The sequence below is a fragment of the Pseudorca crassidens genome, chromosome 19 (assembly GCF_039906515.1).
Source record: "Pseudorca crassidens isolate mPseCra1 chromosome 19, mPseCra1.hap1, whole genome shotgun sequence".
In the NCBI taxonomy this organism is placed as follows: domain Eukaryota; kingdom Metazoa; phylum Chordata; class Mammalia; order Artiodactyla; family Delphinidae; genus Pseudorca; species Pseudorca crassidens.
The window spans coordinates 42,980,833-43,088,755 of record NC_090314.1 but is presented as its reverse complement, the minus strand read 5'-3'; the positions used below and the strand labels follow the sequence as shown (position 1 = coordinate 43,088,755).

General features: G+C 45.5%; 4 protein-coding genes, 1 long non-coding RNA gene and 4 other non-coding genes across 11 annotated transcripts; 6 read left to right on the top strand and 3 right to left on the bottom strand.

The window, feature by feature from the left end:
- The first annotated feature begins 12,694 nt into the window (after positions 1-12,694).
- FBXO47 (F-box protein 47) lies at positions 12,695-33,381 on the top strand. Its single transcript, XM_067715152.1, has 11 exons — positions 12,695-12,859; positions 15,851-16,056; positions 16,537-16,707; positions 19,579-19,655; positions 20,979-21,056; positions 22,653-22,761; positions 27,350-27,526; positions 29,079-29,225; positions 29,905-30,047; positions 32,347-32,518; positions 33,171-33,381. Exons 2-11 carry the CDS (start codon positions 15,876-15,878, stop codon positions 33,278-33,280), a joined length of 1,365 nt encoding a protein of 454 aa, XP_067571253.1. The 5' UTR covers positions 12,695-12,859; positions 15,851-15,875; the 3' UTR covers positions 33,281-33,381.
- A 5,835-nt stretch (positions 33,382-39,216) lies between these two features.
- On the bottom strand, positions 39,217-46,767 carry LOC137212203 (uncharacterized). The gene is made up of 2 exons (XR_010937394.1): positions 41,495-46,767; positions 39,217-40,918 (listed from the first exon to the last, which is right to left on the bottom strand). It is a non-coding gene; the product is annotated as an uncharacterized lncRNA (long non-coding RNA).
- A 586-nt stretch (positions 46,768-47,353) lies between these two features.
- LASP1 (LIM and SH3 protein 1) lies at positions 47,354-84,551 on the bottom strand. Of its 3 annotated transcripts, none has more exons than XM_067715305.1 (7): positions 84,312-84,551; positions 77,152-77,246; positions 68,043-68,127; positions 60,781-60,888; positions 50,736-50,880; positions 50,277-50,380; positions 47,354-47,652 (listed from the first exon to the last, which is right to left on the bottom strand). In XM_067715305.1, the coding sequence occupies exons 1-7, from the start codon at positions 84,378-84,380 to the stop codon at positions 47,479-47,481; spliced, it is 780 nt and encodes a 259-aa protein (XP_067571406.1). In that variant the 5' UTR covers positions 84,381-84,551; the 3' UTR covers positions 47,354-47,478. The 3 variants fall into 3 exon arrangements, with proteins under 3 accessions (XP_067571406.1, XP_067571407.1, XP_067571408.1); XM_067715306.1 differs by lacking the exon at positions 84,312-84,551 and adding an exon at positions 83,691-83,863; XM_067715307.1 differs by lacking the exon at positions 84,312-84,551 and adding an exon at positions 80,366-80,516.
- A 688-nt stretch (positions 84,552-85,239) lies between these two features.
- Positions 85,240-85,311, top strand: TRNAC-GCA (transfer RNA cysteine (anticodon GCA)). Its single transcript has one exon. It is a non-coding gene; the product is annotated as a tRNA-Cys (tRNA).
- A 1,639-nt stretch (positions 85,312-86,950) lies between these two features.
- On the bottom strand, positions 86,951-87,022 carry TRNAC-GCA (transfer RNA cysteine (anticodon GCA)). Its single transcript has one exon. It is a non-coding gene; the product is annotated as a tRNA-Cys (tRNA).
- Positions 87,023-92,125: 5,103 nt separating this feature from the next.
- On the top strand, positions 92,126-92,197 carry TRNAC-GCA (transfer RNA cysteine (anticodon GCA)). Its single transcript has one exon. It is a non-coding gene; the product is annotated as a tRNA-Cys (tRNA).
- Positions 92,198-97,158: 4,961 nt separating this feature from the next.
- RPL23 (ribosomal protein L23) lies at positions 97,159-102,277 on the top strand. Its single transcript, XM_067717127.1, has 5 exons — positions 97,159-97,249; positions 97,808-97,891; positions 98,193-98,321; positions 101,921-102,034; positions 102,142-102,277. Exons 1-5 carry the CDS (start codon positions 97,159-97,161, stop codon positions 102,222-102,224), a joined length of 501 nt encoding a protein of 166 aa, XP_067573228.1. The 3' UTR covers positions 102,225-102,277.
- LOC137213736 (small nucleolar RNA SNORA21) lies at positions 97,923-98,058 on the top strand. The gene has a single exon (XR_010938357.1). It is a non-coding gene; the product is annotated as a small nucleolar RNA SNORA21 (small nucleolar RNA).
- A 148-nt stretch (positions 102,278-102,425) lies between the features above and the next one.
- On the top strand, positions 102,426-107,659 carry SPMAP1 (sperm microtubule associated protein 1). Its single transcript, XM_067717128.1, has 3 exons — positions 102,426-105,085; positions 106,442-106,541; positions 107,406-107,659. The coding sequence occupies exons 1-3, from the start codon at positions 104,879-104,881 to the stop codon at positions 107,561-107,563; spliced, it is 465 nt and encodes a 154-aa protein (XP_067573229.1). The 5' UTR covers positions 102,426-104,878; the 3' UTR covers positions 107,564-107,659.
- The last annotated feature ends 264 nt before the right edge of the window (positions 107,660-107,923 follow it).

The following is a 107,923-nucleotide window of genomic DNA, read 5'->3' as shown; positions in this document are numbered from 1 at the left end:
TCTGAGGGAGAGGGAAGGACAGGGATCTGGGAGGGGACCCTAGGGGACTTCAGAGGTCATGATGATGTTTTGTTTTGTTTCCTAAAACTGAGTGGTGAGGTATACACAGGAGTCTGTTGCATCACGATTCTTCTATCCTCACACATATTTTTCAAATATTCTTTTAAATTTATTCAGTGTTTAATAAATGTAATTTTTACCGAGATCCCTAACAATATATATTTTAGAGTTTTGGCTTTATTTGTAAGTTTGGCACAGTGTCAAACACCGAGGCCAGCTACTTAACTAGATTTGTCTAGGCTACTTCTTTCCTAATACCTTTGTGGTTCCGTGGTCTAGAGAAGTACTTGTGATGTGATGAACAGACAACTTTAGGATATAATAAACCATAACTCTCCTTTATGCAAGTGGTTAAAAGGAGAACATGCCCTCCTTTGGGGTATATTAAAGTTTTGCTGCAGCTCCTCCAGTTCCTTGCAGGGTAGAAATTGGGCCACTATGTCCCTTGGCTGCATTCATCCCATTAGCTTTCTCTGCCTTTTCCCCAACATCAACAAAGGAATAATACATAAAATACAACCACATAAAAGATCCTGTCATTTTTGACAAAGGAAACATTTTTCCAGGATAAAGTACTAAGCATCTCTACTATTATATTAGAAAGTGAGTAAGGCTAATTATGGGGGCGCAGAGGGCTGTTTGGCAGAGCCCACATAGCCACAAAGAACCCCAAATTTAGATCTTTGACCTCATCTCCAAATGAGATTACAATACAGTCACAAAGGCACACAAAAAAGATTTTTAAAAGACATTTGTTATGTAGTTTGAAGTGCATGTCCCAATATCAGACCATGATTCCTGTAGTGCCCTGTGGGTTGATATTTATTATAAGTCCCACCATTATCTTCTGACTAGCAGTTATATTGCAATATATTTCTTGGTTTGGCATTCTAACTTATTAAATGTAAATATGTTAAAATTTACCACTAATTATATAACACTGCTTTGGTGTTTCTTCATTTTGTAATAAAACGGGAGCCTTTAAAAATTAGGGCTGCCAGGTTTAGCAAAGAAAAATACAGGATACCCAGTTTAATTTTAATTTCAGATAAACAACAAGTAATTTTTAGTATGAGTATGTCACATGCAAAAACGAACACTTTTTTAGCGTATGTACGTCCCAGATTTTGCATGGGACATACACATACTAAAAAATTACTTGTCATTTACCTGAAATTAAAATTTAACTGGGTGTCCTGTATTTTACCTGGCAGCCCCGTTAATGCAAGTACCCAGTTTCTCCACCTCTGAGTGCCCCGGAGTGGGTAGAAAAAGGAGGTAATATTTACTGAGTGTCATATGTTATGAGCCAAGCGCATTGCAAGTGTGATCTCATTTAAACCTTGCAACAACCCTATGGGATACTTATTATCACTCCATTTAAAAGTGAACAGTATAGCACAGGGAACTATACTCAATATTTTGTAATAACCTAGAAGGGAAAAGAATCTGAAGAAAAGTAGATATATATGTAGGTATAACTGAATCACTTTGCTGTACACCTGCAACTAATACAACATTGTAAATCAACTATACTTCAATTAAAAATTTGTTTAAATATACAAAATAATTTTTTAAAGGAAATTTTAAAAAAGTGAACACAAAGTTTGAATAATTTATTCAAGGTGAGACAACGAAATGAGATGGATGAAGAATCAAATTCAGGTTTGCTTCCCAAATCTGTACTTTTTCCCTGTCAGTGCACCTCCCATCAGAAAGCTTTCAGATGGCCCCTCTTTTTTTTTTTTAAGGTTTAATCAAAAAGGGAAATACTCCAAAAGCTTTTCTATCACACCTTAATATTTCACGTGAAATATTATATTTTTCATATCTAATTAAATTTGTTTGCCTCGAGTATAATGTAATTATAAGTGAAATTTGCATAGCCTGATGTGTTTCGAGGAATTTATGTTAGCGAAGAGTTTTGCCTTAGGAAGGTCAGGTAATCTTTTGTAGCTCAGTTTCTTCATCTATAAACTGAAGGTGTTCTGTGACAACTAAAGCTCTTTCTAATTCCCCACCTTGAGGATTTCCACTCCTCATTTAAGAAAACATTAAATTTTACACAGCTCTCTGCTGTCACCTGCTGGAAAATTACAGAACCTATTTCTACTTGAAACGCACTCTATTCAGTAGCCAGTGAGCTCTCTAGATCCTGTGGCTTGTTCACTTAGTAATTTCAGTCATTAATGAGAATTATAGATTTCTGAGTTTCCCCAATTTCAGTGTTTCCCCAATTTCAGTGTTTTTAATTTCTAAAACATTCCAAATGAATCAAGCCATCTGAGTTGACCATCTTGAAATTAATTTTTTAGCAGTATTTTTTTCCCCACAGGGGAGTATTTTCCATACTTGTCCCGTGTTTTGTAATGACTGTCCCCCCAAAACTACGCACACAAAATTTGCTTTAATAATCGCTGTTAGTGTCGCATTCATGAGATCTGATAAGAAGTACTTAATAGAACAGAAAAAAATTTTTTCTTAAAGTATCTTTTAAACATTTCTGGAACATTTAATTTTTGTCTTCTAAAAGACAAGGGTACAAATGCTCATCTACTTTCACACCCTCACACACAACCTGGAATGCATGTATATATATTTTTTTACCTGACTGCTTTATATCTGGAAAGTCTAGTTTTTTAACTGGGAAAGTGTTCCTGAATTAAAGACTAAGTGCTGGCCTTAACTTTTTAATTTTTTTAGAGCAGTTTTAGGTTCACAGTAAAATTGAATGGAAGGTACAGAGATTTTCCATCTGCCCCCACCCCCCCATTCAACCCCCAGCATCAACATCCCGCACCAGAATGTTGCATTTGTTAAACTCGATAGACACAGTATTGTCACCCAAAGTCCAAAGTACATTAGGTTTCACTTTTGGTGTTGTACATTCTAAGGGTTTTGACAACATATAATGACATGTATCCAGTATTACGGTATCATACAGAATAGTTTCCCTGTCCTAAAAATCCTCTGTGCTCTGCCTGTCCATTCCTCCCTCCTCTCTAGCCCCTGGCAACCATTGCTCTTTTTACTGTCCCCATAGTTTTGCCTTTTCCACATGTCATATAGTTGGAATTATACAGTATGTAGCCTTTTCAGATTGGCTTCTTTCACTTAGCAATATGAGTTTAAGGTTCCTCCATGTCTTTTTGTAGCTTGATAGCTCATTTCTTTTTAACACTGAATATTCCATTGTCTGGATATACCACAGTTTATTTATCTATCACCTACTGAAGGACTTGGTTGCTTCCAAGTTTTGGCAGTTATGAATAAAGCTGCTATAAACATCCATGTGCAGGTTTTTGTGTGGACATAAGTTTTCAACTCCTTTGGGTAAATACCAAGAAGCATGATTGCTGGATCATATGGTAAGAATATGTTCAGTTTTGTAAGGAATTGCCAAACTGTCTCCCAAAGTGGCTGTACCATTTTGTGTTCCCACCAGCAACAAATGACAGTCCCTATTACTCCACATCCTCCCCAGCATGTGGTGTTGTCAGTGTTTTGGAATTTGGCCATTCTGATAGGTGTGTAACGGGATCTGAATGTTGTTTAAATTTGCAGTTCCCTGAAGACATATGATGCATGGCATCTTTCATATGTTTATTTTCCATTTGTATATCTTCTTGGGTATCTGTTCAGCTCATTGTTTAATTGGGTTGTTCATTTTCTTACAATTTTAAGAGTTTTTTGTATATTTGGGGTAACAATCCTTTATCAGACATGTCTTTTGCAAATATCTGCTCCCAGTTTGTGACTTATTGGCCTTATTTTTTTTTTTTTGCGGTACGCGGGCCTCTCACTGTTGTGGCCTCTTCCGTTGCGGAGCGCAGGCTCAGCGGCCATGGCTCACGGGCCCAGCCGCTCCGCGGCATGTGGGATCCTCCCGGACCGGGGCATGAACCCGTGTCCCCTGCATCAGCAGGCGGACTCTCAACCACTGCGCCACCAGAGAAGCCCGGCCTTAATTTTTAAAACAAAACCATTTTCTAGAATTCTCAACACAATGCTAAAAGTACAGCCCAAATAATTCAATTATAAAATATAAAATATGGGATTAAATTTATTGCCAGTTGGACATGAAAAGATGCTCAACATTGCTAATTATTAGAGAAACACAAGTCAAAATCACAGTGAGATATCACTTCACGCAGAATGGCTTCACACAGATAGCCAGAATGGCTATCATCAGAAAGTCTACAAATAATAAATGCTGGAGAGGGTGTGGAGAAAAGGGAACCCTCCTACACTGTTGGTGGGAATGTAAATTGGTGCAGCCACTATGGAGAACAGTATGGAGGTTCCTCAAAAAACTTAAAAATACAGCTACCATATGATCCAGCGATCCTTCTCCTGGGCATATATCTGGAAAAGATGAAAACTCTAATTCAGGGAATTCCCTGCCTGTCCAGTAGTTAGGACTCCATTCTTCCACTGCAGGGGACATGGGTTTGAGATCCCTGGTCCGGGAATTAAGATCCCACAACTCATGTGGCCAAACAACGACAAAAAAACAACCTCTAATTCAAAAAGATACATGCACCCCAATGTTCACAGTAGCACTATTTACAATAGCCAAGACATGAAAGCAACCTAAGTGTCCATCAACAGATAAATGGATAAGAAGATGTGCTTCATATATACAATGGAATATTAGCCATAAAAAGAATGAAATAATGCCATTTGCAGCAACATGGATGGATCTAGAGATTATCATACTAAGTGAAGTCAGACAGAGAAAGACAAATATATGTCATTTATATGTGGAATCTAAAAAATAATACAAATGAATTTATTTACAAAACAGAAACAGATTCACAGACATAGAGAACAAACTTATGGTTACCAAAGGGGAAAGCCGGGGGAGGGATAAATTAGGAGTATGGGATTAACAGATACACACCACTATATATAAAATAGATAAGCAACAAGGATTTACTGTATAGCACAGCGAGCTATATTCAATATCTTTTAATAACATATAATGGAAAATAATCTGAAAAAATATATGTAATTGAATCACTTAGCTGTACACCTGAAACTAACACAATATTGTAAATCAACTATACTTCAATTTTTAAAAAATTTATTGCCAGTTGGGGTTGAGTTGGTTTCTGAGAGTGGGAGCCAATAGCTAGTCCCTTCCTATCTGAATTCTCACTATCTCAGGGTTTTTTTTGTATAGCTGCCTGGAGCTTGATGCAATCTAAGGGGTAATAAAATCAGAGTCCTGGGGAATTCCCTGGTGGTCCAGTGGTTAGGACTCTGTGCTCTCACTGCCCACACTAACATCCCACAAGCCATTAGGCCAAAAAAAAAAAATTCAGAATCCTACACCTTTCTAAAAACTAATCTTGAGGGAGGGCTCCTTTTGAAAGGAGATCAGAAAAAGATTTTGGGAAAAGGGCATAGTGCCCACTAACTGTTGTGCTATTTGTCCCTCGGCCTCATAATTTCCCAGACAGAGCTATCAACTGGCTTAAATATTTGAGTACATTTATTTATTGCTATAGTTCAGTTTATGACAATACCCGTTTAAAAATATCCAAAACACCTTTTCAACCCTTCTCCATCTCTTCCATTTGTGCTACAGTAATATACAACAGTGTACATTTTAAATATTTTTTCTAATAATGCAAATAATATGGACTCAATACAGAGAACTTGGAAAACCCCGAAATGCACAAAACAAAAAAGAACTTACTTAAATCTCCCTTAATATTGCCATGCAAAAATAACTACTGCTGGGCTTCCCTGGTGGCGCAGTGGTTGGGAGTCCGCCTGCCGATGCAGGGGACACGGGTTCGTGCTCCGGTCCCGGAAGATCCCACGTGCCGCGGAGCGACTGGGCCTGTGAGCCATGGCCGTGAAGCCTGTGAGTCCGGAGCCTGTGGTCCGCAACGAGAGAGGCCACAGCAGTGAGAGGCCTGTGTACCGCAAAAAAACACAAAAAACTACTGCAGACATATTACTAGTGTCATTCCTCCTGTTACCTGAAAACTGGGTTCGCCTCTTAGTGGGTGTTGAGCCAAAAGACACACCCAGGCCAAAGATAGGGAGAAAGAGGGATTTATTACTTGCAGCAAGTGGAGAGCACTAGGGATCTTTCCCAAAGCAGTATCTCCCCAAACAGCAAAACTGGGTAAGAGTTTAAGCTAAGGGTACATGCATATTCATGAAGGGGTCTGAGCAGAGAAGTCAGCATAGAATTGGGACAAAGGTCAACAGAGTTCAAGCTTTAGTTGATTAAAGCCAAGAGGGTCAGAAGATGTCAACATCATCATCCCTTAAGATTCCAGTTGATCTGATGAGCTTGATGGGGGAGGGTGGGGGTGGTGGGGGTGGTTTGAATTCAGGGTTTGAATTCTGCAAAACAGCTCAAGAAAGTGCTTCAGGCCAATCTTTACCTTTGAAACAGAACCTGGAGTATTTACAACTGATTTATTATCTTTAATATTGCTACTTATCTTGCCTGATAACAGTTTGTTCTTTTGTTCCCTTAAGATCATTATTACCGAGACCTGTTCAAGGGCAAGCACTGCGACCAGACTTAGATCCCAAAATGACTTAAGCCTCAAATGGCTTCTCGTGTCAAAAGGCTGTATCTGGTTCTCTTTCTCTGGGGACCCCCCTACCCTATCAGCTTACACTTCCAGTATTTTATATACTTATATATACGTTTTTTCATTTTAAAATAGTATAATACCACACACATTACTTTAAAATAGACTTTTCTTCTCTCTGTTTTTTTTTTTCCTTCTTTTTATATAGTGGACTTTTTAACATAGCACTTTTCCAGGCAAAATTTGACATGACCCAAACGTAATCACTAAAACTGGCTTCATGCCGGGAAGGACACTGGAGTTGAAAATCTTGGGAAAGACACAACTTGTTGGGCCTTGGTGTCCTTGTCTGAAAAGTGAAGAATTTCTTGCTATTCTCCTGCCAAAGCCTTTTATTGGATGAAATGTTGTCACCATGTTACATCCTAAGGACTCTATGTAACAGTCCCTGGTTCCACATGCCCTTAGGTTATACATCTTTTTATTCTCATTTGTATATTTTTCTCTGACTGCCCTATACAATCACTTGAATCTGCCTTATTATTTTTGCTTGCAATTTTTGTGATTCAGCTGACTAGTCTTTTTTTTTTTTTTTTTTTTGCGGTACGCAGGCCTCTCACTGTTGTGGCCTCTCCAGTTGCGGAGCACAGGCTCCGGACGCGCAGGCTCAGCGGCCATGGCTCACGGGCCCAGCCGCTCCGCGGCACGTGGGATCTTCCCGGACCGGGGCACGAACCCGTGTCCCCTGCATCGGCAGGCGGACTCTCAACCACTGCGCCACCCGGGAAGCCCTCAGCTGACTAGTCTTTAAACATGAAGAGTCAAAAAAGAAAATACCCATCTTTTCCATAAAAAAAAAAATGAGGACAAAAGAGAAGATAAAAAGTCCTCAGTCTGTGGGCTTTACTCTTAGTATTTAAAGAAATAAATGCACAAAAATAAAGGACAAATAACTGTTTCAATTCGATTCAACCAATTATGATTTAGTCAGAAGAAAAGGTAACAGACTTAGGGACCAAAATAAAGCAACATCAAGAGAAGATGAGAAATATATCAGAAGGATGGAATAGGATTTGGAAATGCCAAGGAAATCAAATTAGAAAGGAAATTACTTTGTCTAAAGAAGGGAATTTAGAAGTAGCTTTAGTTATTTTCAATTATATAAAAGATATAAGCCAACTATGTGTTTTCTCTATCAAGAACCAACAGGAAATTGATTTAGCCTCTTAGATTCATTTGGACATTAAAAAACTGTTCACTAAGGGTTGGGAAATCAGAAAGTAAAATGTGGAAAATGTGCTTACTTTTTGTACAGGGACTGCTGTTGTACTCTGATATCTGCTCTTCCCTTCTTATACAGTAATAGAATCCCCTATTTTTAAGCTGGGTACAGGGCCCTCCAAAATATTTCTCAGTTAGGACTGACTATGTTACTAAATTCTGGCCAAATCCATGTCAATGGAAGAGTCTTTGAAGTGTCAGGGAGAAGTCCCTTCTTCCCCCTTTCCTCCTTCCTGCTGACTGGAATGTGAATATGATAGCTTGAACTCAAGCAGCCATCTTGGGCCATGAGGTGGGAGCCACAGGTTGAGGATGTGGAGCAACAAGATAGAAGGAGCCTGGGTTCCAGATGATTGTGGAGCTGCCACACCAGTCCTGATTACTTATCTCAAAACGTTGTTTATATAAGAAAAATAAACTTCTATCTTGTTTAAGCTACTGTAGTTTGGAGTTTTCTATCACTTGAAGCTTATCCTAATTTTAAGTGCTATCTTCTTAAAACCAGAATTTGAGAAAGTTTATCCTCAGATGAATATACAAAGTGCTCCTTGCAGCACTGTTTAATATTAAAAAATTGGAAACAAACTACTGATGCTGAACCAATTCAACAAATGTACGATATATCTTTATAGTGAAATACCATGTAACTAGTAAAAGGAGCGATATAGATCTATATTTATTGGCCAGGAAAGATTCCAACAGGAAGGAGATGTACCAAAGTGATATCAGTGGTTATCTCCAGGTAGAAAGGTTAGGTTGATTTTTGGGGGGTGGGGGGGAAATATGTATATTTTTACATTTTTCTGCAATAAACATTGATTTCTTGTAGGAATTTAAAATTAATATTTTTAAGGAAAAGAAACCTGTATATTGTTTTAATCAAAGAAATTTGTGGAATTTCGTTACCTAAAATTTTTGTGTAATGTTACAAGTAACGAGCTGTTTTTGAATAATTTATATCAGCTCTCCTCCTACTCTGGAATTCAGGGATTAAGATATAATTTGATCACTCAGCAGCAGTCAAAGGTAAAGGGAATGATATTTTAGGCTTTCATAACATAAAATAATAGTTAAATGCTCATTTTATTAAGTAAAAATAATTGCAACAGATTTTCCCTCCCACACATGGCACATTTGAGAGTCAATTTACATATGGATCCTTGCAAAATTCTGAGAAACAACTAAAACAGCACTAGCACCACCTAGGTTTGGGTAGGTTTACACGTGTATATGGGGATGTAGAAGGGCAGCGAGAGAAAGACCAAGTCAACTAACTCATCCCTAAATTGAGTTCCACTGTTACAGCCTTCAGAGAGCTCACAATCTAACAGGAAAACTAAGAGTTGTACATAATTAACCACGATTCAAGGCCGAATGAAGTGACCACAGAGAAGTACCAGCAAAGAATGAAGAAGGTTCAAAAGAGGAAAAACATTTCTCACTTTAGGGATTTTAAAGGGTTGAAAAGGAGGAGGTGGCCTTCGAAATGGCCTAAGTCGGTATATCTCAACCTTGACTGTGGATTTTGTTAAAATACAGTTTCTGATTCAGTAGGTCTGGGGCTGCATTTGAGTTTCTGCATTTCTAACAAGCTCTCGGGTCACTTGGTTCATCTAGGGACCTCTCTTCCAGGAGCAAGGGCCTAAAGGCTATCTTAGGAAGTCAAAAGGTAGAGTTGGAAGAGACCTTTCTGAGCAGAGAAATCAGTATGAAAAACTATACCAAGGTGACAGCGAGGGGTTCAGTTTGGGGGAAATAAGACTGGAGACATAGAATTTGGCCACATGTAAGCGGTCCTTGAAGGCCAGGTTGGGAAACTTTTATTTAATTAAAGGCAGTAAGGAGCCACTGAAGGCTTTTGTGCAAGGGAATTCTATAAGCAGTAACTACAATTCTCATATAGAGTCCTATAAATAAAACAAGCTTAATAAATCAACAAATATTTGAAGTTAGTAAATTCAGAGACCATCAGCAAATATGTCTTCAATTTTCACCTACTGTTTATGAATACAAAATTAAGTATGGGGCCTTGGAAGGGACCTATGCAAGTAGGAGGCTCTGAAGCTTAATTTTCCAAAGGCCCGTGGTAGCTCCATCTCTGTGTCTGTTGTTCTTTCATCTGTGAAGGATACAAAAGAGATATACGGCATCTCAAGAAGTTTACAGCCTGGTTTAGGAGAGAAAGCATACTTATTGAAGAAACAAGCTTTATGCAGGGTGTCAATCTTAAAGTGGGTCCTGGAGGAAGATTTAGAAAGAAAGGAAGTCATTTTTGATGGAAGGTTCAGCACAAAGAGTGGGGGTGAATCTGCTGAAGAAGAGACACCTCCTCCCATCCCTCTCTCCCTTCCCCCCCATCCTCGCTGAAATAGCAGATTTGATTCCTGCTACATGTTACTCCAGGATGGGTGCTTGTGACCATGAGCCACGAGAAGACAGAATCCATACTTATGCTGCAATTAACACGGGGCTTGGCAGAAAATGAGCATGGATCATAAATAATGAATGAACCAATAGAGGAGGAAGAGATTATAGAGGACATTGAAGAAATGGCAGAGGGATTTGAGTTTGATGTGGCTGACATGGCAAAGTCACCATAGGTTCCTGAGATGGGGAATGACAAGGTGGACACACAGTACTTCTACCTAAATTAGATTGCTAATCCAGCGGACACCTGGCTGAAATCAGCAGCACCGGGTCCAGCTGACCACTCTCGTTCTTGAAGCACTCCCTTTCAAGCCTTCTCTGTGACTACATTCTCTCCTGATTTTCTCCAGTTTACTCCACTAGATACTCCTTTTCAATCTCCTTGGAGAACTTGTCTTCCTTTTCCCAATCTCTGAAGGTCACTATTCTTCTATTGCAGAAAACTCTTAAATTTATATATCCAGCCCAGATTTTTTTCCTCCAACCTCCAGGTGTAGTTCAACTGCCTCCTTGACATCTCGCTTGGATGTCTCATAGACATATCAAATTTACCATCTGCAAAATTAAACTTTTAATTTTCGGCTAGAAAATCTTCTCCCCACTGGCATATCACAGTAAATGAGATTACCATCCACTCACTTATTAAAGTTAGAAGCCTGGGAATCATCCCTATCTCCTTCCTTCCCCTCCCTCCCATATCCAGTATATCAGCAAATTCAGTTAGTTTTATCCCCCAAATATCTCTCAAACCTGTCTCTCCAAGGCCACCACTCCAGCCCTGCACAACATCCTAACATATCTTACCTCTTCTGCTCTCACCCACCTCGTTCATTCTCCACATAAAAGCCAGAGCAATCTTTAAGTGATGTAAATCAGATTGTATCACTGCTTAAAACTCCTCCATGACTTTCCATGACACTTTGAATAAAATCCAAACTTCTCATCACTCTGTACCTTGGTATCCACTAGGCACTCATAGCCCACAGCATAGTGGCTGAGACCTTGTCACAGACTAATAAAAAATGCTTGAGACAGGGGAGAAAAAAAGGAACTGGCTCCAAAAACACTTTGTAAGTCAAAATTAATGAATATTTGTAACTGCATGATATATGTCAATTAATCATAAATTTCATCTCAACCTTTATGAAGTTATTTATATATTTTATTTTACTGAGGGATGTGGGTACATATTAATTTCTTGGATATATGTGGAGTGGATCCCAAAAGCAGGAGTATAGAGAGCCTTCCGGGGGTCGAAAATGGCCCTCATTTAAGGTCCTGCACATCCCCATCTATGCTGCCTTCTCCACGGTCCCCATGAGGCCACTCCTAATTGCTCACTAAACTCAACCAGCCAGTCTTGCAAATGCCTAGAACATACCAAGATCTTTCCTGCTGTTCCATTTTCTCCCAGCCCTTCTCCTGACTGGCTCTTTCTCCTCCATTAGTTCTCAAATTAAATGTAACCTCCTGAAAGGGACTTTTCTGACCAGTCCATCTAACATAGGTGCACACTCCCTACCCCCAACCTTCTCATTTTCTGTTGCCTTATTTCCTCCAAAACACTGCTCTCCATCTGCAGTTTATTTTGCCTGTTTATTCTATATTTCCCATTAGATTAATGAGCTCCATCAAGGCAGGAAACTTATATATCTTGTTCTCTGTTGTATCTTTAGGGCCTACTCCAGTGACTGACCCAGAGCAGGTTTCAACAAATAGCTACTGAATAAATAAATGATTGAGAACTTAATCTTTAAGGGAGGAGGACCATGCAAGGAAGATTTGTCTTGGACCCCATCTTGAGATGCCAGAGGCACTCACCCTCCTTTGATTCTAGGCACCCAGATAGGTTTAAAAAGGAACGTTTGGAGGTTTTCCCAACAGAAGTTTTCATGAAAGCTCTTGTAACCTACCCTCTTCTGGGTCGGGCGGGTCGGGGTGGGGGGAGGAATTAAATACCGGCGAAAAACTAGGTTAAAGGGAAAGGAAGTGGTTTGGAGCAGATGTGTGCTGCGCCAGGTTGGGGCTCTTCGTTTTGCACCCTCCCCTCCGCGTCTCTAACGGCACCAACCCTTACTCTCATCAGCCTGAAGCAAAGGGTGGCTTCGGGCTAAGCTCAGGCTCCCAAGGCCCCGTTCTCGTTAATTATTCATGCTGTAGGCGGGCACTGTGGGCGTCGTTCTTTAAATATTCATGAGAGGCGGGGCCTCCCTGCCGCTGTGGCTCCTGGGAGGGTTCTAAAATATCCCTGAGGAAGGAGGGTACTATGGGAGCCGAGGTTCTTGCTATTCATGAGGGGGCGGGGCCTCCTTCCCGAAGGGGCTCCTGGGAGGATTCTAAAATACTCTCGAGGCCAAGGGGGCGCCTGAGAGGCTGGAGCTGACACGAGCCGGAACTTCCCTCTTCACGGCGGCAAAACCTTGAGGAAATTTTTTTTTTAAACATTAAGAAATTTGAGGATGGTAGGGCAAAACGATTAAGTCCCATTTTCCTGTGACCCTTTAGCCGGAAAACTGTCAAAATCTGTGGTAAAAAGAGATTTTTTCCCCCAATGCTTTCTGGAGATAGTTTCATCTTTACATGGGCTGAAGAGGGTCAAAAATGCACCACAGTGTGGTTTGACTCTTATATTGACCAGTTTCTCTTTTATGGCCTCCCTAGTTTACCTCTTTGGAGATGTTTTGGGCTACTTCCCGAGCAGATGGGGGTGGGTCTCTTCAAAGGATTTTCTTAGGTTAAAACAAAGTAGAAATCCTAGTGAATTGCTGTTGGACGGTTTTCTCTGAAAAGGGGGGGAAAAGTTCATCCAGGAGGGCCCTCAAAGCCTTTCATACGTGGACAAGAGTGAGTGGCGTGGAGTAGAAACATCATCTTTTTTTTTTTTTTTTAAAGCAGAGGTCTTCTTAGAATCCCATATGATTTAAATTTACTTATTTATGGCTGTGTTGGGTCTTCGTTTCTGTGCGAGGGCTTTCTCTAGTTGTGGTGAGCGGGGGCCACTTTTCATCGCGGTGCGGGCCTCTCTCTATCGCGGCCTCTCTTGTTGCGGAGCACAGGCTCCAGACGCGCAGGCTCAGCGGCCATGGCCCTCGGGGCCCAGTTGCTCCGCGGCATGTGGGATACCCCAAGACCAAGGCTCGAACCCGTGTCGCCTGCACTGGCAGGCAGATTCTCAACCACTGCGCCACCAGGGAAGCCCGAAACATCATCTTATTCGGATTATTTGGGCTCGTGATTCTCATTCTCTAGAAAGCTGAGAGGAAACCAGAAATAATTTGGAATTACACCTTTAGGGTTTTCAGAAAAGCCTGCTATCTCCCCCAAAACGTTCAGATCTGAGGAAAATAAAGAATTGTAAGAGGAGAGTTCAGTTTTAGAAGAATTTGGGTTATTGTGTTTTAATCCTCTCAGAGGTTTAAAAATATATATAGTGTGTAGTTGACTAAAGTCCCCTGGGTATTGGATGTCAGTGAGTCTCTGAAGAGCCCACAGGCCCCCACCCAAGTCCCAGGTTACCTGGTCCTCAGAGAAACAGAACAAATCCTAGGCCAGATGTATATTTTCCTATAATGAAAATGATTTAAAATGCCTACTGTGAAAAGTTAAAAACAATCTTATGGATTAAATAAATTAAAATTCTTCCATTTGATGGAATCCCATGCAGTTCTTAAAATATCAGTACATGTACTTGCAGAAGTGTATCTATTGGCATGGAAAGAAATTACAATTCTAATTACAGTTAAAACTGAAAAAGCAGATTACAAAATAGTGTGAACAGAGATTCCCTCTTTTTTTGTAAAAATGAAATGTATATGTAAAATTCTGAATGATAAACCAAAGTGCTTAATTTTAAATGTTAAAAACCAAATGAATTTAATTTTCTTCTTTTTGTTTTGCTGTATTTTGTAAAATTTTGACAATGCACGTTACTTGCATTATTATTTTAAAATATTATTTTAAAATATCTGCTAAATTCAATGCTCATTGAATGCTGAAGCAGAGCACTATGTATAGTATGGTTTTAAAGGAGGTTCACAGTATGCTTTTCACTAAGCACTAAGTTTCTTGGCCACATTTTCAAATATATAGCTGATTTTAAATTGATATAAGTTGACAGGTAACCTTTTAGATGAATAAGTAACAATGTGATTTTTAGAAATTTTCTGACAAAAGGAGAAAATGCATTTTCGTCAGATATATTGTAACTCTTTGATGAGCTGTCTTAGTGGTTCCTTCAGAAACAAGGAGCCTTAGATTGGAGTTGTACTTATGCATATGTACCTATACATGTATATATACAAAGGACAGTGTTTTCCGAATTGTAGGAGGAGTGACACAAAGTCACTGTGTGTGATGAATAACATTTTTTAAAAGAATTATTGTTTCGTGTAAGTAAATTATCAGTAATTTTAACAAAGTTCCTTCTAGGAAATATTCATTTTGAAATAAGTCGTGTAGGCCCTTCCTAAGACTTATTTAGTATCTACTATTAACCAAAAGTGGAATTGAAGGAGCAATTATTAATTTATTCTATTATTAGTTTTACAAAACTTTGATTTCATTGCACATAATTGGTAATCATAATGCAATCATCTTAATCTGTTAGAGCTAGTAAATTTTAAAAGCTGTAAACTAAAATCTCTATTTTTTAATCTCTTTTGTCTTTATTGTTTTAACAAAACATGTCAGTACTCAGTTTTAAAGAAATAGAGAAACATTACTACAAATTTTTAATATTACAGTAATACTTAGATTTTTTTAAGAATGTAAAGATTGTAAAAGCAACATACTAATTGACAAATATTGAATATTAAATTTGTTATTTTTTGTGTTAAATCTTTTACTTTTTAAAAATATCACATTTCTATTTTTTAATTTAATTTAATTTTATTTATTTATTTATTTTTGGCTGCATTGGATCCTCGTTGCTGCGCGCGGGCTTTCTCTAGTTGCGGCGAGCTGGGGCTACTATTTGTTGCGGTGCTCAGGCTTCTCATTGCGGTGGCTTCTCTTGTTGCAGAGCAAGGGCTCTAGGCGCGTGGGCTTCAGTAGTTGTAGCACGCAGGCTCAGTAGTTGTGGCACACGGGCTAAGTTGCTCTGCGGCATAGGGGGTCCTCCCAGACCAGGGCTCAAACCCATGTCCCCTGCATTGGAAGGCGGATTCTTAACCACTGTGCCACCAGGGAAGCCCCTTTAAAAATGTCACATAAAAATGTCATATTTCTTTTCTTAGAATATATCTCATCCAAATACACATCTCATTTTCTACTAAAGCTCTATCTAAAATATTTGGCTAAGAGGGAAAAGATTTTTAAGTATTTCATATCATGCTGAGATGAATAAATAGACTCTACTGGTTGGAACTCCATAAATTGGACATCACATTAAAAGTTTTGTAAATACAAAGAGACAGCTGTTGCCCTTCAATGTATGAACCTCTCCATTTTAAAAAACAACAGCTCTTCACCATTTTGATTTCCTTTCTTCGTTGTCTCTTTTACTTTGTTTTTCTAATCAGGATAAATTCATGAGATAAGAAAAAAATGGCATCTAGAGTAAATACCAGTTTCACTTTGATTCCCAACCAGAAATACAGACGTCGTAATCATCGATCCAACCGTTTTTCCAACATCCTTGACCCAGATTCTCAGCCCTTATCAACGCTTGGAAATTTTAAAGCCTTGCCATTGGAAATATTCCAAATAATCTTAAGATGTTTGTCAGGTGAGGTTTGGGGACTATGAGTAGGCTACATGGACAATTGAATGTTTTATTTTCCCCAAGAACTAGTTTGTCATCTTAGGCCCTGCTAGAATGTTAATGGTGTTCACATTGTTTATTTTTAAAATTTCATCAGTGTTAGGTAAGTGCTACTTAAAGAAAATATGATACTCAAATGCTTTAAAACATGCTTCTAATTATAATGACATGGTAATTTGACTGTTACATCCCCAATGTTTCTAATTCATTGAGAAATAGATTTAAAACAATTTTAAGATTTTCCTTTTCCCCCACTTTTATTATTTATTTATTATTTAGTATTAATATTATTGTTATTAATCTATTATAAATTAATAGATTGTGCTAATAGTGATGTTCTTGTATTTAAGCCGTTCATATATGTGTGTGTGTGTGTGTGTGTGTGTGTGTATATATATATATGTATGTATATATATATATATATATATATGTTTCTTTTGATAGTGAAGGATATCAGCGTGCTAAGCATGGTGTCCAAAACAGTCAGCCAGCACATTATTAGTTATATCTCAACCTCATCAGGAAGCAAAAGACTTTTACTACAGGACTTTCATAACCTTGAGCTGCCTGACAGGAGACAAAACTCCACTATATTGGAACACTACAGATCTCTAGGTAATTTATGTAATGTAATGAGAATTGTAACAAGTAAAGAACTATACTTAATTAAGGGGATTTTATTATACAATTCTGTAAGGCCTGTGCGAAATGGAATACTTCCTATTTCTATGATGCTTTTACTCTTCAGTGTAAGGACTTTCCCTTAATAACAGTCCCTTACACTTATATTTAAAGATGAGAGAATGCACTTTAAAGTGTCAGTCCTTGTGATTTCATGTAGATACAATGTCACCTGTGCTTATTGTCTAGGTGGCTTGCCAGTTTAGGAAATTGATGTATTTTCTATGCTTTACTTCCTGTGAATCTAATGAGTTTTATCTCTGTACTGCTTTTCCCTTTCAACCATAATCTAGTTCTTAAAATAGAAATTTAAGCATATTATTGTGAAAAATCACTTATTCTCTTATCAGAAACAGTGGTTTTCTTTTTTTTTTAAAGCACTGTGCATATTTACTAATAAATCATAATGCTATTATTAAATTAACCTTATGAAAAGAAATTCTGGACAATTTCTTCCCTTGATTTGTAATCATTTATGTCTTTTACCCCATTCATTGATTTCATTCTCCCTAAGAGTGCTGAAAAAAAATTCTAATTTTGACTTGACTAATGACACCAGTTTAATTATGAAGCTACTTATAATTAACCAAAACATGGCAATAAAATTAAATATCAGAGTGATGTTGAGATGTAAATAAAGGCATAAGAGTAAGTTACCTTTTAGTAGCCCAAGGATGCCTAGCTTTAAGATAATAAAATAAGACTATATAGATATGTAAATACACCAAAGTGTATTTGACAGGTATACTTAGTAAGGCTAAATGAAAGGTCTGTAATCTGGTTACAATGTTATTGGTTTCAGTATTTATGATTAGGCTTTGTGAAGCCTGTAACAGAATACGGCAATTACTTTTTGCTTCTTGTTATTGTGAATATCTTTTTTTCCAATATCATCGGATGCTGAGGAAGGCTACTTGGGAAAAACTTATTCTTTAGTTTTAATTTGAAAGAATTTTTTCTCCCTGACCAGATTCAATTGCATAAACAAACAAAATAGCATTAAGACAATTATGTGGATAATTCAGTTAAAAATACAAATATGTATTGATCTCAAAAGCTAGCTTTTAAAAATGGTTTTACTCATGTAATGATTTCAACCTTCCATTTAAATTTTGTGCAGACACCTAGCTTATGACTAATTCTTTAGACAAATGTTTGATGTACTTACCATTTCCTCATGTTGCCATTCCTATCTGATCTGTTCTTGTTTTCCAACATTAAAATAACATTTTCAGAATTCTCCATTCTAAGGATTATAAATTTTAATTTGCTTCTTCATACAAAAGAGAGCAGATGGCCAGTGTGGAAAGAACATTACATCTGACTCTATTTTCGTGGGAAGAAATTAAAGAAGTTAGTCTCTAAAGGGTATAGCAGAGCACCTGTGTTAAAAGAATAAATAAGTCAGCCAGTATTGTTTTTTGGGGTTTTTTTTTTTGCCGTACACGGGCCTCTCACTTTTGTGGCCTTTCCCGTTTCGGAGCACAGGCTCCGGACACGCAGGCTCATTGGCCATGGCTCACGGGCCTAACTGCTCCGCGGCATGTGAGATCTTTTCGGACCGGGGCACGAACCTGCATCCCCTGCATCGGCAGGCGGACTCTCAACCACTGTGCCACCAGGGAAGCCCAGCCAGAATTGTTTTTTATGGTAAATTGAAACCCTTAAAAATAGGCGTTCTACATTAGAAAAAGCAACCAACATACAATTATAGCTTACAATTCCCCAGCTATGATATGCCATGGGACTGGATGCCAAAACATGAAAGGAAGAGAACTCAGCCTGAAAACTAAACACTGAAAATGTCTTTTTATGTACAATAATAAGGAGGGCTTATGTTTAAAACTCAATTCTGGTCATGTGTTGCCCAAACATAGCAACTTCTAAAGATAGATTCAATTCCCATAGAGTCTACAGAATTATATATAAAGTAGTTATTATATTATGTAAAAAAGTAAATGCAGAGAAGATGAAAACTGAAGAAAGTCATGATATTCAGATATATATTTTCCTACCATGTATCTTATTTTTAGTTTGAGGACATTTGGCCTTATAGGAATGTTAACAATGTATTGCCATTTTAGGAAAACAGAACACTTAGAGGAAATAAATCATAACCATACACTTCCTGTCACTGTAGTTCAAGTTACATATCTCACTGGGAAATTGAAGGGTTTTTTTTCTTTTTTAAATATCTAAACACAAAATTCTATACATTCTTAACATGCAAGCCCCATAAAAGGATATCTCTGAAGGAAGAGATAAATATTTCATCCAAACTGGATACTTTCTGTGAGAGAAAAACCGACTTCTAATCTCTGAAATTTTAAATACTTACGACTTCAAGTTTTTGTATTTGGAGAAAGGAGTACAAAATCTCTTTTCTCATTCTTTCCATTAGCAACTCTTAAAACATTTTTCATGGTGGACATGAGCTTAATTTTAAGAGGTATTGGAATATGTTTTCTATGGAATAAAGACAGCAGAGTTTCCCTGTTTTGTTTTGTGTTTGGTTATTGTATCTTTTAAAATCTGAATACTTTCTCATATCTGTACTATACCATCAATTTCACAATTTTTTGTAAGATTTTATGCCATAGCCTCTTAGGTGGACACCAGAGTCACTTGGTAAACACCATATATGTGTTTTGCACCCTTCCTCCCAAACTTCCTCTTAAAAACTCTATCAGCTCACAATCCACTATCGTATACTTGACTTTCAGGAAACATTATGCTGTGAGTTATAGATATTCTTAAGTTAATTACATTGTTGTCATTTTTTCATATGTCTCTTTACTTTCTCAGGTCTACTGTTTAAAAGATGTACATTGCTGCTACCCACAAAGGAAAGACTGAAGTACATTCACAAGATACTCGCAGAAGTAAGATCATACTTCTGAATTAGCTCACAGTCTTGATTTCCAGTAAATATATTTTATTATTAATGTCTTATACTCATTTTAAATCTATCTTTAATTAGTGGAATTTCATGAATTGGTACTAAAAAGTTGGTTGATGATAATCTAATACTTTACCAAGTGCTCAGAGATTATAAAACACCAAAATGTAGTATAGGAGTATTTTACTTATTATAAAATAATTTTTACATATAACTAAGTACATCAGTCAAGTTTATTAGGTTTATCGGAGTAATAAAAGTATTTTTACCTCATGTGGGAATTTTGAGGTTGTTTTAAGGTGGTGATTTAGATATTTTATTAAAATGAAAATTATTTCCAAATGTTAACATTTTACTATTTAAATATTTGTGTTAAAACTATTTTTAATACATAAAATGACAAACCTTTTATGATAATTTTTGACTTGGAAATGTGTATCAATATGTTTGGGCATAATCTCTGTTAGACATTGAGTTTTACTATATAAACCCAATATATATCTAATACTGCTGATTCAGTTTTACACTCAATAGTATGCAAACTGTTTCTGATCCACTGGCTTTTTTCATGTCAGTGTTTGCATTGAGTTCAGCTGTATGTTATTGCAGCAGCTTCCAAGATGATCTTTCTGCCATTCACTTCTTCACTTCCCAAGACATTCTAAATGCTGAATCACTTACATCAAATTAATTTTCTTGCTTTTAAAAATATTTCCGTGGCTACTCAATTTCATCAAGATAAGGTCCAAAGTCCACAGGTGGTATTTAGGGGGTTCCCCCTGACAGTGCAGCCTTACTTTCTACTGCTTTGAGCCTAATTAAGCTGCTCATATCTTTCTGTCCAAATGAATATTTAAAATTTTTACCTCTATACCATTTTGCCCTATTGTTTCCCTCACCAATACTATCTATTGATTATATTTGAATCCTACTTAAAGACATTGCTTGTTTCACATCCTTCATAAGCTTTTTTAATCATTCTCAAAATTATCCTTTCCCTGCTTTCATTGTATCTGATATGTTTATTTGGTCATTTTAGCATTTATACATACTTTATCCTGAAATATAAAATTAATTTCATGTATGTATATCTTATTGTTCTAAATAAAGTGTGAGCTCCTTGAGGCAAAGACTTTGTTTTATATTTCATAATCCCCACCTATATAACATGTGACTAATCAGTTATTTAGTGTTTTATTTTCAGTTTAGACTGAAAACAATCCTTGCGTACTTCCATTAAATTTGAATGTCAAATCATTGCACAGTTGCAGTGAAAAGGAGGAATTAACAGTTGTTCTCTTTACAGGTTTCCTGTTTTAAATTTAACGGCTGTGTAACTCCATTGCAATGTTTAGGATTACCATGTTACGGCATGTTTTTACAGGTACATTTTTTTTTTTAGTGAAAGAAGAAAAGGAATTCTTTTTGAACTGTTATCAAGTAGAGCATGTAATCTGTCTTTCTATAGGATAATAAAAGTAATAATGATCTAAAAAGAAAACAAAATAACATTGTAAATGTTTGAGAATGTGTTAATCCAATAATATGTTTGCCACCTCAGATTTTCTTCTTGGATTTCTCACTGGTAAGAAATGTTTAACACTTATTTGCTCTATACCAATGTCCTTGAAGTTTCCAGCCAATTGTAATGACTAGAAATATTGTGGGGTAGAGGGTGTGTGTGTGCAATGAGTTTTAAGTCTTGGGCTAGTTATTTAAGATGTGATCTTAGAAATGAACTGTATAAAAAAAATAGTAACTATAGGAAATGATAGGGATAACTAACCTTTCTGTGGTAATTATTTTGCTATATATATATAATTACTATGTTATATGTCTTTAACTTATACAATGTTATACATCAGTTATATCTCAGTAAACCTGGGAGGGGGAAAGAAATCAACTGCATGATTTTAAGAACATTTTTTACTATTTTATTATAAACATTATAATAATAACATTATTATTAATGCTGTTCAATATATTATTAATATATTGCACTGTTCTAAGCAGTTTACATGTATTAACTTACTTAAATATTACAGCAACCTTATGAGGTTTACAACAATCTTACAACAGTCTTGCTTATAACCCATCCTGCCAGCCAGCCACCATCTGCATGTACAGATTCCAGGGGCATAGGCCCTCCTTCTAGCCCTCTTCCAAGATAGATAGATTTCTGCTTTTTCTTTTTCCCTTTGGAACAGTTAATATGAGCCCATGTATTCATATAAAATTCAAAAGGTACAAAATGGTATAAAGTGAATATTAAGTCTCCTCCCAGGCCTGTTCCTTGTTCACAGAGTTCCCTTCAACAGAAGTAACCACTGTGAGCAGTTTCTATTATGTCCTTCCAAAGAGAATAAGATTCATTTTTAAACTACTGAAATATAGTTCAACTATTTTAAGAAAAATTGATATGATTAATCAACTTTTTCAAAATCTACATATAGTTGAATACCATTTGAATTTTTCATATATGTTTAACTGTACATTCTGGTCTCCTCAAAGATAATTACTATATTTGGTCCTAATAAAAATTGTTTTTTGTTCACACCCAAATGTCGTAAATAAATGCTCATGATTGTCACATTAAAATGAGGTCATTATCATTTGTAAGCAATATCATAACTGATAGCTAGAGGGGACCAAAAGGGTTCTACTGTAGTCTAAAACTAAGCCACAGCATGGTTGTGAGTCAGATGTCTAAAGTTGTATCTATACTGTCAGAGTTCAGGATTCAGTACCATTTAGTTCCCTGAAAAGATACTCCCTGTGCAACCAAAAAGAAACTGGATTTTGGAGCATTTCTCGGTTTTGTTTATATAAAATTTCCTACGAATTTGAACAGTTCCATAGTGGATAAAAATTGCACATTGCCTCGATTTTATACTACAGCAGTTATGGTCATAAGGCAATAGTGACTTATGTTTTGATTTGATGGTTTGAACATCTGAAATGTTTCCTTTATCATCCTCAGACCTTAACAGCAGGATGGGATGAACTTGAGTGCCATCGTGTTTATAACTTCTTATGTGAGCTGACTAATCTCTCCCGCAACATGCAGACAGTTGTCTGCAGCAAACCAGGTAAAGAACTAAAATTCAGAGATAACCTTATACAGAGATTAAAATAGAAAAAAAAAAGTATAGTTCTAAAGTGTATTTCAAAATAAATTGTGGCATTCGTTTGTAGTAAAAAGACAAAGAGATGTAAGGGAATGATAAACACTGAATCAGATAGTGAGGCAGAAGTGGCCTGTGATTAGAGAAAGAGAAGCTCTCAGAGGGCTTCAACCACATTAATAATATTTTATTCCTTAAGCTGGTGGAGGATACAAAGGTGTTCATTATAGTATTTTTTAAACTTCTATATATACCTGAAATAGTTCATATTTTAAAAATTATAAGAGGGACTTTCCTGGCAGTCCAGTGGTTAGGACTCCATGCTTCCACTGTGTGTGATCCCTGGTCGGGGAACTAAGATCCTGCATGCCGCACGGTGCAGCCAAAAAAAAAAATTAAAAGAACCCTACAATTTAGCAATTTCACTCTGAGAAACTCCCACAGTATGCACAAGGAGATGTATAAGAATGAGCATTGCAGCATGTAACCAGGGAAAGCTGCAAACAAAGTAATGCCTGTTGTCAGGAGAATGGATAAATGAATTATGGCATATTTATACAATTAAAACCATTAGTAGTGGGCTTCCCTGGTGGTGCAGTGGTTGAGAATCTGCCTGCCAATGCAGGGGACATGGGTTCGAGCCCTGGTCCCGGAAGATCCCACACGCCACGGAGTAACTAAGCTCGTGTGCCACAACTATTGAGCCTGCGCTCTAGAGCCTGCAAGCCACAACTACTGAGCCCACGTGCCACAACTGCTGAAGCCCACGTGCCTAGAGCCTGTGCTCCGCAACAAGAGAAGCCACCACAATGAGAAGCCTGCGCACCACAACAAAGGGTAGCCCCCGCTCGCTGCAACTAGAAAGAAGCCCAGGCACAGCAACGAAGACCCAATGCAGCCAAAAATAAAAATAAAAAAATAAATTTATTTAAAAAAAAAACATTAGTAGTTAAAATGAATTAACTAGAGCCATGTGTCTTACTATGGATAAATCTCAAAATATAATTTGAGAAAAAAAGGTTACCAAACAATGCTTTTAATATGATACCATTTATATACATATTAAAAACATGCAAAACAATTCTATATATTCTTTATGGTTATATACATATGTAAAAAAGTATAAAAACATAGTTGGGAGGTATGATAGTTAATTTTGGGTGTCAACTTGGGTAGGCCACAGTACCCAGATATTTGGTCAAACATTATTCTAGATGTTTCTTTGAAGTTATTTTTTAGATGAGATTAACATTTAACTCAGTAGATTTTGAGTAAAGTAGATTACCCTCCATAATGTGAGTGGGCCTCATCCAATCACTTGAAGGCCTTAACAGAAAAAGACTCCCCTCCCCAAACAAGAAAGAATTCTACCAACAGACTGCCTTTGGACTTGAACTAGAACTCTTCTGTTGTCTGCAGCCTCCCACCCTACCCTGCAGATTATGGACTTGCCAAGCTTCCAGAATCCTCATGAGCAAATTCCTCAAAATAAATCCTTCTCTATGTATATACACACATCCTGTTAGTTTTGTTTCTCTAGAGAAAGCTGACTAATACAGGAGGGATAAAACCCAATTCAAGATGGTGATTACCTCTGGGGAGGAAGGTGATTGGGACTGATACACAAGAAGTTTTAACTATATCAGAATGTTTTATTTATTTTTAAAAATCTGAAGCAAATATAGCAAAAAACTAAAGATTTGACAAAGCTAACTGATCAGTACACAGTGTTTGTTATAGTATCTCTGCTTTTCTGTCAGCTTGAAATATTTCATTATGAAACAAATCATGGCAGATTTTTATTTTAAAGGCAGACATAGAAGCCCAATGAGACAATAACAAAATTAATTTATCATGTCTCTCTGTTGATCAAAAAGTTTTATTAGCTTCCTTATATCTTCAAAATAAAGCCCAAACTGTTTATATTGGCCTTCATATTCTAATCCTAACTTACTTTTTCAAAATTATTGCCTACTACCTCTGTATCAGTTTGACATAGGCATATTGCTCTACTCACTGTATCTCAGACATGTCTTACACATTTCTACCTCATACCTTTTATTCATTCTCTCTTTTTCCTGAAATACCATCTCTCCTTTTTACCCTTTAAGACCCAATTTACCTGACCTCCTCTGTAAAGCCTTTCCTGATGTTCCCAGACCTGCAATAATCTCTCTCCTCTAAACTTCTGTGTTACTTGACTTAACACATCAGGAGACACTTACATATGGCCTTAGTGCATTGGCAGACTTTCCATTTACACTTGTCTTATCTACAAGTAAGTAGAACATAAATGGTATAAAAATATAAAATGTAAAATGGTACCACCACCAGGGAAAACAGTTTGGACATTCCTCAAAAAGCTAAAGGTGGAGTTATCATATGACTCAGCAATTGCACTCCTAGGTACATAACTAAGGAAATTGAGAGCAGGAACAAGGACAAATACTTGTACACCAAGGTTCACTGAAGCATTATTTTCAGTAGCCAAAAACTGGAAACAACCCAAGTGTTCATAATAGACGAATGAATAGACAAAATGTGGCATATACATACAATGGAATATTATTCACTCATAAAAAGGGGTGAAGTTTTGATACAGGCCACAACATGGATGAACACTGAAAATATATGCTAAGGGGCTTACCTGGTGGCATAGTGGTTAAGAGTATGCCTGCCAGTGCAGGGGACACAGGTTTGAGCCCTGGTCCGGGGAGATCCCACATGCCATGGAACAGCTAAGCCTGTGTCCCACAACTACTGAGCCTGCGCTCTAGAGCCTGCGAGCCACAACTGCTGAGCCCAAGTACCACAGCTACTGAAATCCGTGCACTTAGAGCCCGTGTGCCACAGCCAGAGAAGCCACCGCAATGAGAAGCCTGCGCACCGCAACGAAGAGTAGCCCCCACTCGCTGCAACTAGAGAAAGCCCATGCGCAGCAATGAAGACCCAACGCAGCCAAAAGTAAAATAAAATTAATTAATTAATTAAAAAAAGAAAATATATGCTAAGTGAAATAAGTCAGACACAAAAGACAAATATTGTATGATTCCACTTATGTGAGGTACCTAGAACAGGCAAATTCATAAAAACAGAAAGTAGATTAGAGGTTACCAGGATGTGGGAAGATGGGGAATGCAGAGTTATTGCTTAATGGTTACAGAGTTTCTGTTTGAGATGAAAAATTTTAGTGTAAGACAGTGGTGATGGTTGAACAACACTGTGACTGTAATTGATGCCACTGCATTGTATAGTTTAAAAATGGTTAAAATAGCAAATTTTATATCATATATATTTACCACAATTTAGGAAAATAATGTAATATATCAAAAACTGTTGAATTATATACATTAAAGGGTAAGGTATACAGTATGTAAATTATATATATTTCAATAAAGCTGTTTAAAAAAAACCGTGAGATACCACTTCATACCCACTAGGATAGCTAGAACCAAAAAGTCAGATAACAAGCGTTGGTGAGAATGTGGGGAATTTGGAGCCCTCATACATTGCTGGTGGGAATGCAAAATGGTGCAGTCACTTTGGAAACAATCTGGTAGTTATTCAATAATTAAATATAGAGTTACCATATGACCCAACAATCCCATTCCTAGGTATATCCTCAAGAGAAACGAAAACATATGTCCATACAGAAACTTGTACATGAATGTTAATAGCAACATTGTTCATAATAGCCAAAAGGTGAGACAACCCAAATATCCATCGATGGGTGAATCGATAAAAAATGTGGTATATCTATACAATGGAATATGATTTGGCCATAAAAAGGAATGAAGTATTGATACTTGCCATAACATGGATATACCTTGAAAACATACTAAGGGGACTTCCCTGGTGGTCCAGTGGTTAAGAATCCGCCTTCCAATGCAGGCAACGTGGGTTCCATCCCTGGTCGGGGAACTAAGATCCCACATGCCACGGGGCAACTAAGCCCACAACTACTGAACCCACGCACTCTGGAACACATGCGCCGCAACTAGAGAAGCTCATGCACTGCAATGAAAAGATCCCGCATGCCACAACTAAGACCCAACACAGCCAAATAAATAAATAGAAAATAAGTATTAAAAAAAAAACATGCTAAGGAAAGAAGTCAGTCACAAAAAACCACCTACTACGTGACTTCATTCATATGAAGAATAGGAAAATCTATAGAGACGGCAAGTAGTGCTTAGTGCTGGGTGTGGTAAAGGGCAGAAGGATAGGAGAGTGATAGCTAAAAGAGCAGGGTTTCTTTTTGAGGCAATCAAGATGTTCTAAAATTTACTTGGTAATGGGCGCATATATCTGTGAATATACTAAAAAAAAACGTTGAATTGTACACTTTAAATTGGTAAATTTTATAGGGTGTAAATTGTATCCCAATAAAGTTGTTTTAAAAAAAGTAGTTCCTTGATAATCTCAAATTTTTACAGAGTAAAATGAAGTAACACTCTCAGTACAAAGCATTTAATGATGTATGTCTTGACCTATCCAATATGCATATCAATCTTTCTAGGAAGAATTGTTTACAGTGCTTTTGTCTTCGTAGGAATTGCCACAAAACTGGAGTTATGGATCAGACTGTTCTGTAGGAACGTTTTTCTTGATCCTTGGACCCGTCGAAGTGATTCTGCATTTTGGTTGACGTGCATATTAAAACCATGGCCAATGGTGAATCAGGCAAGATTACTGTATATCATCTTCGGACCAGTAGCTCCTCAAGATGGTGAGCATCCATTTCTTTGGGATGTACGTTACAAAATTGGTTAATTACTTTCACTTTAGGAAACATATCTTTTTGTACCTGCTTAGTTTCATCATTCCTAATAAGTAAACCATGTTTCATAAATGTATATACTACATTGACTTGTATATAACTTAAGCATCAAGACAGAAATTGTTCTACTGCAGGCCATTTCCAAATATATTCTCATCATCTCTGATTTACCCAAAATAACTGCATTTCGGGCTTCCCTGGTGGCGCAGTGGTTGAGAGTCCGCCTGCCGATGCAGGGGACACGGGTTCGTGCCCCGGTCCAGGAAGATCTCACATGCCGCGGAGCGGCTGGGCCCGTGAGCCATGGCCGCTGAGCCTGCGCGTCCGGAGCCTGTGCTCCACAATGGGAGAGGCCACAACAGTGAGAGGCCCGCGTACCGCAAACAAACAAACAAACATTATTATTATTTTTAAAAATATATTTATTTATTTATTTTGTCTGTGTTGGGTCTTCGTTGCTGCACACGGGCTTTCTTTAGTTGCAGTGAGCAGGGGCTACTCTTCCTTGCGGTGTGCAGGCTTCTCATTGCGGTGGCTTCTCTTGTTGCGGAGCACGGGCTCTAGGCGCACAGGCTTCAGTAGTTGTGACACGTAGACTCAGTAGTTGTGGCTCGCGGGCTCTAGAGCTCAGGCTCAGTAGTTGTGGTGCATGGGTTTAGTTGCTTTGAGGCATGTGGGATCTTCCTGGGCCAGGGCTCAAACCCGTGTCTCCTGCATTGGCAGGTGGATTCCCAACCACTGTGCCACCAGTGAAACCCTTTAAACATTATCTTAACTCAAGATTATATTTGCTGCTGTAGGGGACTAATAATGCAAGGGAAGCAATGTGGTAGTCAGAATTGATGTTTTACTTAATTTGGGGTGCATCATATTATTTTTTGCAATTTTTTGGCCTTTCTAATTAAGTTTTGCTTAGATGAATGTTAAAATAAGCATGTATTTAGTTCACACTGCCTTATATCAGGAGTTAACTAGTTTAAAGTGTGTTGAGTAGCAGCAGGAAGCCAATCTGGGATCAAATTTTGTTTGTGTATGTAATTCACAAAAAGAAATTGGTCAGAGGTAAATAATAAAAAATTGACTGGATTACTCTGTTTTGATATTAATGTCTGGAAAATTCTCAGATACAGCATGCTCTCTTTTTGGAAGTCTATCACTAGGTTTTATTTCATTTTAGTAAGATTACATCAATTGTTTGTTTTAATTTCTGTTATGGGGTAGCATTATCTTTAAACCAGAAACAGTGTTTTGCTTGGTGAAACTACCTTTTCTTTTCCTCATTTAGCTATTGTTGCTGTGCTTCATCACATCAGTCAGAGACATTAAAATTTATACTGTTATCAGAATTGATCTTTCATTATGAAAGTTAAAATGAAAGTAGCATATATAAGTAATGGATTCCGTTATGCAATCCAATTTCCTTTTTAAACAATCTGTGTAGTCTTTATCACAAAGCCAACTATTCTGTCATAGCCTAGCTTTTGTTTCAATTATCATTCAGGACAGGTGGTTTGGCAGAAAATGATAGAAGGACCTGCAGATGAACCCAGTCTGAAAGGTTTGGCTGATGCCATTAAATTACTGTATGATACAGGCACCAAAGAATGGACAGCAGATGATGTTATCAGTCTTGTAGATGAACTATCAGGTAAAAGGAATTATTTACCACATACAGTAATAGAAATTTGTTATTAGAATACAGTTATAAAATTGTAAGGACAACTCTATAGGTAACAAAAGAACTGCCTATTAGAAATCACTAAATGCTTTAAAATATTTAAAGTTTGTCTTTATGTTTGAAGAGAATGCATATAATCAACTTACTTTCCTTCCATTTTCCTTGCCAATTTTATAAATATGTATTTATTGCTATTATTTGAAAGCTTCATAATTTAATTAGCTTAATTATTCCCATTTTGAAGTTCTCAGAAACACGTCCGAATGTTGGGTAAGAAGAAGGCCCTTTCCTGTTGGTACTGGCGAGATGAAACAATGTTTCCCATTCCTGCATAATCCTTTAGATTCTAAAGTTTACAAGATTTCTTTCTTTAGCAGGATTACACCACCTTGTCTGTTGACCTATGTGTAGGAGAAATGCGTTGACTGTATTACTAGTATATTTGTGAGAGTCGCTGTGACTTGGCAATAAATAATCTCTGTCCCCGGTTGAATGCTGTAATCGGAAAACTAAAGCATTTTTTCTGAGATTCTCCCTCGGCACTGATTGTATTTCCAATAAAGTAATATAATATTGCATGTATTTAATGATGTTTACTATAGCTATTGTGTAATTTCTCATTAAATAACTGTTCTTTCTTTAATAAAAGTGGTTCCCCGTGAGTGGCTTCTAGAGAATAATGCACATCTCCTAATCCTAAGTGGGAACAGCGTCTGTTTCACTTTCATGGCTAGTAAAGCTATGAATGGACGGGCCATTGAACTGGCAAGGCTGATAGTCTTTTTGGCTTTGGTAAGTATAAAATAAGTTTTTTCTAGCAAATTGTTTAACATGATAGTTGACCTACTAGGGAGCTGCCCTGAAGGAACTGAAATATGTACGAAACATTTTGAAAGAATAAGTATTTAAGTATATATTTTTATATATACTTTATATATTTAAAAATTTTTTAAATTTATATAATAAACTATCATATCTGGAATCATTCCTTGTGTTAACCTCTCCCCACTTCATATCTGGATTGTCATTATACAGCTCTGCCAAGTTATATTCTTTTTTTTCCCTTAAATTCCATTTAGAAATAAAGCATCCGTTATGATTTGCTCCAGGATAATCCCTGGGCAGCAGGGAGAGAAGGTGTAAGTGAGTGGTGGTAGAAGTGAAACAAGATTAGTAATTGTTGAAGCTAGGGAATGGATACTAGGGGTTCATAATACTACTCTCTTTACTTTTATATAGTTAAAATGTTTTTCAAAATAAAAACATTTAAAAATGTATTTAACACAAATTGAGTGTTTACTATGGGCCATACCTGTGAGAGATTTTAGGACTGTGGAAATTAATAGAACAAATCCCTGACCAAAAGCTGCTTACAGTCTTCTAAGCAATATCAAAGTATATATAAATAAATTCAGTGTGATAAGTGCAAAAATATGTAAAAAAAGATACAAAGGTATCAGAGAGGAGTCAATATTGGGTGGGCATAGAGTACAGAGAGGGCTTCCCCAATTCCAGTAGATATAAGTTTTTTAAATGAATAGGAAGTGTTCACCAGACAGAGGGGTTCAATTATTCAAGCATGTACGTGCATGTGTTGCATAGATATCTCATTTATTTGGCTTCCATCACAGCTGCCAGCCCAACCAGTGCTTCAAAAGCAATGGAATAATCTTCAGTTGGCTGTTGTGAGGAATAATTGAATGTAATCCATTTTCTACAAAATGGAGACAGGATCTTCACCAACTCAACTGCTTAAAACATGAATGAAATCTCTGTGGCTCTTTTAAAATGTGAAGAAAGCTACTAAATTAATTGTATTCTAAATGTAAATGTTTATTTTAATAAGCAGAGGCCCTCAAAACAAAACAAAAAAAAGGAAAGAGAGAATTGGAACTGCATGACTATATCAGGGAACTATAAGCAGTTCAGTATTATTTCTGAAGGGAAAAATGTGCAGAAGAGGAGATGATAAGTTTAGATAGGAAGGGAGAGGCTAGGTAAGGCAGGGCCTGGTAGACCATCCTGTGGAGCCTGAACCACAGGAGCCACACTGCTGACAAGTTTTAGGAAGCAGGGAGACATTGTCAGTTTTACGTTTTTGGAAGGTGAGTTTGGCCACACTGTAGTAAAAGGAATGGAGAGGAAACCGCTAGGGGTGGAGAAACCTTCTCCGGAAAGCCTTCTCTGTTTAACATCTCAACTCTGGTCATTAATTTTCTCTAAATGGCCTCAGATTTGTCTTCTCTTTATCTTCATTTACCAGTGGTGTTCTAAGGCCACTGTATGTGTGGGGTAAGTCATCTCCCAAAATAGATTGCAAGCTCTTTGAAATCCAGGACTATGCCACTTATTTCTTTCATAATGCCTTGTACAGTGCTTTACACATAATAAGTAGGCAATATATCTTTCTTGTCAGGTTAACATTATTTAGTTACAGTACTATATAGTTTATTTTCATGCTCTATGTTATTTGGCTATGTGAGTTAAATTGACCATTTAAGATATTAGTAAATAAACCTTTTTCCTTTCAGTCAGTTTTACCTATAAACATGTAATTTTCACTTCATCTATCTTTTAAATAATAGAGAAATATTCCCTACTACTTTCAAGATGGAAAGTTGGTGTCACCATAGGGCTCTCTTGCCTGTTGAAATTGTTTGTCTGTCACCCTCATTGGACTCCTTGAAAATAGAGGCCATGTCTTTATGGCTTACCATTGTATCCCCAGCTCTTAGCATGTGGTCAATAAACACTTATTGAATGAATGAGCAGGGGCCTTATTTTTCATATGTTTAACAATTGTTTTCAATATTATTTCTTACATTAATAAACAAATATTCTATGATAATCTTTTTTTCTATGATAATCTTGAACCAGGCTTTTTTTACTTCACACTTTTCCCCACTAAATTTATACCATTTGAAAGCAAAGAAGTATTAGATATAAGAGCATTTCCCATTTATAGACTCAACATGATGTTATATGTATTAAATTCTGTAAAGTTATAAATGGTCATTGTTAATACCATTTTCAAATTCTACTGCTTTCTTCAAATAAAGATTTACCATAATGCTTTGTATGTCTAAATCAGGTATGTGAGAAAGAACTATACTGCATGGATTGGGCAGTTAAAATGATGCAAAAAGTCTGTAAAGTCTTTAGCACTCCAGTGGAAAGAAATAACTTCCTCCAGAGTGTGGCAAATGCATTTGCGTATGTGATAATGGAAATGCTACAATCAGTTCTGTCTGGTGAGTATGCATGTAGATGGTGCTCAGTTGTGAGTAAATTGCATTCTAGTCTCCCCTTAAGACATAGATAATTCTGTGTAGACTTTTATATCCAAGCTAAAAATAGAAAAATCAGACATTGTTTTTCCATGAGATATATTAAGTTCCTGGTTTCGTCACTTTTTAAATCTGGTATTAGTTTTAATGGAAAATGTAAAGTTGAAGAGTCTGCTCTGAAAGGAACTAATTTCAATTCTGCACACCAAAAAATTTTAACTTGCTTACTTAACCAACTATCATAATCATCATGATATTCTTTATTTGTATAGTTTACACATATAAATTTTTATAGTTTTATTAGGTGCCCAACAGGATAATTAACCCTATTTTACAGATGGGAAAACTAAGGCTTAGAGAAATTACCTGACTTGCCCAAGGTCATGAAGTTAGAAGCAATAAAGCATGGACCAGCATTTTTTTCTTCTGATTTCTAATTCAGAGCTCTAAATATAATTCCATGATTTCAATGGTTAACGTCTGACTTAGGGAAAATCACTAACTAGTCTTCTGTTACATATTATTAGGGAAATTGGAACATCTTATGTTTCAAATAAATCATATATTTAGAAACTTAACTGTCATTTTCTTTTCCCTACTGTCTATTCCTGTGTATGGCATATGGAAGACCATGATGAAGACAACAGAAGCTTTCTGAATTTGTTCCATCTTGTGCATGCTCAGGCTAACTTCCATAAGGAGGTCCTGTGTTTGACCATGAATACTCTCTCTACCTAAATACTCAGAAAGCCTTGCATTTAGAGAATAACTCAGTGAACTAACTATTAGAAGAGTGCTAATTTTCCACACTCAGAGAATAGCATCCATGGGACTTTTTATCACCTAAGTAACCTAAGAATTCAAAAGCTGCATAAAAATTTAGAAGCAACTGCTTATACAATTATTAATATAAAACTTTCAGGCAAACCCAAGAATGTATTAAGATTTCTCTAGAAAACAAGCTGCTCTAGATTTTGGTAAACCTAACACCAAGCTAAAATGGAACATTAGTGTTCAAGAATCTGGGGCCAGCCAACCTGTATGTGTGGGTCTTCAAAGCAAGAGAAAATTCTGATGCATAGTTAGAACAGACCCAAATTCACTAAATGGTGTGTATCTGTTCACTTTGCTTAGGTTGTGTAAACATAGCTTGGAATGTTTTGTGAAGATTTGCAGTATGATGTTTTGGAATGTGCAGATATAAATCACATTTTTTTTACCACCTTCTTGGCATATGATTACAAAGAACATTTTATTTGCTTCATGTTTTGCAGATCAAAAACCAAAGGAAGTATGTGTGTGTGTACGTATATATCCATACGTGTATATATATATATATATATATATATATACACACATACATGCACACACACATATATTTCCTTCTCTAAGACAATCTAAAAAGTATATAAATAGAGGAAGGCATATATTGTCTTAATACAATCAAATCATCTTTTATTCTTTCCTGGGGATTAGAGTAAAATGTTGCAAGTAAGGAGAAATATAAAATGAAAGAAAGTAGCTATTCTGCTCCTAAAGCTTTTCTCCCTATCTTAAAAAATAGGACTTGAAGGAAACTGAAAGCACGGATGGTTCGAGCAGCCCATGAGAGAATGGGGTTTATCTTCACTCAAGTAAATGGATTCCAAGAAGCTCCAGGACTATTTCAGTTTGACTAGCTTCTGCCACTGCCACTCTTACTATTAAAATAGAAAAAATAGTGCCTAACAAGCTGAAATAATGCTGGAGCCCTCCTGGATCTCCTATTTTCTTCTCCTTGGGTTTAATCACTTTACTTCTGCTGAAGACACACCCCTTCCCACTGGACTTCTCAGAGGCTGACTTCTTGTTTTCCTAAGCCCTTGACTTAACTCACCTCTGTAATTGAGGAAGGGAAGAAGAACTAGAAGATATACAAATTACCCACAGGAGTAGGGTACAAATTGTGGGAAATTCTCAAGTTTGGCAAAAAGATGATTTTTACTTCCACTAATAACAATCTAATGACACACCTTAATAGGATTGAGAAAGAGTGAAAATTATGGAGAAGATATGAATTGTAATAACAAGGTTTTACTATATTTTAGTAGCGAAAGGACTTACCTCTATTTTTGGAGGGTCAGAAATTAACTGTCTTTCTTTGATGGATTGTCCAACTGTAATTCCATCAGTGGCAGGAATTTTTTCTCCAGAGTTTAGTATTTACATATTTATGTACAAAATTCTTGCTTTTATCCTGGTTTCATTTTCTTCTTTTCAATTTAAGGATTCACCCACAACTAAATTATAAAGATTAAAAGTTGGCAGATACCAGAATACAAAAATAACACTTTAATTAGCTTTTTCTTTTCCCTCTTTCACCCTTTTTTCCATATGTGCTTTGGAAAGCCTAATCCCTTTCTTTGTCAAAACACTGGTGACTCCAAATTGAGAATATTATATGGGGGAAAATAGAAAAATAAAGGAAAGAAGTAAAAATTTTCATATAAATAGTGAATATTTTAAATATTTTGCTAAATAAATGTTAAGTTTCATTCCCTTAGAGAAAGAAATTTGGCATTGTGAAATCTCCTTGAACCTTGAACTATCCAAGTCTCCACACCAGTTATTTTCAGCAGGTTTACAAAAGAAGCATGGTTTAAATTTAAAACATTGATTTAAAACATTGATTATCTGGATTGATTATCTGGATTGTGAATCACATCACACACTTCAATTGACATGACTGCTGCTGTAAATTTTTTTAAAACTCGCCTTATTTCATTATTCTTAATAATTGTGAGATTATTATCTCACCCTCCCCAGAAATTTGGAACATAAGAAAATCTGATTCATTCTTTGGGTACAGTAGATAAATGATATCATCTTGCTACCACTAAAACATAAACTGACAAATTCTTCATTCAATTATTAATAGATAAAATAACCTTTGAGACCAAATTGGAAGTTTCCTCAGTTTGGCAGTTTTTTGCTGAATACATTTGTCATCAGGAACAAAGTGTGAATCAATTTTTAAGGTGGGAAATTAACTTGCACAAGTATGTATTATCATTAGTATTGACGTTTAAGTGATGGTAGAGGCAGTCATATTGCCACAAAAAAGGGAGCGTTTGCAAAATAAATAGGCTAAAAACACTGGGAGACTGTCCACTTCTAATTCATTCTAGAACAGTCATAAAATAACGATATAAACTACCAACAGGTCAGATAATTTATCTCACCTGTACGTCTTTCTAAACTAGGAGATTAACCCGGGCTTCTAGCTTTTCTCCCCTTTTGATAACGATATCCTCAGTCTCTTTTGACCTTGATTTGTAGGATGATTTTTACTTCCACTAGAAGCAAGCTCAACAGCACATCATTATATTTATTTTTACTATTGTTTCGAAATACACACACCACACCACAATAGCACTAATAACAATCTAATGACACGCCTTAGAAACTGAAGTTTATATATTGTGATAAATACTCTATACCTTATGAAACTATAGAATGTGTATGGTTAATACTTTTTTGGATAATTCCTCCTCATGCCCTGCTGACCCCTCAACTATATCATCTTCATGATGCAGGCAGTACATTACTGTACTTGGGAAGCCATTCAAGCATTCAGGAAGCTCAAGCAGTTGTTTATCAGGCCCGCTCCCCATAGCATTAACAATAGGCACCTTATTTCACCTTTATCCATCCCTTCATGGCTTAGTTGGTGCTTCCAGTTCTTCTGTTAATAACAAAGATTTTATTGCCAGGATAATTATTCACCTTTGCAGATTAGAGCAAGCATGAGGAATCCATCAAAAAAGTGCAACGGAAGAACCACCTTATATCAGTAAAAAGCAAACGTGAGCCTCTTTGTGTGATGATTCCTCAAGAGTTAACCCCTTTAAGTGAATAGTACTCAATTATATGATTACAGATTTTCATGTCAATAAATATTGTGAAGGGTAAGAACACAATGCTACCACAAAAACCTCTTTGGTTATTGGACATCTTACTAGCAATGTGACTTCTTTACCAAGTCCACTAGCAGGTAGCTCTGAAACCTGTAAGAAATCAGGCGATGGAAATATGCTCCTTGGCTTATTGAGACATCACTAAGGTAGGAAAGATGACCTGAAAGACAGCTGTATTGGACAGTCTTCTCTAGGTTAAAAAAAAAAAAAAGCCAAAGGACTAAGAACATATATATTTTTTCATCAAGAAAGCAAATACAACTCCAGAAAATTCCTCAAGTAACTAGACTTAAAAACAAAAACTTAATTTAGCCCTTGAAAGGCTTTTAAATTTTTAAAAATTAATAATTGTACGATTCTAAGATCACTGCTTTCTTAAAGGTGCACAAAACTGAAAAGTATTCATTGTTATTTTTAAAGAATTGTATTTCTGGTGAACTGTCTTTGATACCTAAATATTTAAAATATTTGCTAATTTTATTTGTTATTTATTCATATTAATAAAATAAAATTAAAATTGGAAACATTGCTAACTTATTCAGAGCTTGTCATGATGCAAATCATTGAGCATGTAATTCTTTTAAATTTTTTTGTATTTTTAAAAATTAAATGTTTAAAATTGAAGTATAGTTGATGTATAATATTATATAAATTACAGATTCACAATTTTTAAAGGTTATACTCCATTTATAGTTATTATAAAATATTTGCTATGTAATTCCTTTAAATTATTTCTTGTGGAAGAACTTATTTTTATTTAAGCTGTTAATTATAGCCCTACCATGATCAAAAAACTAAATGTCTTAATACAAAATAATGTTTCAATTAGCTATATATTTATGTATATTTTTATGCTTAATATTTTAGTGTATAAATAAATAATTTCATTTACTAGCAACAACTGTTAAATTGAACAATAAATCTATAAGCAGAACAGTATTCTATACTATTCTGTTATTTAATTCAGAGACCAAACTCCCAAGCAATTAATATTCCAATTGCTGCTAATATACTACAATTGTCATAGTTTAACACCAGTTTCAAAAAACAAAATATGTGATTAAGTATTGTGGATTACCTGCAATTTCCCATGACTACAAGATCTTACAGTGTAGTTCTATGAACAGAGTTCTTAAATATTTCTAAAAAATGTCTGCCTTAGCAGATTTTTTTTTTAGTTTATAATGGAAGTTGTGTCAGTGATTTTTTCTGTTTCCCCCTTTATATATGACTTTGCTTTTATTTTTACTTAAAATAGATGGAAGCAAAACTAACTTAGAAGAAGCCGTTCTGGGCTTAGTAAGCATTTGGTCTGTGATAAAGCCAAAGCATGTAATTTACAAAGACAATTTTCCCACTTCAACTATGTTTAAGTCCTTTATTAAGGGACATTCACATTATTTTTTAATAATTTAAAATTAAAATGATACTGTTAAGGGATTTTGAAGTTTGAACAATGCTAATTTTAAGCCTTTTAAAAGAAAAGAAATTTTCGGAAATTTAATAAATCACGTCATGCCAAGTTTCAAACTCAAAGTTTGGATTTGATTCCATATAAAGTACCCAAACAATGAGTTTTAGCTGGCTCCAACTTAGTAACATTTATCTTCCCATTATTTAACTGTTTCCCAAAATATATTCTTTTTCTCCTAACATAAAATACATCCTTGGGGCTTCCCTGGTGGCGCAGTGGTTGAGAGTCCGCCTGCCGATGCAGGGGACACGGGTTCGTGCCCCGGTCCGGGAGGATCCCACATGTGGAGCGGCTGGGCCGCTAAGCCTGCATGTCCGGAGCCTGTGCTCCACAATGGGAGAGGCCACAACTGTGAGAGGCCCGTATAACGCAAAAAAAAAAAAAAAAAAAATCCTTTTTCCACCCAAACCCCTTATTTTTTTTAACCAAGAAAGCAGGTATTAATATAATGATTCTTAGCATTATGCCACATTAATTTTTTTCTAAGTAATCTGCAATTATTTAGAGATGTTTTTACTACATTCATGTGGGCCAAGTACAATCCTCATTTTTATAGGACATGATTGCCCTATGACATAGATTTATAAAATTTACACAAAACTATATTGATACAAAAGTAATTTTTTCAGTGTTTTATTATATTTTAGGATGGCAATACACAAATAGTTTAAATGTGAAATTTAGAAAATTTTATCGAAATGAACCCAGTAAAACTCTGTTATAAACTGGCATATTGGGACTTCCCTGGTGGTCCAGTGGCTAAGACCCCCATGCTCCCAATGCAGGGGTCTGGGTTCCCTGGTCGGGGAGCTAGATCCCACGTACCACAACTAAAGATCCTACATTCCGCAACCAAAAGATCCCATAAAAGCAACTAAAAGATTCCGCACGCCACAACTAAAAAATCAAAAGAGATCCTGCATGCCGCAGCTAAGACCCAATGCAGCCAAATAAATAAATATTAAAAAAATAAACTGGCATATTATAGCATGGATAGAGGTACAAAGTCATAAAGTTTCTTCCAAAATGTAACTTTATTTTTTAAAACCATAATATTTCACAAGTAATTGAAAATAAGGGTATCTGTCTTTATATTGTGGCCAATACCAGTGGTACATATCACTGGTGGATAACTGAAATTGGCGAATTGTTTTCACTGAATTGATTAGTTGTTTCAACTTTGTATGGATACAGACGGAAGAGCCTTGACCTCGTAAAAGACTTCAGAGGGAGCTCGGTTAGAGACTATACCACAAAGATCTACACCACCATAATTAACTGTGTAACTTGGATCCCTCCAAAATACTGACACTTGCCCTAATTACCTAGGTAAGGACATAGAGCTGCTCGCTTGACCTGAAGTACAAAATTTTAGTTTGAAACACAAGTTATACCAAAGAGTTAAGAGGACTGTTTCAGTGGGAAATGTTACGTCACGGACTCCACAGAAAACAGAAGATCATCCCTGAATGTATTAATGTTCAGAGCCATGCTTCTTGCATTAGTGTATCTGTCAGATTACCCCTTTTTGTTATATACCACCATGTAGTATTGGACTTGTTAATATTCCCTAAGCAGCTTAGACAAATGATCACTGATATATGTTTGGGGTAAATAAATATTTTCATTTTCTCCTCACAATGTGGCGGTTGGTACCCAAAAAGACTTTGAAGTTGAGTTTTCATTATACAGTGTCATTTGGGGAGAGCAGAAAAGTGGACTCCTGGTAAACTGTTAAAGAGTTTGTTCCTGGGAATTCTGTTTTCGAAGATGTAGTTTTCATCCTAGAATTATAGAATTTTGAAATGGAAAGAGACATTAACAATTTTCTAGTCCAACCATTACATTTGTCAGAATAAACTGAAGCCCTGAATGTTAAATCACTTATTGGAGGCCACATAATTTGTTGCCTAGACAAGCTCCTAGAACAGTATTTTTTCTTGGCCAGTATTTTAAAATGAAAGTTTTCCATCTTAAGTTTGACATATACTGCCTCAATTTTCTTTCTTTTTAAAACATGGAAATTGAACACAATGTTATAAATAAAAACTATTAATCTTTGTCCTCATTTATTTTTAAGCTAGAAATAAAAATCAATGTAGAACAATCAAGACAGACTTTTCAAAGGAATAGATACCACAGATTTGGGGCCCAAGTCTACTCTGGACCCTCAAATATATGGTTTCTTCAACCTACCTGGAGAGAGAAATATGTTGAAAGTTTTTTGTTTTGTTTTGCTTTTAAGAAAAGGAACATATGACCGTATAAAAAACATTTATTTGAGGGTAAGAGAGAGATTTTTCCCAAATAACAAGTAAGATAAGTGTAGCCATCTTATTTCAATAATTTATAATTCAGCTATTCAGAAAGAATGAGGACTATATAACTGTTTCTTTCTTTAAATGAGAAGCTGGAGCACAAGGGGTATGGAGTGGGGAACATATGATAAATCTTAAAAACTCAAATGACAACTTCCTTCTAGAGAGTGAGACATGGGAAATCACACAACCCCAGATTGTGCAATCTCTAAAGACAGTGATAAAGTGACTACTTCATAGATGAAGATAGACAACATGCTCTTGGACCTACAAGGGAACCCCCTCGTGTGAGAAAGGAAAGAACATACTTTAGCATAATATGCAGTTGCATTTAGACCTAAGGAAAGGCTATCAAATAAATTTTTGAGCAGTTCTCCATAGTAACTTTAATGAGTCTACATTTCAGCTCTCTGTGTTCTCAACACCTCTGTCTACAGCTCAAACGCACGCAGCAGCTGCCAGCCATGCCCATGAATTCCTGATGTCCCAGCTGAGTGCCTCTGCCTCTGAGCTCAAAAAGCCCCTTGCCTGACAGGGGTTAACCGTATCCGGAAGGCTCTGGAAGAGGTCTGCTGGGCAGCAGGACTGCTGTTGATGAGAGGCTTCTTGTTGGACTTGAGTCCAGGAGCTGTGGGAAACCCAGAAACAGCAAGGCTCAGATGGGAATAGCAGCAAAGGTATCAGCTTCCGATACTGGTCACGGACTAAGACAAGAATTAGGAGTTCTCGCCACTCCGCCAAGCCCCACAGTTGGGAAAGAATTGACATCTCCCGCAAAACCCCACTCCCAAGTAAATTTAATTTGCTATATCATCCTCAAGTTAGAATGAGTCACTAGTTAATTAATTAATGCAATTATGCAAGCATAATTGTAAGCCACCCTGCTGACATATAAAGATGTTTTTTACCTTTAATTACCAGGAGAAAATGGACAAATTGGAGTTTGAGCACCTAACTTGAAGAAAAAACTAGGAAATATAGTCTCTCCCACCACGCACACCACTCCCAACACATTCTACTTAAAAATCCTTCGCATTGTGGGCTTTACTTTTCATTTTTAAAATTGTTACTTTAAATTAGGTCTCAAAGAAAGAAGTTGGCATTTCTTATTCTTTTCAGAGTGGTCTGGGAAATGCTACATCAGTGCACCTGAGAAAAAAATAGGAAAACAAGATCTCTTGTAATTTTGTTTTTGAATCAATACCCGGAATAATGGCCAGAAGCAAAAATCCACCGGTGCGTCAGCAAGCAGGATGCTCGGCCAGTCAGCTTCATCCTTCCCCCCTGAGCTGTAGGCTCCACGCCGCCGCTGCGGGCCCCTAGAGCAGATAGATAATGTAGGACAGAATGACCAGACCTATGATGGCAAAGAACATCAGGATGAAAATATCCAGCATTGTGGAGTCCTTGGCCGAGGAGGCCTCTGGGTCCCGGGGAAATGTGAGCTGTGAGCACGGAGGTTGCAGTCAGTGGAGAGAAATGGCTCCCTCTTCCCTCCACTGCTCAGCCCTCCTTTCCCCTCCCCCTCCCAGGGCCTGAGACTAAGGGATGCTGCATCTCCATCAGCAGCTTACTCTCCCCCCTCACCCCACAGCCAACCAATCACAAAGCCCGGGAGCGGGTAACCAAGGAACTGCTCGATTTCGACCAGGCAGAAGTGAAGAGGCTCAATTTCTCCCCAGGAACCCAATCCTACCCCTTTGTATCTAAATGGAGTCTGAATGTTATGGAAGTAGGAAGAGATCTGATCTGCATCCAGGTGCCCAAGGAATGAATACTCCTGAGTGCCTTTCTTCTCCTTTTTCCCTCCCATCATCCTTGGCAAATAAGCTCAGAAAATAATGGTTGGGAGCTGGGTGGGCCACTGGCACATTGTAAAGTCACGTTTTGGAGGGACACGGATGAAGTTCTCATGTGAGTCTCAGATGACATGTCTGGGGATGGAGCTAACACTTATGGGATTTCTATACTGTGTCAGATACTGCACACGTGGTGTAATTTCAACCTCCCTACAAGTCTTTTATAGATGAGGCTCAGAGATGGTCAGGAACTTGCCTAATGTTTCACTGGAAAGGGTAGAGACCAAGATCCAAAACTAGGCTTGTCCACTCCGGAGTCCACGTTCTTCTCTCGCTCCAGACTGGCCCACCCTGTTAGTCTGAAATGCCCCCTCAGCCCCACCTGCACTTCTCAGTTTGCGATGCGTGTTGCTCAGATCCCTCCGATTACAGTGTGAGCCCCAGAGGTCTCTCCTCCATTGATTCCTTATCTCTTCGTGGTCATTTCCCACATCCTTGTCCCTCTTATAACCTCTTCAGAACTCATTGCAGTGTTATACCCAGAGAGGGCACTAAAGAACTCTCGGTTAGGCCCATCCCTCTGCAGTAGGTGTCTAGAAATGCAACTCAAGTGACTTTTTTTTAATTGAAGTATAGTTGATTCACTATGTTGTGTTAATTTCTGCTGTACAGCAATGTGACTCAGTTATACATATATATATATTCTTTTTCCTATTCTTCAAGTGGCTTCTTCTGAGGGGAAAGGAGAATTGGTGTTTTATAGTTTAAGCTGGGTGGCGGGTAGTGTTAGGTCTTATGTAATTTTTATGCCTTTTGTCTTATTTCCTACTAAAAAAAAAAAACAAAAAAAACCTCCCTGTGTCACCTCTGAGGTCTAGTGTCCTTGGCTCCACCCCAGCTAGTTCTTTTGAAGGACCCAGGACGAGGGCATTAGCAACCCCTTCATCATGCTAAGCTTCAGGAACTTAGGCCATTTCTAGAAGGGGGTTCAGAATCTCCCCGCATGGGTTCCAGCGGGCAGGGAACAGAGCTGTTAGGGAGTGGAGACTTGGCGCTGGTTCCCTCCCAAGCAGACCAGCCCTGAAATCACTCTGGAGGTGATTGAAGCTCCTGGGAAGAAGAGGCTCCACAGACAACAGGGTGCAGGCCAACGGAGGCAAGAGTTGCCAACTCATTCCCCGCTATTGGGGCAATATTAGGCAGCCTGCGCCTTCGGAAGGGGAGCAGGTGTCAGTACTGACTTTAATTATCCTACCCAGTACTGCCTCACCACTCACTACACCGCTGCAGCCTGGCAGCCGCCTCATCCCCTAATTACAAAGGCTTACTCTGGGGAAAGGCCTTTCCTCTCCAGCCTGCTGCTATCCGGAAGCCAGGGAAAGCCTTAATTCTGAGCCCGAGTGGGCAATGCTCCTCTCCACAAAGCCTGACTGGTGGGCCCATGCTGGGGCTGAAGGATCTGGATTCCTTCTCTACCACTGTCCCTTTCCCAACCCTGCAGAAGAGGGGAAGCTGGCTGCCGTGCCTGGTCAGAGGTCAGACCCAGGCCACCTGGAGCAAAGAATGGAGCAAGGGAGATACTGCCGGGAGAGGGGCAAAGGGCATGTGGCAAGGTCATAGCGGGAGGCTGGGAGCATCACACTGGGGTCCTAACACCTCCAGCCCTGCCACCAGCTGTGTGACTCCCACCAAACATTTCTGCATTTCTGGGCTTCAGTGAACCCCATCTGTAAGATGGACATCACATCACTACTTCTCTCACAGAGCTGGTAATAATGTCAAAGGGAAAAAATGTGTGTTTAAGATCCATTCATCAGACATCGTGAGTGCTGCTTCGGGTTGCCAGAGCACCTTGTGGACGGCTTCACCCATGTCATCCCACTGCAGACTGTCCCAGGCCATCTGTCATTTCATTCCTCAAACACGTGCTGAGCTCCTCCTTTGTGTCAGGCAGAGGCAAAATTGCCCCCACCCCCAAGCTGAGCTCATTCAATAATTCAGCAAACATTTGCTGAGCAGCTATGTGCCCAGCCCTGGGCAGGCAGCGGGGTTGGAAAGATGAGTTAGCCCCATTACCTGCCCTGACAGTGCACTGGCTGGGGAGACAGGTGCAGAACAAAGGAAGTAAGACAGTTAAGACAAGAATATGGGAGCTCAAAGAAACTTCTGGGAGTGTCACCAAGCTGGGCAGAGGGATGTAGCCAGGAGCTAGCCGGTGAGGAGCTAGCCGGTGAGGAAGTAGGTGCCCAGGCCCCCATCAGAGCTGTCACCAAGCTGGGCAGAGGGATGTAGCCAGGAGCTAGCCGGTGAGGAGCTAGCCGGTGAGGAAGTAGATGCCCAGGCCCCCATCAGAGCAGACACACCACTGCTCCCTTCCTCCCAGGGTGACAGCTTCCAGGCTGGTCATTCTCCCCCTGAAGGGCAGCAGAGCTCCCAGGAGGGTGATGGGCCAATGCCCCCCAAGCAGACGGGACACACAGACACAGCAGCACCTCAGAGCCAGAGAGATAACCAAGTCTGCAGGTAAAAATTATACTTTTATTTGAGTCACCAGGAGAAAGAGTCACTTGTGGTCCAAGTCAAATGTTCAAAATCATAACAGCCCAGAAAGATTTGATCCCAAGCACAAGCCCACGAGGGAGGGGACCAAAACAGACCAAGGAAAGACAACCACCCCATATAAAAAGATGAACGACGGCTTCACACTCTCACACACACACACACACACACACACACACACACACACGGATGAAATGTTTGGACAGAGGCAAATTTCACATGGTCATTTCTGTTTCTTTTTAAATACAGGTCTGTGGGGTGGTATTTTTTTTTTCCAGCTATTAAAAAAAAAAAAGGGCCCAGAAGTGCATATGTGAGGGGGAAAAGGCGGAAATTAAGCAACAATTTTCCCTGGAGGGACATGAGAAAGAAAACAGGAAGCAATATTGAGAGAATTCACTTTTCTCACCATTGGGCTTCTTGCATTTCATTATTGGTCCACTAAAGTTATATTCACATTCTAGCTTTGCTTTCCTGGGATTAGATCAGCTAAAAAACCTGTGAAATGTAAAAAAAGACCAGGACTTGGCCCAGCCCTCAGGTTCTGTGCTCTTCTAGGGATGGATGGTTCTGGAAAGGAATAAGGACTCCCAGCAGCCCCTGGGTCCCTCAGCACCAGTGTGACAGTCCCTCCTCTCTCTGGGGGTGTGTAAGAAAAGGTCCCCTATTTTTAGGATGGGAGGAGCAGAGGGCTGGCAGCAAGATTCCAGCGGCTGGCTTGCCTTGTTTTGGAAGGAAATTTAAGCCGAGTGAAAAGAGGCTACTTCTTGCTCCCCCAGGTCCTCCTCCCACCCTCTCACCACCCTGCCAACCGCAGGCTCTCCAACAGGATGTGTCTCTGACCTTTGGTCCCAGAATCCACATTGTGCTTTGAGATCAAGAGGAAACAAAATGGGCCAGCGCCTGCCTCAAGGCTCCCAAAATTGTTCCCTCTGCCTCCCTCATCCCCCAAATGGCCCAACATAAGACACTCCACCTGCCTTCACCTTGGTTCTGGCCAAGGGGGAAAGGGATTGGTCAGGCAGGGGCTCAAGCCTCTGATTTGGGGTAAATATTCCCAAGTCAACTCACAAGCAGTGAGGACTTGATGCTAAATATGCCTGCAGGGCACAAGGATGCAAGGATGTCAACCTGTGGCGCCTGAGTCAGCGGACTCGGGGTGAAGATGGGAGGGGTGACCCAGAAGGGTGACAAGAAAGCCCAGAGATGAATAAAGCCAGGCAAGGGTCGTCACAGCCACCAACGAGCAAGAGAAGGGACTTGGAGATAGCACCATCTTTCCCTTCCTCATCCTGGGTCTGTGCTTCCAGTTTTGTAGCCCTGGGACCCTCCCCTCTGCTTCAAGGAGGCTTTAAGTAAATGGGGAGCTAGCCTGGGCAGGGTGGCGGGGGAGACAGTGTGGGTGACACAGGGTCCCCTGGCCCCCTATTCTGCGGCCCAGGACACAGAGATGGGGGAGAGAATATGCCTGGAGCCACAAAGCCTTCCCTCCACCCCTCCCCCACGAAGCACACCCCCCCCCCTTACTTCCGCCTGGCACATTGGAAAGGGGGTGGGTGGGCTTCCTCCATTCGGGGATAGAAGGAGGGATTTTTCACTCCAAAGAAAACATAAGGAATTTCTCTCCCCCAGCGTCCGCCCCTCTCACTGTGGGTTTTGAGGAAAATATCGGGGAGGACAGCTCTGCACACACAGCCCGCACCCCGCCCGCTTCTCTCACGCTCACACTCACCCTCGCCTGTCACGGACACCTGCAGACACTCGCTCCTTCCCCCGCAACAAAGTTCTGGAGATACAGAGGGTCCTGTGGTTTCGCACAGTCCACCTGGGGTCGGGCGGGAAGTGGGGAGCGGGGAGGCCATGGAAGGCCTGGAGACACCTTGCCAGGAGGCGCGGCGAGGAGCGGCCTAACTAGATCTCGCGAGAGGCTGGGCTGCATGGGCGAGAGGCTCGAGGCTTCCCTGGTGCACCCTTCACAAGGAGGCAAGCCAGGGACCCTGGGGACCGGGGTGGGAGTGAGGGAAAAGGGCTGCAGAGAGAACACCCCGTTCCTCTCCTTCCTGCAGCTGTCCCTAAAGTAAAGGCGAGAACCGGACCCAAGCCGAGCTTCCTGGGGAGCTGCTCACCCACACCAGGCTCGGGTGGGCAGCTGAGCAAAATCACAGTGTGAAAAGGAACCGTGTCCGGAGGGAAGAATGAATCCCAAAGCAGGAACTTCACCCTCCTCTGTTGCCCTTGAGCTGGGGAGAGAAGGGTGAGGGAGCCCCTTGGAGGGCTGGCAGCCCCATCTTTGAGAAGCAGAGGCAAAGCCCATCTCACTGGTCCCTGCACGACGGCAGCACCCCTGTCCCCATCCCAGGGGCAAGGGCGGTGGGTCCCACTCCCGGGAGTGTGTGAAGCAACTCCCAGCCGCCCTGGGAGTCCTGGGGGTCTGGGGCTCACCCCAGCCTGGAATGTTTGGGTGTGTGAGGAGGTGGGCAGGAGGGGCTGAGGGGGAAGAAAAGAGAGAAGGCAGAGGCCTGGGAGCTGACGGGTCGCCCCCCCAGACCAGCCCCACGGGCCTCGGCTTCCCTCAGAGAGGTCCACACCTGTTCCATCCAGAGAGAAAATCAAGGAGTTGGTCAAGGGGAAAACCTGCCAGAGGAAGGAGCCGCGAAAGTGGCAGAACAAGGCTTCGGTTGGCAAAAGAAGCTGGAAGAGGGGGAGAATAAACAAGCTGTTGCAGATTTTAAAAAACAGAGACACCAAAGGGTGGACAGGTCACGCCCAGGACGGATGCGATGCTGTGGAATGCACTGAAGACGGATGGGGCGGGCGGCGCCCGGCGGGCTCAGATGGCCTCCACGTAGTTGGCCGGCAGCATCCCCGTGTCGCCGGTGCGCTCCACGGTCCCGTACATCCAGCCGTCGTCGATCTGCTGCACGTTGACGATGGTGTCCCCGTCCTGGAAGGAGACCTCGTCCTCGTCGGCGGCACTGTAGTCATACACGGCGCGGTACCGCTTCTGCAGGGGTCGGGGCACGGTTAGTCAGGGGTGCCTAACTCTCTGGGACCCCAGAGCAGAGTGGACCAGGAGCTGGGAGACACGGAAGGGCTGGGCTCTGCCATGAATTTTCTCACCTCTGTGTCTCATCTTCTGAGAGCAACCACCTTTTTAATAATGCATCTGGCGTCTAACAAGGGCCAGGCATAAACAGGGACGGAGGTTACAGTAGTTCTGCCCTGTCTCTCGGAACAGGAACGCAGTAATGTCCAGTGGACACCATGCCGGGTAGAGGTTAAAAATATGACATGTGTTCTATTATCTGCATTTTTTTTTCTTTTGGCCGCCCCGCGTGGCATGAGGCATCTTAGTTCCCCGACTAGAGATCAAACCCGTGCCCCCTGCAGTGGAAGCTCGGAATCTTAACCACTGGACTGCCGGGGAAGTCCCTATCTGTGTTATTATAAGCACCAGTCTTTCTTCTTTTTTTGAAGCTGTTGATGAATCTGGTTCCCAAATTCAGGACAAAGACCAATTCCTGTGAGAAAAACCTCCAGGTGACACAAGACATATCTGTCAGGTCCCACCTTCCAACCTCAGCCAAAGTCTTGTGCTTAAGCTCTAGGAAATGTCCAGTAAAAACACATGAACTCTAGCTGTGATCTTGGAAGTAGGCAAGATTCTAATGTCCTCTGACCCTCACTGCCCTTGACATCGACTTGTCTCCGGGGGTCAGCTCAGGCTTTACGGTGCCCCAGGCCAGGCTCTGGGATCAGTGTGGGTCCGGGGCTGGACGAGCCCATTAGAAACCTCCGGGATCTGCCCCCGCTGCCCCGCCCCACCACCAGGACCCCTGCTCAGACCTTCTGTTTGCAGCCTCTGGTCTGCCTCCTCCAACTGTTCATCCATTGTGATCTCGGGGGAACTTTCCAAAATGCAAACCTGAGGATGTTCCTCCCTGGCTTTAAATCCTTCAGGGGCCCCCTAACCTCTTCAGCATGAAATTTCAAAACCCGCCCCCACCCCCGCAGCAGAAACCAGCTTCATCAGCCCCGAAGGCTATGGAATAAGAGGTCACAACCCTCAAGAAATGACGGAAGTGACCTCGGTCTCTTATCACCAACTCTGCCTTTAATCTCTTGGGCCAAGTCACCACATCTAAGCCCGCATCCTGCAATAGCCGCCTAACTCATCTCCCTGCTTCCGCCCTCAATCTTCTGTTGCTGCTTCTCAACGCAGCTGCTAGAGCCACGTTTTAAAAACACAAGTCAAACCCCTTACTCTGCACAGCTCACCAGTCACAAAGGCCTTCCTATGGCCTACAAGTCCCTGCATGATCAGACCTCATTCCCTGCCCTCTTCCCCTCTCTGGTCACCTTGGCCTTCCTGCTGATCCTTGAACTTTCCTAGAACATTCCTGCCTCAGGACCTTTGCAATTGCTGTTCTCCTCCACCACTCATTCCTTTACTTTACTGAGAACTTTGCTGTTCTCTCCCCTTCTCATTCGGCTGTCTTTTTCTTCACAGCTTCTCTCTGACCTTTCGTTACTTACCTACTTATCTCTTGGCTTTCATGTTTGTCTCCCGACTGGAATGTAAGCTTCAAGAGGGCAGGAAGGTGGACTTTTATTCAGAGCCAAATCCCTTCAGTCCAGAACAGGCTTAGTGAGCATTGGAAGGACTGGCTGGTCTATCTGGAACCTTATCCTTCACACGACCTCTTCGGCCCACCTGACACCCCAGATAGCACTGACAATCACTCCCTCGTTTGTGTGGCCAGAGCCTGAGGCCCGAGCAGGCCACTTATCTCAAGCTACTTTATTTCTCGGAGTATTGTCCCTCCTGCTTCTACGTGAGCTACTTTGAATTCCAAGGCACCCGGCACAGAGGAGCTGAGCTTGGCTGCACCGTCACTGGGATAAGTAGCAGGACTTACAGACCAAACCTCTAGTCTGAGGGCTGGTAAGCCTGATCCCACCCCACCTCCCACTTTGCTCGTTAATTTATTCACTAAATTGATGACTTCCCGCTTTGAGCCTGGCTCAGAGTAGGTGAACCAAAGAGACACTGCCCTGCCCACATGGAGCGTCAAGTCCAGTGGGGGTCACAGTCAGAAGATGACAAACCCAGAGAACTGTTTCAAGGTGGAAAAAGTGCTCTGAAGGAAACCAGTGGGGCGGAAGGACAGACACGTCAGGGGAGACCCACTCGCCACAGGGTGGTTTGGGAGGGTGCCTCAGAGGCAGGGGCAAGCTGAGATCTGAAGGACCTGGCAGGTCGTCGTCATGGAGACTGGGGAGCAGGGCGCAGTCTGGAGGGCCCCAAGCAGAAAGGTGCTCTGTGTGCTCCCAGGTAGCTGGAGTAAGGAAACGTGGGCCGGGAGCTGGGTGGACGAGACTCGCCCAATGTACAGCTATGGCTGGAACACAGGGTCCCAATCTGCCCCCTACACCACACTTGCTTTCTCCTCGAGAGGCTGAGACCCCTATTATCTGCAGGTGGCAAGGGAGCTGGGGTCAAAGGTCAGGGGAGGCCAGCCCTCCTGGGTGGGTTTTCTAAGGAAAGTGCAAGAATTACGTCCAGGACGTCTCCCCGAGGCCCACTCACCTCCCACACCTCCTCTCCCCGCAGCCAGGGCTACTCACCCCGCCCCCGCCTGGGGCACTGCGCTGTATGGAGACCGGGGCTGCAGGCTCCTTGTAGCCACCGTAGGACTGGGCTGCCTGCTGCTGCTGGGGCTGCTGGTAAACTGGAAGCCGGCAGGAGACGGGCTCAGAAACTGTCTTGCCAAAGCCAGCCTGCTCCCTTCTTCCACGAAGCCCATGCCATGTATTTCCACCGCCCATCGCCTCACTCAGCCGCCACGCTGCTCAAAGGCTTCTGTCTCTGTGTGCACATTTGCCGGTGCCACGAATTCTGCAGCAGGGGCTGCATCTCCCCCCATGGCGCTGGGAGCCCAGAACGGGCCCTGACCCTGGTGCTTGTGCCCTCAGTAGGGATGAGACCTGGGTGTGTGTGTGTACACGAGGCTTCCCTCTCACCTCCTCCCAACCCTGTAGCCGGCCTGGCCTCAGGTCCTCTGCCCGCACAGGCCTCATGCTCACCTGGGGCGCTGGTTGGGATGTGGTGAGGCTGCTGCTCCTGGGGCCGCCGATAGCCAGTGTCCTGGGGATCTCGGCGCTCTGGCTCCAGGCCCTCACCCCCGCTGGGGCCCATGCGGCTCTTCTCAAACTCTTCGTGGTATTTTATCTGCGGGGGCAGAAAGTGCTGGGTGAAGGACCCACAGCAAACCAGCCAAAGCTCCCCTTCCGCTGCCACTCAAGATCCTGGGACGGGAGAGACTCCTGGAGGTCTCCAGGCAAAGAGAGCTGGGTTCTTGTTGGGGATGTACCAGCTATGTGCCCCTGAACAAGCACTTAACCTTGCTACACCTCCATTTCCACTTTACAGGGGTTGCTGAAGGATGCAATGAGATAATGGATGTAAAAGGGCCACGTAAACTAAAGCACGAGACAAATGTAAGTGGTCATTTTTCTGTGCCTGTGGCAGGGGCTAGGGCTACCCTGCTTTCACACTGGTCCACAGCAGCAAAAGCAGCAACTCCTGTTTATTGAGCACCTACTAGGTGCCAGGCACTGTGCTAGGTGTTCTGCATCACATGCTCGTTTTACCTTGACAGCACCTACAAGGGGGTACAGTATAGTCGCCATTTAACAGACAAGAAGGAAACTAAGTCACCGACAAGCAGCATGAGTTACCCATGCTCACAGAGACTCCAGAGGCTGTGCTCTTAACCAGCAGGCGACTCTGCCTCTTGTGGGCATGACCTCGCAGAGTTCTGCTGAGGACCCTAGCCTGCAGGGCAAAGAAATGCCAGGCCCTCCCTTGAGGGTGGGTTGGTATCTAGAAGATGAGTTCCTTCTCTCCTCAGGTTCCAAAAATGGGCAAAAAGAGGCCTAGAGAAGCCACACACCCCAGGGTCCTCAGCAAGGGCTGGCTGAACTGAACATACCGGGACCCAGAGCTGCGTTCTTAAGATCTGGTCTTCAGACTGTCTGCTCCCAACCCACCTGAGCTGCTTGTTAGAATGCAGGTTCCAGGACCTTTCATAGAATCTACAAAATCAGGGCTAGGGTTTTGGAATATGCACTTTTTTTTCTTTCTTTCTCTCTCTCTCCTTCTTTCTTTTTTTTGTGGGGGGGACTATGCACTTTTTTTTTTTTTTTTCGCGGGCCTCTCACTGCTGTGGCCTCTCCCGTTGCGGAGCACAGGCTCCGGACGCGCAGGCTCAGCGGCCATGGCTCATGGGCCCAGCCGCTCCGCAGCATGTGGGATCTTCCCGGACTGGGGCACGAACCCGTGTCCCCTGCATTGGCAGGCGGACTCTCAACCACTGCGCCACCAGGGAAACCCGGGACTATGCACTTTTAAAAGATTCCCCCAGGTGAGTCTGAAGCAGGTTCAAGTTTGAGAACCAGTGATCTAGAGCAGAGGCTGGCAAACTCTGGTCCACGGGCCTGCAGCCTGTTTGCTCACAGCCTGCGAGCTAAGAACGGTTTCTACATTTTGTAATGTTTGGAGGATGGGGATGGGGGAGTGGGGGAGGATTAAGAGGAATAAGATTGGTAACATGTGAAATTTCTATGACATTCAAATTTCAGTGTCCAGAAATAAAGTTTTACTGGAACACAGTCTCACCATTCATTTCCCATTACCTATGGTTGCTTTCATTGCAGAGCTGAGTAGCTTCGACAGAGGCCCTTCGGCCCATAAAGCCTAAAATATTTACTCTCTGGCCCTTTACAGGAAAAATTTGCTGACCCCTGCTTGCCCAAATATGTCGAATGCATATTCCTGTTGGTAAAATCTGTTTTAGCACAATCCTCCCAAACTGCATCTATTTTATCAATTACACACAAGCATCACTTTACAAATATGGAATGTCTCCTGTAAAACTCACACCAAAAATATGAATAAAACAAAGGATGAGATGAAAAAGAACAACCTCCAGGAGTTCTAGGGTTTTCTCCCTGTACTCTCACTGGCATGTAGCCCACACCCCACCTTGAGGACCCCTAGTGGGGTCTATTCACTTTTCAGAGAGGACCCTGGTGGGGAGGAAGCAACCGAGGGGGTGGAAAGCCCGTGGTTTGTGTGTTCCGGGATCGCTGGGCTGGGCCGGGGCTCGGGGAGGAAGTGGGACAGAGAGTGACAGAATAGCTCCCCCCCACCCCCCAGAGGAAACCTGGAAAGCAGGACACAGAAAACTGGTCCTGTCCTGAGCAGACCCGGGGCTGAATTCTCTCCAGGCCTCGGACCAGAAGCCGGTTCTCACTTCCTGTTCACCAGGATCCTGCCCCATGCTTCTCCCAGTGAAAAAGGGGGTGGGGTGAGGGGACAGGGAACGGATGGGGGCAAAGCCTGCCCTGTGTCCCGGAGCAGAAGCGACGAGCAATCCTGTGCCCCGGAAGCCCCTACCAAGGCCTGATCCAGCTGTCCCAGCCCGGGACCTCCCGTGGGCCACCCCCTCCCACTTTCTTTGCTGCCTTCTCGTATCCGCTTTGCAAGGAGGGCAAGAGTTAACACTCGGCCAGGCAGGCCTTACACAGGAGTAGCTGGGCTAAAGGTCTGCAGGGGTGGTGGGCTGGGACCACCCACATCGTTCCACCCACATCATTCAGCTGCTCTTCCAGCTGTTAACTGACGGTGACCCACTGCAGCCCAGGCTGGGAGAACAGGTGGGGCAGCAGCAAAGCCCAGGATGGGCCCTGTCTGGAGGCAGGGAGGACCAGTCCCCTCCTCCCCCTGCCCCTTCCCTTCACGCCCAAGTAGGGACCCACAACCAAATGGTGAAATAAACTGAGCCCATTCCTGAAGGGGAGGCAGCTGATCCTGGTCAGACTGAAAACTCATCGAATCCCTGAACTCCCAAAAGGAAGAGCACCCAGGGGTGAAGTTCAAAGACACAGGGTCAGTGCCCTGCTCTCAGATTCCTAAGACAAGGGCAAAAGGTGAGTGTCCCTTAGCCCCACTCCGTTGGTGACCCCGTCCTCTGGTGAGCAGTCGGGGGTGGGGACAAGGAGAGGCCTCTAGGCTCCCAAGGCAACTGGCCTTCTGACTTTTGTCCTGGGGGGTGGGAAAGGTCAGCTTCCCTTGTTTACTGTCTGTTAATGAAAAGAGGCCTGACTCTGGGAGCCGATGACTAGGGGAGGGAAAGTGCACATGTGGAGGCCGACAGAGGCCTGCACCGGGCCCTGAGGGAGCCAGGAGGTGGGCTGAGGGGCAGGTGTGTCCCGGCTGACGGCCCACTTCTCTGGGTACGGCTCTGTCTGTATTAGTGAAGGGGTGACTCTGAGGAAGGAGGCATGTCTGGGTCCCAGGCATGGCACCATCTCCCCTTTTGTGTCCTACAGACTTGGTCCTTCATCGAGAGCTGCAGTGTCCCTCCCATGTCTCATCCCCGGAGTCATGAGCCCTTCACTTGCTCAGTGAGCTTGGAAGAGTCCCGTCCCCTCTGAGCCTGAGTTTCCTCATCTTAAAAAGAGGTTACGGCACCACCTGCTCCCACGTGGTCTGGAGGCTCCCGACTACCTCTAGGAACCTAGCCGAACTCTAGAGCTGGAAGCAAGTATGGACGTGTGTGCGTTTCCACAAGTGGCTGATGGGATCCATCTTGCTCCTTAAAAAGCCACCCCACATGCGTAAATATCTATAAAATTAGGCCCAGCTGATTCGGGTGGACAGCGTCGTGGCAGCCTCCCCACCATCCATGCAGGAACCACCTGTTAATCTAATAGTAATAACCTTGACCTTTGCTCAGCTTTTCACATTGAGTTCTCTGCACATAATCTCCCTTGGCCCTGACAATAATCACCCTTAAAAAATAAGTCGGATAGGTACACTTTAACTCCTATTTTACAGAAGTAAATGAGGCTCAGAAGTTAAATGACTTTCATTACTCAGTCAGGGCTGAGGCTGGGGACACAAGGACAAAGCCACAGCTGGATGGGCCCTTTCCTGGGTCAGGGTGACCACATGCCCAAGTCTGCCCCTAGTACCAGTTCATGTCTTCTGGAATAGATAGGAATAGCACTGCCTTTCACTCTCAAAAGGGATGATAATCACAAGGTCACCCTAACTGAGAGAAGGGGTGCCTGGCACTTAAGTCAGGAGTTGCAGCACAGAGGGGAAATGGACTGCAAAAAGTGAGTTTGCAGTTCCCTTCTGCCCAGCCCCACCTGATAAAATTTCAATCCTCTCAACTTCCTCTCCCTCCCCTGCCCAACAAGCGGGGAAACTGTTATTACTTTGCTGATCAACCTAATGGTTTGAGAAGCAAAGAGGCACCTTAAAGGGTGTTAGCACATTCAAAAGGAAAATGAACATTTTTCAGAGGCCAAGGCCCTGTCTGATCCCTCCCTGTTCCAAGCTCAGCAAAGTTCTAATCATCTAAATGCCCTGAAAAGGTGTCACCATAAGCTCAGAAATGTCAGCAGAGCCCTGGTCTAAAAACTGTCCTGGGATCCCATGGAAGGATGCCAGGCTGTAACTGTGCCCATGAGATCCAAGTGCACATGGGTAGAGGGACCCAGGCCTAAGGACCCTCCTCACTCATCCAAGGGCCCTGCCAGCCAGGACTCCAGGATGACTAGTTGAGGGTCCATTCCAAACCTAAGAAAAATGCATTTTTTCTGCTAGCTGATGTTCCGTTTTCTGAACCCCTGCTCTCCTGATTGTGGTGGAAAACAAAGGTCTGCCTCCACACTTGCTTCCACATGATTCTACATCATGACCAAGAAGGGAACATCAGGCTTTGAATGGAATAGTCAACTCACCAGCCAGGGGCTGTTTTTTTCTAACAGTGTTTCCGTTTGTTGCAGTCCTCTGTGGTGCCCTTATATGTATAACTCATTTCCTTTTCTCAGCCAGCCCAAGAACAATGTATCACTGTCATCCCCATTTTACAGATGGGGAAACCAATGCTCAGGAGGTAGGTAAGGGGTGGGTGAGTCCTAACGTCAGCTCCTAGCTCTCAACCACCAGGTTACGCTGTGCTCCCTGTGAGAGACTAACACGATTTTGTTTTTAAAACAAATGTAAATCTGTGCTCGATTTCATTAGGAATCAGAGAAATGCAAGTTAAAACCATGAGATACCACTACACACAATCAAAATGGCTAAAAGGAACAAGTCTAAGGATGTACAGCCACGGAAACTCATCACTGCCGGCGAGAGGGTAAATCAATACCACCGCTCGAAAAGTAGTTCGGTGTTATCTGGTAAGGCTGAAGGAACATACGCTCTGAGATCTGGCAATTCCACTCCACATTATCGACACTAGGAAATATGTATGAAGCTGTCCACAGCCATAGAAGCACTCCAAATGACCATCAACACCAGCATCAATATAAACATCTTAAATGGAATGCTATACAACAACAAAAAAGAACAAACTGCAGCTGCATGCAAACACGTACATGATTCTTTAAACCCAACGTTGCCCAAAGGAGGCAAGACGCAAAAGAACAGATATGTTCAAAATTGGGAAAAACAAAACTATAGTATTCAGAAATGCATAGTTGCGGGGGAGGGATAAATTAAGAGTCTGAGATACATAGACACACTACTAAATATAAAAGAGATAATCAACAAGGACGTACTGTATAGCACAGGGAAGTATACTCAATATCTTGTAATAAACTATAAGGGAAAAGAATCTGGGGAAAAAATATGTATATATAAAACTGAATCACTTCTCTGTACACCTGAAACTAACACAACATTGTAAACCAAGTATACTTCAATTTAAAAACAAGAAAAAAAATTACATAGTGAAAAAAAGAAAGCATAGCTACATTTTAAAATTGTAAAGAAAAGAACAGCACACGCTTTCAAAAATTAAACTACAGGGTTGTCCAACAAGCCCACCTCTGGGGCATTTGACTCTGGGGCTAGAATTTTCTTTGACTTTACTATTTACTACTGATTAGGCCTGGACTATAAGGAATGAAGCTTATTTAAGGAATATAAGCTACTAATTATTTCTGACTGAAAGAAACGCAAAGGATTTCTGCCTGTAGCAAGGCTATCTCCAAAGCTTATGGTTTTGGGTTTTTATATAAAGTAATTAATTAATTAGTCTGTTTTGGCTGTGTTGGGTCTTCGTTGCTGCTCACGGGCTTTCTCTAGTTGAGAAGCGGTGGGCTAACTCTTCGTTGCGGTGCGCAGGCTTCTCATTGTGGCTTCTCTTGCTGCGGAGCACGGGCTCTAGGCGCCCAGGCTTCAGTAGTCGTGGCACGTGGGCTCAGTAGTTGTGGCTTGCGGGCTTAGTTGCCCCGCAGTATGTGGGATCTTCCCGGACCAGGGCTCGAACCCGTGTCCCTTGCATTGGCAGGCAGATTCTTAACCACTGCGCCACCAGGGAAGCCCAAAGCTTATGGTTTTATAGTCCTGGAGGACATTAACTAGTTCTGCAGCTAATGGCAGAACACTAACTAGTTCTGTATCTAATTATATCCAGTGCTTTCTTTCACAGACTAGGCATCATCTCTGCCTGTCAGATGCTCCAGCTGGTTCCTCATAATTAAGGTAATTATATGATAGGTATTCACTGCATAAGAGTTATGTTTTTTGTTGCTGTTTTTTTTAACACTTTGAAAACTCTATTTTGACAGGGGTGCTGTCACGCTCTGCTTCTTGACTTGCATGGTGAGTACACACACAGGTGTTTATGTGTTACACTTCACAGAAAAAGGAAAAGTTAAAAGACCCAAAATTGTACACAGAAAGTCAGTATATAAGTAGATGTGCAGATAAATAAAAGCTTTTCTGCTTGAAGGCTGTGGCTCCCATATAGGGACCTCAGCAATTAAAGACTCCCGTCCATTACAGCCATCACAGCTGGTGACCAAAGGCCAGGATAAATTTCAGCTCACAGCCTGCGGTCCTGGCCTCTCACCCCTTCAGGTGCCTTTAATGAAGACACAATTACTAAACAAGGTCCTACTGTATAGCATAAAGAACTATATTCAATACCCTATGATAAATCACAGTGGAAAAGAATATAAAAAAAAGAACGTAGATATATATATATATATATGTATAACTGAATCACTTTGCTGTTCAGCAGTAATTAACACAACATTGTAAATCAACTAGACTTCAATTTAAAAAAAAAAGACACAAATACTCACCACAGATGTCTAACTAGCACCTTGCCCCCTCAGTTTTCCAGACATGCTCAGTACTAGACAATGGCCTAACTTTTCAGCCAAACTTTAGTCCATGTCCCTTCTTTAGCCACAGTATAGAAAGCAGAGGAGTCTGCCTTTAAATTAATAGCAACTGACAATATTTATCACATGCTAAGTGCTTGACATTTTCCTCGCAAATGAGGAGTCATCTGACGTTAACCTGGGAAGTGAGTGACAGGCTACATACAGGAACACTATTTTGGATACAAAACAAAAGGTGTGGCTCAAAACACCATCTTTCCCAAAACTCTTCTGGAGGAGGGACAAGTTAACAACATGGTTTAAAGTTCCCTGGGGGGTTCTGGGATGTGGCCAGGCCTGGCACCTCTGGTGAAACTTTTTCAGGCTCTTGGTGACGATTCTCAAACTTCAGGTAACCCAGGGGATGTGTTAAAAATGCTGGTTCCTGAAAAAGAAATTTTATTTTCTATCTCTTTAATTTTGTATCTGTATGAGATGATGGCCGTCCCCTAAACTTACTGCGACAATCATTTCATGATGTAAGTAAGGCAAATCATCATGTTGGAAAGCTTAAAGGTATACAGTGCAGTATGCCAATTATAGCTCAATAAAAATAAAAAGGAACAACAAAAATAATTTTAAAAATAAAATGCTGGTTCCTAAAAAAAGAGAGAGAAAATGTTGGTTCCTGGGTTCTGCTCCCAGGTGGCCTGGGGAGGAGGCCTGTGAGCCTGCATTTTCAATCAACCTTTGCAAGTGATTCTCGTCCAGCTGTTTGGAGGCCCACAGTTGACAGACTAACTGTACTTGCTAAAACCAAGAGTCTTCCAGCTTTGTGGTCACAAGTCACAGGTTCCAGCTAAGGCTGCAAAAGCAGAACCAGGTCAGGCTCGAGTCACCTCCCCCACCTCAGAGCAGAGGACAATCAGCTAATTGCAGCCCTGTGGTTAATGATAAGATGTTATCTCCTCAGGTGTGAGTGTCTTGGCCAGGGTGAGCTCTGTTACCAGGGCTCCTCAGACATTAACACCTCCAATAACCAGTTTGGGGGGAGGGCAGGGGGGAGGGGTGCGTGCAGGTGCAATAGGCTGCGTGTGAAGTATTCTGGAAGGCTCTCCGAAAGGGAGGCAGGGATGACTGGGCTTGTCTCCCTTCTTCTAAAAGCCCCAGGCTGGAAGCAATGAGTGAATGTGCTGGGGGTTGGGTTGTAGGCGGGGGTGGGGTGGGGGGGAACAGGTATCCAAGATAAGACCGTCTTCACAGTGAAAAGCCACAGAGGCTGAAGACTCAAGATTCCAGCTTTGGGAGCCCGCTGGGTCTTCCGTCCCTTCCCGTGGCTTCCCCTCCCTCCCGTTTTCCATGTGGAGAGCTGAGACCCACACCTTCTTGCCTCCGGCTTTACCCTTTGGAGGTCCGGCCACCGATTGGCAGGGAAGCTCTAGGGTGTGAGGTCTGGCCCTGGCTTATGAAGAAGCAACTGAGACAGGCTTTTTTTTCTGGCGGGGGTGGGAGGCAGAGGAGCAGGGGAGCAGGTAGGGATTACAGCCCTCAGAGGCATCCTAGCCCAAGGGAAGCACTCCATTTCCTCAAGCCATGAATTTCAAGCTGCTGGTCAACAACCTAGTTGCGAAACCCATTTAGTTAAGTCGGCAACCAGCGTCTTTCACAAACTAAAATAGAACAGAAGATATCCGAATGCCCTTTAAGCGGTAAAGCCCTCTTTCCGGGAAGCTTTGATTCTGTTTCCCTTAAATAAATCAGCAGGCCTGTTGGGTGGGTCACGATGTGACATGTATTTCATACTGCAGGTTGCTGTCAAAGCTTAAAAGCCATGGTCTGGGGCATGGCAGGTTCTGACGGCTTGGGCCCTGGCTTCTGACATCCACCTGAACCACTGCCGGAGTCCACGCTAAGCACGGTCCAGCCAACTTCTAGAAGGAGTGCCCGACCAAGGAGGCCGGGTGGAGGGCTGAGGGCTGGATGCCGGGTGGACCAGCTAACACCCAGGCCCCCTGCAGCCTCTATCTCCAGTCCCTCAGCCCAGTGACATGGGCAACTTGTCAACCTCTTCCTGTTCCAGACATGAAGACAACCGCTCGCCCGGTCCTTTGTAGGGCCCTGTTCGACATGGGTCTGCGGCCCACGTCCTGTGCTTGGGGCTCACAGTGGTGCTCCCATGACCTCACATTGCCCAAAGGCCCTTAGGCAGCCTTCCCGCAGCCCAGAGCCACTCAGGCTGCTGGCCCATGGCTCCACCAAGCAGGGAACCGAGGCCTGTTCCCTGGCCACAGGCGCCATGGGGCGCATCGATCCACTGCCCACGCTCCACACCCAGCCCTGCCATGGCCAGACGCTGGTCACCGCCCTGGGCCCAGGAGTGCCAGGCCGGGGCCAGCAGGCAAAACCGGCTGGGGTTTTTACACAGGAAGGAAGAGCAAGCCGAGGTGGGGGAGGAGGCAGAGGAGGGGCGGAAATGACTGCAGTATCAGCACCCAGAGGCAGACGAGGGGGAGGCCGGCTCCTCCCCCACCTCTGCCACCCAGTTTTGACCTTTGTGCTCAGACGAAACAGCCAGTCTGGACCCTGGCACTCACCACAGCCGGGGGGGGGGATTTTCAGAGAGAGTAAGGGGTACGGGGGTGATTTAGCATAAAGGCCCTCCCTGTACACCCCCCAAAAGTCCAGTCCTTTTAAGGCGGAAATACTATGTGGGCAGAGGGTATCAAAGGGGGAATCTGGGGGTGCACAGAGGAAAGGCATCTGGGAACTCCAAACCCTTCCCTTCCCTCTGCTCAAGCAGCCGCCAGCCAGGCCCGCCTAAGAGAGCAGAAGCAGCGGAGAACTGGCCTCATGCATGTCTGCCAGACGGGCGGGGAGGGGACGAGAAGAGAGCGCAGGGCATCAGTATGGTACCCCAGGGAGCAGGGAAGCTTACGTTACTGATCTGGTCCTGGGTCTTCTTGATCCTCTGGAGTTCGGGTGTGTCTGCCACCACACTGAAGCCTTTGCCCTTGTTCTTCTCAAACTCCTCCTTGTAACGCACCTGGAGGACCAAAGGGTGGAGAGGGATTGGAGTCGAGGCACGGGGAGCAGAGAGGGCCCCAGCCTGCAGCCATCTCTAAGGCAGCAACCAGCCAGCAGAGAGACCCTGACCAGAAACCCCCCTGCAGTGACATCCACCTCCACGCCCCAACTCAAAGCACAAGCCTTGGCCAAAAAGTATTAGACTCGTGATAATAAACCATTAATATGTATTCAGTCTATCCTGAGTGCCAAGCGCTCTTCATGAACTATCTCATCTAAGTCTTGCTGTATACCATCATTAGCTCCATTTTACAGACAAGGAAACTGAGCCGCAGAGAGGCAAAGTCCCATGCCCAAGGTCATGCAGCTTAGGAGCTCATGTCCAGAGCCACCAGGATGAACCCTCATCTGCCTGACTCCTGCTCCTTCACCACTGGCCCATCTTGCCTGAAAGCTAGAGGAAGAAGGTTCTTTCCAGAGCTCCAATGACGGGCCCAGCCCTCACCCTAGCCAGGATGTGGCTCTACCCTCCGAAAGCCCGAGGGGATTTCTTTTTTTTTTTTTTTTTTGCGGTACGCGGGCCTCTCACTGTTGTGGCCTCTCCCGTTGCGGAGCACCGGCTCCGGACGCGCAGGCTCAGCGGCCATGGCTCACGGGCCCAGCCGCTCCGCGGCATGTGGGATCTTCCCGGACCAGGGCACGAACCCGTGTCCCCTGCGTCGGCAGGCGGACTCTCAACCACTGCGCCACCAGGGAGGCCCCCGAGGGAGTTTCTAAGTGACCAGCTGAGTGAGGGCTGTACCAAGGGACAAAGTTGGTGCCCAGAAAGGGGGGAGGTAAGACAGCAGCTCGGAAAACTCAATCAATGAGCCTTTGACAGGTCCCGGCGGCTGCCAGGCTGGCTTCTGAGGTCAACGCCACAGGAGGGTATGAAACTGGCGGGGGACAGAGAGCACTTCAGAACGGGTTTCCAAGCGCCGGGGAAGTCCCCTACCACACCTCCACTGCCCCCCTCTTTTCTGAGAATTCCATGGAAACCTGAGTACCAGAGGGACTTGAGTCAGACGTCAGAAAGGACTTCCCAAGCACTAAAAGAATTGAAATATGAAAACTATCCTGTCCTTCCCTGGGGTTTTGAGGAACAGAACGGAGGCTGGAAATGTCCCTGGGGCAGAGAACTGCTCCTTGGCTTTCTGAGTCTTCACCATCCACCTCGGCGCCAGCTGTTCCAAACCCCACCAGCTGCCTGGATTCCCTCCATGGGAGCTGTACTGCCCTAGAGGCAGGTCAGCCCAGGACATGAGGCCCAGGACCTTGGGAATCTCCAGGCAGCTCCCAGGCGTGGAGTCATCTGGCCACAGGGCCAAGCTGCACCCGTGTGACCCGACTGACAATACATACCTGTCAGATCCTCTGCACATCCCCCAGGGGCTGGGGTCCCTGTTTGTCTCCCGAGCCCCAGCTTACCCATCCATGGGGTTCTTGTGCCTAAAAGGTTTCAGAACCTCTTTTGTTCTGATCCAGACTAAAAACAAAGGCCTGGATGTGCTAGTTCCCATCAGACTGGAAGTTAACACAGTGGGTACAGGTACCAACCCACCCCCCAAGGGCCCAGAATTGCCCAGCATCAGCTCCTCCAGGAAGGCCTGGGCCAGCACAGCAACTCTTAGTGTTGGGGGTAGCGGGGTGGAGAGAACCCTCTGGGAAGGGGGCATCAGGAAAGGTAAGAAACTTAGAGTCAGAAATGTATAGCTCCATACACTAATATGTATAAAATGGATAACTAGTAAGAACTTGCTGTATAGAAAAATAAATAAAATAAAATTCAAAAATTCCAAAAAAAAAAAATGGGTAGCTCCAGATGCAGAAGCCCAGATCCACGGCCTCTGGCCTCGGTTTCCTCCCCTATAAGAGGACTGTCATAGGAACCAGTTAAAATAGGGAGGGGGCTTCCTATCACCAAGCATAGGCAAAGAGCCAGGGGGAGCTGGTATGAACATAGGCTGTCTCCCACCTGCTGAGTGATCTTGGGCAACTGACTGAACCTCTCGGGCCTCAGTTTCCACATCTGTAAAATGCGGATCACGATGGACCCAGTCCAATGAACGGTGCGGATTACAGACAGTGGCTCTAAAGCAGCAAACACACTGTGGAGCACACAGCAGGGCTCAATGCGTACTGATAAGGGCAGGTGTGAAAGTGCTTTGTCAACCTTAGAGTGCTGAACAAATGCCAGTTCCCCCACTCCTCCTCTACTTCCTGGCCTCGGGAGCTGTCAGGCCCCTAATCCAGGGGAATAATTGTCATGGCAACACTACAATGACATCAGCTGGTTCCCAGGCTCAGGAACTGCCTCTCCCTCCCTGCTGGGGAGGGTAATTCATTTCACTCCTGGCACAGACGGCCCAGAGAGGGCAGGGCTGGGCGGAGTGGGGGCAAAAAAGGATGGAGGACTGGGCTCACCACTACTTTGCTGTATGTTTCTGGGCTAGTCAGTCCCCCTGTCTGGGTCCCAGCTGATCTCTAAAAGCCCTCCCAGCTCTGGAGTGTGTGACCATATCTATTAAGCACCTGCAGGCCCTGACTATGGAGAATCAAGGGGGGGAAGATTCTCCAGGAGGCTGTTTGGAGGTGGAGTGTGTGGCAGAGGTAAAAGGGGGGGAACCAAGAGCGTGGGGAGGCCCCTGCCTAGCGCCTCGCTCAGCACCGAAGCAGGAGTGTTTGCCCTCATCTGGGATGGCTCACCAGGACAGGACAGGAGGCTCTAGGAGGGAAGTTACCTGCCCAAGGTCACTCAACCTGCTTTGTTGGTAGATTCAGGATACAACTCAGCACTGCAGCTAGATAACTGAAGCCTGGATGCTGCCTGGGCCTCCCATCCTGGAAACTCCCAAGGCAGGGCTGGGAATGATGCCTGAGGCCCCTCAGGCCTGAACAACCACAGCCCCAAGAAACTCTACTTTTTAATATGTAAATTTATTAATTATTCTCTCAGGATCTATCCTGTTCATCACTATTGTAGCAAACAGTAGGTATAAACATGTGTTTGTTGGGTAAATGATGAATGAATTGAATGCAGATGTGAAATGCTCCAAACAGGCAGCATAATTTGAAAAATAAAGCAGAAACTAACACACCATTGTAAAGCAATTATACTCCAATAAAGATGTTTAAAAAAAAAAACAAAACTGCCCTGCTGACCCAACATAAGAGAAAAGATCACAACTTTAAAAACTTTTATTGCAAAAAACATACCAACAATTTCCAATTATGTGCCTACTGTGAGCTGGACCCACATACTGTGTAACCCATCCCCTTCTAACAAAAAAGAAATCGTTTTAAAATTAGACACACACAGGAACTTCCCTCGTGGTGCAGTGGTTGAGAATCCACCTGCCAGCTCAGGGGACACAGGTTCAGTCCCTGGTCTGGGAAGATCCCACATGCCGCGGGGCAACTAAGCCCGTGCGCCACAACTACTGAGCCCGCAAGCCACAACTACTGAAGCCCGCGCGCACTAGGGCCCATGCTCCTCAACAAGAGAAGCCACCGCAGTGAGAAGCCCGCGCACTGCAACGAAGAGTAGCCCCTGCCTGCCACAACTAGAGAAAGCCCGCGCGCAGCAACAAAGACCCAACGCAGCCAGAAAAGATAATAAATAAAGAAAGAAAATACACAACATTAAAAAAAGAGGGATTGTGATGAGTTCATAACATAAATGGAAAAAAACCCCAAATGTTCCCAGTTCTGGAATGTCAGTTCTGGAAGCAATCATCAGAAGGTCTAGAATTCCTCAGCTTTATCATACCCAAGTTCCATCTCCTCTCCTTTCCAGGAGAATAGTAACAGCGAACATTTATTGAGTGCCGACTGTATGCCAGGAACTCTTTTAAATGCCTAATATATACTAACATCCTCACAATAACCTTTGGAGAGAGGTAATCCACACTTTACAGATGAAGGCACTAGGGCTCAGAGAGGTTAAATAACTTGCCCAAGGGCACACAGCTAGTGATGGCAGATCCAGCATTTGACCCTCAGCCAGCTCCAGTAAGAGTGACACAGGTATGCTGCCTGCTTTGCTGGTCACAAGATTCAAGATAAGAGAGTGCGAACCCTGCCAAGAGCAGGGCAGAGCATGAGGCTCTGCTACACTCTCCTGTGCCCTGAGGCATGTGCCCTGTGGCATAGCCCACGCGCAGCACCATGGATGAGGAGGGAAAAATGAAAGAGACCTTTTTCTTGCACTTCTGCCTGGGCTCAGGGGCCCACACCGCCCCAGCTCAGCCCCACCCCAAGGCTGCTGCCTCTCAGCGTAGGGCTGGCAGTGGGAGAGCTACCAGGCCCAGCCACCAGTGCCCTGCCTCAGCCAGGCCTGGGCAGGACCACCCAGAAGGTCATTTCTGGTCAGCTCTGTGGCCGCTGCCCCCACAGGGGAGGCTCCAGGTGTCCCAGACACCCAAAGCACCACTTTGGGAACCAATCTAGAGACAGGAAAACAAAGTTGAAATAGCATGGACAACTTCCCAGAGACTGAGAAGAGACACACCAATGCAGGCCCAGCAAGGGGCCTGGAAAGAGACCAGCTGACACCCGGGTGAGGTGGGGCAGACGAGGTAGAAGAGGCTCCCACTTCCCTTCCCGTCAGCCACAGGCCACGCCAGCCACCCCTGCCTCCACAGTGGCCAAGGGAACCAGAACCCATCACCACCCCCAGCCAGGTCTGCTCAGCCCTTCAAGCCTCAGAGCATCGGGCCCAGCCCCCAACCTCTAGGTAACTGGGTTTGCTGTCCCTATTTTACCGGGCAGGAAAAAAAAAAAACAACTCTGAGAGGCAAGGCGGCCAGACTCAGACCACACAGCTGGGGGGAGGCAGGAGACAGAACCAGGCTTGCAAAGAGGGCAGGACCGGGGTCTCCACCCTCCGTCTATCCCAGCCCCGGCCCCCAGGAGCCCAACTGCAGATTGCAGCAGCGGCCTCAATGCAAAGCCCTAACTCACACCCCTCCCAGCAGCTCCTTAGCTCCCTCCCTACCCCACAGCCTGGCTCAGCCTCTCAGAGCATGTCTGTGGGACCAAAAGCCCTCATCAGAATCACCAGGGCCACCAAAATGCAGATTCCTGGACCCGCCCAGAACTGCCAAACAGAAACGCCTTGGGCGGGGCCTAGGACTCTGCATTCTAAAAGGCCCCCTGTCCCCACGGGTGACTGGAGCATCCTGGGCGTTAGCGCACAGGCGCCACAGCAGGCTGCAGGGGGGGCTTGACTTCTGCCTCCATCACGGGGCTCTGGCAAGGGGCATGGCCTCTCTCACCTGTGTCCCCATCTGCACCACAGGGACAAGAGTTCCTCGTCATCAGGTGGTTGTGAGGATTAAATGAGGTCCTATGAAGGACGCAGTGAGAACCTATGAAGAGTGACTGCCTTTCTCATGATATCCCCAGTCGGCCCCAGAGCCAGGAGCCCAGGACCCAGGAGGCGAGCAGTGGGGCCAGGCCCCTGGGGGACAGCGGGGGGACGGGTACAGGTCAGAAGAGCCTTCAGACCCTGGGGTTGAAGGAAGCAGGGGTTGCTTCCTCCCACAGACCCCGCCCCGCAGGGATCAAGTTCCAGGGGCAAAAAGAGCTGCAGCCCAGCTTTTGTGGGACCAACAAAGGCTGAGGGAATTAACAGGGTTTGAATTTCTCCTTCTGAGAATAGGGGTGTGGGTGTGTGTGTGTGTGTGTGTGTGTGTGTGTCCCTTGCTTCTGCCTGAGTGTGTACACACACTCCCACACTCCTCTCAAGCTGTGGGGTGACTACAGGTCACCCCATGGTGCTCTGGTCTGCCGGCCCCATGTAGCCCCTTCCACCTCTGGCCCCAGTAGGCTCCAGACAGGATGGGGAGTCCAGGGCGGTGGTCAGGGCCTGGCTAGGGTCTTCCCTGTGCAGATCGGGCCCAGGCCCCAGCGCTGTCTCAAGCCTACTTCCTGCCAGCTGGGCTACTCAGCCCTCCTCAGTTGGCAAGACTCTGGTATCCACACCGGCTCCCCCAGTGACTGTGGCTTTCACACCATAGCGGGGGCAGGGTCTGGGCTGGCAGATGTGAGCTGCTGCTGACATCAGCTTCCCCTACTTGCTCCCCATCACTGTGGGACACACGGGCGGCCTGAACCTCTTCCATAAAGTGAGACCGATCCTGCCAACTGCACAGGGCTCTTGTGAGGATTGAACATTAATACGCCCAGAGCACTGAGCACTCCATACATTAACTATTAATACATTTATTACCTCTATGGCTACATATATGATCTTAGCTAGTCCCTTACTGTCTCTGAGCCTCAGTTTCCTCATCTGTACAATGGGAAAGCAGCACCTTCCTCGCAGGATTGCTCGGAAGATTCAACGAGAGAATGCGTGTAGATGGCCCAGGGCTGATTCTCCTTCATGTGACCACAGACGTCACATCGAGATCTGGCAGCAAGAGCCCCACTCCGGAGGGATCAGGAGAGATCCCCCTCGGGGGCCCTGGTGGATCCTGCAAGACACTTTCCTGGCCCTGGGCACCCTGCCCACTTGGTTACGTTCCCCAAGGGGTCTCTGATGAAGCCCCGCTCTGCCCCGCTCCACCCCACAGTCCAGGCCAGGTTTGTCCCAGAAGCCCTCCCAGACCCCCAGGCAGGGTTAGTCTTTCTGGCCTAAAGGTTCTGGACCTTTTGCTTATTCCTCAGTGTCCCCTGAAGACCGGGTTCTCCCTGGCGCAGGAAGCCCGTCTCCTCCCCTGCTGCGGTGACACGCAGGGCGGCTCCCCACCCAGCAGGCGCTCAGGAAAATCAGGCCCAAGGAGACACAGGCAGGACAGGCCCCCTTCGCAGCCTGCCCTCTGAGGGTGGGTGTGAGTGGAGAGGAGGGGGAGGGGACCAGCGTCCTGGAGGAGGTGGGCTCTCGGGGTCCCCCACAAAATTCCTGAAGCAGAAAAAATCCGACGCCCACACCCCTCCCACCCACTTTAGGTAGGAAGCGGGGTACGCTCTCGCCCACTTCTCTGATCAAGTCAGGAAATGTGAAGTAACTGGGGGCGGGGTGGGGGCAGGGAGATTGGTAACTGCTAGGATTTCAGCGCCTTGGCCTTGCGGAGTAACCACAGAAGGAAGGAGCCCTTGCCAAATCCAGGGGTGGCCCCGCCCCCTCACCTGACTCTGGAGCTCACTCTGTTGCTTGAGGCGGAGGTTTTCCGGGGTGTCGGCCACCATGGTGAAGGACTGCTTGGGGTAGTGTCTGCAGGACAGAAAAAAAGAAGGGGGGTCATTCTGGGGGAAGGGGCGGGAACCTCTGGGCTTCCATTCTCTTATCCTTGGGCAGCCCCTGCCCCTGTCCCAGCATCAGAACCACAATGCCCATTGCCCATGGCCAAGGGGAGGCAAGCGTTTCTCAGACTCAGCCTGGGCTGAACTGGGAAGACACATCAGGCCTGAGTGGCTGGCTGGCCACCAAGAACTCCAAAGGGAGGACATGGGGACACTCTCTAAGGGTTTCAGATCACCCAAGTAATCCATGTCTATTGCACAGGAAGGTCAAGGGGGCCAGGCACCCAGGAGGGCCTAGCCAGGCTGGGAGGAAGATGCTCATGGGGTTAGGACAAAGTTTTCAGCTGAGACCAGAAGTGGAGACCAATGTAGCAGAGGAAGGGCAGGAGGGATACAGAGACAGAAGTAAAGGGGAAAGGGATACACATATCCAGGGGGGCTTCCAGGAAAAGGCAGTGAGACAGAAAAAACACACACATCCAGAGTGGTGTTTCAAACAGCTAACAAGGTCCAACATAATCGGAGGGTAGATGAGAGATCAGCTTGAGGCCGAGAAGAGGTCACCACGGGTGACAGATAAGAACACTGTAACAAGAGCTGATGTTTCCCTGTGCTAAGGGTGTACATGCCTTAGTTCATCAACTTCTTAAAACCGCCCCATTATCCCTCTTTGACAGACTGGAGAGCAGCGGCTTGGTAAGGTTAAACAATGTGGCTAAGGCACACGGCCAGTAACTGGACGCATCCAGATTTGTACCCAAACGGTCTCCCAGGACCCAACACCCTGAACCAAACCCTCTAATCTCCAGACACAGGACAGACCACGGTCCTGTCCCCCAGAAAGAGGGCTGGCTTGGAGGTAGCAGGAACCAGTTCAGCCCTCAGAGCCAAGCCTGCGGGGACCTCCAGGACCATCCGGTCCACCCCTCTCCTTTCTCCCAGAGGAGGAAGTCGTGTGCTGGTGCCAGGCACTTAGCTGACTTCATAATTATTTATCACATCGGTTTACTGTCTTCTCTCTCCACTCGGTCTCTATGAGGTGAGGGGATTCTTGGTCTTTCCTTCATTGGTTTATTCCAAGCTCCCCAAATAATACCTGGTGTTCAATAAATATTTGTTGAATAAACGAATGTCCTACCAGGTGTTGAAGCAGAGCCAGGACTAGAACTCGGGTCTCCTCCGTTCCCCTGGGTCATCACAAAGGCCCCCAGCAAACCAGCTAGAGGAGAGGCAGCCCTGAGTCACTGTGGTCTGTGTGTAGATGCTGGTGTGTGAAAGGGCTGGGGGGCTACACAGGCCCCAGTGACTTCAGGGACTGGCAGGGGGCTTCTCTGAGCAGAAGCCAGCCATTCTGAGCTCTGGCTGGCCACACCCCACCACAACCATGACGACTAGCCGATGCCAGACGCACAGCCTGTCCCCAGGTAAGAGCTGGATCGCCATCTTCCAGCCAGCCAGGTTGGCGGATGTGCCCCGGAACTGGACACCAGCAGCCCTCCACCTCTGTGTTTCACCAAGCCTGGCATGTTCTCCAGCTGCCCGGCCCATCCTGAGCGAGAGCTATTGGTAATCACACACAGACTTCCCCGTGTCAAGGGCAGGACTCGGGGGCTGGAGAACTCAACTAAATGGTGGGGGGGGAGGGTGGGGGGTGGCTAGAAGGAGCACAGTGCTGGGTGCTGGCCCTGCCACTGTCTCACAGGGTGATTGGCAAATCGTTTTTCCCTCTGAGCTAACTTCATTATCTTGGACCTAGAAGCACAAAAGGTGATTCTAGCTGTGTCCCAACTCGTAGCCTGCACTGCCCCACCTGAGTCCTGCCTCCCAGATCAGTCCAGGCCCAGGGCTCCCCGAGCAGAGGGAAGAGCAAGGCAAGAGACTAAAAAGCAAATACAGGGCTTCCCTGGTGGCGCAGTGGTTGGGAGTCCGCCTGCCGATGCAGGGGACGCGGATTTGTGCCCCGGTCCGGGAAGATCCCACGTGCCGTGGAGTGGCTGGGCCCGTGAGCTGTGGCCGCTGGGCCTGCGCGTCTGGAGCCTGTGCTCCGCGGCGGGAGAGGCCATGGCGGTGAGAGGCCCGCATACCGCAAAGAAAAAAAAAAAAAAGCAAATACAGGTGCCTGCGGCCGTCAACAGAAATGTCCCATAGATGAACGTGGGGCTAAGGCTGTGGGTCCAGTCCCAGGCTTGGCCCAGCTCCGCAAAGCCAGGGCCACCTATAGCTGAGGTGCGCCATTCAAAATCCCTGAGCAGTTCCACGAAAAGGGAGGATCAACTGGGAGTCTGTTCCTGGAGACTAGAAAGAGAACAGCAGGAGGGATCTAAGTAAGATCTCTAGCAGAAATGGCGGGCCCTGAGGTCCTAGGAGGGAGGGCTTTGGAGATGACCCTCCCACCGAATCAGAGCCATTATGAAGGTGTCAAGGCGTGGGCAGTGTGGTGAGGAGAGCGTCTGTAAGTAGGGGCTCATGAGCACAGGAGGGAGGTTAGGTCCTGAAGCAGGGGGATGGAGAAGACCTTCAGGGCAGCTCTGACCCAGAGCCTGAAGGGTCAGTTCTGAGATGGTGGCTCTGGTTAGCACTTGGTGGGGAAGGGTGTCTGGCAGGCTCGGAAAACACATATGCACAGGAGCCAGTCTGCAAACCCGTGGTTTCCCATTTGCCTGAATGTACAGGGTTAAAACGGAATGCCAGGTCCCGTGGCCCAAGGTCAGCCAGACGCAACCCCACTCTGCAATTCCGAGGCTCCTGTGCACTCTGCGTTATTCCTCACACACGATGAATATCTAGACGAGCCCTCTGCAGCAATGCACTTCTCCGAGACACTGACGCCAGCAGGTCCACGTTCACATACCTCCTACACGCCACCAGAAGGGTCTCAGGAGACCCCCCCCCAACATGCAGTGGGTGCCTCTGGATGGGGCTGGCGGGTCTTTCATCCTCTCTTTGGAGCCATCATGACCCCCAGATCTCAGCCCCCCACAGCCAGAACACTAATTCCATCAGAAGGGAAGGGGGGGACCAGCCTAGATGTCGTCGACTCAGCTTAATCTGGTGGGAGGAGGAGGGGGATTTTAAGCCTGCATCAGATTAAGACAGATTAAAGAGGGGCTCTGAAGCCTCCAGTCTCTTACCCTTGCCTCCTAACCCCCAACCCCAGGCCAAAAAAGGCAGGCAGCCATGAGCACGGGCTATATTCCTCCTGCTGAGTCAACCTTGTCCCCTACCCACAGCCCCCAGCCCTGGCGAGACAACTCTGCCTTTCCCATCCCCTGCTCACTGCGCTTCGGGTTCCCATGGCAACCTCATCCTCGGCTCAAGGCAGGAGAGCTGTGAGAGCAGGCAGAGAGAGTCTATGGGGGTGGGGGAAGAGACACAGACAGCCAGGGTCCTCAACTGAGAGGAACCCACGAAGGCAAAACTAGGAGGCTGTGTCTGCAGGATCCTTGTAGACAATTTAGTTGAGGAAGACAGGTGCCACGGGTTTGTTTTTAGAAGGGAGGATATGCCAGAACGCCAGTGCTGTGCCCCTCCCCCATCCACATGACTGCCTTCCAAGAGGGCTACAATTGATTTGACCTCCTTCCAGAAACAACTGCTGGGAATTCTACCTTTTCCCTCCCTCTCTATCCCTCAGGTTGAAGTGCCCCCACAACCCATTACCCTCAGATCCCAGTTGAGATGAATGGATATATGCGTATCCCAGTGCAGGCGCAAAGGCAGAAGAGGGGTCCCCCCGCCCCCAGCTAGTGACCCCACTGGAACTCCAGCCCCACCAACAGACTGGGCCATGGTGAGGGAACGAGGGACCAGGGTGGGGAGAACTGAGTGTCCCAACCCTGGGCTGGAGCCGCGTCCAGAGCACAGCTCTTCTTTGTCCCTTCTGTGGGCCAGCCTGCACCCGGCCCCTTGTTAATCATTCCAAGCGGTGGGCCCTCTGCCGATGCCCCTCCCCACCCTCGATGGCAGTATCAGCTGCTCTGGGAAAGAGAGAGGCATGGAGAGAGCCCACTAGGACAGGAAGTCCGGGGGACAGGACAATCAGGCAGCTGCTGGCAGCAGCCCAGGCCTCTAGGAAAACTGAGAGTCACATAAAGTGACTTCTGGATACACCGTATCCTGTGCACATTCTCTCCTGAAACCTGCCACAAGGCTTTGGGCTAAAAAAGGCAGGCGTTATCACTGTGCCCATTTTACAGATAAAGAAACTGAGGCTCAGTGTCAAGGACAGAGATCTGGCCCAATGCACTCTCCCCTATACCACACCTGCCCAGCCAGCTAAGCGCAGGCTGACATCCCTCCCCCACCAGGTGAACGCCTGCCCACTCCCAGCTCTGCGGAAAGATACGCTTGCTTGGGTCGGTAGAGAACTTCCTCTTCTAAACCCAACCAGTTTCCAAGCTTGGCTATTATGAGAGAACCCTCTGGGGTCTCTCAGCCACCCCCAGTCAGAAGCCACCTACTCCTTAAGACATTTCTAATGCAGGTGTCTCAGGAGTCCAGACATGACCTGCAGGAATGCAGGAGAAGGGGGGCTTGCCCCAGAGGACCTCTGAGCCACCTTCCTGCTTGGAGGGGCAATGAGGACAGGGAGGATGCTGAGAAGCTGCAGGGCTCCTGCTATGGGCTTACTGGGGACAGAGATCACTTGTAGGAAGCCCCACTCCCAGTCCCGCCATCAGCTGTGTTCCAGAGGCAGAACAAGAACAGACCAGATATCCTGGAAGCCCAGCTCCCCCTTTCTACAGGCAACCTCGTCTCTTCCAGCCTTGGATCCCTTCAAAAACCACAGCTTTTTGTTCAAGGAGGAACAAAAATACATCAACAAAAGCAACAAGGAGCCTTTGGTTTCACCAAAAGGGGGAGGAAAAAAACCCACAGCCCCTACATCCTGCCTCTGGAAGGAGCTGCTGATTCCCCTGCTGGGAACACTGCCCACGGGCAGGCGGGCAGGGAGGGCTCCCTTCTCACCCAGTTTCTCACCAGTTCCCCAGGCCAAAGGGGCTGAAACGGTGGGGATAGGAAGCAACAAGGAGGCATTGTTTGACCAGAGGGAAAAAAATGAGCAGCCAAAAAGATCAAGGCTAGACATGAAGAAGAACTTACCAGCCCTCAGTGGTCGTAGACAAAATGAAAAAGGGCAATACACAAACAGAAATGATTCTGCCAAGTCAGGAAAGGCATGGAAACACTGCGCCTCAGTTTCCTCATCTATAAAATGGGCTGTTAGGAAGCAAAGTGATCCCTGAGGTTCCTTGAGGCCCTGACATCTGAGTATAAGGATCTGGGGGTGAGAGAGAGGTAGGGGCTGCCCAGAGGCCACACTGACTCCCCGCTCCCAAACACAGCACACACACCCATCCCACGCCCTCTCCTGGTGCCACCCCCAGCTCCCCAAGACATCTGATCCCATTTTTCCCAGTCAGAGGCAGAGAACTCTGTGGAGGTGGGAAAGCCCCAGTCCCTATTCCTGGATTTGCCCACTGCTGCCCCATCCCCTAAGAGCAGCTGGGATTCAAGACAGTTTGCTAGAACCCAGAGATACTTCAAGCCCCACCAGCACAGGCCCCACTCCACTCTCTGAGGCCTGGGGAAGGAGTAGGACCACAGTGCCTTGTTCCCCAGAACCAGGGACACCTCCACCCTCCTCAGCCCCTCAGCCCGCAGCTCAAGGCAACGGAAGGACAGACCCCTACCACTGCAGTCAGTGAGGAGGGGAAAGGTACAATTGAGCATCCCCCGCTTTCTTCCCCAGCCCATGTCCACCCACTACTTGACACCCCAAAAGCTGGTTCCCCTGGCCTGCAACTCTGCCTCCGGTCTGCAGCCTCTACAGACTCATGGCCCCCGAGGAGAAAGGAACAGGCACGTGTCCCCCTGACCCCCACCCCCACCCCCCTGTCCTCCAGGCTCCTCAACTGTTTGTGTGGAGACAAAGGACCAGGTTTGTTCGTGGACCCATCTGCCCCACTTTCAGAAAGAATAGTTTACAAAACAGATCATCGAGGGCATAAATATTCCTATAACAACTGGAATAGGCTCACCCCACCTACCCAGAAGCTTCAAGGGAGAATTCGATTAACAGTGGGCTTTTCCTCCACTGGCTATTATGCAAAAGCAGGCATGCTCCCCTCTACCTTGTCATAGCAAGGCTGAGTGCCTATGGCCTGGGAAGTGTGAACACAAACACAGCCTATACAAGTCCGACACCCTGGTGTTTCTCCCTGGCCCCACAGCTGGCGGCAGCGTGTGTCTGGATATGCACAGGCACGTGTATAAATGTACGTCCTTGGGGGTCCACTACCACCCAGAAGGCCGGCTGTGGGCTCTGGCCTATGCTCTCTCCCCGGCCTCACCCCAGATAAGTCTGGTGCAAAGAGAGAAATAGAAGAGGCCTTTTTTGCTGCTTTCAGTCACTTTCCAGAACTTAAATCTCAATCTTGGGAAGCCACTGGAGAGAGACAGACAGCTTTCTTCTTTCTCTTGCCCACCCTTCCTGCAAGACTCTGGTTCAGGGACTAACCAGAGATCGGCAGAACGTAGAGGCCCCCCTGCACACCAAACCTGCACACTCCCTCCCTGGGTGGGCTCAACTCCCTGGCCAAGGGCCGGGGGCCGGGGGCCGGGAGCGATCACCTGTCCCTCTGGGTCCTGAGCGGGACGTGCTGAAAAGCCAGGCCTGAGCTTCACAAAGGAAGGCCAGGCTGGCCTTATCCTGGAAACTCCAGGATTCAGGAACTGGAATGTCACTGGGGGATGGAGCCAAAGGCAGGAAGAAAACAGGAAGGGATGAGAGTGAACACTCAACTCCCGTGCCTGGCACATCGCAGGTGCACAAAACTTTTTGGTCTAGGCTCCAGCATCCCTGGGTAGGAATTCTTAACCACGGGAAAACTGAGGCCCGGACAGGTCCGGAGGGCGCCCCGAGCAAGCTGGGCCTGCCTCTGGGTTATCCCGGAATCCCCACGTCTGGCTCGCTAGCGAGGACCTGCAGCTCAGCAGACTCCAGCTGAGGGAGTGTGGCTGCCTCAGGCCAGGTGCTACCACAGCGCGAGTGAAACACAGCTGGGCCACAAATCCCCCAAGTGTTTGGCCCCTCAACCAGGGTCCTTCCCAGGGAACATCCCAGCTGGGCCAAAGGTCAGTTAGGCGCGGAAGAAGAAGGACTGTAAAGGCTCAGGGAACGGAGAGGGGTCAACCTGCTTCTCTGGCTGGAGGCCAGGAGAGAGACGGGGGCATCTCACCCTCGGCAGGTTGGAAGCAGCATCCCGGGAGGGGTGTTTCATCTTCTGCCTTCCCTGGAGCCCCCCCAACCCCTGCAGGAGCTACCCACCCCTACTTGCTGCAGCCTCCCTAGAAGAGGGTGAGAAAAGTAAGCTGGGACTTTGGCACTAGACTGAGAACAGGCAGAGAAAACAAGGACAAGCCTCCGATTTCTTTCTTCCAACTCCCAGTGCTTGCTGCATTCTAGGCTACCGGGGTCTTAGGAAGAGACGTGAAGAAGCCTTAGTCCCTGCCATCCATTGGGCTCCGGGCTCAGCCAGACTTCTGCCTGGAGGGCCCGAGGCGCAGAAGCTGCCCCCAGAGGAGCCTAGGTGCCCAGAATCTAGCCTGAAGTGGGCCGGCAATCAAGGGGTTAACTGCCCCAGCCTCTGGCTTTGCTGAACCCCACCCTACTCCCCAACAGAGGGAGGAAGTTGCAGAGAATCAGGGCTTGTGTGAGCCTTTAAGAATTTGAAGAATGTCCCATTTCCCTTGGGGGGGGGGGGTGGGAGGGGTCGGTAGGGGGAAGGAGACCAGTGGAAGCTAATAGAGGAGAAGGGGCAGCTGAAGGAGAAGCCAGGACAGAGCTGTGACCCTCCCTCTACCCCAGGCAGTCTTCCCAGTGTCCCAATCCCTCCCAGAAGGGAGGTGATGATTCATGGTGCTTCTTGGGCTTGAGATTTTATCAGAAAATCTGTTTTCCCAGCACCTGGCACAGGTTGGCATCTAGCAGGCGGCAGGGCAGGCAGTAAGCGCCAGCCCCAAGGAGATGAGGCTGTGGTATGTGCAGGGGAGGGGAGGGCAGTAAGGGGGAAGACAGCCTTTCACAGGGGTTTAAAGCCCCAACTCCCTTTAGACAGGTCCCAACGTTCCCCTCCCAGGTGAACTTCAGCTGCAGAAAACCTCCTGACTGAGAATTTAAAAAGAAAAAGAAAAAGGACTCAAGTCAGATCTTGAATCTTTCTGAACACTGATCTTGCCGCCTACTTGCAGTGACTTGACCTTCTGAAGCCCCGCCTAGTATAGCGTGGCTGTGAGGTCCTACGTGAGCCCTGAGCTTAACGCAATCAACCTGAAACTGCACGGGATGGGATGGGGGTGTCCCCCTGGAATGGGGGAACCCACCTCTACCCACCTCCGCGCAGTAGACCAGAGCAAACTCCACTGGAAAAGACATGAAGGTCTCCACCTCCCACCAGGCAGGGAATAGATCTGCCTGGGGCCAGGCCGCTCCCTTCATGCTGCCCCCACTTCTCAAGAAATGACTACTGGGAAGGGCCGTGGCCAGGAACCCCCAGGCCTAGTGCCCAGACCGGCTGGTAGGGGGCAGGGGAGAGGAAACAGTCAGGTGCTGTCATGGGGAAAGAAATGTGGAAGGCGAAGTGGAGAACACAACTGGGCAGAAACAGGACTTTTTCTTGAAAGACCATGCTGGATCCCTCTCTCACAGCAGAGTGCGGTGGAAGGAGCAAGCTTGCTCTACGGGGTTTGAACTGGCCTGTCACTAGTCATTCATCTTGGGAAAGCCCCTTCCCTTCCTGAAGCTTCAGTCTCCTTCGCTGTAAAATGGGCATATTAACAGCCCTAACTTCATCCAGCTGTGGTGAGGAGGACTCAACATGGTTAAAACATATGGAGCAGAGTGTGGAAATGCTGGGCCATGTCAAGGAAGCGCTAGGAGGGAGCCCAATGCCCGCCCAGGCCCCGCCCAGGCCCCGCCCAAGGCAGGACTCACGCGTTGCAGTAGGGCTTCTTCTCATAGCCCTTGTAGTTCTTCATGTTGAGTGTCATCTTGCAGGTCTCGCAGTGGAAGCATGCTTTATGCCAGAACTGGGGACAGAGGCAGAGAGAGGACACCCGTCAGACACCAGGATTCAGGAAAGGGGCTCAGGCCCCAGGAAGGAGCACTCCATCCGCGGACTGGAACACACCCACACCCCAGGTGAGCTGGGGCCATCTCAGGTCACAGGCTCTGGCCGCTGATGACACCACCCTCCCCTGTCCCATTGGAGCTATCCGGAGGGGGACAAGGGCACACGCAAGGTTGAGTGGGGAAGAAGCCAGTTATAATAGTGGCGAGCAGCCCCCAGAAGGTCTGCGCCACTTCCCCCAGACCACTCCCTCTGACCAAGCAGGAGAAGCCTCATTGCTTATGCAAAGCTGCGCCAGGGTTGCTAAGAAGCCGGTGCTGAACGTGAGGGGCAGCTCCTCAGCCTTGACAGAGGAGGAGGGCCCAGCCCCCATGCACCCAGTCCCTCCTAGCTCCCACACCAGGGCCTCCAGACACACCTGGGCCTCCAGACACACCTGGACCTGGGCAATGCGCCAGCCCCAATGCCTCCCCGCTTCCTGAGCGACCCCTGCCCAGACTGGGTGTGGGTGCCCCAGGCTGTAGCCACCACACCCACACCCTTCCCCCATCCCTCAGCTGGTCTTCCTCTGAGGCACCGCCCTCCTCTGCTTGGAGGTGGACACCCCCCGCCCCCGCAATAGTGGACATCAAAGCCCCACCCTGACTAGCTGTGAGACCTTGGTCAGGACCTACTCTGAGCCATTTCTGCGTCTGTAGAATGGAAATCATAATACCCATCTCTCTTGGGATTGTTGAGGTTTAAATGAGAAATCACCTACAGAGCCCTCAGCGTAGCACGTGGCATCCCTACTTACTCGGGTGTCAGGTGCTGGGCGGGGTGTGGCAGCTTGGCGGGAGGTGGGTGTGTCTTGGGGTACAGGTGGGGCTCTGCCGTGCCCAACCACAGCTACAGTGCGTGTGAGTGAGAATGCGTGACAGGGAAGACTCCAGCGAAGCCCAGGGACCCAGAACAGAACAGGGATCCATCCAGGGTGGCTGAGGGAGGGGAAGAGAGTCAAAGACCATAAGGGCAGGGGAACTGATGCAACAGAGGTGAGCCCACCCTGAGAAACACTGATGCTCACGCGAACCCAAGCAAATGAGAGAAATCTGCCCCTGGCAGCCCGGGACGAGGCCCCCGGATCAGCACCCACCAGGAGTCCAGCTTCCAGGACCCCAGAATCCGGGCTGCTGGGGTGACCCAGCTGGCCCGTCCCTGCCCCACTTCCCAGCAGCCAAGGGAGACACTCCTGACCCCTCAAAGAAAGAGGCCAGAAGCCAGGGAAGGGCACAGGGAGACTTTCAAGGTGCCCAGCACACGCCCAGTTCTTGGCCACCTGTCAGGAAATTCCCCCAAGGAGGTGCTTTTCAAAATGTGTTTCCCAACCAAGGGGTGCTTCTAGGACACTTCGGAGAAGGGGACAGAAAAAAGGAAGCTGAGACGTTGGCATACGACCTCCCTCACCCTGGCCCACTTCAACCAGAGACGACGGGGTAATTTGGGGGATAATCACCTTCTAACAGGGTACTTTCCCCATCAAGGAGGCCCAAAGGACTCTCCAGTGGTGGAACAGTAAACGAAGTGACAGGAGAACTGCTCTTTGGGAAGAAGGTCAGCAGGAAATCTGGAAGCAAGGGATGGCTGGTGTAAGCTGGACTTCCACCCCAACCGGGGCCTATCCCTGAGTCCAGCCCACACTCCTCCCGGTGCAAAACCCCAGCACAGACGACCCACCGGAAAGCTAGAATGGGGTAGTCCCTGCCCCCACCAGCCCGCGAAGTGAAAGCCCCTCTCCCTCCCCAATTCCTGGGAGGCACTGGCAGAGTGCCCCAGCCCTGTCACCACCCAGTCTGCTGGCCTCTGCCTGCTTAGCTGCACATGTCCCTGCCTGGGCCCCTACCCCCGCAGGGGCCTGCCAGGAAAAACATTCTCTGGAATCCAGACCATGACCCACTTTCACACACACGTAGGCAGGAATCCGCACTGTCCTAGGCCTGGGGACCTCCGAAGCTGCCCCCTGATTGACTTGGGGGAGAGATGGAGAGAGACACAGACACTTCCACCCTAGCCGACAGCCAGGTCCCCCCCTCCGGAGCCAAGCCCCTTGGGAAGGGGGCAGAGTATACTGGCCAGGCTGGGGTACAGGGCCAACAGCCAATCCGGGGGTTCCACAAGACACACACACACACACACACACACACACACACACACACACACACACACACACACACACACACACACACACACACACACACACACACGCCAGCTGCCACTGGGAGGAACGGGAGCCCCCGTACAAGGGAACGGTGCCCATTTCCATCGGTAGCTCCTCCCCACCTCACCCCCACCCGCCTTGCTCTCAGCTACACATGTTAGAGGCTGAGGCAGTGGTCATCTGTTCTCTTACAGGGGGTCCAGGAACAGAAAAATGAAAACAAGAGTGGACTGAGTACCTTCAGGGTAACTACGGAACTCGGTCTCTGCATCTGTAAAGAGGAACTAAAACTCCTGGTCCCAAAGAGGTGCTGGGAGATGACACAGCCTCCAAGCCTGGCACACTAGCTGCTTCTCATCACTTTCCCTCCCCTCTCTGGAGAAGGGCTCCAAGGTTCAAGAAAATCCAGCAGCTCCTGCCACTGTGTCCTTTTGGGGTAGGAAAGCGAGGGGAGCAGGGGCAGAAAATGACAAGTCATTCAACAGCCCCTTTGGGCCAAGCCTGGGCTGGGAACTCTGAGGGGACCCCAAATGAAAAAACCCCATCCCTGTCTCAGTTGGGTCTAGGGAAATAAGTCAATACAACCCCACAATGAGCCTCTGTCTGCCTCTTTCCCCTGCCCCACGAGCCCTGTCTCAGAGCAAGAGTCCTCTCTTTCTTTTCAATTTTTTTAAAAAATCTTTTTTGTATTTTTTGGCCGCACCATGCGGCATGTGGGAATCTTAGTTCCCTGACCAGGGATCGAACCCCCGCCCCCTGCTTTGGAAGCACAGAGGCTTAATCACTGGACCACCAGGGAAGTTCAAGAGTCCCCTCTTTCTTAGAGGCCACAGGTAAGAAGATTTCAGAGAAGCATCCCGGGACTCAGGGAGCAAAGTTACCTCTAGGCATGCAACTTGAATCCTCCCTGCTGCCCCAGAAGTCCACTGTTTCCCTATTCACCAAAAACCAGACCTCTGGTGCCTGTGAGAAGCCTCTCAGCCCATCTCCTAGGCTCCAGCATCGCCCTCAACTCTCCCTTGCCTGCAGCTCCAAAGCTGCCACCAACTCCACAGAAAGGCAAACAAAGGCTGATGGGACAGAAGCAAGATCCCCTGCACTTGGGTGAGGCTTGGGCCAGCCCAGTCTCTCTGGAATCACCATGGACGTGCGGAAGCGGTTGCTCACAGCTCTGGGTGAGGGGGATGCGTGAACTTCGGGTTGCTGTGCCTGCAGCCTGGTACCTTGCCCTCTGCACCCGGGCTGCCTATGACTCAGGGTTGGAGTATGAGACCTCTCCCTCCCTTCCTGTCACCCAGGGTTACAGTTTCTCACTCCTCCAGGGGCAACCCTAGCCCCACCCTGGCCAGGTCACCAGCCTAGCTCAGTTGGCCACCTGGGAGGCTGGCTTAAAGGCATAGACCGTGGCTGCACCACCCCAGATTCCTGGTTCAAGAGCCCAGGCCCAGAGCATTCCTCAGGCCAGGGTCAGGAAGGGGAGGGACCACTATTAATGGGATAGTGTAAATAAAAGTACTTTTTGCAAACACAACAGGCAGAAGAGCTGAGCACAAAGAACTTTAGATTTGAATTCCAGCTCTGGCGGAAAGGGGAGTGAGCTGCATGACCTGTCTGAGCCTCTGATTATGGGGTTCTTAATTTACAGGAGCGATCACATCTGCTTGGTAAGGCTCCTGCGAAGACTGAGCCTGGCACATTCCAATGAGTCGTAGCTATTATGAATGGATGGTCACGGGATGATCGTGGGGTGCTCTCAGCTAGGAAATGAGGCACCAGGGCTGCAAGGCCTTTTCTCCTTTTTTGTGTCCAGCCCAGCTTCCCTCTACCTTGCTGCCACCTGTGGGGGCTGAGAGGAGGGTGGTTCAGACAGCCAGAGGCAGAGAACTCTCCCAATGGGGGAGTCCGGGGAACTAGCAGCTCACCAATCCTCAATCCTTCCCAAATGCCTCCACCTGTGTTCAGGAGCCCGGCGAAAGCAAGCCAGGGCAGACGGACATGGCAAGACTCTTGACAATGCAGGTCCCCAGATATGACTGTTTCCTCACAGGGTCTAGGACAAAACTCCACCTCCCTCAAAATGTAGAGGACGTTGTGAGACACAGCCCCTCTCCCTCCCCAAAGGCCCTGCAGCAGCCCCTGAGAGTGCCTGGCACAAAGTAAATGCTCAATAAATATTTGTTGAATGAATGAGTGATGTCACCCTGTTTCTCCCCCAACTCTGATCCCATAAGTCCTCTGGGGAAGCAAATCTCGACCTCAAACACCAGCAATACATATTTATTCAGCACACAGAGCACACTAGGTATGGCAGGTTGAGGGCAGGGTGGCCATCAGAGGTGACATAGCTTTTAACCCAGCTAAGTCTTTCAGGGAGGAGAAAAGGCTAACACCAAGGACGTAGCTTGTGCTCTGGGTCATGTCGTGTCGTAGGGAAATTGCAGTGAAACAGGCAAGTCTAATTTGACTCTCTCCTGTTGTAAAGGGGAAGCCTTGCGAAGTTGGTTAGCAACTGTATCTATGGGACCGAAGGTTCCCCCTCAGGTCTCAGTCCTCCAGGCACCAGGTCCCCATTCCAAGTGCCTGCCCTTACTACCTGAAGGGGGTTGGGAGGAATAGGTCTGATACCTGGATATTCCAGGCCTCCTGCTCAGTGCAGGGGTGAGGTGTCCCCAGGGCCACCTCCTGTAAGGAGAGTTCCAAAAAGAGAGAGGAATCACAAACTCTCACTTCCCAGGGCAACCTCCACCTGAATGTCCTCTTTCTGCGAGGGCAAGAGAACAGCTGGGGAGGGCACCTTGAAGGATCCCTGCACCACTCCGCTCTGACTCCAAAGGTGTGGGGCTGGAGAGAGTACCCTAGCAAGGTAGGCAGGGTACAGCCTATACCACATCCCCTTCCGGGCACTTTAGTGCACTTCCCCACCTTCAAGGAAAAGACATTACCATACCCATTTGATAGATGGTGAACACTGAGGCCTAGAGCCATTCGTAGGGCTGGCAGGAGCAGACCTGGAACCAGGACCAAGTCTCCCAACTCCCAGGCTAGCAATCCCTCCATCATATATTGCTTCTGCCTTATGTGGGTGGAAAGTGGTCATAGCCTCTTCCCAGTTCATAACCGTGCAGAAGAAGGAGCACACAGGGAACTCAAGATGCAGAGACCAAAATCCCTATCACCGGGGAAGGGCAAAAACCCCAGTGTGCAAGGACAGAGAGCTCTCAGGTCCTGCCTGCAAGCTCAAATCCTGCCTTCCGGCATGGTCATTGGGAGGAAGGTCAGTACCCACATCCCTTGTACCCAAAACACGGCCTTCCTCTCCACCTGCCCAGCCAGGCCCAGGACTGTGAAACAGCAGCAGCCCCATATGCCCCTTTCCTCCAAGAGCAATTTCAAATGTATGTCAGAACCTTAGAACCCCACCCCCTCACCCTGACTCAGAGACCAAAGGTCACTGAGGAAGCACCAACCCCAAGGTGGAGGGGAAAGACAAAAGTATCCAACGAACTACCCTCTCCCAAACAAAACCTGGCTCCAGGTGGGCTCTGCACCCCTCTTCCATCCCATGCCCCCCAGCCCCTGCCGGTCCAGACAGGAAGGAGGGAATCTTTGGACTTGGGGCCAGCTTTAGGAGGTGGATGACAGGCACGATGAGGAGGGGGACAAAATCACACAGGCTCCTCCTCCAGACTGGGGAGGGGATGCAGAGAGGAGGTGGATTTGGCCTTAGGGTCTTCGGGAGACTAAAAGAGGCCAGGATCCTACCCCAAACTGCCGGAAATACCCAGTTCTACTCTCCGCCCCCCTCCAAAAGTATAATGGCAACCAGATGAACGAGTCCAGCATGATTGGGGCGGGGGGAGGAGGAAGACGCGTAAGGGCCCCCAGGGGACAGTGAATTTCCAGAAGGCCACCTTCCCATCCCCCTAACACCTCCCCCTTTTCTTGGCTTCCCCTGAACTCAGCCAACCCCACCCTCCACTGGGGAAACCTGCTTTGAAAAGTTAGCTCTTTGTTCTACAAGCTGGACTCAGCCTCTGAGCACAATTTCAGGAGATTTCTGTGAAGCGACCCCCACCCACCCTACTCCAGCACGCGACCCCTCCCCGGTCCGGCTGGGCGGACCAGCACTGGGAGTTGGCTTCCAATTTGAGGTGGGGGCTGGGAAGGTACGGAGAACGTCTGCTAGTCCATTAACCGCTCACCCACCAAGAGAACTGCAGGTCGTGCAAAAAAGGGGTGTCGCAGTGGGGCTTGGGGCCTTATCCGAAGGCCAGTTCACCAGATGCAACACTCGCCGGCTGATAGCCCCCGCCCTCCAGTCTCCAGGCCAGGAAGCCCGGCCATTCGCCGCCGGAGCGGACGGTTTCGCTGGGGCCCCCAACCTCTGCCCCGCCCCCCCGCCGCCCCCTCCCCCAGCGCCCAGCGCTTCCGCCTACTTGGCGCTAGGCGAGGCGGGGAGAGGGAGCGGCCGTCTCCTCTCACTCTCCCGGCCCTAGGGGGCGGGACTGCACCCCTAACCTTCCCTCACTCCCCACCCCCACTCCGGGGCCTGGCTTCCCTACTCCACTCGCGTCCTCCCAACCCCTGGGCACAGAGCCCACTCTTCTCCAGTAGTGGCTGCCCGCCACGCGTGGACTCCTTGCCTTGCCCCGATCTCCTGGTTTCCAGACTGGGGTCTGTCCCCACACCCCACGACACCGCCCTCCCTCCCTCCCTCTTCCCAGGATCGCGGGGATGAGGCGGCATAGACCCAGCCCCGCTCTCCTCCCCCGATCTGGAGCACTGTTCGGGGACTGCAAAGACGCGCCTCCGGGTGCCGCGTCTCACCTTATCCAGACAGTTCACCTTCTCCGTAGGGTACACGATCTTGCCGCACCGGGCGCAGTTGGGATTCATGGCTCCGGGAAAGGCTAGGGCGGGGACGCCGGAGCTCGCGCACGTTCTTCCCTGGAGCGAGCTGGCGGGAGACGGCCGCGGCTGCAACTGCACAGGAGACGACGACGGCGGCTGGAGCTAGGGAACTGGCCTCCGCCTCCGCCCTCCTTCCCCTAATAAACACAGCGGGGAGGAGGGGCTGTACCGGGGCGGGGACGCGCCGCGGGCGCGGGCAGGGGCGCGCGCGGCGAGGCGCGCTCCCCGGGCGACCCGGGGCTGCGCGGGGGCGGGTTCCGGGGACGACTGCGGACCCGGGGGTACGCGCCTAGGTGAGCTCCCAAGCAGGAGGAGCCCTGGAGAGATAGGCCTGGAGGCTAGGCGCGGACAGACGACCTTGCCCAGGGTACTTCCGGCGGGGCGGAGCCGATCTGGCTGCACATCTGGGCGTCTGGGCTGCAGGAGGCGGGCAAACCCCTCGCACCCCTCCAGGGTGGGGTTTGAGCCCACCCGAACACCAAATCAGATTCTCCAGATTTGGAGACTTCCTTTGTACCCGTTGGTACCCGGCGAGAACATGCGGACCGAACGGGAAGCCCCTGCTCTGCCCTCATTAGCCTTCCCCTGCAACATCCTTTCCCACATTTGTAGGGCGGAACCAGTCCCTCCCGCCAGGACTCAGCGCCTCGCAGCTCGAGTTAGGTTTTCCTTCCCCGCGCCTCTGCCGTGCAGCTTTCCTGTGGTTCCCCGGATCCGGGGGCCTTCTGCTTTCTGCTTGGCCCCTTTTCCTCTTTCGTTCCTTTCTCTATATCCTTACTCTCCACCTTTGGTGTAGCGTTGACTTAACGCCCAAAAGAGCAGTATCCAAGCCCAGGGACGGCGTGGGGGTATAGCTCAGTGGTAGAGCATTTGACTGCAGATCAAGAGGTCCCTGGTTCAAATCCGGGTGCCCCCTCGTAGTTTTTTCCTAAACTTATGTAACTAATATAATTCATTCTTGACTCTTGACTCATATTTTAACCTTGGGTTCTAGGTTAAAGAAAGCACTGAAAAGCTATTTAAAAATTCCTTCCTCATTTTCCAACCGTAACGGAAAGCTTTCGGCTTTATTTCGTACTCCGCAGGAGGAGGGGGTGGGTACAGGCACAAATCAGGTACAAAAGCTGCAGGTCCCCACTACCCACGCCAGCGGTATCAGGATTTCTGCGGTCACCGCTGGCAGCCTCAGGGGTGTCAGGCAGTTCCAGGAGCTGGTTCAAGAGACAAGACTCCCCCAAATTCGTGTTCAGTTTTGGGTGAGGCTGGGTCAAGGGAAGGAAACCCACAGACACAGACTTTCTCCAACTTAAACTTTCTTTATTACAGGTGACAGGCGCATGCCGTGTTCACCTTTCCCTATTGCTCATGCCACCCGCAGAGTGAAAGCACTTCGAGAACGTGGAAATGGCCAATGCCGACCCCAAAGTTCATTTACAAAAATAAAGTTACATCCGGATGTAAACTGATATAAACTAATGTAGTGGTTCTCAAACTTGAGCTTGCGTCAGAATTACCTGGAGGGTTTGTTAAAGCACCTCCCGGTTTCTGATTCTCTTGGCCTGGAGTGGGACCCCGAGAATGTGCATTTTTAACAAGTTCCCAGGGAATGCTGATGCTGCTGGACCACACTTTGAGAACCACTGAACAAATAATAAAAGGCCATCAAGTTTCATAACCTAAAGACAGGGACAGATATCTATTGGCTGCGTGACTGACAGTATCACTGTTGGATCCGAGGAAAACGAGAAGGGAGCAAGGCCTCTCGACTAGGTTTTGCCCAAAAAAAGGAAAAAGAAAGGATAGTGGGAGAGGCATGCTTCTTCAGACAGGGGGCAGTTGTGATATCTTAAACTCGGAATTTGGTTGTGTCAGCCCTCGGGGCCCCGGGGGAATGCTACTCGAATGCACTTTTTCCCCACGGCTCCCATTACTGTGCGATGCGTCGCGAAGCTGGACATGGCGATTAAACAGATCTGCTGTGCGGTGCAAAGCCCAGACCCGAGAAATAACTAATTTTTCACCCCTTTCCTGGACACCAGGCCTCAATCTCACCACCTGTAGGTGTAACGGGCCAAAGCCCTGCCTTTGAACTCATATAAAGAAGGAGAAAGCTGTCCACTTTTCACCCTCCTTCTTACATCTATGCTGTGTCCCGTTAAACTTCGCCACTATATAAACCTTCTGAACTTGGATTCTCTTCTAATCTGCCTGGTCAGAGTATGAACTAGGCAAAATAATATTGCCCACCCCAACATTCCATCACCCACCCACCCCGCAAAGAAACTGTTATTAACATTAAACCAGTAAGTCTTGAAGGGTCTCAGGGACTGGAATGGTCTCAGCCTTCTTTCTGCCTGCTCAGGCTTCTTGCCACTGAGTGGGGGTATTCAGTTGAAACATGGTAGAGTCACCCCGTGTGACTTCTGGGGAGAGAAAATATTCACCAGGTGCAAGAGGATCTCCAGGATCCTCTTTGGATCCTGGATTCAGAAACCTCAGACTCCTGCGTTATTCGGGGTTAACCTGAGTGGCTGTGAAAAACAGACACGTAGACAAGGGGGCACCCGGATTTGAACCGGGGACCTCTTGATCTGCAGTCAAATGCTCTACCACTGAGCTATACCCCCTCTACGGACAAAATGTTGGTAAATTCTTTTTAAATCCATTCCAAATTTTTCCTTCTGAAAACATCCAAAATTAGTTTCTTCTTGTTACATGATACTGAATTTAGTAATAACGAGTTTAAAAAGACTAACTAAAAACATGGAATTTTGAAAACATGTGAACTTAGGTACCAATCAGCCTTTTCTAGGTTCAATTCTTTATCCACAATCCCACTCATCTCTTCACCCTAAGAAGTCAGAGAAGAGCTTCTTGCAAAACTGAATAGAGAATCCTTTCCCCTGGTCTCTCTAAAAAGAATGCAAACACCAGCTGAACAGACATCTCCACTGAGAGACTTTCCTGGGCTGTATTCTCTAGTGGTCCCTCTCTCTTTTTATGAAGCAACTACTATGTGCCCCACTCTAAGTGCAGAACATACTTTCAAATAGAAAGACACACAGGTTCTCAGTCTCACTGAGTTTAAAATCTAGTGGAGTCAGAATAGAAACAAATGAACAAATGAATAAACAAGGAAATGCCCAGTAGTAATAAGGGAAGTGACTAAAATGAAAAACAAGACGGTGTCTTAGGGAGGTCCAGGGGGGTATTTCAAGGCGAATAGTCATGGAAAACTTTTCTTTGCAGGTGAGTTTGGAGCTAAGATGTGAATGATATGAAAGAGACAGCCATTTGCCCAGCCCATCTGTCAGGGGCAGGTATTCCAGCTAAAGGAAATGGCCACTGCAAAGGCCCTAGGGCCAGAGTAGCTGGAGGAACAGGAAACAGGGGAGAGTGATTCAAGAGAGCTGGAGAAGTAGCCAGAGAGCCTTATAGGCCCAAGTAAGGAGTTTGGATTTTATTCCAAATGGATGAAAAGCCAGCCGTTGGACAGTTTTGAGCAGAGGGACTGGAAATCATCATTCACGCTATTGTGGGGGAGATTTACAGGGAGTGAAGAATAGAAACAGAGAATACATACAATGGAATACTATTCAGCCTTAAAAAGAAGGAAATTTTGCAATATGCAACAACAGGGGACATTATGCTAAGTGAAATAAGCCAATCATAGAAGGGCAAATACTGCATGATTCTACTTACATGAGGTACCTCAAGCAATCAAACTTATAGAAGCAGAGAGTAGAATGGTGGTTGCCAGGGATGAGGGAGAGAGAAATTGGGAGTTGCTAATCAATGTGTACACAGTTTCAGTTATACAACATGAATACGTCTTAGAGAGCTGCTGTTGAACATTGTGCCTATAGTTAACAGCATTGTATTGTACACTTAAAAATCTGTTAAGAGGGTAGATCTCATGTTAAGTGTTCTTACCACAATAAAGGAAAAGAAGAAAAGTGGACACAATAAAATTTTTAAAAAGAGAGAGAGAGAGGTTAGGTAGGATTCTATTGCAACAGTGCAAGTGAGAGATGGTAGCGATGTCTGAGACGACAGTGACGTATTAGTTTCCTGTTGCTGCTGTAACAAATTACCACATACTTATTTGCTTAAAACAACACAAATGTATTATTACCTTACGGTTCTGGAGGTCAGAATTCCAAAATCAATTTTACTGGACTAAAATCGAGGTGCTAGTATGCCCGCATTTCTTCTGGAGGCTTTAGAGTAGAAACAGTTTCCTTGACTTTTGTAGGTTGTAGAGTCCGCCAGCATTTCTTGGCTCATGGCCCCTTCCTCCATCTTCATAGCCAGGGTTGCATCTCCTCACCTTCTGTTCTCTGCTCCTATCCTCACGTCTCTCCCTCTCTGACTCTGATCCTCCTGCCTCCCTCTTATAAGGACTCTTCTGATTACTCAGATAATCCAGGATAATGTCCCCACCCCAAGACCCTTAATCACATCTAGAAAGTCCCTTTTATTATGTAAGGTAACATATTCACAAGGGCCTTGGGATGTGGACATATTTAGAGGCCCATTTTTTAGCTTATCACAGGGGCAACAGCAGAACTAGAGAGGACAGCAGGCACCCAGATTGACCATGGCAGGGGAGCCATGTCCTTCCTGTACACTGGATGGCTTGAGAAAGATGAGGGAAAGAGAAGAATCAAGAATGACTCTTCTTTAGAGTCACTGTTGGTGGGAAAGTAAATTGCTGCAGCCACTATGAAAAACAGTATGGAGGCGCCTCAAAAAACTAAAAATAGAGTTGCCGTATGATCCAGCAATCCCATTCCTGGGCATATATCTGGACAAAGCTATAATTCAAAAAGATACATGCACCCCCGCATTCATAGCAGCACTATTCACAATAGCCAAGACATGCAAACCACCTAAATGTCCATCGACAGATGACTGGATAAAGAAGATGTGGTACATATATACAATGGAATACTACTCAGCCATAAAAAAGAATGAAATAATGCCATTTACAGCAACATGGATGGACCTAGAGATTACCATACTAAGTAAAATCAGAAACAGAAAGACAAATACCATATGATATCACTTATTTGTGGAATCTAAAATATGACACAAATGAACTTACCTAGGAAACAGAAGCAGACTCACAGACATAGAGAACAGACTTGTGGTTGCCCAAGGGGCGGGGGAGGGATGGCTTGGGAGTTTAGGATTAGCAGATGCAAACTATTATATATAGAATGGATAAACAACAAGGTCCTACTGTATAGCACAGGGAACTATATTCAGTATCCTGTAATAAACCATAATGGAAATGAATATGAAAAAATATATTAAAATATATGTATAACTGGATCACTTTGCTGTACACCTGAAACTAACACAAAATTGTACATCAACTATATTTATTTATTGATTGATTGATCAATATATAGTTTTACCAAGTGAATCTCTATGTTGAAGGTATCTAGTCAAATCTTGCCAATAGTAGACATTATTTTAAAGAAATACACTAATATGCCGGCCCCCCAAAAAAACATGTTGTTATTTTACTTATTAGACATTACAATGTCTTCCTTTGTTATATTACAAAGCTCTTAGGCTCTAAATTAATTAAAGTATGAGATGGGCAGAAAAATAATTGGAATGGGTAAAAAAATTTAATGTAGCATATTACAGACATGGCATTTCAAGTCATTTATGAGGAGAATTTTTCCAATGGTCTTCAAAGTACTCCCTGGAGCCTCTCTGGTAGGGAGGGGGGGAATGGGGGTAGGGAGTGTTGCCAGGTTGGAATAACTCTCATCCTTCCCCATTTGAACCAAATTTAACTGTTTTACATAGTGAACTTATTGGTAAGCTGATCTGAAGGGTTCTGGACCTAGGATCCTGTGCTGCCAGCAGACTCTGGTCACTAAGCCCTTCCTCTCCCTAGACATTCCAGAGCTGTCACTGCTGCTCTCTGGAAAGAGTCATGCTGTCATCAGGATAGAAAGACTCTGAGGAGTCCTTCTTCACCGAGAGCCTTTCATTCCCCTTCCCTTCTAGGAGTCGTGAACTTTCAGAACCTCTGCCTCCGACACCCACTCCCTTTAATTCTCCAGCTATATTTTAATAAAATAAATTTTTTAAAAAAGAATAACTCTTCTTTTTTGTCTTCACTATCTGGGTGGATGTGGTTTCCTGAGATAAAGAACTGAGAAAGGAGTAAGTTTAGGAAAAACAAAAACATAAAAAACCCCTCAAGAGTTTCTTTTTAAAGCTCTGAAACAGAATGTAATAAAGTACAACCTCCTATCCTCATAGACTTCACATTCTAGTATGAGGTCAATATGCTAAGTTTGAGGTGCCCTGTAGACATTTAAGTGGAGATGCTAAGTATGCAGGTGGAGATCCAGTTAATTCTGAAGTTCAGGGAAATGTCTAGGTTGGAAACATAATTTGGGGAGTTGTCAGTGTATAATTGGTAGCTGGTGAAAGAGGGAGTCAATCCCAAAAGTGTGCTAGCTTCGACTCATACTGCCTTGTGAGAACCAATTGTTAAATTTTCAGGAATTTTTAAAGCCAGTTGACTTCACTGGAAATTGACAGGTGAGCGAATTTGCACTATGGGAATTGGCAAATGCTAAAAATCAGGTCCCCTGGAGCCAGTCGTCAGCCATTTATCAGCACAACCCTGCTCCTGACTGCTTCTGACTTTCTCCAGAAAGGAAGAGGCCAGCTCTTCAGCACTCTCTGAGGAGGAAAGATAAGGTGTAGAAGGTTTGAGACTGGAGAACGTATGTGAAATAGTCATTTTAGAGAGTGAGAAAGTGAAACTAGTCAGTCAGTGGTGGAAGAGTCATAAACAGGGAGACTGTCTGAGATTGGTGGAGCGACCCAGACTTCTGAGCTCTCCCCTAACAACATTTTGCTGCTTGGGTGCAAGCTTGGTAGAATGCCACAGTTGAGTTTAATTAGGTTTGGCTGATAGGTACCACCCAGGGCTTATAGTGAACCAGGCACTGTGCCACTGTGGGGAATACAAAAAGAAATGCAACATGATCCCTGCCCTCAAGGAACTTACAGTCTAGTTGGAGAAACAAGATACATACTCCAAGGGGAAAAAAATACCTGACAGTCGAGGAGTAAATGTAGAGAGTAACAGAACTATGGAGACAGGTTATTGATAAGGAGAGAAATGAAGTCACAGACTTTCTTAAAAATTGGTAGTGAGCAAGAAGAAATGGACAGGCGATAACAGCTAAAGGGAAGATTTTCCAGTCTAGGGAAAGCCTGTTGATGTTTGAAGGAGCCAAGCGAGTGGAAGAGACTGAAGATACTGGAGAGAATGGAGATACTGCGGGCACGTCTGGTACAAGAGCAGGGGTGTCTTGGGAAGGACAAGGGAAGCACTTCCTCTCCTGTGCAAAGCACAGGCTGGGGATCCAGTGCAGCTCGGGGTGCAGGCAGGGAGTACGGAAATTAGACTTAAAGAATTCCAAGATGCCAGAGGTACAAGAGGTTGTTGTTGTTGAAGGAGAGATATCCCATCGCACATCCCACAGGACCTTCAAGCCCAGCTCAGACTGGACTTCGCCCTCCCCTTCTACCACCTGGGTGCGAATTGCCTTTTCTCTTCGTTCTTTAGCATCACCCCAGGAAACCTGAAGCAATTGGTCATACATATCAAACTACTGTTAATCACCAATGCACTGTCTGGTCAGTAAACACTACAAATAAGCTGTAATCTCCTATTTGCCAGTAGAGGGGGTATAGCTCAGGGGTAGAGCATTTGACTGCAGATCAAGAGGTCCCCGGTTCAAATCCGGGTGCCCCCTCGTGCTTCCCTTTTAAACCTTAAATCATCCCAAAGATGGTACTAAAGAAAGGTGGTACTAACCAAGCGAATATTTGGTCATTCTTGAGTGTTTTCTGGGAATACAAAAAGTAGTAAACTACAGCATCGTAGATTTTATATTCCAATGAGGTCAACGCGCAAAGGAATTTTCTGTGTTCTCTATCTCTACGTCAATGGTTCCCAGTCTGTGGTTTGGGAGTTGAATTCTTGGAGGTCTGCCTGTGAGACACTTTCTACATAGGGAAAAAGAATTTATTTCATACTTGGTTACTTACCTGTTTCATTCTTATCCATTCATGAGTACAGTGGAGCTTTCCAGAGGCTACATGATGTCACAACAGACTAAATGTGGAAACATGAAAATCCAGCTGTCTTTCATTAAGCCAGATATTAAAGGGATTTCTAAAAGAACATAAAGCAAAGCTACTCTTCTCATTATTTTTAAAATTTAAATACAGTTCTTTTTCATTTTAAAATGTTATGTCTTTTAACAGGCAGTGGATTCATTACCTTAAACATTTCACAATTTAAATTTCTAATCTGGTAAATGTCAATAGATATAACTGTATAAACACAACCTCTTTGGAGTTCTCAATAACTTAAGAATGTAAAGAATATTCAGACAAAGATATTGGAGAATGACTGCTCTAAGTAAAGAGGTGGTTTGGGGAAGAGCATGCTGGGGTTGTGAAATGGCACAGGGAAGAGATGGCTTGTTCAAAAATACATGACATTGAAAAGAGTTTTGAAGAACATGTAGTGGATAAAGCAAGAAAAAGTCCTGAAATCCTAAGCAGTTTGGTGTTTCTGGAGTGTGAAGTGTAAGAGGCGAGGTGATGGGAGATGAGTCCAGGGAGAAGGTAAGCCACTTCGGGAAGAGATTCCAATGCCATCCTAAGGAGCTTGGACTTTATTCCATAGGCACTAGAGGGCCAGTACAGGCTTTTAAGCAACCAGAGGTTATGGTCAGACCATTTGGAGGCTGTTGCAATAGCTCTGAACCAAGGGCAGACTTTTAGATGCACGGACAGAAAAATTAGTAGCACCAACCAAGACAACTAATATAGGCAGAAAAGCAAAATTTCTGGGAAAATCATGATTTCGGCTTTGGACGTCAGGTTGGAAGTGCCTGTGGGGTGGAGGTGTCCCAGTCATTGGTTCCATACATTGGCTAGAGCTAAGCAGAAATGTCTGGGCTGGAGATACAGACTTGGGAGTTCTCAGCATATTGATGGTAATGGAAGCTACTGGGTGGTGTGATCACTCAGGGAAATACACTGAGAAGGGACAATGAGTAAGGAGGAGAGAGCAATACAACAGAGTGGCTTAGAGTCTGTGCTTTGGAATCAGCCAGACTCAGGGTGCCATTCCATCTCTACCTTTCATGATCTGTGTGATCTTGGACACATGGCTTAACTTTTCTATTTCTCAGTTTTCTCATCTGAAAAATGAGAAGAATAATACCTAAATCACAGGGTTGTGGGGAGGATTCAAGAAGCCACATTCCTGTAAAATGCTTAACTCAATGACTGGTACTTAGTAGCACTCCAAAAATAGTAATTTCTATTATTATTAGCATCATGGAAACCATGGGTGAAGAGTGTCAAGAAGATGGGAAGGGCCCCAGTGTGAAACGTTGTGAGGTCAAGTAAGATGAAGACTGAGGAGGGTCCTTGGATTTTGGAAAGAGTAGGTCATGGTGACCTTTCTAGTATAATTTTTCAGTATATATAATTTCTAGTATAATTTCAGTCAGGTAGTGAGGACATAAACTACACTACAGGGGTTCAAGGAACATGTGCATGCAGGAAGTAAGGAAATAGAGACAGATCATTCCCAGACCTTTGGTTTTCATGGACCACTGAAATTACAAAGAGAAAAAAAAGGGCAGTGTTGGGATGGTAGAAAGTTGACAGTTGACATAGGAACATTTTTTAATTTTTTTTTTTTTTGCGGTACGCAGGCCTCTCACTGTTGTGACCTCTCCCGTTGCGGAGCACAGGCTCCGGACGCGCAGGCTCAGCGGCCATGGCTCACGGGACCAGCCGCTCCGCGGCACGTGGGATCTTCCCGGACCGGGGCACAAACCCGTGTCCCCTACATCGGAAGGTGGACCCTCAACCACTGCGCCACCAGGGAAGCCCAAAAGGAACATTTTTGACAAGAAAGATGAAAGAAGATAATCCCAGAATAATAGGCAGTCCTTTAAATTGAGCAAATGGAGCTTTATAAGAAACTGTGTTCTTCAAATATTTCTAATTTTGCCATAGATGAATAAAAATTCCTTCACGCAAGGATGCTGACGTATGGAGACCATAGAGGTAGACTTCTTCATTTGTTCAGCAATCATTCAGCATGTATTTACTGAGCCAGGCCCTATGCTGAATGCTGGGGATATACCACTGAACACAAAGGAGAACATGGACTCAGCCTTTCATGGAGCATATAGACTAGTTAGGGGAGATCGTTATTCAACAAAGTCATCAAATATATATTGAAGAATTGAAATAAATAGTAAGAAGGAAAAATACTATGTAAGAGAGGTCAGGGTAGAATTTCCCTAAGGAAAAGATATTTAAGCTGAGATCTGAAAAATCAGTACACGTGAAATACGTGATACGGGTAGGCAGGGTAGAGTATTCCAAGCATGTGTGAGGCCTACGGGTATTCAGGAGCATGGATGGTATCTGGCAGCAAAACGTCAACCCTGCAGAGCAAGACAGAGCACAGTGCAAGATGAGGTTAAGAGGTAGGACAATGATCAGGGCCTCGTAGGCTGTGATATGGATTATAACTTTGATTCTAAGAGTACAGAAACCATTGGAGGATTTTCAGGAGAGTGACATCGTAATGTTTACGTTTCTGAAAAATTATTTCTGGCCATTGTATGAAGAGTGAGTGGATGGAGGGGGGAGAAATAGAGGTCAAGAGACATGTTAGGAAGCTTCAGAAATAGTTCAGGCAAGAGATGGAGGTGACTAGGTCCAGAGCATTAGCAGAGGAGATGGAGAGAAGTGGATATATTTGAGAGACATTGAGAAGGCAGACTGAAGAGAAATGAACAGGAATCCCAGAGGGACACCTGGATGGATGCTAGTTTCATTTATCAACAGAGACAAATATGATAATGAAATCATATATTCAGAAACACATGGAATTTGGCTGAGAAGTGAAGGAGAGAGAAAAACTGGTAACTAGAGAAACTGGCAGGAGCAAGTGAAGGATTTAAGAGTGATAAGAGAAATTTATAAATGTATAGATTTATAGACCTCTTAACGTTGAAGTACCCCAGAGCTTAGCCCATGGTCTTTTTAATTTACCCTTGCTTCTTTGTGAACTCATCCACTATCATGTCTTTAAATATACTTATATGCTGACGACTGCCAAATTTATATCTCCCTCTTTCTGGAACTCCAGGCTAATATGTCCAACTTGCTATTTAAATCTCTTTTGGTTGTCTGACAGACATCTAACTCAACATATCCAAAACTGAACTCATACTCTTACCACCAAACCTGTTCCTCCCATTGCTTTCCCCATCTCAGTTGATGGCAATGCCATCTTCCACTTGCTCAGAACTAAAGCCTTGGAAACATTTTCTTCTCTTTCTTTTGCACCCCACATTTTGTTGGCTCTACCTCCAAAACATATCCAGAATCTGATCACATCACATTACTTCTATTGCTACCTCTTTAGTCTAAACCACCATCATTTCTCTCCTGAGTTACTGCAAGAGCTTCCCAATAGATCGCCTTATTGTATCTTTGTGTTCCCTCCCACAGCCTAGTCTCAAATAGAGTGATCCTTCTGACACGTCAGATCATGTTCCTCCTCTGCTCATGGCTCATTGTTTTCCTATTTCAGTCTGTAAATGTCAAAGTTCATAGCAGTGTACAAAGCTCTAATGATCCAATTCCATTACTTCTGACCTTCTGTCCTACTACTCTTCCCTTCACTTACTCTGTCCAGTCACTCCTGGCTTCCTTGCTGGTCCTCACATTGTTCAGGCACAATCCCACCTTAGGGTCTTTCAATGGTTGATGACTCTATCTGGACTGCTCTTCCCTAGACAGTCATATTGCTAGCTCCCTCACCTTAAAAATCTTTGCACTAATGTCAACTTCTTCCATGAGGCCCACACTGATCATTCTATTTTGAAATGCAATCTGCCTCTCCTCCCACTTCCAGATCCCTCTTACTTTTTTCTACTTTTGTTTTCATAGTACTTATCACCATCTAACATACTATATACTGCAATTACTACGTCTATGGCTTAGTATCTAATACCCACCTTCACCACCACCCTGGCTGAATGTAAGCTCCACAGGGCATGAATGTTGATCTGTTTTGTTCTCTCATGTAGTCTAGCGTATGCCCAGAACAGGATCTGGCATAAAGTAGTCGTTTAATAAATATTTGAATGAATATATCGGCAGAAAGAAGTCCGAAGAATGGGAGAAGTTGAAGCAGTGAAAGGAGTAATGAATAAAGATATCTAAAATACAGATGGGTATGGGACCAAGCACACACATACGGAATTATCTGTAGCGCTATAATGGTACTTCTCAGTTATATCACAACCTAATGAAACCGTTTCGAACTCTTTCCCTCTAGCCCCCGACGCCGTGTGTTCTTTGGAGGCCCCTATACAGCACAGACCGTTTAATCATTTCTGAACCTCTAGCGTCCATCCAAGTCCCTGGCACATACTTATTGCTCAGAGAGGTTTTCCGATAAATTAAACCAATGTTTCTGTGTCCCAAACAACTACTTTCGAGTTCGTATTCGGCGTACTGGGTACCACGTACACTCCTGCAGCCCTCAACCACTCCTCCGCCCACTTCACAGCAAGAGTTCTACGCTATGTCCAGGATTTGTGACGTAATAAGACCGCGCCCTGGGGAAGAGAGGCGGATTGAACGAACACCGGGTCACGTGACCATGTTGGGCGGGGCGTTGGGGTTGAGATCTCTGTGGCCTTTATCCCTACTTCCTTTTTGTCACTTTCCGGCGTTCAAGATGTCGAAGCGAGGTAATTTTTGGCCTTGGGAGATCCTTCGCCATCTGTCGCGAGGTGGCTGCTGGCCTCGCCGGGAACGGCGGCCATGGACAGCTGGGACGCTTTGCTCTGCTCCGGGCCGGAGAGGGAGGGGAGGGACACCGCGAGAGCACCGGGAGAGCCCCCGAAAGTGACGGGAGGGCCTGGAGGGTTGAGTTCGCAGGATCCAGTCGTGATTCTTGGCTGAATCCCGCGGGTTCACTCCGCGCCTAGCGCTTCAGTAATGGGGTTGGAGTTAGACTGGCTTAATCCGCAGAGTGGGCGACTTGTGCGGTCTCTCGCCTTGTAGGAAGAACTACGTGGTGCAAAAGTTGGATCGAGAATTGAGTCGTCCAGGTCCCTTAATCTCAATGTAACGTGCTAAGAGTGAGGAATTGGCTATTTGCCTTGAGAACTGGGTGGCACATGGGGAGGGGATAAGGAGTCCTAGAGAGAGCGAAACTACGGTGTACAGCTCCCCGAAGCACATGCGAATGATTATATAGCTTAAGAATGTGAAGGGACCTCTCCTGATTCCCTTCTTACTTACAGGACGTGGTGGGTCCTCTGGTGCGAAATTCCGGATTTCCTTGGGTCTTCCGGTTGGAGCCGTGATCAACTGTGCTGACAACACAGGTGAGACCTTCGGCTGCACTCTGCCAACCTGCCCCTTTTAAAAGCACTCAGTGGGCCTTTTGCTAATGACCCACTGAGCCGTCAAGAAAGGGCAGAGTGAAAACACCGCTTTTGGGTGAAGCGGCAGCATGTTGTGTTGTTTTGCTTCAATCGGTGGTGTGACAAGGTGTTCCACCTGGGGGAGGACTAACTTCTTGGGAGTGTGTGTGGAGGGGGAGGCCTTGGAGGTGTTGGAGAAATGCAGAACTGCCTAACAGGCTCTCAAGAAAAACGTTTTGTTGTTGTTTACTTCCTTGTATAGGAGCCAAAAATCTGTATATCATCTCTGTGAAGGGGATCAAGGGACGACTGAATAGACTTCCTGCTGCTGGTGTGGGTGACATGGTGATGGCCACAGTCAAGAAAGGCAAACCAGAGCTCAGAAAGAAGGGTCAGTAGAGAGACCAAATCCTCCTTTTGGTCTGTGGACTGTTGAAGGACTTCTCCCTCTATTGGAAAATAGAACAGTAGTTTTACCATTCTCAGGGCCTCTTAAAGCTTGATTTTCTTTGAGAGGCAGTGTGAGTTAACCTGCAGTTGAAGTTCTATTCTTGCTGTCTTAAAGACCATTCTTTTATTTTTATTGGCATATAGTTGCTTTATTTACAATGTTGTGTTAGTTTTTACTGCACAGCAAAGTGAATCAGCTATACGTATACATATATCCCCTCTTTTTTGGATTTCCTTCCAATTTAGGTCACCGCAGAGCATTGAGTGGAGTTCCCTGTGCTGTACAGTTCATTAGTTATTCTCATTAGTTACCTATTTTTCACATAGTATTGATGGTGTATGTATGTCAATCCCCATCTCCCAATTCATCCACCACCACCACCCCACCCCCAGTTAAGTTCTTAGTTGGCTTCCATCGTAAGCTAGGGGCTTTTCATATTTACCCTGCCATTTCTCCCAGCAAGTTCAGCCAATAGTTAACAGACCACCTCACATATTTATACCGATAGAAACAAAAGCTCTGTCCTTCTGGGATTTACAGTCCATCCACGTAGTTCTTTCCCCAGCTCTCCTTTTAGTTCTTGGTTTTTTTGTTCCAACTTAAATCCCTTCCTTTGTGCCTCAGATTTTTGCTGTGCCCCCTACTAGGGTTGTCTCTTCTATGAGAGCAGGTCTTTAATTAATTGCTGACTCCTTGGCTACAAATGAACATGGTGGTTCCAGGTGAGATCACAGCCTTAAGACTTAAGTCACCTCAGGCAAGTTTCCTTTTCAGGAACTACTAATTTGAAAAGGAATAATTATACATAGATGAGATTAACTCAGGGTTGTGACTTGTCAAAAGTTTGGCATGGTTGCTTCTAAATGTCTTCTGGTAGAAAGTAAAACAGGGAGCTGCTCATTGCTTAATCGTGGACAACCCCCGAAAGTTTTCCTACTAGATGTATGGGTTAGAGGGGGGGCCTCAGATACTTCTGACTTGACTGACTTTAGAGCTTCTGATACTCAATGTACTTGAGTTTCCAGCTCCTGAACTTTTCTCCTGTGCCTGCTTAGTTTGTCTCTGGCCTGGGATGTTTTGCTTTTCCTGAGAAATCCTCTTAATGCACAGTACACGTGTGACAGGTCTCAGCCATGTATCACAGTTACTCTTTGAAGGTCTGTATCCTACTCTATCCCCAGGTGTTTAGCCTTTTGGTCAGAAATCGTACTTTGTTGACCTCTAATATTCACTTGGCTTGGTAGGCAAGGAATGAGCATTGTGCCTAAGCATTGATAAATCAATGTGTTGATTGGGATCAGCATGCAACTAGACAGGCTTTCCTCTTAGAACACTTGCTGGGTCTGGTGTGTGGCCTGGGGAGCTGTCAGGGAAGGGCAGAACAATTGTCCATCACTATGGGTGAGGTGGCAGCAGGGTGTGCTGTCTCTCTCAGTCAGTTGTGGGACAGACCAGAGGACACTCATGGTTTTAAAAATAGTTCTGACTTTCCAACTCTTAATTTTTTCTTTGGTCCTTGTTTCTTCTAAATGAATACAGTTGACCCTTGAACAACGAGCAACGTGAGTTTGGACTGCATGCGTCCATTTACAGATTTTTTTTTTCCCCCCACAATATATTACTGTACTACGCTATCCGAGATTGGTTGAATCAGTGGATGCAGAGGGTCAACTATAAGTTACACATGGATCTTAGACTGCACAGGGCTGGCGCCCCTAACCCTTCATTTTTCAAGGATCAGCTATATCTCCTGGCCTTAGACTTAATTATAACATACAGAAATGTGGAAAGGAGTAGGACTGCAGGACTGGAAATCCAGAGTCCTGTATTCGTGTGGCCTTATTTGCTGGATGCATTTGTGAGAATTTAACTAAGTAGATGAGAGTCCAACGGAGGAGGGTCTCAGCCAATATTATCTGTCCCTCAGTGTGTTTCCCATTGTTAAAAAACTCAGAGACCATCTATGTACATAGATAGTACTTGCTTCAAGGATAGCCAGGATCTCTGTCCTTAGAAGATCCTGCATTTCTAGTGTCTGATATTAAATATGGAAATGTAACTATTATCCCTACTTTAGAAGAGGAAAACTTGAACTCCAGAAGATTAAGTAACTTGTTCAAGGTCTCCAGGTTACTGTCAGTCAGGATTTGAATCCATGTTTTCTTTTAAGTGCAGTAGATGCTTTGAATGTCTGGAAAAATGTTCACTTTAGGAGCAGGTAGCGTTTTTTGTTTGTTTGGTTTTTAAAATTTATTTTATTTTTACTTATTTATTTTTGGCTGTGTTGGGTCTGTGTCGCTGCGCGCAGGCTTTCTCTAGTTGCGGCGAGCGGGGGGGGGGGGCTGCTCCTCGTTGCGGCGTGTGGGCTTCTCATTGTGGTGGCTTACCTTGTTGCGGAGCACGGGCTCTGGAGCGCATGGGCTCAGTAGTTGTGGCGCACAGGCGTAGTTGCTCCACGGCATGTGGGATCTTCCCGGACCAGAACCCATGTCGCCTGCATTGGCAGGCGGATTCTTAACCACTGTACCACCAGGGAAGCCCTGGAGCAGGTAGGATTTAAAAGTTACTTATGACCCTGGAAAACATTTCCTCAAAAAGTTAAACCTAGAGTTAATTAAATAAGAAATAGAAGTTGAATTTCAGTTACCCAGCTCTTAGACCTCCAGGGGATGATCGTTTTTAATATTTTATGTCCTACTTTCCAATGTAAATGGGACCATTACCTTCCCATAACCCATTTTTGCTTCACAAATGATTGTCTTGCATATTAAAAAATTACAGAAGTACATAATCATTTAAAATGGTTCTGTTCTGTGCATGTGTCCTGAGATATTTAGGTTAATTCCAGGTTTTGCTCTTAAAACAACATGTGCCCTGCAGTTAGGCATAAAGTACTAATTTTTAGGTTAAGGTTTGTTCTTGGAAGTTTTGATATAAATTGGGATGGAATATTGCATAATGAGTTAATAGCTTGGCCTCTCCATTCATTCAGTGTGAGGAGGGTCCCATTCCCAATTCTATGGCATTAGGATCTTTTAAAAATTTATTTGGCTGTGCCCGGTCTTAATTGTGGCACATGGGATCTCTTATTTGCGGCATGCAGGATCTAGGTCCCTGACCAGGGATCGAACCCAGTCCCCCTGCATTGGGAGCAAAGAGTCTTAACCACTGGACCACAAGGGAAGTCCTGACATTAGGATCTTAAATAGTACCCACCTCTTGGGTGAAGTGAGGAAAAGTATAGAAAGTGCTTAGCAAGTTTCCTGCTGGTGTGTTGCTAATCATCCTCCCAAAGTACAGGTTCACACCTGCAAGGAAATGCAGGCAGTTTGGACTTGAAATGAGTAAGGTCTTTTCTTAAGGGGTGATTGGTGTTTGCACTGTCTTTCACACTTGATTTTAGGAAATGAAAAGCTAATGAGTATACATTCTGTCCAAATGGGAAATGTTGGAGAGCTAGCCAAGGTGTAAGTTGCTTTCTCGTGGTGGCACTGGAACGTGGCAGGTTAAATGACAGCTGCTTTTTTTCCCCCCCTCAGTACATCCAGCGGTGGTAATTCGACAACGAAAGTCATACCGGAGAAAAGATGGTGTGTTTCTTTATTTTGAAGATAACGCAGGGGTCATAGTAAACAATAAAGGCGAGATGAAAGGTAATAAAGAATGCACATCATTGTTAGGCTTTTGAGATTGGATGGTTTAACTTGAGTACAAGGAAAGGGCCCTCTGAGCTTATGTGTCACATCATTCTTTTATGCAGGTTCTGCCATCACAGGACCAGTTGCAAAGGAATGTGCAGACTTGTGGCCCAGGATTGCATCCAATGCTGGCAGCATTGCATGATTCTTCGGTGTATTTGTAAAAGAAAACAATGATAATAAAAATTATTTGCTCCATGTCACTCTTCTTGACACCACCTAACCCTTACCCCCTCTGTAAAATAAAACTACCCAGTGCAGACTTTCTGTGGGCATGTGTAAAAAAAGATAAACAGTCTTTGCACTTCTGTCAGCGTGCAGACTTTGGGGACTTTGCAATTTCTGCTGTAAAAACTTGAGTTTTTTAGTTCTTAAAATAAATTTCAGGTGGTAGATACCGCTTGGTGACAGGTTATCCCAGGTGACTGCCTTACAGTTAGAAAGGTATTTGAGATAAGGTAGCGTATGGTCAGATCCTGAACACTCATGGAGTTCAAGGAGTGATGTGAGTAGGAACCAGGTATACGCGTATATATGTGCACTTCTGCAGTTAACAGGTTTCCTTTGGGTAAGTTGGCACATAAATGAGTTTATATTTATAAAACCTGCCACATAATAATTGCTCTCATGGAAGATGACTAAGTTGTTAATATCTGCAAGTTTTTTGCTATCAAAAGTATTTTGACACGATGGTCTTATATCTGCCAAACCCTAGCTTGAGAATAAAAGATAATAGAATGCCAGCACGACAGGCATGAGCCCTGGCAAATTCTGCCTGAAGGTATTGAGCATTGTAGCTTTTTTTTTTTCCAATCCATGACAGTTGATTTAGGTGACATTCAGGGTCTGGGGAAAATGAGCACTCCAGTCTGGCCTAAAGATGTTGGAAGAGGATTTTTACGCTAAGTTTGTGTCCACGTATCTAGTATCTGGAAATTGTTTTATCTGTAAGATTGGGTACGATGAAAGGCTGAGGATTAGAGTGTATGTGAAGACCCTAGCATAGAGTCACTTGGTGAGATGACTTCTCTTTTGTACTTCAGATTGATGTCCTTCAGATGTACCAGAACTAGAAAGCAGTGATATAAATTTATTCATTTATTTTATTAATTTTTGGCTGCATTGGGTCTTTGTTGCTGCGCGCAGGCTCTCTATTGCAGGGAGCGGGGGCCACTCGTTGCAGTGCGCGGGCCTCTCACTGTGGCTTCTCTGGTTGCGGAGCTTGGGCTCTAGGCGTGTGGGCTCCAGAGCACAGGTCCAGCAGCTATGGCGCACACAGCATGTGGGATCCCCCCAGACCAGGGCTCGAACCCATGTCCCCTGCATCGGCAGGTGGACTCCTAACCACTGCGCCACCAGGGAAGCTTGGTATCAAGACTTTTTAAAGGTCCCTAAGAGATTCTGAAGTGCAGCCAAGATTGAGGACCAGTCCTCTGTCTAGACTGAGTCAGTCTTGGTTTTAGGAATATTAAATTCCAAAGTCTAAAATAGACCGGTCTTCCTCCCCTACCCCATCCTCCAGGCAGGTGAATTTCAAGTCTTTAATGTGACATGAAGTCCCCAGGTACTCCATTTAAAATGAATCTTTTTTTATCCCATTGCATAATATGAAATTTCTCACCTGCCTTCCTCAAATGTGAGGTGAGAGTTGGGCCTGTCATTTTTTTCCCCTCGTCCTCTCATGTTCTTTCCAGGTTCTCTTCACGTTTTAATAGAATGGGCTCAAATTATAGACTTCCTATAATTTCAAATTTGATTGCTAGGAGCTCGCCTGTCATAGTGTAGAAAAATTACATATGCTGAGTATTGAGATGCTGGGATTGGTGATTATTACGTGTAGGTATGATGCAACCTTTTTCTAATTAATACATGTGCCTTTGTATTATATATAATGTTTATGTTACTAGTATTATAATAACATAAAAGAATTCCTGGATTTATTGCTTCATCTGTAAAATGATAATAGCACCTCAGAGTTGGTGTGAGGAGCAGAATAATTTGTATAAGCCACTTTGATATGTAAAGCATCCATGAGTTTATTCAAGGGGGAAATTTGGGAAGTAAAAAATATAAAGGAAGGAAAAATCACTTGTAACAACAATAGGGAAGATCACTGTTCATGTTTTGCTGTATCCTATCATACATACATAATATTAGAGGGAAGTATGGTACTTACTGTTTTATTGATAAGTATACAACTTTTACTGTTGGTTTTTTAAATTTTAACGGGAGGAGGAATAGCTGATGAAAAGAATTGGGTGGGGAGGGGAGAAGTGCTTTAAGTGGGTTTACTGGAAATCAGGAGATCTGAATTCTGGTTCTGGATCTGCCACTAAATGGATTTAGGGAATATTCCAACATTCTGAGCTTCAACTTCCAGTTCTGTACAACGAGAGTTGGACGTAGATGCTCTCTGAGCTCTTTCTGATCCTTTGTGGGTACAAGCTTTTCAAGGGAACTGGGTTTGGGAAATGTATATAATAAAGTGGGAGCAGAGAACCTTGCTCTTAAAAGGAAAATAGGGAGCTGGGCCCGACTGCGTTAACACTGCGCACATTCAGTAACCCACCTTCTCTTCAATCTCTTGATTCCTCTTGCATGGTTCCCTCCTAGACATCCCTCACCTCTGGACCATTTAAGCAACTTCCCCCGTAGCCCCCGAGAGCCTACCTCGTAGGATGGGGACAGTACGGTTTGTGTCACAGGGGTCTTTGACATAACGTAACAATGCGCAGGGGAGCCCCCACCTAGGACCCTCCGCTCCCTCTAGAAAAGTCCTCGGAGGCTGCGGTGGTTAGGATGGGGCATTTTTGCGCGTGTCCCCTGTGGCTGGAGAAGCGCTTCATCTTGGATGGAGTGGCCGTGAGCACCATGGCCCGCACCTATGAGCACTTGAGGCCTAAGCTCTGGTCGGCGATTCCACCCTACAACGCGCAGCAGGACTACCACGCCCACCGGTACTTCCGGAGCCGCGTGGTTCCGCCCATCTTGCGGAAAACCGATCAGGTACAGGAGCGCCGTGGAGGACCCCACCGTTTGTTCCCGCAGAGCTTGGCCCTCGTGGCGGGGCCGACTTCCCAGATCCGGGCGTCTCATGGCAGCGCCCTCACCACCAGGGAGGCTCCCCGACTCGCACCCTCTCAGTTTTCTTAATGAAACCCGAGAACTGGCGGAGGCGGGAGACAGGTGTTGAGCGCGAGCTCACGGAGCTCACAGAACCACCTTCCACGCCTGAACTTGAGAATGATTTCATTTTGGGTTTCTGCAAGCCTCTGCCAAACAAATGGGTTTCGTTGTCGTTTATGGCATCACGGATCCACCCTTTGGGTGACCTCCCGCCGCAAATTCTCAAAAAGCCCGACAATCGGTAAAAAGACAAAGAACTGCCTAGGTGAGGCGCCCTCGGTCCGGTGACGTCATAGTTCAAGAGGGCTCGCTCGCTGCGACCTTCTGTGAGCTGACTGGAAGGAAACCTCCCGAAGTTCTGCAGCCCTCGCTTCTCCCCAGGCCTTTTCCCTCGTGGATGTTGCCCCTCCCCCGCAGAGTACTTCCCCTGGATCAAAGATTCTGAGGCTATTATAGGCTCAGCTCCAATGTTTTTCAACACTTTTGCTTCCAATATTTGTGTCTATAATACATGTCGGTGACTTAGGGAGAGGAGGACTTAATGCGGGTTATTCTATGAACAAATCTTGGGAGTTTTTGTGGTCCCGGGTGTTCGCGTGTGCACATGTGTGTTCAGTACATGCATATGGACACACACATCTGTGTGTGCCATGTTTGTGTGTGCTTGCTGTCTACTCGTGATTTTTATAGCAGAAGGAGCCAGAATCTGGGGGAAAACTCGAGAGTTTAAAAGCTTGAAAAATAATATGGTGTACACACTTTTGAATTTTTCTATGTTCCATTTTGTAAGTATTCTTTAATCGTCACAGACACCATTTGTGGTAGGTATTATTTTCATTTAAATGAAGATCATGTTTATTGAAACTTTAATATGCCAGGCCCTTTATTTGAAGCCCCTTTATATCTCACTTAAATTTCAAAGCAACCCACCATTTTACTGATGAGGAAGTTGAGGTCCAAAAAAGCTGTGTCATTGTCCTAAGGTCACACAGCTTGTTAGGGGTAGAGCTGGAATTAGAACCAGTCTCTCTGGTGTTAGACATTGAGCCCTTAACTGCCAAGCTACACTGCCTCTCCCTGAAAGGCAATAAGTCACTAAGTATATTTAATCTGTCTGGCCCTGTTACCCCTGGCTGTGACCTCTCCCTCCCTCCAGCAAGCCCAGAGGCAGGGGTTGGACTGTGCATCTCTCTGCATCATGACTGATATAGTCTGCATTTTCTCCCTCATTCTCAGGATCATGGCGGTACAGGAAGGGATGGCTGGATAGTGGATTATTTCCATATCTTCGGGCAAGGACAGAGATACCTCAACAGGAGAAACTGGTCAGGGGCAGGCAAGTGCGACACCTCCCTTTCCAGTCTCACCATGGTCCCACCTAGGAAGAGTGGTGTGCATTCCATAGAGAGAGAAACTGGGCCATAAGGAGACCTGGTTGGGGGAGGAGACCCAGGGTCTGACTGCATCCTCTAGCTCTTCTTCTCATACATGAGCAGATGGTGTCACAGTGCTCTCTATTAGTTATGGCGCACCCGCTGTATGTCAGGTGCTTTTTACCCTCAGAGTATCCCCAGGTTACAGCCAGGGAAATTGAGGTTTAGGGAGTTAAAATGATTTGCTAAGAAGGGCTGAGCTGGGGTTGGAATTCTCCTCTTTCCAACGAAAGCCTGTGTTCTTCTCACTGCTCCCAGAGCAGGCTGTGTCCTGCTCACTCTCTAGGCCCCATTTAGCAGCAACAGGAAAAGGGAGAGTTGAGACCTGTTTTTCTGGCAGGGTGAACCCTCCTCCCACCCCAACTCCACCACCCTTTGGCCACATTCTAGTCACATGTCCCCTGGCACCATTGGCCAAATTGAGCTCATCCATTTTCTCCAGCTGGGTCAGATGCAAGGGGGAAATTTTCTCTGTTCTCCTGGCAGCAAAGCAAGTTCAGCCAAGCCCAGAAGTTTCTGGCCCTTCCTGTCCCAGCATGTACCATTCACGCTCCCCTGCATGCTAGTCCTAGGATGAGGCTTGGTTTCTAGGATGCCATCTGCCTCCTCCACCTCACCAACCCTTGGCTTTTCAGGATTGAGGGTTCAGCTGGGACATGGGAGCACAGTGACTACACCTGGATTGGCCTCCTATACCAGCCCAATGGGAGTGGGGAAAGCAAGAGGGGGCTGAATACAGGCTCAGGCCTCTCTCTCTGTCCCGCAAGGGCATTCCCTCCAGCAGGTGACCGGACATGACAACTATAATGCCAATCTGAATGCGACCCAGGGGTTCAATGGTCAGTTTGGCTATCGCCGGAACACCCCAGCCCTCCGCCAGCGCCCATCTGTCTTTGGAGAGGTCACCCAATTCCCTCTCTTCTAACAGCAGCTCTTCTCTTCACACTCCTCGACCTGAATTTCTGAGATGTGTATATGAACTCTCAGTGTTATTTGATATTAAAACTTTTGTGTGTGTGTCTCCAAGTGTGCCGTTTCTTCTTTGAGGCTGGTGGAGGAGGCAAGCTAGTTTCTCCGTCCTCGGCTTCCCTACCCTATGGAGGAGGTGAGAGGAGAAAGGGCATCTCAGGCTGTGCCTTAAACTCCATGCAAACGGAGTGCCAGGCTTGAAAGGAGAGGCCTCAGGTCTCCCCTGCCGCTGCGATAAGGAGGAACGACACTACTTAAGCCCACATCCAAGCTCTTCCCCAGGCATCGGGACGGCCCAGGTCAGAAGCTGGCTACC

Coding starts and splice junctions, on each gene's coding strand:
- FBXO47 (XM_067715152.1), top strand. CDS start 15,876: ATGGCATCTAGAGTAAATACCAGTTTCACTTTGATTCCCAACCAGAAA. Junction 27,527..29,078: donor ACCAGTAGCTCCTCAAGATG/GTGAGCATCCAT, acceptor ATTATCATTCAG/GACAGGTGGTTTGGCAGAAA. Junction 32,519..33,170: donor TCTGTCTGGTGAGTATGCAT/GTAGATGGTGCT, acceptor GGCATATGGAAG/ACCATGATGAAGACAACAGA.
- RPL23 (XM_067717127.1), top strand. CDS start 97,159: ATGTTGGGCGGGGCGTTGGGGTTGAGATCTCTGTGGCCTTTATCCCTA. Junction 97,892..98,192: donor CAACTGTGCTGACAACACAG/GTGAGACCTTCG, acceptor TTCCTTGTATAG/GAGCCAAAAATCTGTATATC. Junction 98,322..101,920: donor ACCAGAGCTCAGAAAGAAGG/GTCAGTAGAGAG, acceptor TCCCCCCCTCAG/TACATCCAGCGGTGGTAATT.
- LASP1 (XM_067715305.1), bottom strand. CDS start 84,380: ATGAATCCCAACTGCGCCCGGTGCGGCAAGATCGTGTACCCTACGGAG. Junction 60,889..68,042: donor AGAGTGAGCTCCAGAGTCAG/GTGAGGGGGCGG, acceptor TTGGTCCTCCAG/GTGCGTTACAAGGAGGAGTT. Junction 50,381..50,735: donor CATCCCAACCAGCGCCCCAG/GTGAGCATGAGG, acceptor GCCGGCTTCCAG/TTTACCAGCAGCCCCAGCAG.
- SPMAP1 (XM_067717128.1), top strand. CDS start 104,879: ATGGGGCATTTTTGCGCGTGTCCCCTGTGGCTGGAGAAGCGCTTCATC. Junction 105,086..106,441: donor TCTTGCGGAAAACCGATCAG/GTACAGGAGCGC, acceptor CCTCATTCTCAG/GATCATGGCGGTACAGGAAG. Junction 106,542..107,405: donor GAGAAACTGGTCAGGGGCAG/GCAAGTGCGACA, acceptor CTGTCCCGCAAG/GGCATTCCCTCCAGCAGGTG.